Here is a 141,266-nt window from a genome sequence, read left to right on the forward strand (position 1 = left end):
GCTCCAAACCAAAACCCTATAGAGCAACTTCTGTTAATGTGGAGGTTGTCGCTACTTTGATAAGAATTGTCGATTTGTCGGTAAGCCGTGACCTGTTGGTTAGCTAGCCTAACTAACACTGTGGAGGTTACAGGTTCAAATCTCACTGACATCAGGAATGGAGTGGGCCAGTGGGGTGGAGAGTTACATTGTCGTCCAGAGTAAAAAATAATAATAATAATAATAAAAATTGTCGATTTGGTTCGGGTTTGAGGAGTTCTCGCTTATATATAACCTTTTTCCAACTTGGAATAGGAATCTGCAATCGTAAATTAGAAAAATGCAAAATCAATCTTTGCATGACAAGGAATCCTAATCTATCATGGAAACTATGTTAAGTAATTTTTTCTTTGTCATATCCCTAAATAATTTTAGTGGATGATATCGTATCATGGGAGACCAAGAAGCATTTATAGATTATTAAAAATAAATAATAAAAATTTATGATGTGGCTTATATGACAGGAATTCCATCTTCAAGTGAATGGAATCTTTTAATAACTCGATTAATGAATTGCATTAGAAGCTTCTTATGAGAATGAATTATTGATCCAACCGAGATACATGTTCTATGCAGGCTTTCAACTAAAAAAGACATGACAAACTTTCTATTCCACTACTATTTTTCTTGACACTTGACTTCTTGACTATGCTCATACAAATTACAAACTACAGAGTGTTGAGAAGTCTAACATTCAGTTAAAGTGTTAATGGCAAAATTGTCCATTTAATGTTTAAAATCATTTAGTCAATAGTTATTGACACATGAGGGTGAAGTTATTATAATACAATTTCTATAAGGTCTCGTTTGGTTCGCGAAAAAGAAAATAATTCATTTGTCTTTCCCATGTGAAAGGAAATGAAATTTCTAAAGAACTTTCTATTCCGATGTTTGATAACATAAGAAAAATTATTCGGAAAATAGTTAAAAAGTTTGTAATCAATGTATTAAAATAATGTCTTATGAGTAATAAATGCAAATAAATAATAGGGGAAAGTGATTCATTTTCAGGAACCATTTTCCCTCATATTTTCCTTTGCTTCATGAAAGTATTTCATTTCCTTCTGCATTCCAAACGCAAGAAACGAACAACTTTCTTTTCCTAATACTTACTTTCTGCGAATTAAACGAGGTCTCTAAGTACAAAATCGTGAGTTTTGAATTCATGCCACACCTTTTTAAAAAAAAAAAACTAAACAAAGTCATTGTTGGATCAATCCACGCTCAATATACAGATTGATGTAACGGACGTAGTCACAAGCTATTAGATGGGACTTGGTGCACTTCTCAAAGTCTACGGTTTAATTTCTAGTTCGAGTTTAACTACTAGCGAATACAAGAAGTTGTTTGTAATATGGCTTTGTCCTAAGTAATTGAATAATGAAATTATACCGTTGCTTTGATCTAATTGGGCCAGGTCTCCATTACTCTTCCGTTATTTCACCGGGTAACTTGATGAGCACTAGAAAAAAAGTATAATGGGTTCTATAAAAAATTAGAATGCGACTGTGTTGAGTTTAGAAACACTTGAAGATTGCATCTTCAAGCAATTCGAATATTTTCATAATTTGAATTTCCAAGATATATGTTCTACGGAGGCTTTCAACAATTCAACTAAAAAAGACAAGAAAAAACTTTTTATTCCACTACCATTTTTCTTGACACGATCTATCTTAGAGGCTTAATTAACAACGGATACATGGTTGAATATGCGATACAAGGTATTGAGAAATATAGCATTCGAGTCGGCGATAATCAAAAGGCATTTTGAACTAGTTAAAACATAGAAGTTATCGACACATGAGGGTGAAGTTGTTATAGTATGATTTCAATGAGTTCATGGTCGTGAATTTCAAACACATGCACACCTCTACTCAAATCTAACCAAAGTCATAGTTTGATCAATTTTCACGCTTGACATACACATTGATGTAGTAACGAGCTGGCTAACCAAAGTCCAGGCCCGATAAGACAGTTGTTCCGTATAAAAGCCAAAGAAAACTGAAATCCCCCATCATAGATCTCTCAGAAGCCAGAAACAGAACGGAGAGAGAGAGAGGAGATGTCTCAGCTTTTCTGAAGAACACAGCAAAACGCAGTGGGGGAACCAGGATTTAAAACTTGGGGGGGTCCAGACTTGAATATAAATTTTTGACATGACAATTTTAACTTTTTATTTTGGATAAGATAGTATTATTATTTAGAAAATAGAGAAAATATATATCAAAAACAATATCTCCATGCACAAATCCTTAATTTTTTTTTACTAACCTAGCTTACAAAAAGAAAGAGATCAAATATATGTAACCAAAGAAAGGAAAAAATCAATTTATATCACTCACAAGATAGTAATGAACTCCTTGACTTCATTATTTCTCAAAAAAAAAACAAAACTGTTTGCTGTTCTATTATGTTATTTATTTACTATAGCCAGGTTAAAGTTGTTTAATATGATTGGGTTGAGAATTGGGAGGGGGTCCAACAATTGAATTCAACACTTTCATATGTTAATTATACACTCTTTAGCTGCAAAACATGACATCTACAGCAATCAAAACGGAGGGAGGGGGGGGGGGGACCCAGGATGGAAAGAACGTTGAACCCAAGATGGCAAAACGTCGCCGTTCTACTTACGCAACCACCCGCCAAATCTCGCCTCCCTCCAAATCCACCACTGCGGGCCCCACCCAGGCTGCCGAAGTCGAACTAAACAGAAAATCAGTTTATGCATTGTGGTGTTGTGCGATGTAGGTCTCCGGAATTGTACCCGGATGAGGATCCGGGTCCGGTCCACTAAGGACCATATATAAGAGCAGTGGTAGAGCACTGTTATTGAGAAGCATCATTTTCCATTTTCCATAAAAAACAGACTAAAGCGCCGAAGGAGTAGAGAAACAGAGAAAAGGGCGCGAAGGGCTAGGGTTTCATATAGAGCGTCGTCTTCTACCACCGAGCTCGAGTTTCCACCGTACTGTTTCTCTCATTTCTCGCTCGGTTTCTCTTCTCCGACGGAGCTCAATTGTTCACTGTTAATGAGTCGGTTGGTTTTTGCTTTGGTTGCGAACCGAACCGCCATTTTACATTTTCTCAATCAAACTTTGATGTTCATGTTCTTTACGCCCCTTTCTTGGTAATTTGGGAGTTTTTATTATCAAAAACCTAAAAGGCCTTTGTCATTTTCAGGTGAAAATGCAGAACAATTAATGTGTTTGAACTCATTGACACGGAAGTGAAAAAGCTCCTTAGGACACTGGATGGACATCCCCGGAGAATTCACACGTACGAGAGACCTATATATATTAAACTACTAGAGTATCATTTCCTATTTCATGTGTTTACTTGATAAGTTTAAACCTACACACCTAACCTGAAATCTGGCTTCAAAAGTAGATTATGTGTTCATGACACAATTCGTCAAAACATTCTTTTCAAAATGATGAGTGGAGCAAACAATAATGCAAGTTGCTGTATAATATCTTTCACCGCAGCTAAAACTTTCACCGCAGCATGATTCGCAACAGCGAACGGACTCAACCTTTAGAAAATAGACTTAGTTATTCAGTAAACTGTTATTCGCAAACACTACTACTCAGCGAACTCGCTTCTTACTTTTTCCCGCAGTGATGTCATCTCACGAACGTACTTGTAGCGAACATTCACGACGAACTTACTTGGCGAACTTTTCTCCGCAGCGAGCTCATCTTGCAAACGCAGTTTAGCGAACATTCGCGGCGAGCTTACTTCATGAACTTTTTGCGGATGCAGCAAGAAAGCATTAATTCTAACATGAACGATGTGAGAAATTGTGAACTAGTATTTGAAAAGTGCATTGAAGTATTTCATAAATACATGAATTCAACGGTGAGAAATGAAATCTTTATTGTCATATTTCTTTATTGTATTGGTTATAATTTTTTTTTTAAATATAATTATTAGGTGTTGCCTTGTTTACTTGAGAAGCACGGTGAATGGTTGCTGTGGGAGCTAGTTCACCGTTGGGACAATCATAAAGTGATGGTGAGGTGGATGTCTGCTACATTCTATTGGCTGATTGAATACTACATTAAACGCATTGAATTCATGGATCCCCTGGAAGAAGTCGAACTCGAGTGTTTTAGGGAGATGGTTAGTTGTGATTTGTGACATACTTATAACCCCTTATTGAGGGAAATTGTTAATTATATGCTTATTTATTTTACTAATCTTGCAGGCTTTTCGGAAAATACAAGCTAATGTCACAAGTAGTGTCCTGCGTTTGGTACGTTTCATTTTTTTTTCAATACTTTGTTGTCTGTCACAATGGAAGTTGTATAGCAATTTTCTTTTTTGTCAGATTGGTGAAGAACTCGAAGGAGAGCTAATTGATAGCTCATTGCTTAAGCAAGTCATAAACATCTATGGCACAATTAGGATAGGGTTCAGAGATCGTTTGGAGAGTGATATAATTGAACATACCAGGGCATTCTATGCTAGTAAAGCATCAAAATTGATTTTTGAAAGTTCTTATTCATATTATATGGTGAAGGCGAGTTTCGTAATCTAAATATGGTTCTAGATGTGGCGTTGCTTTAAGGCTAATCTAACACTTTCTTCTAAATTATGCAGCCAGTAGAATGCTTGAGAAGGAGAGACACAGTTACTCAGTACCTGCGTTCGACCAATGAGCATTGTGTGGTTTAGGTTAGTTGATGTGTATGTATTGGTTATCTATTTATGTAGCAGAATTTAGGGGGTTAGTGTATATATATATATGGAGTTGATTCAACTACACCCTGTTAAAGATTAATATCACTGATTTTAAAGTGTGTCATAGGAATAGCTAATCCAAGTGTTAGAATTAATGCTTTCCTGCTCCATCCGCGAAAAGTTCGTGAAGTGAGCTCGCCCCGAATGTTTGCTAAATTGCTTTCGCGAGATGAGTGCGTTCTCGAGATGAGGTCGCTGCGGAGAAAAGTTCATGAGATGACATCACTGCGGGAAAAAGTAAGAAACGAGTTCGCTGAGTAGTAGTGTTCGCGAATAACAGTTTGCTGAATAACTAAGTCTATTCGCTGTCGCGAATCATGCTGCGGTGAAAGTCTTAGCTGTGGTGAAAGATATTCTACAGCAACTTGCATTATTGTTTGGTCCACTCAAAATTAAGCTAACTATTTGTATCTAAAGTACTTTTTAATCTAGTTTAATATGTTTTCATCTTAGAGATTTTGTAGGTTAATCTTGTACCCTTATAAGGGAAAAGATGGTTGATGTAAAACTTGTGAACAAGTTCAGAAACTCAAGTACACAAGTTTGCTGGGTTAAGCTGATCTGTTCATGCTTCATTTGCTACTGCAAATTAATCAAATTAACAAGTAGTGGTTTCGATTATATTTTGTTCAAATACAAAGTAGAAGAAAATCATAATTATATATAAACCAACACCAAGTGCATGCTGATTTATTTTATTTGTATAAAATAAATAGATGTCATCTTTTGAATATGTGAAGTATACATTTGGAAATGTTGTAATACATAAGATGTGGTGTGATCTGCCTACTTGCTTCTATGATTGTGGTGGAGAAAGGCAGCTTAAACTGTTTCGGTTGGAGAATGCCATAGTACATTTTCAATATAATATGATCTCTTGTGTAGATATACTCCTACTTTTTATAACTACATGCTTGACTTGTAGATGCACCAACACGAGTTGTCTCAGCTCCTTCAAAATGAGCATTTTGGATTCACTGCTTTGCTTAGAGATGGAAAGGTGTAGTTGCGCTGCTATTTATGAAGTTGTAATCTGGCCTGTCTGTAAAACGTTTATAATAGGGGAAAATTCTGTTTAGTCCGTATACTGTAACTCTGTCATCGTTTCAGTCCCTAACATTCTAATTTAATCTGAAAAGTCTCTGAACTCACAATTTCCGTCTAATAGGTCCTTGCCGTTAAGATTCCGTCAAATTGGACCATTAACTTGCTGGCGTGGCAATTTATTCTACGCCACCTCAGCACGATAGTGGTGAAATGTCCAATATACCTATGTTATTTTTCCTTTTTAATTACTTCTACTCCTTTTTTTTTCTTCCTACCTTCTTCTTCTTCACACCCAAACCACCATAACCACCACCACCAAGCTCGCTCGCTCGCTCGCTCTCTCTCTCTCTCTCTCTCTCTCTCTCTCTCTCTCTCTCTCTCTCTGTGTACTAAAAGGAAATCTGGAAATGGGTCTTATCATCACTATCAATAGACATGGGTCTTATCCCATCTTGATCGGACTCATCAGACCACCATCATCAAAATGGGTCTTACCCAGTGATTCACCAACATCAAGTTGCAAAGTTCAATTTCATAGCAATCTCAGTCAAAATCAATGTTAATTTAGAAACCCAATTTGTGAATAATATTCAATCACAAAAAGAACATTCATTTCACAATCCAATGTCATAAGCAACACAACACAAACCCCAATTCCAAATCAAATTTCTCTTCCTTTGGGAACTAAGAAGACCCCAAAATCGTCATTGAACAAAGCTGAAAATACCCAAAACTCATATCCTAGTTTCGATTCTTTACAAACCCAACTCGAATATACACAAGCAGACGAATCAAAGAAAGCTGAGAGCTTGCCTGATCAGAAAGATGACATCTTGTGGAACTACAAAAGAACCAGAGTTAAAGATGACATCTTTCCAAAACTTGAAGCTCGCCGGAGGAGGAGGAGGAAGCCAGGCTCTTCCCGACCCAACCTAATTCGTTTCTGGTTGAGTTTTCATTTTCTGGGGATGGTGGTGTGATTAAGGTGAGTTAAATTTTGTTGAACACACAATGACAGAGTTGCAATACTCCAATATTCTGAGAGAATGTCTTATTGAATTCAAAGCATACTGCCGGTTATATAGCCTTACAAGAAGATGGAATCAAAGCAATAACAAACCACGTCTTATACGGCCTAGGACGTGGTAACTAAATTGGAAGAAACAGTCTAAAACCCTATCTGTAAGTCCCTGATAAATAGGGCTTATTAACAAGAAATTAACTGCAAACTTAAACAACAAGAAACAATAAACCCTACCAGACTATTAAATCCTAACAGTCCAACATTCCCTCCCTTAAACTGTATGCAGAAAGCATTCAGTTTACCTTTGGAACTTCAATCATTCCCAGCAAGCTCCGAAGCTTCAAGAACAACTCTAACTTGAGGGGCTTCGTCAATATATCAACTACTTGCTCTTGACTATTGCAATGACTCAATTCCACAACTCCATCTCTTGCTAAATCACGGAGGAAGTGAAAACGAATATCAATATGCTTGCTTCGTCCGTGCAAAACAGGGTTCTTGGAGAGCTTTATAGTAGAGCTGTTATCACAGAACATCGTGGTACTCTTATCTTGTTCAAGTCCGAGCTTCTCTAGTATTCTCCTTAACTACACACACTGACAAGCACAAGAGGCAGCAACAATGTACTCAGCCTCAGTGGTAGACAAAGTCACCACTGGCTGTTTCTTGGATAACCATGAAACTGCTCCAGAACCAAGTAAAAAAGCATATCCTGAGGTTCTTTTCCGATCATCCATGTCTCCAGCAAAGTCACTATCAGTATAAGCAACAAGATCCTTGCAACCACCTCTCTTGTAAAAGATTCCCAAATTAGTTGTACCTTTTACATACCTTAGTATCCTCTTAGCTGCACCCCAATGAAGCTCAGTTGGACATGACATGAATCTGCTAATGGGACTCACCCCATACATTAAGTCCGGTCTGGTTGCAGTAAGATACATTAGGCTGCCAACCACCTGCTTAAACAAGGTTGCATCAACTTTAGTTCCTCTCACATCCTTCGACAGCTTTGTACCTGGAACTATTGGGTTCTTTACATAATTACTCTTGCTCATACCAAATCTCTCCAAGACATCATGAGCATATTTCCTCTGACAAACATAAATTCCATCTGGACTTTGTAACACTTCGACACCGAGAAAGTACCTCATCCTCCCCAAGTCAGACATATCAAATTCCAACATCATTGACTTCTTAAATTCATCACACATACTCCTATCATTACCATTATAAATTAAGTCGTCAACGTAAAAACTGACAATTAAAAGTTTACCTCCCTCCTTCGACTTTGTGAACAAGCTGTGTTCACAATAACACCTTTCGAAGCCTTCTCTAGCAAAATAAGCCTCAATCTTGCTATACCACGCTCGTGGAGCCTGTTTGAGCCCATATAATGCCTTTTTCAATTTGTACACTTTCTCCTCTTCACCCTTCTTCTCATATCCTCGAGGCTATTGCACGTAGACTTCTTCATTAAGCTCACCATGAAGGAAAGCGCTCTTTACATCCAACTGAAAAATATCCCATCTTTGTTGAGCTGCTAGGGCAAGTATCAATCGAATGGTGTCAAGCCTTGCAACCGGAGCAAAAACCTCGGTGTAATCAACCCCATACTGCTGTGCATGCCCCTTTGCCACAAGCCTCACTTTGCACTTGTCTATCTTTCCATTTTCGTTGAGTTTTGTTTTAAAAACCCACTTAACTCCAATAGCCTTCATCCCATCTGGAAGAATAGTAAACTCCCAAGTTTTATTCCTTTCAATTGAATCAAGTTCTGCATTCATTGCATCCCTCCATTTTTTGCTCTCAGTAGCTTCTTCGTATGTGATCGGATCAGCATCACCAGTGAGCATCATCATAGAATTCAATCCTTCTTCATCTGACAAACCTTCACCACTCTCATAGTCTGCCATCCAAAATGGATCTTTTCTTGCTCTCCCTTCAACTGGAGCTAATAGGTCATCCTCATGTGGTTCACTAGAAGATGAATCAGTCCCACTTGAATTGTTGACATTTGAACTACTTGAGTCAGCACCATTTCCTTCTTCGTTACCTTCAGCTTCCTCTTTGTTTTCACTTTCACCTTCATTCTCTCTATCTTCATTATCTCCCCACTCTAAAATATCCAGACTAATCTCTTCTTTGCTTCTGCCCCAATTTCAGCCCTCATTCTCCTCAAAAACCACATATTTGCTAACAATGATCTTCTTGGACACCGGATCATACAACCTGTAAGCCTTCGATTCATCGCTTACTCCCAACAGAACACACTTCTTGCTCTTATCATCCAACTTGCTTCTCTTCTGATCTGGAACATGAGCATGTGCTACACACCCAAAAACTCGAAGGTATTCGACTGTAGGTTTCACACCACTCCACACCTCCTCTGGAGTTCTATTTTGCACAGCTACAGTATGGCACCTATTGAGGATGTGCACGCTCCACTTTACAGCTTCTGGCCAAAACATCTTAGGAACTTGCTTCTCTGAAAGCATAGAGAGCACCATATTCATCACCGTCCTATTCTTCCTCTCAGCAACTCCGTTTTGCTAAGGGGTATAGGCTGCAGTTAGTTGTCTACTTATACCTTGAGTCTTACAAAACTCCCCAAACTCATTTGAGGTGAACTCACCACCCCTATCAGTCCTCAAACATGTAATATATGCACCAACTTCTTTCTCAACACAAGCTTTAAAATTTCTAAACATAGCAAAGGCCTCTGATTTTTCATACAAGAAGTAAATCCAAGTTTTACGGCTGAAATCATCGATAAAACTTAACAAGTACCTCTTGTTGCTGTTTGATGCAGGCTTGATTGGTCCGCATATGTCCGCATGCATAAGTTGTAGCTTGTGTGATGCTCTCCATAAGCTTTTCTTTGGCATGGAGTCTCTGTGTTGCTTGCCGGTTAAGCAATCTGTACAAAGCTTTGTTGGAGTCTTGAGAGAGGGCAGTCCATTGACCATCTTTTTATACTAAAGTGTCCTCAGTCCCTTGTAGTTCAAGTGACCAAAACGACGGTGCCAAAGGTGGGATTCATCCTTTGAAACAGTCTGAAAACATGTAGGAGCTTTCGGTGCTGTTACAGCTAATAGGATGAACATCCTATTTGCACTCATATCCGTCTGCATGATTAATCCCTTTCTAGGATGATAAACTCGACACTTTCCATGTTGAATTAAAATGGCTAAACCCTTCTCTAGAAGCTGCCCTACACTCAATAGATTATTCTTAAGTTCAGGAATGTAGTAGACTTCGGAAATCACCTAAGTGTAGCCATTTACTTGCAGACGTACATTGCCTCTTCCCACAACGGCCATTCTTGAATTATTTCTGATTTTCACGGTCTGCCTGAAACCTTCATCCAAATCCGAGAACCACTCCTTATTCCCACTCATATGATTGCTACAGCCTGAATCAAGAAACCACACCTCTTCCCTCTTAGCTTGATGCAGCTCCACATAGGACATCAACAATAACTCTTCTTTTTCCTCCAATTCAGCGTAGTTGGCCGCTTTCTCCCAATTAGGGCATTCATATTGATAGTGCCCTAACTTGTGACACTTGAAACACTCAATAATAGCTTTGTTGAAGGGCTGTCTTCCCCTTCCTCTGCCTCTAACCATTCCACGTCCCCTTCCTCTTCCTGCTCTCTCTTCACTTGTAACCTTTAGAGCTTGTTCTTCCTCTACATGACCATTCATCCTTTGCTCGTGAACAAGCAAGCTGCTCTGCAATTCATCTATGGTCAACGTATCCATGTCATTAGATTCTTCGATGGAACAAACCACATAATCAAATTTTGAAGTCATAGACCTCAAAATTTTCTCATTGATAACAGTCTGACTCATCCTCTCACCATGAGCCTTCATTTTGTTGGCTATAGTGAGAGTACGAGCAAAATAGCCACCAACACTTTCTCCTTCCTTCATATGGAGAGTTTCGAAGTCCCCTCGAAGGGCATGCAGCTGTGCACGCTTCACCTTGGTTGACCCTTGATATTTGAGCTTCATCGAATCCCAAATAGCCTTTGTAGTATCCCTATTAAGGATAGTCTCCATGATACTGCAATCAATTGCTTGAAAAAGGTAGTTTTTCACCTTTAAGTCTTTCAGTTTCTGCTCGTCGATCACTTTGCACTGTGCTTCTGTAAACTCTGCTCCATCTGCCACCACTGATATCCCATTCTCCACAAGACCCCAATATTCTTTATTCTTTAGATTGGAGGAAGTTCTCCATCAACATCGCCCAGTGGTCATAGTGACCATCAAATTTGGGGATAGCAGGCTGCACGAAACTGCTATCTGCCATTCTGATTGACTCCCTTACTTCGAAAGAAACTGCGGTTTCTTTCCACACACACACTCACTGTTTCTCTCACACACTCACAATCAGACCCCCTGTGATGAGGCTCTGATACAAATTGTTGAACACACAATGACAGAGTTGCAATACTCCAATATTATGAGAGAATGTCTTATTGAATTCAAAGCATGCTGCCGGCTATATAGCCTTACAAGAAGATGGAATCAAAGCAATAACAAACCACGTCTTATACGGCCTAGGACGTGGTAACTTAATTGGAAGAAACAGTCTAAAACCCTATCTGTAAGTCCCCAATAAATAGGGCTTATTAACAAGAAATTAACTGCAAACTTAAACAACAAGAAACAATAAACCCTACCAAACTATTAAATCCTAACAGTCCAACAAATTTTAGATTGTTTCGGGATGTGAAAGGTTGAATTTTTGATTTTGGGTTTGTGGGAACTGATGAATGATGACTGTTGTGAATTTTTTCTTGGATAGCTGCTGCTCGAATGGATGAAGAAGAATTTTTGCTTGGTCATCAGTTTCCCCAATTTGGGAGGCGATGAAGTAAGGAGAAATGGATGAAGAAAGTAAGCAAAGAGAAAAAAGAAAAAGAAAAAGAAGAATAAAAAAAATAATTGAAAAAAGAAGAAGAGAGTCATGGTTAGAATAGGTATTTACTCTTAAAATGGGTCCCATCAAGTTGAGTTGTCATCTACTCATCTGCCACGTCAGCTAGTTAACAGAGCTATTAGACGGAGTGGACCAATTAGACTAAAATTGTAAGTTTAAGAACTTTTCAGATTAAATTAGAATGTTATGGACTAAAATAATGACAGAGTTATAGTATAGGGACTAAACATAATTTTCCCCCTTAAAATTCTTTGTTATGGTTGGGAAACTTTTGACAGCTAGGGAGTTTAAGGTGCGAATGTTTTTGGGGATGTTTCGTTCTGCTTGGAAGGTGAATGGCACGTTGTAGGCGGAGGAGGCAGAGGGCCAACATGTGCTCTTTACCTTATTGGATCCAGGTTTGGAAAGGGGCGCCATGGGGTTTTAACAGAGCCCCTGTGGCATTGGCTGAATATGATTGAGTGGTTATGGTAAAAACGATGATGTTGGTGAAGGCATCGTACTGGATCACGCTGCAAAATATACCTTCTGCATTCCGGTGACTTCCAAGAGATTGATAAGCAAGGCAAGAAAATAGGGAAATATCGAATCCGGGTTGAGATCCCTTTTTCTCGACCTCTGCCATTTCAGAGATGGTTTTGGGTGGAGGACACGGTGGAGTTCCTTTGCAAATTCTGCTACGATAAACTGCTTGGTTGCTGTGGGGTTTGTGGTTTTATCACTCATGTAGGGCTGCCTTGTTCTGGGCCAGCTTTGGATGAAGATGAAGCCACGGCGGCGCGTACGGTGCTGGCTAAATCGACGGCGATGCAGGTGGGGTCTGGATTGCAGCCAGCATAGGCAGCGATGCTATTGGGCTCGGGTTCTGCTAACTGCAGCAGAGTCATCTCGGTTTTTCAACCTAGGGTTTCGGTCAATGGCCAAACCCTAGTTTTCAGAACAGGTTCCTAATTCTATACCGGAATCTTTGCTCCATAATCCGGCCTACCTAATGCAGAAACCACACTGAAGAGTCACCATCAGGGAGCTTGAAGGTACGGAGGTCATGGCTGCAAGTGTAGTTGGGAAGCGCAAGGATAGGGTAGAAGTTGAGGTTACGGTTTCTCCAAAGAAACTGAAGTTGAGTTTAGCGGTAGGGAAAAGGAACTTGGATCTAATTGACATGGGTCTGGTTCCAATGAACCAAGAGAATGATGGGACTACAAAGAAGAAGAGAGGAAGACCTGCGGGAAGCAAGAACAAGCTCCCATACGATACTGCTGACAAGAAGAAGGCTGCAAAGCCAACAAATGCTGTGGAAAACAAAAAGAAAGCCAAGCAGAATCTGTTGGATAAATTGAACAGTGCAGGTGAAGGAACAAGCTCGAATCCGAAAGGAAAGGAGCTTGTGATTGATTAAAAGCATGTGTCCCAGGGGTGCAAGCCTGTGTGAGGGTGGAAAGCTTCTATGAGTTTTCTAAGACGTTTCTAGTTATTTGCTTGTATCACAATTGCGTGATTGGCAGGTAAAGGCTAGTTGAATGATTTCATTTCCTTAGAAGACGAGGTGATCCATTCTTGTGTAGGCTTGCATAATGCGAGCGCTTTTTAAAACTTAATTGTTTACAATTTCTTAGATAGGTTATACCAGTGTTTATTATCCGGGTTTCTTATTTGAGAGTTTGTAGACTTTGGCCTTTTGATGGTTATTGATTCTAATGATGTCAATTTCTATTAAAAAATAGAGATATGTAAAGAATAAAAAAAAAATTATTATGAACAGAAAAAAAAGGAAAAGAAAAAACAAACTTGAAAAACCGAGAAGAAAGAAAATTACATCCCTCCCTTTACTGGAAAGCAACAGGCTTGATCCATGAACCAAACCAAAACATAATTGGGCATTATTAGAATAACTTTCAGTGCAACCAAAACAAACCCCTTTACAAATCGAACTAACAAAAACCCTTTCCCGTCGACCTGAAAGTCGTTACGGCAATTTCCGGTTACCACAAAAAAAAAGCTCTGTAAAATTTGAACCCTGAAAATCCCAAAACAAAAGCCCCCACCTTTTTTTCAGTTACCTCAAAAATCCAATTTCATGTCTTCTACGCTCTGCCTTCTTCTTCTTCTTCTGATTCTGAGCCTGCTCACTGTTACAATCTCGTCGCCGGGATCGCGGTCGATCCTCCGAGCCGTCAACTCCGGCACCGCCGCCGATCTCCGCGACTACGCCGTCGATTTGAACGTCACCAATTTCGATGCGGTGCTCCGTGACACTCCCGCCACCTACGCAGTAGTCGAATTCTTCGCTCACTGGTCAGCTATTCCCAATTCTCACCCCTCATTTTCGTTTTCGTCTCTTCAAGATTGATTCTTTTTCAGTTTTTAGCTTAGGTATATAGATCTGTATGTGAAGATTTCCGAGAGCTAATTTGGACTCTGGCTCAGTAGACAAAGTATTATGTTAGTTGGATCTTAAATTTTGAGTCTTTCTACTTGATTTGAGTAGTTCTGCCCAAACATGTTACCTTTTCTTCTTTTTTTTTTTTTTTTTTTTTTAATATATATATCGTTTTCGTATAGCAATTGTTGTAAGGCATTTAAATAGTGTAGTTGTATGCTACGAGAAGTTTGATTTTTATGTCAATGTTGACCTTGCAGGTGTCCGGCTTGCCGAAATTATAAGGTAATGTAGGATTGCATCAGAGTTTTGTGTTTAACAATTTATAGTGATTGTTGTCTTATTGTTTAGAGTTAAATTTGCAGCCGCATTATGAAAAGGTTGCGAGGCTGTTCAATGGGCCTGAAGCTGTGTATCCGGGGATGATATTGATGACAAGGGTTGACTGTGCGTCAAAGGTATGAATCTGTTGTGTGTGTGTCTGTTTCGTTTCCTGGTGAAGGTTTCCTTGCTGTGAGGATAACCTTTTGTCTGAGTTTTTCGTCTCGTTGAAAAAGCCTCTGTTTTTTGCTACAATGTCATGCGTATAATTTTAGATCTTGAGATGTTTACATGTTGTACACCCTGGCAAGGATCTGAAGTGTCTGTTAGCTTGTTATCTTTATTAATCTTAACGTACCACTCATCAAGTCATCGGTCCTGCATAGATCCTAGCCAACACATTTTTCCTTACAAGCGAGCTTGATCAACTATTGACTCACTGAAAGAATGTTATCGTTTACCCTGTCTCCAGAAGTGTTTCATTTTGTTACTTCACATTGGTAAACTGTTAAACTAGGATTTTATTAAGGGGTCATTATCTCTTGGTATGTCTTGAGCTGTCCATAAGTTGTTTTTAATACTAAGTTTTCTACCTATTTATGATCACTTGTGAAGGCTGGGGTTCCCTTTTTGTAGGATGGGTTGTGGCAGATATTATTGATACTGTTCTGTTTGTAACAGCTGTTAGAATTCCAGGTTAAGAGAAAAATAAATAGATTCTAGTGGAGCATGTAGTAATATGAATAGTGAATTCATTAAATGAGATGGTTGATGTTAAACCTGAATCTTCATTCTTAAGCTTTATCCTGTTAATTTTCTAGTCTATTATCTTGTCATCGTGCTGAGTTTGACAGCAGTCAGTAGTGTCTTCCGAATTAGCATATTCACATGCTGCTTCCTTTATGTTTGATTAAGTTTTTATCAAAAAACATGGCTTGATTATTAGACCCCTTAAACTTGTTTGGCAGCACAGATAAATACCAAACTCTGTGATAACTTCTCTGTAAGCCATTATCCTATGCTCTTTTGGGGCCCTCCATCTAAATTTGTATCTGCTGGTTCGGAGCCTAAACAAGAGAAGAGTGATATACAAGTCATTGATAATGGGCGTACAGCTGACCGGCTGCTTAGTTGGATCAACAAGAAAATGGGCAGGTATGATGTATTTATATCTATTGTTTTATTTAAATGAATTTTAAATTTATGCAAGGAAAGTGTATTGATCTGATAGACATTACAAATACTGGGGATGATTTCTCATTCTGGATGGGTAATTGATGCATGCATTATTGTTGATATAAGTAAAAAGTTTCTGTAATGAATTAACAATAGGGTGTTGCTATTTTATGGTAAATTTGAGCTGTGTAGAAATATAGACCATCATCTATGCCTTATAATTTCTATAGTCTGTTTCAAACTCTCTGTCAATACAAATTTTTAGACCTTAACCACTCTTTGACTCTCCAAATCGGTGGTTGATCCTGTACATTAAACGGAGTGAGGAATGATTGCGTATTAAGGTGTTTCCGAGGATTTGAACTGGCATTATGCATTTTATTAATTAGTTGTACTTCAAGTTTCAGCTGCATGAAATATTGCTAACTCTCCCTAATGGTCTATAATGTCTCAGCTCATTTGGATTGGATGATCAGAAATTTGAAAATGACCATCTTCCATCAAATGCGTCAGACCCTGGACAGGTCCATTAGAGAGCACAGCTTTGAAATTACTGCCTCCATTAGAAATTTAGTAGATTGTTCAAGAAAATAACATTTGCAATGCTTGACTCTTGACAGATTGCTCGGGCTGTCTATGATGTCGAGGAGGCAACATCCACAGCTTTTGAAATTATCCTAGAACATAAGGTATAGTTTCTTCTTTATTCTTCCCACCCAACGTGTGAGGCCTTCTTTTGGTCATTTGTGCACATTATTTACAGATTTTGATCTTCATCTGTACTCATGTTTTTACCAGATGATCAAATCAGAAACACGGGCCTCACTAGTTAAATTTCTTCAACTTATGGTAGCTCACCATCCTTCAAGGAGGTAAAAAAAACCCAACCATTTTGTCATCCCTATTTACCCTACCGAATATGCAAAATCATTATATTACTCTAGATACCTATTTTAGGTGCCGGAAGGGAAGTGCAGAGGTACTTGTGAATTTTGATGACGTGTACCCACTAGATGCATGGTCAGATAACAGACATGAAGACCAAGATGGAAAAGGTGCCCTGGGAAATATTCAGATTTGTGGTAGAGATGTTCCTCGTGGGTATTGGGTAGGTATTGAAAAGGCTGTTATTTGATGGGATAGCATTGGCTGCTATTATCTTCGTGGAATGGATTACTAATTGTCTGTGATTCTTTGGCTATTTTTCACAGATGTTCTGTCGTGGTAGCAAGAATGATACCAGGGGATTTAGGTAATTGTTTGTTAATAACATGTCCAATCAGCCTTACATTTTCTCTAGAAGCCTTTTGGTATGCCAAGTATATAAAAATTTTCTAATGTTGATTATGGTTTCTTTTCTCAGCTGCGGATTATGGGTTCTTCTTCATTCACTCTCGGTGCGAATTGAGGATGGAGAGAGCTCGTTTGCGTTCTCCACCATTTGTGATTTTGTACACAATTTCTTTATCTGTGAGGAGTGTCGCCAACATTTTTATGACATGTGTTCAAGGTACAGTCAACTCAAATAAATGAACTTTCTAAAATTTGTGAAGCTCTTCTAATCTAAATCATTTTATTATACTTTCAGGGTTTCTAGTCCTTTCAACAAATCCCGTGACTTTGCCCTTTGGCTGTGGAGTGCGCACAATAAAGTCAATGAGAGACTTATTAAAGAGGAAGCCTCTTTAGGAACTGGTGATCCCAAATTCCCAAAGATGATTTGGCCTCCAAGGCAACTTTGTTCTTCTTGTTACCGCTCCCAGAAGAACAACGATATTGATTGGGACGAGGATGCTGTGTTCAACTTTTTGACCAATTATTATGGGAAGACGCTTGTTTCTCTAAACAAAGATAAGGGTCTTAATGGGAATGATGGGACCAATGCAGCGCTTGAAGATTTAGTTCCTTCAACAAATGCGATTGTGGTGCCTCTGGGAGCTGCATTAGCCATTGCTGTTGCTAGTTGTGCATTTGGGGCACTCGCTTGCTACTGGCGTTCACAACAGAAGAGTCGGAAGTATTTCCACCAACTACACTCTTTAAAGAACATTTGATAATTAGGAGGCTGTCCAACTCTTTCAAAAACTGGATTAAAGATCCAGAACTCAGTGGGACAGAGTGAAAAAACAAAAGAAAACAAAAAATTAGAAAGGGAGAGAAATTGCAAGGACATTCTTTAATTTCTTATTTGTTTTTCTTGCACCAAATTTCAGGCCAAGGAGAACCTGGAGCTAATTTGTTGCAAGGACAAAACCCTGGCACAGCCTATAAGGTGCGCAGCAGGGAAATCAGGGTCCGTAGGAAACCAGATACGGCCTTATACAAGATGGCCTGCTTGAGGTCCTCTTCTGTACCCTACTTAAACTTTTGATTTTATCACATAATGAGGATTGTACAGCTTTATGTTCTAATTTTGGAAGAGATAGTTCAAGATCAATGCGGCTTTATTTCAATCCATATGTTGCATGGATCTATAGTCAAAGATTGGAAAAACCATTGTTTTTGGAGACCATATTGATGTTCACTTCCATTATTTTCAATACAGAAGAATTTCTTGATGTTCAGACCATGTTATCAACTCATGATTAGAATTCTAGATCTCCGGACCAATGTATATTTTAGCTATTCAACTCTGTGCAGCAAGCTTGTAACATTGTACTTGACGAGAATGAACCCTGCTTTACATATGAACCACACATCTTGGGTTCAGAAACGCAGATTGATTGTGAAGTAAAATGGTGCCCAAATAATACGTTCTTCCTCAGTTCTCTCCTCCACTCTTTCCATCCTTGCCCCTCTTTGGTTTGAATCTGACTGATCTAAAAAGTACAGTTTCTTTGGAAAGGTCGACAAATCTTTTGATCTAGAAATCTGTTACTGGATGCACGAGAAAAGAAAAATGGACTCCTTTTATCACTAAACAATTACTAGTTTTCATGATTTCTGGGTTCCCTCAATGGCAAGCAGAAGAAGATGCTCTTCTTACTGCCTGATCTTGTATATTGCTCAGGAAAGGTAAACTCAGACTTGAGAACAAACTTAGAAACGCGTGCAGACCAAAAACCGTTTGGGAAGTCCTTATTCTTTATGTTCAGTAACTTGAGAATCTCCCAGTTCCAAAATTTTACTTCCGAGTGCAATTTAACGTAACCTATGTATGCTGAATGCTTGGATGTGACAAAAACTGAATATGTGCATTTCGAGACACAGTTTCTCAGCTTTGTTGCTTCATTTGTAATCAGTATAATTTTCTGTATATTATATACAAGGTAGGTTTCTTTACAAAGTATAGAGATGATGGGGGTCACAATGGAGTCCACAGTTCTGACAGTAGCTCTACTTTTTCACTAGTGTTCTATCTTTCTATGATGATAAAGGAGATACTAATCACGATTCCACCATCTAACAGCAGCTAAGCATTGCTGGCCAACTTTCTTTTTTCTTCTTCTCCTCGTCGTAAAGCCAAGACCAGATTCTTGCTGAGTTGCTTTAATTTTCTGTTGCTATTCGAATGATATGAGGCTGCAGGACTGAAGAAGATTCTGTTTCTTCATCGTCGGAGGAAGTCATCGACGAACTGGAAAAATCCTGAACCAAGAGAGAAATGCACTAGCATTTGTTAGCACTAACAGGACATACTTATTCTCTTAATTGTGATTAATTAGTTAACGTACTGGTTGGCTTCGGCGTCGCTGAATAGCAGTCACTAGCCTCACCATTACATAAATTGGCACAACGATCCCAACAGTTCTTAAAACTAATAACTGCACACGGTGAGAAAAGGTCAGATATTCCTTATTATGGTGTCTTCCAAAAAACAATGGAAACTAAAAAAAATACGCTTTACCATAATAAGTGGGAAGGAGTAGTCTTTGTTTCCACTAATTATGAGAGGAAGAGTGTGCCTTAAAATCAGCAAAACCATGAACTGCACACAGAAATACAGAGCCATTGTTACAATGATCTTCATTCGATGATATGCACCATTTGTTCAACAATAGAATGAGAGATTACAATGAACGCGACTGATCGACACCATAATACACTTCTTGCAGTAGAAGCAGAATACTCATCATACTCATGATCAGGATTCAGGAACTCACGATCAGTTGAAACCATTATAATACGTGGACTGCCCCTTCTTGAAACTTCCCAGTTCCCCCTAACATAAATTGCCAAGAAAGCTTTGTTAAAATCCCAAAACAACTCCAAAAAGGTTATGCCGTACAATAAACCAGAGGTTACCTGAAGTTCATAGGAATACGCCCAATTTGAAACAGTGGAGGAGGAGCTGTATAACCAGGCTTGAATTGCTGACATAAACAAAGAATCCAGAAAAAAATAATCAATCTTCTATTGGAGACTTCATCTTAAAAATGAAATTAGAAATGTAACGATTAATGATGAACCTACTTGGTGGCATATCTCACACAGCGTGTCACCTTTCTCATTACACCATCTCTGTACACATCTGCGGTGAGCGTACTGCACTTTCAACAAGCCATTAATCCTAGAAAACCATAACGTTCAAGTTTATGATTTGCAAATGAACCTAATTACGAACCTTTAAGCTGCCACAACAAGAACAAGGCGTCTCCATGTTCGAATCTTCATCCTCATCCTGACATATTCTGCATTCTACTATTTTCCTTGGAGTTAATAAAATGTCCGCAAAATCTATCTTCTGGCAATTTGAGTAATCAAGTTTCGGATTTTCGACTGCTGAGGATGTGGCTAATTGCATCGACCTGTTTCTGCTCTCGATTGCCTCTAATGTGGATTCGGTGAGCAATCGATCCACCAACAATACAAAGTGTTCACCCATAATTCCTCACAATCTCCACAACAAGTGAGGATTAAATGATCAATTAAGCTATTCTCCTTCTGCGGACGTAAAAAGCATTATGACAAAATTGTTATAGGAACATGGATATATGAGAAAGTTTGAAAGAAATGGATCATTAGCTTAGATATTAGGAAAATAGAGGTGCCTTTATGAAAGAGCAAAAAAAAAAGGTTCTGGTGAAATAGCTAAAAGAAATCAGAATTCTCAAATCATCAGAGCCAAAGAAAGAAACCCAATTAAGGAAAATTAGAAAAAGCAAGAACAAGAAAGTACCCAGAAAAAGGAAAGAAATTAAGAGAGAGTTAATGATACGATCAAATGGAAAAAAAAATAGATACCTTTATCAAAGTATGGCCTTAAAAGACTTTGGAAAGCATATGCATCAAGAAAAGAAGGGGAATATTTCACAAAAGGGAAATGGAGGAAGAGATCACTTACACGAAGAGGTTAGTAGATTCTTGAAGCCAAGATAAAAGATCTCGTTTTCTCTCTTTATTGTACTCTCTGCAAGAAACGAAACTCTGTTTTGGATTGAAGCAAAGAGATTGAGTAGTAGTGTGTTCTTGTGGGAACTCAATCCACAAGCCACAACTTCATCAATCAACAATTAATATCAATTAAGCATGATAAGATGTTTTAATGGACGAACTTTTATTTAGGCACCAGTACTCTTGCTTAATTTCTGTGCAAGTTGTTCATGTGGTGTTTCTATTCTATTTATATATGTATGTGTATTGTATTGGAAGCTTAGGGAAGAGATTCTAACGGGAAGCCAAGCCAAGCCAGCGACCTCACCATTTCTTTTACTTTACCGTTATTGCCATCAACGATTTTATTTGACTAAAGTTGATCAACAAATAACCTCCAATTTGATTAATGTTTTGCGCCAACAAAATATTATTCAAACAATTATCTATAGAATGAAAGATTTTGATTATGAATTTACCTTATTAGATGAGCTGAAAATTGAAGAAAGTTGAAGGAAAAAGTTGGTTGAAAAAAGAAGCTAACATCCTTCCAGTCGATTTAAGTTTAGGTATACATAAAAAACGTGCCCCGATTGCGTCACCTACTACATGCAATTGAAGCTCACTAGAACTTTGGTGAGAAAGTGCAAGGATGAAGAAGGTTTGGAAGCATCACATTAACCCAAATTAACCAAATAGGCAGGTCTTAAACCATTCTCAATGTGGCATCAAACACATAACGAGCATGTGAAAACTTGACTTAACCTTCTTAATAACCATGTTCACAAGTTCACAAGATGAAAACCACTGGTCCTCTATTCTCAATTGTTATACAAGATTAAGTGGGAAAGAGGATAGACAAATTAAGAAAGTTATTATGATATCCAATTAGACATTTGACTTGTTGAAGGTACTCTTTGAGCAGCTCTATCTTCTCGCCACGTGTTTTGGTTGACCACTTTGGAAGGAGCTAGTTCTTTGTGATGACAATGATCAAATCAATATTCAAAATTTGTTAATTTGCTGGCAAACTTTCCCATATAGTCAATTAGTTTGTTAATTATCTCATTTTTTATTTTTCAACTATGAATTTCTTTTCCATGCATGGTGGAGAAACGTAAAATGCAAACTCAACGAGATTAGGTATGTTCATACGTACCATAATCAGATTCTTTATCCTACTTACTTGTTTTATATCGTTATCGGAGATTCGTTCACAAGTATGAAGAAAATCATTGACAATAATAGATTACCTAATATCATTTTCCCTTTTTGTGTGAACCTCATAATTAATCCAAACTTTAGACTAATCTTTATCTTTTCTTGGTATAGTTTCGTTAGTATGTAGTAAGATAAGGTGTGGTTGATGAACAAACATCTTAGGATTGGATGAAATCAGAGGAGCAGGAGCGTCAAATATGTTGCTTACTTGCATGATTATAGATTGATTTTGACTTGTATAGCGAAGTAGTACTTGTTTAAGTTTATAGAAAGGAACCTGCTGATTTAGCTAGTTCTTAATTTATCTGTAAAGAAACGATTCGTGCACGACTCTAAGACGATTATATATAATTATGTGCATGTTCTAGTTCTATAATGGAGTTGAGTAGGTGAGCTGATGATCTACTTTATCATCGATTATTCACCATGCATATACTTATTATTTAAATTTAGTTGTATTTTAAGTGAGTGTTTGAAGTCACTCATTTATTGAAAATTTTTCAAATGTATTATGCTCACATGATTTCAATCTCTTAATTATTGACATCACTTTAAAGTTCTAATTTTTTAATATATTAATTATGTTTTTTTTTTTTTTTGACAGAAAGAGGTCAGCCCATTATATTAATTTAACAAGCAGTACAAAAACGAAACACCCCTATATGGGATCGACAGAAATAATCGTTCCTTAGGGAACCCTAAAAACCTATTCTAAAACAAGAGTAAGACCCAGGAAACCCCTAGTACACCAATCTTTTAAGGAAAATTACGCACCATTATTCCAAACAAAGATCATTAACCTCCAAAGCAAAATAGTAAAATGAATCCTCAGAGGAATTGATCCTTGCGACCCAAACAAAATTTAAATAGTACTATGGGTCCTAGAGCCCCAATCTAGCCAGCCCCACACCAAAGAGGTAGACCAAAGCAGGAGCCCAAACGGGAGCCCCACAACCTAGCTTAAGGCCCAAAAGGCCCAACCATTCCAGTCTTTGGGATGAGCAAGGATTGCCCACCCTGGACCAACGGGCCTTGAGCCAGCCCAAAATGCCCGAAATCTAGCCCAACCCATAGATGGGAGTGCAGCATCTTCCTCCATCCAGCCGCCGCAACATGGCCAACCCCATCTTCTATCCCCAGGCCGGTGCCAGTAGATCGGCTCCTCCAACGAGCGAGACCCATCCACCATCACCAGTGCCATTGAAGGACTACAACCTGAGCAAAACGTAGGAGTCGGTTCCAACCAAAAAAACCAGTAGCTCCGGCCATTGCACCACCGTCGAGAGCCGCAGACCCAGTCACGCAAATCGCTACACACCGGTCATCCTTTGCCAGTGAACTTTCAATGAGATTAGGTAAAAAAACCCAATTCTCGCCACTGTCGCTCGGGTCGACAGCACCGCATACGTGGCCCTCCATCTCAACCCAATCAGCATCCGGTCGACCCACCAAGCAAAATCATAAAGTCCGACACCACCATCACCACTAAAACTCGAAACTACCATAGGAACATCGTCACTCAAAGCAATGAAGGAGAGAAGAATCAGCCAAAGAACGGCCATGACCTCCATTGGCAAGCAATAGAGGAAGTCGGAGAAGCCGCCGCCGTAAATGAGGGGTTTCTCAAACCCTAGCAAAGAAACGGTTAGGTCAAACAAATATTATTGTTTAACATATTAATTATGTTTTAATTAGTAATAACAATATATTACACAAAACTGTTTCTTTATTTTTGAGGTGAAAAAATAAAATTAAAAAGTTAAAAACTATAAACTCATTTATACTGCAATTATATGGAAACTACACCCTATAATATTCTTAAAAAAAAATAATAAATAAATAAATAAACCTTTCAAAGACCATGATTACTACTCAAAACGGTGGATTATAGCACAAGATTTTTGGCTAAAACTGTTTGTTCTTATTTTTCACAAGACTTTTTCCACCCTCAAATAATGATTTTTAAATAATTTTTGAATTGTCCAAATTTAAAATTATTAAATTAAAGTTGCAAATCTCTCTTATAATTCTTCAAATTTAGAAAACAATAAAATTCATAAAGAAAAATTCATTCAAAATTTCAGTGTTCTGTCAATTGAAATGAGTTTATGAAATTAGATAATTATAAGAAAATATAGTTTGAAGGAATTTGGGTCAGCTAAAGTTTACTAAAATGCGCCCAAACTCAATCGGAACAATTTTGGTCCACCCTAACGTGCTCTCGACCCAAAACCCGCATGGGCTAAGCGTGGATTGAGCTTTCTCGACCCGTCCAATCTTTCCGAGTTCGCTCCTGAAACAAGGAAAGGGGGGCATTTACGTCATTAACACCGCCTGATTCCTTAACTAACTAGGGATATTTACGTCATTCACTCAAAACGGCCAAGCCCTCGTAACTAACACCCAAACGTCAACAAACCACAACCCGCCAGGTGTCCACGATTTCCCGCCAAAAGTAAAACGGCCCCCTCTATATTCACCTTCCCCCGGCCACTCCCATTTTCACCCTCACACACTCTGCATTCTGCAACCGCCTAAATCTTTCTTGAAGCTCCGTCAATGGCGTCGCCGTCGATCACCGCCCTCTCTCTCCTCCTCCTCCTCCTCATCTCCCTCCTCTCTCTCTCCTCCGCTCTCCCCTCCCGCAGCATCCTCAACGCCGCCGAAGTACTCTCCGATTCCGGCTACCTCTCCATGGCTCTCACTCTCGAGGTCGTCTCTCAGTCCCTCGTCCCCAAGTCCCCGTCGCTTACCATCTTTGCGCCGCCGGACTCCGCCTTCAAGCGAGCCGGCCAGCCCTCACTCTCTCTCCTCCAATTCCACTTCGCCCCTCTCGCTCTCCCCCTCCAAACCCTAAAATCGCTCCCCGCCGGCACAAAGATCCCGACTCTCCTCTCCGGCAGCTCCCTCGTCGTCACCTCGCCGCCTTCAGGCACCGGACTTTCTCTCAACGGCGTCAGGGTCACAACCGCCGCCTCTCCGATCTACGACGACGGGTTCCTGATCATTCTCGGAGTCGAGGACTTCTTCGACCCGAACTTCCATGCTCCCGCCCCGACCCGAATCCCGGTTTCGGATCCGATGTGCGGGTCGCCTTCGTCGAACGGTACAAGCACGATCGGGTTTCCGGCGGCTTCTTGGTTTGAAGGAGCCAAAGGCGTGATGAGGTCCAATGGATACAGAGTGATGGCTTCGTTTCTTGATCTGCAGCTCATGGGGTTCAAGAACCCTCCGAGTTCGTTGACCGTCTTTGCTCCGGTTGACCAGGAGGTGGAGAATCCTCTACTGGACCCGTCGATCTTTCTACGACACGTCGTTCCTTGCAGGCTTGTTTGGTCCGATTTGGTGAATTTCAGTGAAGGGACGGTGCTTCCAACCTATATGGCCGGGTTCACCATCAGAATCTCAAGAAACGGCGACGTTTTGCTGCTCAACGAAGTTCCGGTGTACTATGCAAACATGTATTACAGCGACTCCGTTGTGGTTCATGGTCTCCAGGAGAGTCTTGTAATGCCGGCAGAGGCGCAAGAAGAAGCTGCAGAGGAGTCTTCACAGGAAGAAGCTGGGAGTGAAACCAGTGATGATTCACTTCTAATGGATGATGACAGTGAATTTTGAAGGCTGTAATTGACAATGTAGAGGTCAGATTTTACATACAAGTTCTTGTTTTCTGATGAATTAGATGGAAAGTTTTATGTTTTTCGGGTTTGATTGAGGTTTGGCTCTTCGATTTTCTGTGCATCTGATGTGAATGTGATTGAGAGGAGCCCTTTAGCAATGTAAAGGTTTAAGATGCAATGAAAAATTGAACCCTTTTAAGCATTCTCTCTTGGTGTTTATGATTGCCTGTTTTCTTCTGTGAATAAATTATATGTGGGCTGAGAATTGAGATATCACACTTTAAAGGGAAGACAGAAATGAAAGCAAAATTGAGATCATTGCAATAGGCAAATCTGTACATAAGAATCTAGATTACAATACCACACTTGACTAAACTCGGAATGGAACTTCGCTCCACTCGGTTTTCATTTTTCTTAATAATAACTCTAAATTTGTATAACTGGATTCTAATCTTCAAGCTTAGACTCCGTTTGATATGTTGGATGTTGTTACATCGCTGCTGCTATTATGACTATGATTGTTTGAACTGCTCTTCATACTCCTGTCTTTTACGGGTAAGGATTGTTTCACAAACGCTTCCTCCCTTTGGGGGCGGTTTGCATAGAGTACCCAGAGAAGAAGACAGAGCAAGACTCCAACTGATATTAGGGCCAATCCTGCATTCACAATTTTCAGGTAGTGGTCCAATGGGGGGCAATAACTCGAGGTGATTGTTCGAAATGTGTCTCGGACAAAATTACAATCTTGGAGGCTGAGTAAAGGAGGGGTATAGTGCTGTAGTGCATAGCTCTCATTAACTGCTGCAACTAGCTGAGTGTAGATCTCTGGCTTCACCCTTCCGGGAGTGATGCACATCCCAGATGCTGAGACTTCACATGTATAGTTCTGCCAAACCTGAAAGAATTCAAACAACCACATATAAGAGACATTTATCGAGTCTAAAATGGTCAAAACTAGGTGCCAAACTTCATAGCCCTTCTCTTTTTTTAAAGTTTTGTTTGTGAATAAACTTCATATCCCTCATTCTTTTCCAATGTTTCCCTTCTCTTTGAGAAGGTTATAGCTCCCGGCCCCTTGCTCCATTTTACATTACTTGGCGTGGTTCTAACTTTGATAAACAAATAGAAATTTTATCAATTAAGTGCTGGCCTACAATGCCTAGAGTGAGTTGTATCGTGAATTTCCTTTTTCAAGTGACATGGACGTCAGGCATGCAACTAAACTCTCTGAAGATATAAGTTCCACTTATTGGAATTAGTCTTTCAAGTACATGTGCTAGGTGTTAGAAATAAGAAGACGATTATGATATGGTGCCTCCATTTCATTTCCTGATAGATAAACTATACCCATTTACCATTTATATATACCCTTGCCTCTCCACTTTCACAGAAAACAGTATTTCATTTGGCACATTTTGGGTGTTGAGTTCATTCCATCAAATGCTAGTCTAATCCTTTTACTTCCATAAATCAAACAATTAGAACAATAATCATCCAAAGTAGTCTAAGTGGAAGATTCTTACCAAAGAAGCATTTGTAATAGACACCTGTTGATCCCCACACTGAGTATCTCTTAACTCAGAATCATAAGGGTAACAAAGAGCTGGCATCATAGGTCCAGACTGATTGTAATAATACGGATCAGAATGCGATGGATACGTATTGGCATAGGTGTAGATGAACGTGTTGACAACAGTGACCATGTCATTGATAATTCTTTTACTCTGGCTTAGTGTCTGGTTTGTGGTTTTCTGGTCAACACATGGAAGGACGTTGCTAAGTGCTGTTTCAGCGTGGGGATTTTCTACCCATTCTTCCATTGCCATACAGGTGTCAGAAACAGCACTGAAACACAAAGAATAAACAAAATAAATGTAAGGTAAGGGCATTAGCATGCTCTGTTTAATTAATTCCCATTTAGACCTATTACTGTAAGACATGAATAAATTAGTTTTGTAGGAGGACCATACACAATGGCTTAAGACATAATTAAAGTAAAAGCAGCTGCATATCGCAATGAATACGTAGTTTAACTTGAAAAGGAAAAAGGACTCGCAAAAGATGTACTGTATAGTGCCCATAGTAATTGGTTGGGTTTCTGATTCACTAGACAAGCAAATGAAATAACCTAACAGATGCATTTCTACATAATATAACATCATCTTACTTGTTGAGGATCACAAAGGCTCCACAAAGAATGAATGTAATTGCAACAAGTAGCCATCCACTAACAATGAATCTGCAACAATATAACAGCTTTGTCAGACAGAAGTATAAAAAGCCTCCAGAATGTGAACAGTGGTAACAACCACCAAGGTAGAACAAATCAACCAGACACAAAGGGCAACTTACATGTGAATTGCATGTTGGTGCCGAAGGACGGACAGAACTGCAACAAGATCATAGTTGAGTTACAAGACGGAAATGTTACAATAACAAGAACACAAAATAGATTTTACTGAGCTAGTTTTTTAAGGGCAACACTTACGAAGACCGATCACAGCTAGGAAAAGCATTACTGCTGCTACGGCAATTAAAACGGAACGCCTGCAACAGTAAACTCAATATTAGCCATTAAAAACTTGGTTTCAGTATAATATTTGACAGATAGATTGTATTAGCAAAGTTTAAGAACACATACACAATACTGAAGACTTTTTTGACTTTGTCAGAATTTTCACTTGTCTTCTCTGTTAATGTATCTGCTGCAGTGTTGAGATCCACATTCAACTTGTCAATACTATCCATGACATCAGTAGGTAGGAAAACCTGGGCCACATTAATATCCTTTGCAAGGGACAGATACTCTGTGACGTTTCTCAAGGTCTGTACAGTGTAGTCTGACTGGTTTACAACGAAATTTAGAGTATGCAGGACTTCTTCATGAAACTCAGCTTGCCCAACAGAAAGAAGAATGCATCCAACCCTGTGTCATTACAGAAGATATAGAGATCATGTTAAAATTGTTACACTCTGGAGAGAGAAGATAATGATTATGAAATGAAACAGCATATCGAGGACAACAGATGGCCAATTCTACAACATGCTGCCGTAAGTATGTCAAGATAACTTCCCTACACAATCACAGAAAAACACAATATATGCAATCTTTAGCCAAACTAATGAGTTTCTCAATTCTTTTGGACAAGTAAAAGTTATGCATCAAAGAACAAGGGTCAAAAACTATTGAAAAAAAATGAAAATTACAAAGAAAAGGTCATCAACGCTATTAGTTATCGGGGCACCGACACACACACATCATTATACATGTACTTATATACACACTTATATGTAGTTCAGAGAATTACGTGGCAGCACATGTGAAGACTATCAGAATAATCAGACACATCTTCTGTGAGCGGGGTGATCCTTCATCTTTAATGTTTATTCTCCATCCACAGCAATGATGAACCACAAGAACGATGCCAAAAGCAACAAACCATAGGACAGAAATAATGAAACCAGCGGCACCTGTGAATCCAACAGACTGCAGAAAAATAGAATAATTAGTAAAGAATAAACTTATATGAACTAGTAATTTATGATCATCAGAACCATTATAGTTGAATACCAACCTAACTAATATTTGCAAAGAGAAGCAAGCAAATGATCACCATAAAAAAGATGAATTTTGATGTTTCATCACATAAACAAAAAGCATATCATTTGGATTCCTCCCATTCAATTGCATCTCATATCATTGAACAGTAAGACAGCACAATCCCTTATTCTCAGTATCCCCAACAACTCTTCAAATCAAGTCAGCACAGGTAATTTCTAAAATACGACTCATAGAAAGGCCAAAAGTTTCCTGAATATCTCCAACAAATCAAACATCGCATCTTTAACCAACAGTGGATCTAAATTGACTGCAAATAACTTATAGCTCACACCACTTCTCAATCAAACACACCAAATGACCACCATAACAAAGCAACAAGAAATGAATCTCAAACTTACAGCCCAGTAATGGCGATTCGCTATGTCCCATCCTCCTCGATAACGCTTGAACCCATCAAGAATATCAGGCCTCTTGGTCCTTTTCGCCGCCAATACAAGCTCAGGACCTTCGCTCGAAGGCCCTGGGGCCTCTGCAGTCTCAGATAGCTCATTTTGCCAAGACCCCAGATTCTCATCTCCTGCAAATTCAACACAATCAAAATCACTGGGTCAGAAAGTTGCATAATTTCAGGTGCTGACTCATTTACACTTGGAATAAACGCCTCAGACGTAACAGCAATAAAAAGGAAGTAAAGCAATTAGGTTCAGCTACAGTTCAACTAAAACACAATTGTTTTTGGTCAGTGACAGTGAAAGCATTAGCCTTATTGGTTCCTCACTAAATGTGGAAAAGAAAAAAAGATTAGATTTTCATGAAAACCCGGCGACGATTGTGCCTTAAAGTATGAAACTTTATGATTTTTTCCAGATACCCAAATCAAAAAATCAATCCAAATAATCATTTTCCATTTCTACAATGAAGCTGAACATGAAATCTTCACACCCAACAAAACAACTTCCTTAAGAAGTAAGAATTCAGAAATTAGAAACGTACCTAGACTAAATTTGAGAGATCTTCTGTTGGCTACAACTCCATCATTCGCTAGAGCTGACACGCAGCTGATAGAACCCAAAACCAGAAACAAAATGAAGCAGCAAAACGAAGTGTCAATCTTCATTTGCAGCAGAGTCTTGGGTTCTCTGTTCACACCAATCTCAGATATGAACAAATCCCATTACCAAAATCTGGTTCTGGACGACACCCAAATCCTATAAAAGCGTATTTAATAAAGTGAACGACGTGTCAGTGTTGCAATCTGATTACATTTCTTGTTGGTAATGGGGTTTTATAAGAGGGAGAAGAAGAAGATGAAGATGAAGGCCTTAAAGTCACATATATGGGGAGGTGGGGCAAGTGAAAGTGGATTAATTGAGGAGGTAAGATGAAAAAAAGGCGGGTGTGAAATGAATAAAGAGACAGAAAGAGAGAGAGCCTCATCCTCGTCTTCCCCCACTGTTGAAATATGAGTGCATTAAGCAAACCAGAACAGTACCACATAACCTTGCTTGCTCCCCTCACTCTTAATAATTATTTATAACAGCTTTTCTTTTTTTGTCACTTTCTGCTTTAATCCTTTTTTCCTTTAGTTTATTCTGTTTACTTTTTTGGGGGGCTGCTGGGATTTTTCATGGTGAGACCTGTGGACATGGACATGAACCGCATGACTAAACCGACGTTACTAAATGGAAAACATGGGATTGAATAAGGAAAGAGACAGGAGGTATATAATAAGGAAAGAGATTGAATTGTATGAGATGTAATACGTGAATAATGCATTTAAAAATCATTAATAGAACTTATTTTCTCAATAATGATAATGATACAATTCTTTTCTTTTCTTTTTGTCAAGTATAATGATACAATTCTGATAATATCGATATATATATATCATAATTAAAGTAAACTATTTGATAATTAAAATTTTAACAGTGGCAAAAATTGATGTACGTTTCGAAATTAGCACATTCTTCCTTGTGAATAGGAACAAAAGAACAGTATTTTTGGAAGAATGAAACGGAACAGAGCTGGCCAACATGACGTTGTTTTGTAGACTAACCTTAAATGTCTGCTTTGACGAATTTTGTTGTTACGTTTTGACAGGAAAACGAATTTTATAATTAGGGGCGAATAAAACGAATTTTATAATCTGATAATATAGTGTGTTAGTGCACCATAACCATAACCATCATCTTTCTGCGTTTTTTATAATCTAGAATTGGATCAGATCGGTGGTCAAGGATTGCGACCGATCTGTAACTTTTGCAAGGTTTCCTTCCAATTCGTCAAGATTCATGGCATATAAACGCATCTCCTTGAACCCAATTAATTGTTTTCTAGATATGAGTAAAAGTAAAGCCCCAAAGAAAGGGATCGGAAGATCGTCTTTGTCAAAAGTTTGGCGCGTAATGCATGTATGAGATGACCCTTTAGTGAGGCTTTTGGTTAGAATGAAGGAAGCAACTTCCACCTGCTGCACTCGTATTTGACACGGCATTCAGGCCGGCAGGATTCACCAACACAACACCATCATCATCACGACTCAAATACTGACTTCTACAGTTCTACGTAATATACGTCTATTTCACATTAGTATCTAACTCATAACTGAATCAACTTGTTATACAGAAAACTGTCTCAATTATTATGTTATTAGTGGATTTCATTTGATTTGTCACATAACATATCCGCTCCACCAAAAAAAGCATAGGCCGGAAAGTCAAGCTCCTTTTTTTTTCTTTGATCTGAGAAAGTCAAGCTCCAAAATGGGCGCCGCTGTATTGATTGACACTCAAAAGCTAGTCTCATTCACCTGACAACCATCACATGTTGTGGGCATTCTTGCCGAACAAATTTCAGTTTCTTTTCTCGATTTGCGTACGTAATGCCAGATGTGGTATAGCATGAAAGAGCAGGTGAACAGTTGCAGTACTCGGTAAAATTCCATAAGAGATTATAGTATATCTGCACGCACATCATGTCATCATGTATGAAATGCATGAGAAGTAATTGCATGAATTTCCTTAATCCTTTGTTTTATTACCATGTGTTCAAAAGGAAACTACACAACGGTGGAAGTCCTTTGCCAAAGAAAGTATGAACCTCATAAACATAATCAAAGCATCTAAAATAGGCTTCATTACGAGAATATAATTACGCTTGTAACAATAGCGATCAAAAAAAAAAAAAAAAAAATTTAGCCTTGTAATTTCCATCAATAGTATTTCACTATTAATTGCTGTATTTCAATTATTCAACTACGTATGATTTCAGTCGTTGAATTACACCTTCAAAGTTGAAAATGAATTTTCTGCTTTGTCCTTCCAACTCCAACTCCAACTCCCAACCTCCGAAGTCCAAACCTTAAGTTACTGTTTGATTTTGGCTTTATATACGTCCATCATACGTTTGGCCTGAGTGCCTAACATTTTAAATGGAGTGGTTTGGTTAGATGAGGTCTACATCAAATATTCAAATTAAACATTAAGCCGCTGTTATATATAAATGCCCTGTCTCTAATTTCATTGTAGTAACTACATCAATCTCAATCTGTTCAATTCGTAAGGCAATCTGATTGTGACGACCTAAGCATGCACCAGACAAAGTCCCTAGTCAGTATTCATGAGCAAGCTTATATTTTGACCAGTATCGATCAACTATATATAAGAGGAAGAAGAAGATTCAATAGTCTAGTGCAGACGTGTCAACTGCCATTATTATTGAGAAAATTAGGTATAAGAAAACATAAACGATTCCTAACGCCAAAGTCAAGTTCTATCTTCAATCCTCTGAGTAAGTCCTCTTTGGAAATAATTTCATTTTCTAGAAAACAAAGTATTCAGGAGCAGTAGTCAAAATTAGGGGCTGCAACGTACTGCAGTTTGTATCCAAGAATAATCTCTTTCCACTAATAACTAATTAATTACTGGACATTAGTATCAGCTAGAAGACAACGTTTCCCGATTCGCCTTCGTTTGCTACGTAGCCGCCGGATCAGTCAAGTAAAAACTGAGTTGATGAATCTGCAGTCGTATTCAAGTACGAGAAGGATCTCTGTGTGTACTGTTAAACAGCGACAAGCGTGGCCCGTGGCCCGTGGCTCACCATTGTACCGATATTGTCCCAACTTAACCACCCGATAGGTGTTGGGTTTTAATCACAAAATGCCTCGGTACAATTGGGTGAGATCCACCCACTTATAAGTTATATTTTATTTGTCACTTTTCCAATGTGGGATCTTTGCTCTCCAACACGCCCCCTCACGTGCAACCTAGCTCTAGGTATGCACGTGGAATTAATTGACAAACCCGATTCCACATTGGAAATCGGGTCACAAGTCCCACATTAGAGACTTGACCAATCACATAACAATCCAAGGCCCACATCGGACACTTGGCAATAATCCAATCGGAAACTTCCGATGGCCAATTTAATGAACCCAAACTAGGTCCATGATTGGAGAGGAGATTGGTGAATCAATTAATGAATGAACCCATATCCAGGTCCATGATGACGAAGCAATTGGAGAGAGACCCGCTCTAATATCAACTTGAGAATAAGAATGTATTTGAGAGAATGATGAGATAATTTATTCTTCTCACACGGGTATAAATAGGGTTACATATACTAACTAGGTAAGTGCTAATTACAATTAAATGGATAATTACATTCCTAATTGCATACAATAAGTACATTCCTAATAGAATAAGAATATTCTAAATAGGATACATTGACTCACGCTAACATGTACTGCTTGTTCGAAACGAGTTAATACTTCTCTGTATCGGTTAATACGCGTTTATCGACTGCCAAATCCTCCTCCGTAGACTGCAAACAAGCAATATTAATTTGATCGATTTCCAAAGGTTTTACCAGTTAAAAAGTCGAAAACAGAGATACCAGAAAATAAAATAAAATAAAATAAATGCCTTGGATGCTAAGGTAGGTATTTGAATAGTAAGAATTATGCATTTCTTGAATGCTACTTAAAGGAAAATAAATGAAGAGAGACAGCCTTGAGTTTCATTGTTCGTACATAAGTTGTAACAAACACATGTGACAGTGGAGAAGGAAGAGGTAAGTGGTTCCTTATAACTAGCTAGATCTAATCTTACTCACATGGCTAACCAACATTAATTTCTTCTGCTACACTAAATTAACTGGACTGCTGGACACATGTATGAATGAACACTTTGTATTTGGATATCTATCTAGCTACTTCGAGGGACCATATATATATATAGGCATTGGACCATTATTAGGTTGCCACAGTAATAATATTCGGGCAAAAACAATTTGGTATCTTCATGCTTCATGCTTCATGCTTATACAGAGTATCGGACTAACATATATAATGAATATAGATACTCGATTTTGATGGGACGAAAAAGATCATCAACTTATCTTTCATTATTTTGTATTTTTGTTTTCTCTGCAACTAGAGGCTCTAGGAATTATGCTCTCCATTGAGGTTGTAGCAATTAGTCCACTCCTAATAATATGAAATATGATAATGATAGTCATCGATTAGTTAATGGATCCGGATGCTCTCCTTAATTATTAGTTAAGCATACTACTATTAACATCATTATGACAATCACTATCCTTTGATTAGTTAACTATACGCTAGGATTAATGACCAACAGCAATTACCACCGAATTTGCAACTAGAGAAAAGTTGGAAAAGGCAATTTCTCTCTTTTTATGTCGGCATTCTCTTTGAGGCTCTTCCTTTTTGACGTGAAGAAAATGCAGTGTAATTGGTGCCTAGTGGTGCCTACCCAAGTTGAAGAAAAGGATGCGAAAAAGGAGCAATTGCCTGCCTCTGTTGATTTTATATAATTCAACAAATCACATCAATCAATATTTGCTTTCGGTCTTGCTAATTGCAATATTTTTCCTTGGAGAGGGGTTAGGATTCGTTTGGCAATGCCTATGACGTGCTTTCTGGAAAAGCACCATCACTGGCTTCCTCAACAAGCACTTTCAGGAGAGGACGCGACGAAACCAAGAATTATGAACATGAACCCGATAACAAAAGAAGGATGCAATTCATTGATGGCTATTTGTCCAAGAGAGAACATTCAATTCATAAGGGCATCATACATTCAGCTACCAAAAAATCCACACTTCTGGCGTTTCTTGGTAGATTGATCAAGAGTCTAGGACGACACGAAAATTTTACGAGACCCTTCCAGACATGTAGTATAAATAAATTTCAGGAGAACAAAAACCTCCCTTGTTACAATAAAGACAAAACCAAATCTTCCACAATTTAATTGGAACCGAGAATATGTAACTTGCTCTTGCATGCAGTAAGTTAGATACTGAATTCGAACTACCCTCTTGATTCTCGATCACTTCCCTGCTACCTATTTTTCACAGTGACACCAAGCTTTCCTGCAACAATCACAGTGGTTGCCACGTCCAGAAACATTCCGTGCTAAAAAACTCCATCAAGCTGCAAATTTGTATCACTCGCAGTCGTCAAATGTCCCATATCTTTCTTGAAATACAAGTCCACAATGTAATTCCCATTGTTACATAAGGCTTGCCATTTTCACTGAAAGACCTATGCTTTGCTACACAATCCGCACCCACCCTCAAGCTCAACCAAGTTTTGGAGCTTTCCGACCATGAATTTCCAACAAAATGGCACAATCTAAACTGGCATAGCAAGCCCACCACCACCCAAATGCTTTTGCTTGGATTCATCAACAATCACTACAAATTTCCTGCAAAGCCCCTCAACCATCTTCTCTCTCAGGAACGCCCCACCTCAGCCTTTGAATAAAATGAGGTGGGGATCGACCTCATCAGCGCCATCTATTGCAAGATCAAGAACAGATATGAATCGAGGTCCGACAATGGATCACCGATATGGTGGTTATTCCTATAATGTTCTTAAGCTTTCCCTAGCGCGAAAGATCACCAATTCAGTCGACAGCATGCTGAGTTGTGGAGCCAGTTCCAAGCCTGAGGACCATGCCAGACTCAAAAAGCCTTGTACGCAGCAGCTTTCTTCAATTCATCATGAGTTAGAATCACAGCTAGCTGGAGAGGAGATAGAGGTGACGAGCATGTTGGAGAGGCGGTACTAAATATTATTTATATTTACCTGATTTGAATTTAGGAAATCATTCGGCAATGCATTCATCTTCTCATTATTCCTACTTCTCTTCTGCTTAACAAACCCATATATAGGGATTACATTAGCAAGAAATTAATGATAACACTCATATGAACAAGTAATTTATGATCCATCAGCCTTGTTAATATGTTCACCAAACAAAAAAGAACTATTACAATTCTTAATTATTAATCTAAAACAAAAGGTTGGGAGCATTCGTTCTCAAAGTAAAAAGAGCAAGAGAAGGATTCCATGCTTGATTTAATCACCACTTGAAAGTTTTTTGGGCTGATCCACTTCGAGTTAAAACCAGACCTGGTACAGTAAAATTTAGCTTTTATAAAAACATGAATTTGATGTTTCATCACATAGCGAGCGAAGTAGATTTAACAATAGGCAGCCTCCTATCAACTGCGTCGAACATTAACATAGCACAATCCCTTTTTCCTAGTATCCCCAGAAACTCTTTAATGCATGTGACAGATATCTTTAGAAATTCAGACATATATCTTTTTCAGCATTTCAAATCAAACTGAACAGAAACGCTACAAGCTTACTGAATTTCTCCAAGAAACAATTCATTTGATACCCAAACATATATTTATCAGCATTTCTCAACCAATAAGACCGTGCATCTTAAGCCAATACTGGATCTAGCTTGACTGCAAGTGTGCATACATTTCATGACCTTATGCAACCAACTTAAATCAATTGAATAAACCAAATAACCAGGTGGTCCCACATAATACTCAAGAAGGATTCTCAACTTTTTTTTTGAAATGCCACCCTAAGGCCAGCCAAGAAGGCATGATAAAACTAACAGGAAACCGATTCTGATGGACACAGCCATACAGAACAAAAATAACATAGGAAATTTAATTTCCAACTGAGCTACATAGAGCCAGTAAGCCGGAATTAAACCTAAAGATAACATCTATAAAAATAAAAAATAAAAATATAAAAAAAATCGCACGAAGCTGCCCAAAGCCGCCGAGTAACTCCGTAATCAAAAAACCCCAAAGAACAGATCTGAGACATGGGTTGGAAAGTCTGAAACCACATCTGGAAGCACCTTCCTCTTCTCCAACAGTGATGCACTATCTGTGAAAGAGCCGAGGCCACCGAAGTAGGACAAGATCGAAAAGCAAAGGACTGTAACAATGGAGAATGGTGGTTGTGAAACCCGTGCGTGAGCACCCATACTCACCTAGGTAAGTGATTTTCACTTTTGAGCAGTAGCCATGAAAACTTTCATGGAAGAACTCAGGTAAAGGAAGGAGTGATGATATGAGGTGTTGGCGGAAGAGTTCATGGAGGATAAAGTCAGATCTGGAAAAGTTTGGGATAGATTGATTAAGAAAATATGAGAAAACAAGCAGGGAGGAATAAGATCCTCCAGATCTGAACATAGTACAAAAACACCACAAAGGGTGTTTAAGGGGCTGATACTGATGGGTGACGGTGGAATGGTGAAGAGGGAGGAAGAAGATGGAGGCGGGTGGGGAGATCTGTGTTGACAGCGGACTCTCAATGTGAATGGGTGTGTTGAAAACTCTAGAGAGAAGAGGGAGCCTCTCTCTCTAGAATTCTCTCACTCTCTTAAGAGAATTGTTACTCTCTTACGAGAATTCTCTCTCTCTCTCTCTAGAATTCTCAACTTACAGGCAAGTAATGCGGATTAGCTATGCCCCAGCCTTGTTGATAAGGCTTTAATCCACTAAAAATATCTTGCATCTTCGTCCTTTTAGCTGCCAAAACAAGGACGCCCTGTGCCTTGAGGTGCAAGGCTCGCAGGCCCTGAGGATTGTATAGTCTCCCAGATTCCATTTCTCCACAGCCCCCAGAGTTTCATCCCCTGCAAATTCATCAAGAATCAAGATTACAACATTACAAACTACGGATATTTCAGCTGCCAAGCTATTTAGACTTCAAAACAGTCAAAGGTTACAGGAAAGTAACAGGATGTAAAGCATTTACGGATCAGCTACTGTCACGTGTTCATTTATTATGAGAAAAGACCAACTCCGATCAGTTTGTGACAGGAAAAGAATTTTCTTTATTTAGTAACTAACTTAATATGGAAAAAAGATCAAGTACTTCAGCAACAAGAATGAAGATGAATGAAAACCACTGAACTTTGTTCATACAATAATGAAGCTTGATTATGTTCGAAACCCAAATGCAAAATGACTCCAAACTATCACTTTCAATTTTCATCTCCTCATAAACCAAACAACACATGAAAGATCTAACCTTTACACAATCAAATTGAGAAGCATACCTTGGCTAAATTTGTCTGACTTGAGTTCGAGCTGAAATGGTGCTCACAGAACTCAGAACCAGGAAGAAGTAAAATGAAGCGACAACCAACAAGCACTTCATTTGCAGTCTTATCTTTGTATAAAAATCTAAGGGCAGAAGCCAGATATGAATCAAACCATTTTCAGAATTTGATAATGGCAGAAACCGAAATCTTGATGATGAAGTGTACTAAAAAAGAGAATGAGTGTGTGTCAATGTTGTAAGCTGATTACATTCTCTTGTTACTAAGGGTTTATATATTGAATGTGAACTTCTGATCTTGTCTTCTGTGCAACTAGAGGCTAGTGGACTGCTTATGAGGTCATTGTATATACCGGCTACCTCAAAAATATTAGACTCTCCAATATAATGGGTTGGCTAGTAATGAAATTAACGAAATATGATAATGATATTCATCAGCATTTGACAAATCACAATAGTTTTACATCAATTAGCACCCAATATTTACCTAGTCAAAAAGCATTTCTGTCTAACAGGCTGGGTATGGTCACCTGTCCAATAACTTCTAATAATAGAAGGCCAGTCTGAATTCCTATAATATGACTACAGTATTTGCACATCAACAGCCTGAACACAGTTGACAGTTGTGATCAATACACATCAAAAGCCATCCCACCCATCCCACAGACGTTTTACTAAAAGAATCAGGAAAACAGAAAGCAAAAAATAACAGAATCCACTCCCCTCCTTCCGCATTATAAACCGTAAGTCTGATGGGAATCTGTCTTACCATAAATATTGTTTCTCCTGCCATTCAAGGTTCACCACATAATCTTTGATTAAGATTTTCATAGCTCAATTTTGCTTCTGGCTATGCTTCAGCTAGCAGAGTATTAGGCAACTCTTTTCAATACCAATGAGCACATAAGCCAATTGAAATCCTGGAATGAAAAGAATAGCTCAATTGCTTAAGTTGTAACAAAGATATTTGAACAACAGGTCAAAACAATAATTACCTCAATGCCTACATTGTAACAAAAATATCTCCAGCCACCAAGACCATACACATCCTCCATAAGTCATCACTGATAATAACCAGGTTGCTCCTTCTAAAAGGATCCCTTGTCAAGTAGAGAAAGAAGATTTTCCTGCAGCTCCCCACTGAAAGAAACATCTCCCTCCCCAAGGGTTATCCACACTGACAAATGACACCTTTCTGATGACTCAATTACTTATATTTGGGGATGGTGGTGGTTCAGAATCATCTCCCACTCACATTTCAGAGGAAAATGTAATACTTGACAAACATATATTCCAGATGAGAACAAAAACATTTAGATGATGCTAACGTCAACCAAGAAACTGAACTATTCCATTCCAATTCATGGATGTCTATCTTTGCAATTGAGATTGTTCAATTCATAATGGGACGAACTTCATATGAAAAACAACATGGAAGGCCATCAAACTTAAAACTGTCAAACGTTCAGCTACCCACACAATCACCAACTTTCGAATAGATAATATTGAAATGTCAAGAGACCCTTTCAAAAAAAATAGTATAAATTAATACCAGGAGACAAAACCCTCCCTTTGTTACATTGAAGACCAGCCAAATGTGCCACAACTTGATTGCAAAGCAAAGAGCTATAAAAACTTGCTCCTACATTAATAAGTCAGATACTAAATTCAAACTACCTCAGGAAACATCAGTGCCGGCCCTACTACTTGTTCTTCACCGTTATGCCCATCTCTCCTGCAACAATCACAGTGGTGGCCATGTCCAGGAACATCCCATGCTCCACAACTCCAGCAAGCTGCAAAATCACATCACTCGCGGCCTTCAAATCCCCAATGTCCTCCTTGAAATACAGGTCCACAATGTAGTTCCCATTGTCTGTCACATAAGGCTCACCATTTGCCCCCGAAGAAGTCCTCAGCTTCGCAACACAACCCGAATCCTCAAACAGGTTCTGGAGCCTCCTGGCCGTGAATTTCCAGCAAAACGGCACAATCTCCACCGGCATAGCCAGCCCGCTACCACCCAAATGCTTCACAAGCTTGGACTCATCGACAATGACCACAAATTTGCGGCAGGCACCCTCCACCATCTTCTCTCTCAGCAGCGACCCACCTCGGCCCTTGACCAGGTTCAGGTGGGGGTCCACCTCGTCGGCGCCGTCGATGGCGAGATCGATGACGGGATGGGAGTCGAGGTCGGCGAGTGGGATTCCGACGGAGACAGCTTGCTCGTGGGTCTTTCTGGAGGTGGGTATTCCGACAATGTTGTGGAGCTTCCCCTGGCGGAGGAGATCGCCGATTCGGTCGACGGCGTGCTTGGCCGTGGAGCCGGTGCCGAGGCCGAGAACCATGCCGGACTCGACGTACTCGACGGCCTTGTAGGCCGCGATTTTCTTCAGCTCATCTTGGGTTAGAGTCACAGAGGGAAGAGAAGTTGAAGATAGAGGAGAGGACGGCGCAGGGACCAAGATTGCACCTTCCATGGTTAAATCGGCGAACCCAGAAAAATGGAGGCAAAAGAAATTGGGGGAAACCGGAGAAAGGAAGAGTCTTTGTTGGGTTTAATCAAGAATGGAACATGGGCATTCAGGAATTGAAGAAAGGAAGAACACCCAGAATCTGGAATCATAAAATGGCAATCAGAAACTGGGGGAAATTGGAGAAAGGAAAAGTCTTTTATTGAAGCATGGATATTAGGGTTTTGAAGAATTGGGATTTAGAGAGGGAAGAAAACCCCCAGAATAAATCTAGGAATGTGTGGCGGTCAGCATTTGCAGAGATAGGGTTTGTGAGGAGACGAGTTGGGGATGGAGATGGGGGTTTGTATTTATAGGGGAAGAGGGTTGAACGAAGGTGGTGGGAAATTGTGGAATTTGGAAAATTAGGGTTTGGATTGAATTGTAATTTACGTTTGTTTTTTTTTTTGGTCTGAGAATTGTAATTTATGTTGGAAAATGCATAATTCGCGTGGTGCGGAAAATATTGCCTTCTGTTTCTGTACTCTATGGCATAGAGCACTGACAAATAGGGGCTTGGCCTATGAAATGGTCCAATATGTTTTTGATTAGAACTATGTTTTTGATTGGAACTACCGGCTAATAATGGTTCAATTCTGTCATCATCTCACCATGACTGGTCCACAGAAATTAAAAAATAAAATAAAAGATTAAGAAAATATTTTTTAATTTATGTGGACTAATCATGTTGAGGGGACTTTTATTCTATTTTTTATTCTCTGTGGACCAATCATGTTAAGGGGACAGAATTAGAATAGAATAATGGGGATGGCTGATTTTTGTTCTATGTTTTAATCTCTGTGGACTAATTATATTAAAGGGACAGAATTTGGATAGAATAATGGGGACAGCTGATTTCATCCTCAAGTTTTACTCCCTGGCTTTTAATAATATGTTCTGGTTTAAGGAGCAATAATATCAACGACAACTACTCACTAGTTTTTGCTATTTATGTGTCAAGTTTACGGTTATTTTTATTGGTGTTTGTTTTGCCTAATTAAGCTACTATGCGACACAATACGTGAGATAATAGCTCATAAACAATTAATTTATTTGAGATTGTGCGGTTATCTCTAACCTCTTATTATTTTAAATAAACTTATAATTTTTGTCGTTTTAAATCTTTTCTTTCTTTTTAAAAAGAAAATCAAATGATTTCACTCTTACTCCCATGATGACTTGAACTCATGACTTGAATTCTAGGTAGTGAGCGCTCTAACCACTAAGCTAACACCACAAATGTCTTCCTTCTTGTATTTATTTTCTCATAGATTCTCAAGACATATAATTCATTGGTTTGTTTTTTTTCCAATATTTCAAGTTGAGAAAAAAAAAAAAAAAGGATTATAAAAAGGAAAAATGTAACGGTTAATGTGATCCACCCAGTATGCTCTTTTTCTAGGACTGGGACGTCCATGCATTTGAGTACGACTAATTGAGTATTGAGCATGGCTGAAATTGAATGGACCATATCTTATCACAATCATAGCATATGAATGGAATCAGATTTCCTCTTTGTTTGTGATTATAAAAAGAATAATACTAATTTAAAAAGTTCCAAGGTGGTGGTGGAAACAACGCATGAAACTTGCCTTCATTACAATTCTCCGCATATTACCATGCGTCCACGCCCAGCTCCACCACTGCGATTCCCATTCCTTTCCTTTCTTATGAGTTATGACCACCGGATTTCCTTTCCCAGTATTCATGTATTATATTGCTAAGCTTCCTTACAATTTTCTAAGAAATCTTGTTTATGTTTTGTGTGTTAGGATCTTCGACTTTGTTAGTATTTTGTTTTTATAAAAAAAAAAAAAAAATTTAATTAAATTAAATGGAAAAGCCTCCAAAACAGCCGCTATTCAAATCACCAAATAAAATTACATTAGATACTAAATGAGGCAAATTTCGTGTCCCTAATCCTAAACCCGTGAGCTGTCGACTCTAAGTTTTATTTATAGAATTGTTTCTGAATTTCTGGGGCATTCCAGTAAGGCGCCTTGTTTCATGCAGTTCTTCCATGAAAACGAGAAGCTAGGATTTGGGGAAGGGCATCTTCTTGGGAAAGTGAAATTGATGTTTCAGTAGTCTACAGTTTTCCACAGTCCCGTACTGAGCAGCCTCCCTTGGCTTTTTGTTATTTTGTTATTTTATGGATACCAGAAACCAAAGAAAAAAACGCAGTATTAAACGACCGTGAGGAAACCTTCCGCGGCCACCGTCAGAGTTAATAACTGACTTTGGCCCTCCTTCAACCGCCACTGGACGGTGGAGCCGCCACTTCATTTGTTTTGTGTCAAAGGCTTGACTTGATTTCAGTAAGCGAAGGCTCATAACCAGCCCCAAAGCTTTGTGTTTTAAAACATTCGCGGAATTAGTGATGCTTCCGAGTGAGTGTAACATACCCTAAATTTACTTCGATTGAATGTGGTGAAAAAACAAGGATAATACCATCAGTTTTGGTGATACTTTTAACCGCGTAACGCATCGGTAAAAAAATGAGACCCTTACAAATGGACTAATCGAATTGTGATTTACGGGTTGGTGTAAGTCTAGTGCTTAGGGTAGAATTAAAGAACATTGTCATATCATTTAGCGAAAACAGTAGCTGATATACTGGTGAAATATTTCTTTCAAATATCCACAGAATAACTTGTGAGAATGCCAATAACATTGTCGTAGGAAAATGTCTTCCTTCTTTGGCCAGTTAGGAAAAGATTCCACATATTCCACTATATAAACGAAAATCCCCTACCTGGCAATATGAAGGTCATGGACAAAGAAGTTGAAACTTGGAAGTAACTAAGCCTGTAACAAGTTTCAATTGACCACGCCTAACATGTTCTTCATATGCAATGGCTGGTCCAGATTCATACCAGGACTTCAAGTAAAGGAAGGCTTTTCAATTTTCCATCCTGGGAGAGAAAGAAGGTTGGTCAAATCAACTTTCATCAGGATATTACATATAGAGAAATGTATTGTCGGTTTGAAATTGTCTTCATAAAACAAATAAGCCACCTAAATTGCAAGAAGTCCCACCAATATGGTCAACCTTGTGAAGATGCCGTGAAGATGTACCTAAAACAAGATCCAACGCATTGCATAGACTTACATGTACAATTCGCCTACATTTCCAGGACCTTTACAATACCATGGAACAGAGTGCTGCAAACTTCTGGTGTCAATATTAGTTCTGAGTTTTGACAGCTCTGATTTTTAAACAAACAAGTTCCTCTCATGTAATCTAACATTGTAAAAGACTTTAGTTGCCATGTAAATGGCACATATTAAGCACGATAACTAAGCATAGAATGAGGCAATAAGGACTGTATCATTCAAACCAGATCACAGAAAAATAACACAAATCCATCTTATGCAATTCTCAGATGTGTGGTATTAGTTTGAAGTAGATGACAATATACAAGGAAAGGGAGAAGAGAGCAAACACATGCTGCCAGAAGATGAGTGCTGATGCCTCACTAACTGCATATCCTCTCAAACTGGCAATTGCTCCCAATAAAATTGCGCTTGGGGTCGTGTACTGCAGCAGAAGTACAAACCTATACATTGTATCGTCATCAACCAGAAAATCAAGCTTATCGGCCAACGCTACAATACAGATCCCCACCAGAGGAAGCACTAAGAGCCTTGCCACTGATATACCGATGGTAGTTCGAAGGCCAAGTTTAGAATCATTTGGTCCCTCTGCAAGCATACCCCCAAGAATAAGCATCACAGAAGGCACCGTAGCACCAGCTAAAATCTCTAAACTATCTGTGAGGAAGGATAGTGGAGCATCATATCCGAAGACAAAAGCTTTCAACTGAGGCACTGTCCCAATAATGATAGCAAACAGTGAAGCAATCGTTGGGGGTTGAAGTATGTGACGTATTGGAGTTTGTTCGGCAACAATTCTGATCCTCCTAACCACCCTTGGTTCAGCCAAACACCTAATGGACCTGGGACTGTTTCCACCGCTTTCCACAGAGAGATCACCATCTGGAATACCAGTCTGCGAAACACTTGAGATGCTGTTGAAAACCCTAGCAATAAAGGGTGTCTTGGAATGCTCAGTTTCCTTTTCTTCCATACCAGGCCATTCAGCTTCCACAAGTAAAGGCCTACTGAGATCGTTACCTATGTTATCTTTCAACTCCTCAATCTCAGTCCCCTCAGTCCCTTCCTCAACAACCTCATAATACTCCAATGGTGGCTCCATCATATGATAGACAAAGGTATAAACAAGAATTACAGCAACCCATTGAGCAAAAGAGACATAAGCCACCCCTCTCGAGTGACAATGAGGTCCAAATGGATTTTTCTCAGTATGACAAACAGATCCAACAAGAGCAAGCGGGAGATTTCCTGTATTCCCAAATGCAGTCATGATAATAGTAAATCTGTTCAACTCTGGGGGCGGATGACATATAATCACCACCAAGTACCCAAGGAAACAACCAACAAGTGTACTCACCAACACATTAACTGGAATAAACCACCACTGAACAAAGTTTTCAAGCGTAATGGATTCACCTAGTTCGGTAAAGATTAGACAGGGCAAGAACAAGGCAAAAACAAGCTTGCTGAGGAGCTTAAAGGTAGCTCTCGGTATGATTTGAGTTTTTGGGTAAGCGAGAACCAGTCCTATAATTGTGAGGGACAAGAGTTTCATCAAAGGCATTATCGCACTCATCACGTCCCCAGTGGATTCCAAATGATCTCGAACCAATTCAACAAGATACCGAGACATCTTTCCTCTAATTACTCGAAGATGAAGAGCAATATGTCCTTCTGCAATAAATCAAATAAGAGCTACTTCAAATGAATACATCAACAACTAGTACCTGACTAAATTTGAAGTTCCACAGCATCGATTCAGCATAGTACTCAGATATGGAACAAAATCAAAGAGCATGCATCATGGGTTTTGTCATAAACCCAACAAATTAAGATACGTGAAGAATCACCATCACAAATCGAATAAAGAATCAGTCTTTGTTCCAAAAACTCCCTCAATTGCCTCACACATCAAACCAAACCAAAATTTCATGAAAACCAAACACGGGTTTTAACGATTTCCACAAAACTTAACGAACCCAACAAAAAAAAAAATTTGATTCAATGGAACAGGAAGAAGAAAAAAAAGGACAAGAATTTAACATCCATGGAACACAAAACTGCACAACTGAGAAAGAGACTTACATAAATGGAGCTGGAGAAATCTGGAGAGGATTGAATTAATGGTTCAAGTTCCAGAATGGGGTTTAAGAAGAAAGATTCGCCAGGGAGGCCTCAGACACTTGAAGCCAAAATGTCAAAACGATGGTGTTTTGTGTCTTGTATAAAATGATTAGCCTGAAAAATAATTAGCCACACCAACCATAACCAAAGCTGTCGTCACCTGCTGGAAGAGGGACACAAATACTTTGTGTAAATATTAATCCATGTAATAGAATTCACATGGAGCTTGAAAATGTAATGAAAATAAGGTCATGGATCGCAGTCAAGAAAAGTTGAGGAAGAAACAAAAGGCATACATACAAATATCAGATAAGGTCTGGTTTGTGGCGCTGGACGCATGCGCTTGCGCTTGATCCAAATGCGACAAGTCTAAGATGCTGAATACTAAATCGGATCGGGTCGGGTCGGGTCGAACTCAAACTTCAGCTCGAGGGATGTCTAAAGTTACGTATATCTTCAGGACTCCTATTGCAGAACTTTGGGCTCTCTCAAATGTAGAGGAAGAAATATAGGAGATCCACAGGTTTTGGAGTTATTGTTGGGCTTCAATGCCTAAGAATTTCTTGTTTTGGGCTGAGGCCTATTATGTAACCATAGAAATTGAAAAGTTCATTGAACCAAATATAAAATTATAAATTGCTCACGAGGGGCATCCAATAAGGAGCATACAAAGGATGGGGACAGTGGTATGTTGGTGGTCATCAAGCCCTATGACCCATTGGGTGAGTGGAGGGGGGTGGTGGCCTGGAGATGAGAAGATCAGTTGGGCAATTTTTGGTTTTCTGATGATTGCTCTTGGGCTGGTGTTGGAGTTTTGGGGAAAGGAGGGAGAGGGTTGTAGCTAGTTCTTATTCTTGATTAGGGTTTTAGGTTTTGTTAGGGTTTTTTGGTTAGGGTTAATAAGTCTCCACTCTCTTGAGTTGGGGTTGGTTTATTTTGTGGTGCCATGGTTATGGTGTCATACCTGGAGACGATTAGGCTTATGGTCGGTTTACTCTTGGTGTCAATATGCTGACATGCGATCCTTGCACGTGGTCTTGGCTTTTTTGAGACACTGTGTCAAAGAGGACGTAGTCTCTTATGTTGTTGATTACAAGAGTTTGTTGAGAAACTCGGGTAAATTTGGTCTAAATAGCCTGAAAAATTAGCGTATTGCGGTTATAGTTGAGCCCCTAGGGCTATCGGCTCATAGTACCTGTAACTGTCTTCTCTTGGGGTTTTGGTCTATGTCCCCCTCAAATGTATGGTTTTGGTGATTGAATGAATGTTCTTTTTCTCTCAAAATAAAAATAAAAATAATAAGGAGCATACAAAGGCCAACAAAAGCTTGACCCTAGAGCTAAGATAGGACAAACCATAATGTGTAGTGTGTACTACATCAGCAAATTGTCTATGTACAATTCAATACTGGTTTGAAGTGCTTACAGAAAAACTAGCAAAAACTGAAGGTAAATCTTCAATCTCCTCAAGATAATGACCAACAATGAAACCACTGTCACGACTTTGATATTTGTAAACCAAACCATCTGGATCTACAATCCGATTATGCAAGAAATCGCCAAACCAATCAGATCTAGACTTATCACAGCTTAAAGCACTCTGCTTACCAAGGAATGCAATTATAGTACTCACAGCGTGATTATATTGTCTATAATAGAAAGTAACAATCTATAATAGATTGTCCTTTACAGTCTCTCAAAATTGTTTCGTAGGTGAGCAGCTCTGATGATTTTAATAGGCTTATTTGTTATGGTACTTTCGATAAATGAAAATATAAATATATAATCAAAATCTTTGGATAAGCAGTCAGCCTTGAATAATCACGTTCTTTTTTTTTTCAATAAAAAAATAAAATCTTACACATAAAATTTGTAAGTAGTATATACATAACACATAAAAAGAGAAAGAAGTGACATGATTGTTTATATTTTATTATAGAGAAAGAAATCACCTCAATAAAAGCAGTAATAGAAGAGAATACAGTTGGCAAGACGCAATTAACAATTCGGTACAACATAACAATGTGTAGATATGCGTTTTCATAACAGGGGACACAATAGTAAGGTGTTCTCAAACCCGGGATAAGATTCTTATGCAAGGAATAATATAGTTTATCTTAGGGCTGCCTAATGAAAGGAGTACTCATGTGACACTATAGACCTCTTGGATCAACACCTTAAAGTTATTCGAATTGTCGTACTTTATGAGGTCAGGGTTGTTTGGGCATTCTGAATTCCAGTGAGAAGCTGGTTCCTCACAAATACTACAAGACTTCATAATAACACGTCATACTTAACCCTTATCAGAATGACCACCCAACGCATGACATCCCCTACAAACTATTGCATAGCCACTACCAACAATTGCTGTCTTTAGGTTGGGATGTGATCCAGGTACTGGCAATCAAATAGGGGTCATCATTTGACCCTTCGGCCCTAAACCCGCCCCACCCTTAAGGCCGAAGCCCTACCCGGTCCTTGCATTAGGGCAGGCCGACCCGACCCTTTCTCAAATAGGGTAGGGTATGGGCCATGTCAATTAAGCCCTAATAATTTCCTATTTTTCCTATTTTTTAAAATATGTTTTTTTTCTTTCTTTTTTTTCTATAATATACAACTTATATCTTCATTGTAATTGATGTCCTAAGCTTTATTTTTTTAAATTTTTGTTTCCATTGTTAAATAACAATTAATTTTAGGAGATTTAGACACATAGTTAATTGAATATAACCACCTTAACTAATATTTATAATGTTATAAGTTAATTTCAATATATATGTATGTGTGTGTATTAAATATGATCAACAAAAATAATGAGTCTTGTATTACCTATATAATTATTAAGCCACATTTTAAGATAAAAAAAATTAATGTATTTCTTTTTGTTAAACAAAATAAGACCCTTTTTGGCCCATTTCGGTCATATTTGGCCCTATTCAGAGGGCCGGGCCGGTCTTTTCAACCCTAACGGAAAAGAAATATAGGAAAAGTTCAACATGCACACATTAAATCTATTATACATTTATACAAGACCTTAGCTTGCTCGATTTCCCAATTCTCAATATCTCTTTCCATATGCCAGTTTAAAAATTTACAATTATAGTGTAAAGAATATAAAGTTTGTAAAAAAAAAAATATTTAAATTAAAAAATATGAAGAAAATGAAAAGAAAGATGATGACGTTTATTAAAATTAAAAAATATTAACAAATAACAAATAGTGTGGTTTTGCTGGCTATGGGGTTCGAACCCATGCGCACTTATGTGCAGTAGATCTTAAGTCTACCCCCTTAACCTCTCGGGCAAACCAGCTGTTGGTATGTACTCTTCCCCATCGTTATTATCTACATTACCAACTGTCACCGTCTCACAGCATAGTAGAGCTAGATTTTCCCACAATTCATTAACCGGGTTTTAGTAAATATACAAAATTCAATTCTCAATATTAATAACTTTTTAAATTAAGTTAAAAGTCTTCAATAAAATGTCTTAGAGTTGTTAAACCTTCTACTCATCTTCATTGGTGGATTGCAGTACTTGTGTATTTGTACATGATCTAAAGAAGTATCATTGTTGCTGAAATTATTAATTTCATGAGCCATTCGATTCATTTTTAATATGGTATATACATATGTCGTTTTATTTTTATATTTGTGTTTTTTGTACTTAATGTATGTCTTGGTGTAGATTGTTATATATCATTGACTGTACATTAATCTCAATACTTTTATAATGAGAAACAACAATAGCTTCAACCTTTTAACATAAAATGTTGATAAAGAAATTCTTCAAATGTAAAATCACTAAAATGTGAATGAGACTTTACAGTAACAGGGGCGAAAAGATTTAGAGATATCTCCGTCTCGTACACGCGGGTTGTACAATTGTACCACACTACCACTCATTGCTAAATGCCTAAATTCATGTTCAGTAAACTTCTTGATTTTTTTTGTTTGTTTTTCAGCTTTTCAAACTCATCATAATACTTGTGGCTGAAATATGGACAAACACTGAAAGTAAAGAAAAATTACAAAGGGAAATAAGTGTAAAAAGAAGAAAACGTGTGTAGAAAAGTGTGAAGAAATGGATAGAAATGACCAGACGTAGTACATTGGTTTTGAATTGAGATTCCCTGATTCTTAGTTGTATCATATCAACATCATATCATATGAACAGTAAATCCATGAGAACTGGCAGGTGGGGGTCAGTGGGACTGTAACTGTACTGACAGACACCACAAGTCATCAGAAAAATCATTTACTCAAAAGAAGAAAGGTTCTCTGATCAGCCAAAAGTACTACACTCAATTTTGGAGAACTGCATCTTACGCAACGAGCCAACGATTCCAATTTCTAAATATATTGTCTTTTCGTAATTTGCGTTCAGCTATTGAGAGCTGTTCATTTTAGTTTCCTCGAAAGAATCAAATGGTTGGGAGCCAACTAGATCGGTTGGTTTTCAGATTTTAGAACCAACTAACCTTAACTTTTTCTCTCTTTTTGTTTTTGGTAACTGTTCTAGCTCGACTTCAAACCTAGCGCTGTTCAGGAGGTTCATTCTTTCAGAACCTTACTGGGGATCGATCGAGGAAAGGAATCAGGGATATTACACACATATTTTATACCTAGCTAGGTACACTTTCGGAGGCTCAGATGGCCATATGTACGTTCAATCATACATGGAGTGTTTCATCCAGCGGCGAACGCAGGAATATATATCACTGGGGGCAGGTTTCTAAGTAACTCATTTATTAACAAATTTGTACCAAATGGGAAGCATAGTTTACTCATTCAAAGAAACATAGTTTAATAGAAAATTTCAAGTGACTCATTCATTAACAGATTTGCACCAAAGAGGAAGTAAAGGAATGCAATTAAAGAAACAGGATTTACTAGCAAATGTCATGTGACTCATTCATTACAAACTATCATGCTCAGCTCTTCAACTTGGAAAACCAATGTCCAATAGCAGAAAAAGTTTAACAAAACAGAGAGCTTGCAAGAAACAAAAAAGAGCACATACCTAGAAAAGCAGAGTGTACGTCTATAATTGTCCTCTACGAGGTGCCATGTTTTGAAAACCCTGAATAATAGACTCATTGTTAATGGAATTTAATATGTCCTTCTCAAGATATACAATTAAGCAGTCATTCATCCATTGATCTCCCATTCGATTGCGAATTCGATTCTTTATAATATTCATGGCAGAGAAAGCTCTTTCAACAGAGGTTGTTGCAACAGGAAGTACTAGAGCCAAAGTGATCAGCAAATAAACATAAGGATATGTCTTATGCTTTCTTGTCTCAACTAATTTCTTTGCAAGATCAGCAATCCCTTGCAATTTTTGGAACTTGTTGTTAGATCGCATATCATCAATATAAGTCTCTCACTGACATTCTAGCAACAACAACTCTGATGCAGAAAAATCATGAGGATAAAGCTCAGCAAGACGCATCAAACTTTGCTTATTATAAGTTGCAAATGAATAATTAGGACTTAGAGATGCCAAACAAAGGAGAAGTTCAGTAGAAGCCTCACTGAAACGGTTATCTAGCTCCTGAAGTTGGAAATCAATTACTGCACAAAAGAAGTCAAAGCGATAGTAATGCATATTTGTCATTTCAGGAGCTCTACACCTTGATTTTCCTGGACATACATATTGATCATCCATGTTTGGAACACTAATATTCTCTTTTCCACAAAATAGAACAACCTGCTCAAATAAAGAAAGCCATCCACTCTCCCTAAAAGTCTGGAATTTTCTCTTGCATACTTTCACTAAATCCATAGCATTCACTATGTCCTGATCATCTTTTTGTAGTGCTTGTGATAACTCATGAGTGATTCCAAATATAATTCTCATCAAATGCAAACTGAATATGAAATCAAATGATTGCAGCAACTTCAAAGAAATAAAAGCTTCATGCTTCTGATCAGAACTCACTTTATCAAATGCTATTTCATCCAACACATCAATTATGGAAGAAAACATGACAGTAAAGTTTAGAAGAGTACCATAATGTGAGCTCCAACGCGTATCACATGAACGCTTAATTTCAGTTTCTTGATTGAGTCCGTGTCCACTTGTAAGTTCTCCAACTTTAAGTGCCTCAATGACTTTAAGAGCTTGCTTTTCTCACAGAATGTCTCGACGTTTAGAAGATGCCCCAACAATGTTTACAACACTACCAATTGATGCAAAGAAAGCACCTACAATTTCATGTTTCTTGGCTACACCGACCAAAGCTAATTGAAGCTGATGTGCGAAACAATGAACATAAAAAGCACTCGAGTTCTCCTTCAAAATAAGGGTCTTCAGACCATTAAGTTCTCCACTCATATTACTGGCGCCATCGTAACCTTGACCACGTAGCCTAGAGAAGCTTAATCCATGTTTAGAGAATAGTGCATCTATAGCTTTCTTAAGTGAGATTGCAGTAGTACTCGCTACATGTTCAATGCCTATGAAGGATTCAATCACACACCCAATTTTATCCACATAACGAAAGGTAACAGCCATTTTCTCCTTCACAGATACATCCCTAGATTCATCAACTAGGATAGAAAAAAAGGCATCACTCATGTTTCTCATAATAACATTTGTAGTTTCAACAGCAGCAGCATTAACAATGTCCTTTTGAATCCAAGGTGATGTCAATCTAAGATTTGCAGGAGCATTCTTCAATGCAACAGCTCTCACTTCATCATTGTGATCAATGAGAAATTGCAAAAGCTGAAGAAAGTTACCTTGATTGCTTGAGTTCTCAGACTCGTCATGACCACGAAAGGCAAGGCCTTGTCTTAGAAGAAACCGAATGCAATCAACTGAAGCTTCTAGTCGAACTCGATAACCTATTCGGGATTGATGCACATTCTGATCAATAATGTTTCGAATATGCTGCTTTTCATTCATCAAAGCTTCACATTTTTGCAGTGCTTGATTATGGACACTATTCTGCTTCCCTACATGATCATGCAATCTTTCTTTTTTCTTCCAATTTTGAAAACCAATACCAGTAAAACAATCAAAACCAATACCAGTAAAACAATCACCTCCTCCTTGCTCACCAACATTTGATTTGAACAGATAGCAGCACAAACAAAATGCAGCATCTTTGGCTACACTATATTCTAACCAATTAGGGAAGTCATTAAACCAATCAGAGACAAACCTTCGTTTCCCTTCTCTGCACTGTGTTTGGACAAACTGATGATTTCTAGGCTGACAAGGACCTCTTAGCATATACTCTCTTCTAATTTGATCCCTAATATCGTGATGATAATCTGAAATTTTAGTTCTTTCTCCATGATCAGAAGGAAGATTAGCCAAATCAATTTCTACCCGACTCTGTTTTGATCTTTCACTCTCTATGAGGGGTGATGATAACTCATTTGATGTTCGTTTAAAGAATCTCTCCATCTTTAATCTTTCACAACTGCAATTTTCATAAAAAAGAGTAACTTAATCTAATCAACAAAGTCATATATTTGGGAAGTAAACTAGAAGATAAAGAAGTAACATTTAAGATACATCAATGATCAATCCAAGGCTGAGTTGCAGAAGAGCAGATATGGAAAACTAAAGGAGTCGATGATGTCGGACTCGAATCAAAGACTGGAAGTATTGAGTTTGGTTGTTTGGGGATTCTCAGTAGAACAAACAGAAGAAGAAAAGGTCTGGGGTCGTCTGGGACTCTGGGAAAAGGGATCAGCCTTTGCATATATAAAATTATATATGAATGATAGAGATTTGGTGAGATGCAACCGTACTTATGTCAATAGATATATATATATATATATATATATATATATATATATTAGAAAGGAAAGTGTCAACGTATAACATGGCCCATATAAAAAAAAAAGGTCAGTTGCCAAATGTCAAAAGCTCAGTGGGGGCAGCTGCCCCCACTCGTCCCACTGTGCGTCCGCCACTGGTTTCATCATCAGCTTTTGAGTTTTCTGCATCATGCATGAGAAAGATCGAAGATGGGAGGCATGAATGTGACTTTGTCCATGTTAAGTTAATAGTCTGCAGGGAGTGTGTTTATTGGATGAAGGGCATTAGGGGTGGGCGCAGTGCGGTTCAGTTCGGTTTGAGGCTCAAATCGTAACCAAATCGTTTTTTTCGGTTGACCTATATATCAAACCGCAATTGCATTACAAAAGGGCTGAACCGATTATTTCGGTTACACTATTTTTCTGTGAGGTGCGGGTCGGTTTCGGTTTGGAGCGATTTGTTAATTTCAACTAGAAAAAAAGGGCCAAAATCAGGCTTATTTTTACCTAACAATTTCAATAAGGCATAAATAAATTTTGAATGCATTTAGAGTCTACACAAATCGGCAAATGTCACCTAAATATCAAGCAACTTACAGAAAGACCATAGCAACTTATTACACACACACACACACACACACACATATATATACATATATCAATGATCAAGCAAACATAACAACTTATTACAAATTGAAAACCTAATTAAAAATGGATTTCTTATATATTGAAAACCAATATTTCTATCAATAGAGAAATAATAAATAAATTAAATGTAATTAAAATAAATTCGGTGTGGGTCAGTTTAAATCGGGCGATTTATGACCTAAAACAGCAACCGAACCGCTTTTATACGGTTCGGTGCTGTGTGATCATAAAAACGACATAGTTTTAGTTCGGTGCGGTTACCGAACCGTTTTTTTGGTGCGGTTCAAGTTGGTAACCGCATTTTTGGTACAAAATGTCAACCCCTAAAGGGCATGTTAGATATATAGTTCTCTAGAGTTTTAAGGGAAATTCTAGTGTACTTGTGGGTATCTCATACCCACATTTACAAAAGTGACAACAAATTTGTTGTGAGAGTGGTAATGTTGAGTCCTATTTTGTGTAATTTTAGTTCTAATAATATTAATTACACCTCTTACGACATTGTTACAAGCTTTTGAACAAATTCGTTGTCAATGTTGTAATTTTTGTTTAACTATTTGTAAATAGTGTACATAAATATGGTAACTTTTATTCTCAATGTTGTAATTTTCGTTTAACTATATGTAAATAGTGTAAATGAATATGGTATCTTTTGTTCTCAATGTTGTAATTTTAGTTCAAATAATTGTAATTTTTTATTTAAATAGTTTTAAATGAGTGTATGAGATACCCACAAATACCATAACTTGTCTCGAGCTTTAATACTTCTTCACTCATGATCTAACCAATCAGATAGTCGTACTTTTATCATGCTGCACATTTTGATGGTTTAAAATTGAGAAGCACGGATGTTCCAGTGTACTACAGAATTTTTCATAGAGAAAGTTACAGAGCAGTTTTTCTTTGCTTATTACATCGTTCAGCAAATATCGTATATATATATGTTTGGCTATTGCGACAGAAAAACCTTTTATATTATTTTCAGAATTCGACCATATACTCGGATTATGTACAAAACTACGAATTATATAACAATACTTATACTGGCATTACTGTTTAACATATTCCAATGGAATTCATACGTGATTTAAAAATGTAGTGATTGTAAAAAGTATTGTGCAGGTGTTTTAAATTTTTTGTTACAGATCGATTAGTGATAATTGATGAGTGATATAAAAACTGCAATTGGTGATGGTTGTGTTGTGTACATAACAGAGGTGAACACGTGATATATAAACGATGTCGGCCTCAGAGCTCTATGTAGCCATCAGATCACACAAATTACATATATCCATCCAGCTGTGTGATATGATGAGAGAGAGAGAGATTCTAGTAGCTCTGCTTGGTAGCGGTACGAAATTAGGAGTAGACGAGTACTGGCTAGCTAGCTGTAGACTAGTCTGATTGAGTTGAAAGGGCGTGAAAAACTTTCAACGAAGACATGATGAAAGAGGAGAGGCCTCTCCTGCCCTAAATCCCTGCTTCTGGATCTGCATGTCGGTGTTTAACCTAGAAGTAACTTTCAAAGGCCTATATATTCATAACCTTCTTCTAGCTCTTCTCCTACCTCGTACGCCTCTACCTTTTACTTCCCTATAGTCCCTTATCTCATTTGGCAACTCCTCGAGCTGGTCTTCACTTTTGATCTATCATACTCGGTGTTATTTCATGGAGAGTTCTGCCTTGTGTCAATAACAAAGGTTAGCTAGGGTTAATGGTTGAAGGCATTAAAGGAGCATTCCTCAGTCCAGCCGAGGCAGTTCGAGGGCTCAAACCCAGCTGCTGACTCGTTGGTTCATGAACTCATCAACATTTAGGGCGAAAACATTGGTGTGTTTCTGATCCAACGATGCAGGAGCCGAGGTTTGCTTTTGCTGTCACGACTTGGACTGAAGGGTGCTCCTCTAATTAACTTGAACAATTAAGTCCCTATTTTCTTTTTAATTACCTCTTCTGGGTTTAGATATAACAGCTATGTGAGGTATAACAGCTATATGAAGTTTGGATAACGTAAATGCATGTAGGCCAAGGTAGAACATGTTTAATATGTAATTATTAATATTGAAGTCAACTACTGCATGTATACTTGTTCATGCAGCATGCAGGTAAAGTAAATTCCGCCACATACTGTATTTTATTTTTCTTTTGGTGAGTGAGACTGATTATAATCTCCAATAGCTATTCTTGCAGAAATTGAGGTCCTGTCTATTTGTGGACGTACAGTGAGACCGTGACTATGACTCCCATAAGTGACTCTGAAGTAAGAATATTCTGGGGCTGGAATTTGTCAAATTAGATATGCACAAGATCGTGGTCGACTTCATAAGACTAGCGAGTACTGTTCGTAATCGACTTCCGGCCATTTTCTTTTTAGGTTCAGTCTCTGGAGAAATTGTTGCCTAATCAATTACAGCTCATATATAGCAACATTAACCTCTTGTATATGAATATCGATTAAAATGTTTACTTGGGACCTTTTTGGTGTAACCAGTAACTCTTCTATACAGAACTAAATTTGCAAGTTGTTTCATATATGCCAATATCTGTTTAATTTTTATTTGAACACGGTTGTTTATGAAGAGTAGTTGAGTTTATACCAAATATTTCCATATGTCGGTATGTGTTTATAATCAATGAAGGATATGTAGTTGCGTTTAGGAAGGGTACTATATTTGTTTGGGGGCAAAGTTTATATAATTTATTTGGGCATTCAGGTTGGATTTATGAGATATATGGATGCACAAGCCTCACTGTTCTATTTTCTATTGCTGGGAAGTATAGCAGCCGGCTCATCAAATACTTGGAAGGTGCTTGAAGCCTTTTTTGAGTAGTTTTTTAATTTTTTACTAGCCTTTCTTTGAGTAAAAACAAATATATAATTTTCTAGTTCATTTTGACTTCGTTCCTATTTTTATTATTATTATTTCTTTTTCATGTAATAAAATTTTGAGTTGGGAAAACAAATCTTTTGTTTTTTATTTTTTAAATAAGGGTTACTTAAACTTTGATTATTAATGAAACTATAAAAGATATGGAGGCGTTGAGCCTAAATCTCAAAATATAATTTATATAATTATGCGCTTCTATCTCTATTGATGTTTTAAATAAAATTTTCAATACTTGTAACGGATTTATTTAGGTTGGCTTTTTTGAGATTTATAAAAAATTATTTTTAATTTAGTTCTCAGATTTACATGAGACACATGAATTTTGATTTAGCTCACAAAATTTATGTATAACCCAAAATTTTAAGAATGAATAATGACATGACAAAAAATATGTGAAGTTATAACTATTGTCACGTAATTCTGATAAAGTGCTGCCTCCCAAAATATGTGAACAAAAGAGAGCTAGTACTTTTTCACCCGAGCTACCTAAGCTTTGAAGGAGATGAAGACAAGTATCCATTATTAGATCTAATGATTTATAATTCTTTTTTTTTACTTCCCTCTCTTTTCCTTCACAGCCACCTTCTTTTTATCATTTGTCCCTTGTGTTATCATCTCTCTCTCTCTCTCTCTCGTTCTTTTCTTTAACTGGTATCAAACTAATCCTAGTTTTTTTTTTTTTTTGGCAACTTTCAAACTAATCCTAGTTGAAGAACCAATTTTTGATTACAGATCTTCCTTTGAAATAATTAAATTAGAGCAGACCCAGAACACTATTCTCTCCAAACGGTCAAAAACAAAGTAGTGTCACTAGTGTGATTATCACACCTCCATAACTCACAACCAAATCGCAAAAAAGGAAAAACCTTTACTCGGTAACAAGATCAAGAACAAAAGCCCAGCTAGGAATTTCGGCAGGGAAAGCTCGAGGGCTCCAATGCAAAGCCCTAAATGCTCTGAGGTTTTTGCAGCAATTGGGGGACGAACAACATGCACCTCAAATGAATCCTATGAATTAATTCAATTTGGGCCTTAATCTAATTATATGAACGATTGCCATTTGCCAGTGAGGGAAAAGAATAACTTGTTGGGCGATCAACCCACTACCCAAGTCATGAAGACTCTTCAATGCAACTTTGGGTTGTTAACTGTGATAGGGAAAAATATTTTGAGCTTTGTATCAGAGAAGGAAAAGAACAGAAGAAAGGGAAAAATAAACGAGAGATCGGCAGACAATGAGAACGGAAGGAAGAAAGAAAAGATTAAGGAGAAGGGGGTAGGGAATTTTGAGGAAAAGACGAAACCTAAAAGAGAGAGAAACATTTCAGCTGTATTGTAGACCATTAGATCTGATATTGTCATGTGTCTTAATCTCCTTTAAAACTTAAGTAGCTCAGGTGAAAAAGTAGCTTAGGAGAGGACCCCTCTCTCTGAACAAAAATGTTATATACAATTGAGCAAGCGAAATTTAGTCAAGTCCAATCTCTGTGTGATAATATTCACCAATCATTTGCGAACTGACGGTAGGTTTATCATTTGAAAAGAGTAGTGGGACTAATGAGTCAAAACTCAAAACTCAAAAGTGTTATTGAATCAACATAAAAAAAAATATAACTTCTAGTGGGCTGCGTATAAGTATTCTCAATAATTGTAACTGCTAATTGCAGCTGGCCATAGTCCTACAGTCCAAGATAGCTGAACTGTTTGGGGCAGATATCTGGTATAAAGGTCGGTCCAAAACTTAACGCGTGAAAATGTGTTAAAAGGTAGAAACCTACGTTAAGTTAGGTCCAAAACTTACGTTTTTAGATTAAAAGGTAGAAACCTACGTTTTTTAGATTAAAAGGTAGAAACCTACGTTTTTACCATGGCTTACTATGGCCAAATAACGTATCTGGTTTAATTCATAATTCTATGGAGATTACCATACATCCGTATATACTGTCTCTTTACTAGTGGAGATTCCAGCAAACAGTATTTGATTCATGAATTCTTACTTATTAAAGGCAACGTTCCAATGCTTTTCCAATCATCAACAGAAGCATTATGCTTCAAGTATTCAGTGCATGATGATTAGTAATCTAATACTACTTTTCCAAATTCTGGAAAGGGTCAGCGCACACTAATATCATAAAAAACAAATATTGGTGCATTTTCAATAACTAGGCATATATTAATTCTACATCATATCAAAGAATTACATATAGATATATGCATATTCTGTAAACTTTTCATTTTGCGGTATATGCATGTCCGTATTCTTTCCATTGTACGGATAGGAACATACTGCTATCTCTTAGATAGAAATCAACCTATTCAATCACCAGTTGCGCATGTAAATACATGTACCGGTTCCCAACAGTTATGGCTATGTCAATTAAGCCATATATGTACCATCTGCAATTATATGTATAATTGAGTGCTCATATTCAACTGCCGTAACAAGCATATCATATAGAACTAGAATCAAATAATTGTATCTTCAAGATATATCACATATAAGCCTACCAAGTCACTCAGCCCAATGCATGCATATCCGAATATGAGAATAGGTTTTGATATATATACAGAATAAGAAATAAACTAACCCAGAGCATAGAATCTCGTTTGAAAGGCATCTAATACAAAACTTAAACAATAGCAATGCATGAATTTGCAAACAAAACCGTTCGCAAGCAAATATTACCTTACAAACCGTTTGAGGGGTTGCGACCCTTGTGACCAAAATTGAACACCATTCTGACTTTTAACTATTTCAAATCATATTATTCTCAAAATCACAAGACACACAGTAAGCAGTAATAACATGCAATATATGCTATAGCGTTAATCATCAAATGCATCAGACTTACATGATTACCTGCAGTACTAAATAAATATTTTATCCCACTATTTGTAGAAACAACTTGGATACGATCATGTAGTAAGACTTATTGAAAGATTCCCGTTGTAGGAACTCATCACAGACACATAGCAATTAAGATAAACCGATTTCATCTTAAGATTGTTGGTAAATATGTTGGTCTAATTGCTATATTTATAAGAAAATCAAGAAACATTTATGCAGATAAATCTAACCAAAATAAAACCGATAAAAGTTAGAAAAACCTTAAAATAATATGGTCGAGTCTAGAACTTGGTTCTATGTCCTTAAGACGAAATTGCCTCCTCATCGGTGCTTAAAGGATTTTAATGGCAAACGTCTCCCAGGATACAACGACATTCTTCTTGTGGTAGTAGCACTCCAAACCTTAAGAACAGCGAACTAAGATTGTGTATGAACTCTCTCTAGAAAAGACTCAATTGGTTTTCAAGACACTAGGAAAACTCATATGTAAAAGAAGAGGAGGAAAGATGAATTCAAGAAGTCCATTTTCAGAATATGGTGTGTCAAGTGTTTTATAGATGTAAGGTGACTTTTGGAGGAGAGATGACTTTTCACCAAAAGTTATCTTTTGTGATTAGCCATGATTTCTCATAACATAGTCATTTACAAATATTCAACTTCACACATTTTCACTAATTATTCATCCACAAATTATGGAAAATAAAATACTTAATATTAAATTTTCCAACACTTGGTTCAACCACCGCATCTAAATTCTTATAATCAAGAGTGCGCTTTTATTTCTTACTGCCACATTTAACTTGTGGATAAATTGTGTTGTCTATACTTGTGTTAAGAGTATATTCATGATATTATATCATACATTGAGTACAAAGAAATAAATATACCATTAACGAGTGAAGTAGTGCTTGAAATAACAAAGTTACGTTATAATCATATTTATATGGTATGTGCAACATTTTTGGGATTCATTATATTTGGCATTTGAATCATTTTTTATGACGAACCTCCTAGTTAACAATAATTTCGGGGAAAAATTTGGTAAGTGGTCCTGAACTATGGACCCCTACGAATTTCAGTACATCAATTTCCAAAACATAAACTTTGGTACATGAGGTTTCAAAACTGACCAGTAAGCATACACGACGTCATTGACGCCGTTAGTTTGGTGCCAACTGGTCGTATTTTAAGGGGTAAAACGGTCTCTTCAAATTTTCTACTATGAGCACTCAGCCCTCTCTCTTCTCCTACTCTGGGCACCCAGCTCTCCATCTCTCTTACTCTGGGCAACTAGCTCTCCATCTCTCTTTCTCTGGGCACAATCTCTCTCGCTCACTTGCTTGCACAGTGCAGCGTGCAAGCAACACCACCACCCTTTCAACACAGCGTCCTACCATCACAGCTGATGACAACCGCTGGTCCTCCCAAAACTAATCTAAAAGAGTGGGCTCTTACGCTATTCTTCACGCATAGTAAATCGAATCCAAATACCTCCACAGCTCACCAAGAGGTGTAGACCAGAAATACCTATTCGAAGGAAGTCAAAACTAAAGAATTAGACCCGAAGGATGTGATGTTGTCGCGGGAAAGCTATGAAAATACTCGATGACAGAGAAGTTTTAGGCTGGGTAAATGAGGATGTGAGAAGCGGCCACCATTGCCACTATCGAATTTCTCGACGCCAAGCTTGGCGGTGTTTGGATGTTAGGGCGATTGCCAATTTGGTCTCGAAGAAGACGAACACCCCCAGATTTTATCCTTCTTGCGCTGACATAGCAACTCAAAGAACGCCGCCGAGTCCGACATGTTGCGAGAGTCCGAGTCGAACTCGGACCTCCGATTGTAGTTGGTGATGCCAATGGTGCAAAGCAAGCAGAGAGAAGAAAAGAGATGGCAGACCTGAGAGAAAGAAGATAGAAGGAAGAGATTGAAACTTGAAAGCTTAGAGATAATACAAAGAAAGTCAACATGAGATCGAGGAGCGAGAAACATGTGGTAGAGGAACAACGCGAACAGGCCAGGCCTTGGGGCTCTTGTAGCAGCGGTGGTGGACACGAAGGAGAGGTCGTCGGAGGCTATTGGTGAGCTGTGGAGGTATTTGGATTCAGTGAGCGAGGTTGGGAGAGAGGGAGAGTCAGAGAGACAGAGAGTGTGAGAGAGAGGAAACCCATTGACAAATGAAAAATCAATTCTGCCCTTCATTATGTGAGTAATGGCATGCGGACTGACGGAGTTACTGACGCTGTGTACGTATATGAAATACATTTCATATTTGATGTACCAAAATTTATGTTTTGGAACTTGCTGTACTGAAATTCGTAGTGACCCTTACTTCGGGTACTATTCATGAATTTTTCCCATAATTTCGAGCATCATCTTACTAGCTCTTTAAACTTTGATAACTGAAAGACTTCATGTGTTTGAAGATGAAGCCTCGTATAGATTAATGGAGTTGCAAAATCTTTATAGTTCTTCATCTTCATTTTTAGTGATATATTTAATTTTTCAACTAAAAAGATTTTCGTACCGAGTTTGATCCGATCAAAATTTTAAAATTCCCCACTTTAGCGCCTGAACTAGTTCCCACTCTTCATGAAAGTTCAATGGCATCCATCTTTATTAAACCTCCTAATTAAGTAACATCAATCATAATTGTAGGTTAATTACGGTAATTATCTATTACACTCTGTTTCTTTAATGACACGTTTACTTATTTGGAATAAAAAATAATAATGAATAAGAGACAACTGAAATGAGAGAAGAAAAGAATCGGTATTAATTGATTATGGAGAAATTGATTCCTAAACCCATCTCTCCCATTCGTAATCAAATTCCTGAGTATTCAGGAATTCATTCTTTATAAGGAGGTGAGACCTACATATATTCCGATTTTTTCATGTGTTAGTAAATGCATGAATACTTTTATCCATAATCATTCATGTGTTTTTTTTTTTTTTTTATCAAGAAGAACTTCATTAATAATGAACAGCTTGCAACGAATTTTAGACAACATCTCTTACACAGAAATAACCACTAAACTTCACACTGGAACTCTATAAATACTGACTCAAAACTTGCACTACAACTATATGGCAATGACAACAAGCGCATGAGCAGTGAATCCTTGACATCTCACCTCTCGTCCCGCCAATAAGAACCCTGAAACTAGACAACTCACTTATGTCAACACTAACTCGCCACCTAGAGTCCACCTGACCAACTTTTGATCGACCAAGCCAACACTCATTGTGACCTAAACCCAACCAAAAGGATTGTCGGACATTCAGACCTGAGACTATAGTGAACCAAACACTGTCACCACCCTATTGTCAACACCGTTAATTCACCATTGCTTCAAATAGCCATCGCCGCCAACCCAAAATCAGACAGGAAAGACCCACTAGAAAGCCAAAAATGCTCGTTTATGGCACAGCCAGACTTTTTCGCTGACCCAAAACAAAAAAGGAATGTCCCATTAGAAGGCCGAAGAGAAGATTGTCATTGCCACAACCTGTAGTGCCTTATTATCAATAAAACAAAAACAATAAAATAAAACCAAGTCCTAAAACCCTAGTAACAGCGGACCACCAACAAGGGCCCAACAACACAACCTCGTCCCAACAAGCAGCAGAACGACACGCAATCCATAGCCCAAATGTTTGGTGCTTCATTGACATCGATAGCCTCTGGCCAGTATCACCCCATCGCTGCGCCTCACTTGCGTTCACCCAGTATCACCGATCGAGATCGATTTGCCCACCCCGAAATCCAACAACCACCATCATCATGCCATCCTCTTGTCCGAACCATGGAACTATGCTAGCCCAGCCTAACAAACCCATTCCCAGATCAGTTCGAAGAGACCCAATCCAGATCGAATTGATCTAGACAGAACAGATCCGCTCCGCTATAACCACGATCCCCCAGCATCATCCATCCATCCTTGCCTTGCCATGGAAACGTACGATCTCCAAGCCACGCCACCACGAACCTAGCACGTTCCAACATACTCCGACCACGCTCCACCGATCTGGATGCCGACAAATCACTCTAGAAAAACTAAGAAAACAAAGAGCCCTTCTCGGACGGAGACGCAGCGGCAGGTTCGCCGGCTACAGTCGGTCGGGAGAGCCAAACCACGAGATCTGACTTTCTTTTTCCTTGGCGCGTGAGGCGCGTTCTTTATCTATCCTCTAGGTTTTGTAAAACTCTATTAGACCTTTAGAATCATTCATGTGTTAGTAACTTAATAAACGTAAGAATAGTTTTACTCCATAATCATTCACGCTCATTTTAAGCAAGTAAAACGTGCCTTGAATGGTAACATCTTCCTGAATCTGATAAATGCGAACTTCCCCAAACTTTCTAATTAGCTACTGCGAACTTCTCCAAACTTTCTAATTAGCAACTGGAAATAGATAAACTATTTACAAACAAATCTAGTAGTACTTGAATATTTCCTCATACACCAAAACCACTGGTCAATGCTCCTTTTGTGATCTCCAGCAAATGGGAGAACACCATGAACGTCGAGGCTGGGACGCTCAAAACGATCAAAGCCATGAATGCGAGAGCCAAGCTCGGCCTGGTGTTCATCAACTGCGACTGCAACAAACCCATGACTTGGCATATGAACGAGTCGTAGCTGGTGTAGTACCTCTTCTCCCAGTCCATCCACTCCGCCGGAGGCTCGTAGTTCCTCTCCACCATCTTCATCTCGTGGATTTTCTTCCTCAAAACGATCATGTTCTCATCCACAAGCCTGCTGCTGTAGTTCTGGTGGTGATCATGCGCTTCTTTTCTACTCGATGCAACAATTCTAGACCTCCGTTGTTGTCGAATTACGCTTCCCGCTTTCGGTGAAGAAGTCGAAAACGGGTTGAAAATGGAGGAGGAAGAAGAAGAAGAGAGGAGCAGTGAAGAAGTTGATGCCATTTTTGCTTTCAAATGGAGGTTGAGGATGAATAATGATTGGGAATTGTTTTAGATGTGGTATTTGGTACTGGTACGCACTTATATTTATAGGTCAGGTGATGGGAATAATTAATTTGAAGGATAAAATAAGATGTACGTTGGACGAAAGGAGGGTGGGGGCATGTGGGTTGGGAAATAGGTCGAGACGTTGCTCTCAATAGTTAATAGTTTAATACTTAGCTAGGAAGGGTTGCGGGTAAACCGTGTTTTATTTAATAATTTAAAGGAAGGCACTTGCACTCTTAACGCGTAGAAGTTTAATCATGCAGGAGATTCGGAGAAGCTATGCTAGCGTCACATCAGATGGAGCCATGTTGTCTTGTGTATAACGTCTAGATTAATTGGATGCTATTATGAGTTGTAACAAATGGAAACATTTCCCGAATACATACAAGGTTTAGTGAATATAAAAGTGCTTTTTGAAAGTTCAATCGGAAGTAGCGGCGGCAATTTCAGTCCGACTAATCAATAATCCGATTGAATTTTAGATCAACTGAGTGGTCGGTTTTGGCTACGAAGATCGGTGGTTGACACCGGTTACAACAATTATCGTTTGATTTTTGATTTTCTAACTTTCTTCTCATGTGGATATTTCAATCAGATTCTCAAATTTATTTTGTCAACCTAAATTGAGACCAGGCAACGGTATGGATCTCCTTGAAGAAGCAACAGCTCCGGCTAGGGCCACGCACAATACCAATTTCATAATTCATAAAACTGCATTTGATTCAGGTGTTGTTCAACTAAAAAATTCAAATTTTGGAATTAAGTCCGATCTAAATCGGAATTATTTCGATGTCAAGCAAGCACTTATTGTGCTTATTGACTTTTTTTTTTTGCCATGTAACATGTGGGGCATATGTCAATTTTGTGCAGCCAAATTTGATCGTGCATTTATGCTCTTGGTTCAATCACAACGACCAAGTATATGATATTTGTAAAAGTTATCATCTTTTCTGCAATAATTTCAAAGATTATTCAAATCTAAATGTGATGAACTACAGTTTGAGTTTAGTTCATCATATCTAAAACAAACGTCATTTCAATTGAAGAGTTTTGGGCGAATCAAGGTCCACATACACTATGAGTTAATTCTCTGTACTGTTCATATTATCGTCTTTTCTGCAATAATTTCAAAGATTATTCGAATCTAAATGTGATGAACTACAGTTTGAGTCTAGTTCATCGTATTTAAAGTAAACGACATTTCAATTGAAGAGTCTTGGGTGTATCAAGGTTCATATCCACCATGAGTTAATTGCCGGTAATGTTCATAAGCAGTACTGAAAATTAACTCACAGTGCATATATATGGACCTCCATACTATATAAGCAACTTGTCCAAGAACTAGTCGTTACCCGTTAGGTGCCTCTATTATGTGGCAGAGAATCATTCCTCGAGATGAAACCTGAATTATTGTGCAGGTATTCTTTTTGTTTTTGTAGACTATTGGGGTTCTGAATCGGGTTGACTTGGTCGGCGATTCATATATTAAACTAATCATTTGGAATTCACAACAAATTCGTTTTTTTTTAGGGAATCAAGACATGGGCGGGTGAGACGGAATCAAGCAAGACTTGAGTTTGAAGTTTACTCAGAAAAATGGATAAAGCTAGTTTAGGAAACAGCAACTCATCAGCAAGAAAATAAAAATTTTGTTTGAAGATTACTAGTTTAATTAATTTGGCCTTCAAACTAAGTACTTTAGAATTTGATGCATTTGTATCAAGGAGCGTCAGTTGCTCATATTCGCAATAATGTATTCATTCATCTCTTAATAAATTAACTAAGTCATAGTTATTTATGCTGGTTTTAAAATTAACAATATGCAGGTCTTGCAGTTGACATGCATGGAACTAATCTATATATATATATATATATATATATATATATATATATATATGGCTCTCTATGATGTATGGAGTCCTCTCCATCCTTCGTTGATTAAACCAAAGAAGAAAGTCAATGTTATAGCTCCGACAATGATTAACAAACCTGTTACGTACACATACATTGGTTTAATATACATTGCTGAACTATTTTCTAGCAACTCAAAGTTTGAATGTACCGCAATATTATCACTATAACTTATCAATGAAACATTTCGGTAGCTACAGAAGTACTCATTAACTAAAGCTGAATCCCGTTAGCTAATATTCCTTTAATAATGTCCAACAAAGGGGACATCAAAGCAGCAGTAGAGACCGGCACGCTAAGTGTAATAAGAGCAAGCATTCCCAAAGCCAAGGAAGGCCTAGTGTTCATCAATTGTGACTGCAACAACCCGACGGCTTCATAGACATCCGAATTGTAATTTGCATGGTATCGCTTCTCCCATTCCATCCAATTCGACGGGGGTCGATTCGGATCACGTGTTTCCGTCATCTCAATGTCACGAATCCGCATCCTAAGAACAATCATGTCCTCGTCGACAAGTCTACCGTCATGATTGTCACGATCACACGATGCAAAAACCTTCAGAGGGCTTCGTCTCCTCTGCAGACGAACAAGCCCCGTCTTCGAGCACGTCTGATTGCCGGAATTGAACCACGGTCTCGGTGAGACAGCCAAGCAAAGAGAAGAGGTTGTCATCGCTTTAGACATTACAAGTTCTACAAATCTCTCAGTTGTGATGATACCAAACTAGTGACGTATTTTGTTTTAACAAAGGTAACGTGCATGGAACACATATATAGGCATTGGCAACACAACATCAGGGTTGGTACGTGCAACAAGGTAGACCGCGTAGGAATGACACGTGGCATTTGGCGCGTATGTTTTTGCCCTTTTAGTTTGGTTCCCAGAAGGTTTATAAAGCACATTTGAATTAAGCAGGAAAGAGGGAGTGACGTGTTGGAAACCCAACTTCATGAAGAAGTTTCGGTTTGAGCAAGTCCAGATAGGGACGGTGAGATAAATCATATTATAAGCAGAGCTTGTTTTCCGGTGAAAGGAAAGAAACAAACCGTTGTCCGTGTACGTGTACGGCCTACCCATCAAACACTATTTTATCATAGACAGCAAGCTCAGATTTTGATTGCTAATGCATATATGCATAAATTGCGTGTAAGCAATCATTTGATTATTCACCGGTTTAAAGCTGTGATCCAGTTGGTATCTCTATGGTGTTCAACAAATAGAGTTTTTGAATCTCCATGATCGATATCGATATGATCATTTCAGCCTCGTTGTGTATTAGAGATTATGTAGCTTCTTGATCATTTCAAACTTGGGAGTTAGATTTAAGCCGTTGATCCACTGTTATGTTATAAATAACCCCGTTAGTGACTCCTATTTGTATTGTTCATACACTCGTAACATTTTTTGTCCTGATTAAATGAATTCACTTCATTAGATATAAAAAGAGAAAAAGAAAAAGAAGAAAAGATTCTTTGCTTACTCAGGAAGCTGAAGCCCAGTTCACATTACGTCACAGCCCTCTCTTTCTTCGGTGGCGAATCCATTGTCAAGCAACTACAAGCATACATGAACATTCATTGAACCGTAGAAGCTACAGAATCCGATCTAATTATTTAAAATACCAATACAACTTCATCTTCATCCATGGCAAAGGGTCGAGAGGCTCATTCGGGTAGCATAAGCTCCGTAAAATTACGTTCTATGTGAAAATTTTGAGTTGATATGGATCTAGAATGATCGTTTCATGTAGCATACAAATGGCTCATTAGAGGCCCTGCTTTATTGCAAAGATTATCTCCTTTACTTAGCACCTGTATGAAATAAACCAATAAATAGTGGCACTTCTGATAAGAACTACACTAATGCCCAAGTAATTACAAACCTTCTAGGATAAACGGTGGGTCTTGGTCAATCGGAGGTGATTCAAGTGGCTGGTCTAGTTCAACTTGTTTGGGTGTTACAGGTTCATCTGACTGGTCTTGTTCTTCAACTTGTTCGGTATTTATTGGCCCAAGCTGCAGTGCTGCTGGTTGGGTTTGTTCAAGAGGTGCAGCCTCCAGCTGCTGGTATTTCGGTTTGTTTTTCTCCATCAGTAGGTAAGTGGTGCAATACCAAAACAACAGTATTCTACTTTGAGCTACCACGGTTTCCCTAATATGACTTCCTCCAAAGGAGATGCGTTCAAGTGCCTGCAAAATAAGCAAGAGATGAATGTAACAGACATAGAAACTCAGGACTCACAAGACACAGCTATCCATACGCGACTGGATAATGGGCCAGTCACAAAGATTATGCCCATGTTTCATGAGATTGTAATATATCTTTTTAATCAAGAGATTTGAACATGTAAGCATGAGTTCTCCCCGTACCTGTTCTCCATCTTGAATATCAAAAGAATGTTGATGCTCAAACTGAAGACCGCGAAACTCGTTGGTGCAGAGCCCTTGAAAAGCCCTGAAAGTATGAAAGGCAATATACAATCATGATATGGAAAAGAAAACATGTAACGTTTACTTCTTGATTGGAATGAACTTTTACTTCTTGATTGGCAAGTAACCTCTGAACTTACCATCTGATTAGAGATGCATGAGGAATCCAACGAAAGATAATTGGTGTATTCTTTGCATTCACATAATAACCTCCAAATACAAGAAAAACTGTCATAAGTGATGGTCCCACTGCCATAGCTGCTTCAGTGGTTGGAACCATAGCACCAACTGTGAGACCCATAGCAGATGCCGCAAAAGATTCTAGGGTCACAATACCACAAAACTTCCCAAATCTTAAAAGGCAAAAAATATTGCAAAGTCAGTTCCTCTATCCTTGAAATCTCAAACAGCCCAAAGTAAATTTCAAAATGAGAACATTTCCAAAGAGAAATAACCAAGCAGCTATGCAACAGTAAATAACATATACATATTAGACATTATGCTCTTCCTGCTTCCAACATACAGTTCCTCACCAAGAGGAAAAACTAGTTTTTTTTTTTTTTTTTTTTACTCTCTGATCTGTTTCCATGGATTTTACAAACAAAAGCCACTCAGCTTACTGACAATGCCTAAGATATGATAAGTAGATTGTACAAATAACAGTTTTCATGTGACTATTCAGGGAATGTATCTCTTTCAGTGGGATTGTTGCAGCTCTATTATTCAGGATCATGCCACATACTATCATTTAATACACACATATGTACATTTTGTGTTTTAAGTATAACTCTGCATGAAGATTACCTGATTTATAAATACATTTCATACCGCCATAGAGTAATGTATATTCACCCGATTCAGATATATTCCAATCACACTAATCCAATTCTCATTTAAACAGTTGTAACAATGACTTCACAAACCTGGATAAAGTAGGATGAAGACGAGCCATGGGGTACAAAACAGAACCAAACATTAATGGAAATGCTGCTCCAATGGGAATCTCAGCCAACAACTTAGAAAGGAGATAGGGTCCTAATGTATAAGACCCTTTTGCATGCTCTCTATTTACTATTGCACGCTCCTTTGGAAACACACCGACAGTCTTTGTCAGAGCCGCCATTGCTGTGTTTATTGCAGCAACCTGACAGAGAATATCCATAAATACAACTGAGAGATTTGAAACTATATAAGAGACACTGATATTCAATGACTTTTTTTCAGGTTGAATCAGACCTAAGTACTCCAAAGTCATGGAATAATTCAATTCAATAGGTTTATAGATTTTCACACCTGAAGCAATCCCATTCTGTCTTGTATTGATGTCTGCGACCTACCCATTCTCCAAAAAACTGACCCAAATATAAGAGCTGATGCAACTGACATTCTTGCCCGAACTTTATTTGTGGGTCCATCACGAGAAGCCTAGTCAGTTGTTCAAAGGCCATTAGATAAAATGAGGAACTTGTATTATATTTATGAAACTACAACCTAATTCATTATGAAAAGCTACCATACCAAAATTCATATCCACTTCACCTTTGAGTGATAAATCGTTACTTAAAAGTGTGGATGCTACTGTTCATAATGAGTTATACTGCTCTTAACCTTTGTCAGAAATGGTGAAATAAAGTGGCTGAAAATAATCAAAGAATGAAAGTGAACTAATACAAAGTCATTGTTGAATGTCATGTGACTCATGTCTTGCACAATTGTTTGAGATTACCAAATCTGTCTTTCTCACATATGTACATCAGCATAAGATATTAGTAATGTTGAATTCTATTTCGATGAAAGTAACTATGAAGCATGATAGTAAAAATTACCTGCATCCACGCACGCCTTAGGAGCAACCAGAATTGCCTCCACCAACCTCCCTTCTTCTGAACTCTACTCTTCCTGCTCAACCTGGTGCTGTTCTTGGAGATTTCCCTTAATGTAATCGGAGTTGCATACAGAACTGGTGATGATTGTTGTGAAAATGATTCAACAAGAGCATCTATTCTTTTCTGAGAAGAGTAGACACTTTCAGCAGAGCTGTAGTCAACAGATATAAGATCAGCTAGAAACTCAGCGGGGTTCTCATGATCTGGGCAATGGTACCTGTTGAAAAATCAATGATTAGTCAATACTTTCATAACTTTACAGCCCCAGGTTGAATCATGCTTGGTGGGCAACAGATAGTGCTGGGCATAAGATAAAACCACCAACCCGAATTTAGAAAAGTATGTCAGTGGTTCATCATGTGCAGGACCAGCATACACAAGTGCACCTTCAGTTAGCAACACGATGTCATCAAATTTAGCATAAACAGAACCCCTAGGCTGATGTATGGAGCAAATAACGGTATGTCCATCTTGTACAAGCTGTCGAAGGGTTTCCATAACTTTCTCTGCCTGAAAGGCATCAAGTCCTACAAACACCACAAGCATATTGTAACAAAAGGTCATTTTTCTGCTCCTGTAAGAAAGAGACAGGCTACCTCTAGTGTTGAGAACAAATAAGATATGACATACAAACCACAGCATTATCATATCATATACCATATGCTTATTGAAAACATGGAACTAAATAAACGCATGCATTGTAAGATGAGAAGTAAAAGATGATATGTACATTCTGACAATTGCAAACAGAAGACTGAGTTTGTTTAAGGCAAGAATGCAAGATTACCAGTAGTCGGTTCATCAGCAAATATAACAGAGGGGCTTGCAATCAGCTCACAAGCCACAGACAAACGTTTCTTTTCACCCCCACTAATTCCTCGGACTTTTGCATCCCCAACATTGGTATCAGCACAGCTAACCTTTTGCAATAAAGAAAGCAAACCAACCATTCCAAAATCAAAATCTGAACTAACTAACCTCACTGTCACTAACAAAACTATCAATCACCAAAACCACTCACTACATCTATCGAAAAAATGAACTTCACTAATGTTTGTTAGTCAATCTTACCAATCCCATTTTGAACAACAGACTGTTCACATAATCCAATCTTGCTTCCGGGGAAGATAACTCCGGAAGTTGCAGCTCGGCGGCAAGAGACAACGTCTCTCGCACCGTCAGCTGCGAGAAAAACAGATCCTCCTGTCTCACATAAGCAATCCTTAACCCCACGAAAAAAAGAAAAATGAGCACCACCACAGAATAATCACAGTTACCAAATGCCTCGAAAACTTAACCTCTTAAACATAAACCAAAAGCTTACTTATAGGCTTTGTTTGGGCCAGGATTTCCATTGAACTCTAATAGTCCCGATAAGCTCAACTTTTGAGAAGCACTTAGCTGACCGGCGAGTACATTTAGCAGCGTCGTCTTTCCCGACCCGGACGGCCCCATTATCGCCAATAGCCTACCCGGTTTCGCTTCTCCGCTGACGTCATTCAGCAGAAACCTGACCTGAGCATTCGAAATTTCATGGAATTTACATTTAGTTCTTCATTTTGAAATTTTTGAAATTTCAAAACTACTTACTGATATGGAAGATTTGTCGGAGAGAGAGCAGGTGATGTTGCGCCACCGGATTGTAACCGGAACGACTTTTCCGGCGACCGGAGTTTCGCCTTTTTCGTTGATCACGTCGTCGTCGTCGTCTTCCTCGGCGAATTCTGAGTCCGGCAAGAGGGCTGGGCCAGGGCCGGAGAAGAGGCGGAGCAGGAGAGCGGCGGCGACTGCGGCCAGAGCCTGGCCCAAGGGGTTGCCTCCAAAGCCCAAAACCATCTGGCCCACTTTTTTCCCGCCAAATTGAGCCATATTTAGAGAATCAGTTGGCTTCTTTGTTTTGCCAGAGCAAGAGCTGGAGCTCGAGGGAGGAGCTTTGCTGCTTAATAGAGTAAAAGATGATATTCCGAGTGTTGAAAACGATGCCGTATCAAGGAAATCGTAATTTCCTTTCGCATGAACGACGCGTGTCCCTTTGAGGATAAGAGTGGTTACTGCAGTACTTGGTCGCTCGGCCCGAACCATCAGAGTCGGACCAAAACTAAAACAAGCCCTTACATAAAAGCCCACTGACATAATAAGAAGTGGCAATTTTAGGCCTGCTAATTTGATAGGGGTTTGGTTTTACCATAAACGAGCGAAACTTCTTGTATACACAACCGTGAAAGTTCGCATACAACAAATATGCAATCTCAGTCTTTTATATACAGGTTCAGTTATTTATCAGAATCTGCTTACACACCGTGGCACCCAAGACCTTTTGATAAACGAGTTGTTCTAATGGTATTATCGCCATCTATTGACATAACTGACCGATATTATGGTGATATTTAAGTTCAAATATCTTCTCATCGAAAATAAAGCAAAACAAATATGGTTTTAATTTTAATTAACTAAGTATGACATACTGATCGTGACTTATAAATTTGTGATACATACATCTAATGTGATATTTAAGTTTATCATTACGTATTAATGTATTAAATCTTATTAATGTTTAGTAACAATCGATTTGACATGGTTCAACTTCTTCAAAAGTTACCTTACTGAGCAGTAAAAGTAGTTGTTAAAAGAATGATGATGATAGTTAAATTTCACAATAACTCATAAAAATGGATAAAAAGTAATTTCTACAAAGTAAAAAAGTTACAGCCAATTGTTGTCTAAGCATGTGTAAAGTGTAATCCACACTTGGATTGAATACTGAATAGTGCATATAGGAATCTCTATGCGTGAAACTACGGTGAAAGAACAGGCGAAAGCGCCTGGAATTATTCTCGTTTAGGTTAAGTAGGGGACCAATTACCCAAAACGAGTAAAACGATTTGGAATAGTAACTTACTCAAAAAAAAAAAAAAACACCATTCCGACCCGGCCCAAGTGAACCGGGTCGGCCCGAACGTATATATATGTGCACTGAGTAAGCTGGCCATGGTTTGTCTGTCTTTTGAGACCATATGTGTCCTCTCCCGTCTCCTCCTTCTCCAAAATCCATCCTCACCGGCGCTCACTCCGGTCGTGCCATGTCAGCTAGCCGCGGTGGACCCCACTTCCTCACTCCTTCTCTTCTCCTCACGCGCCTCACCTGAACACCACTCTCCTTCTTCTCCGACAAACCGAACCATGGCCAGCAACGCCAAGGAAGAGCCCAAAACCGCTCCTCATCCCGATCGCTGGTACAACCTAACCCTAGGCCCCTCCTTCAAAGACGACTCCTCCAGCAAGTTCTGCACCCTACGATGTAAGCCCCTTTCGATCACAACCGTCGATTCTCGCCGCCGCCGTCTCTGGCTAATCTGATCGGATTTTTTTTTTTTGCAGATGAATTTAAGCCGGCGTCGATTGACAAGACGAAGCCGGGGTCGCTGAAGAAGACGAAGGACAATAGGGTTACGGTGGAGTTTCAGAACAACCAATTGGGGAAGCCTAATGTGTTGTTTAAAGGGAATAGTGAGGATTATAAAGACAACGACGCCGTTTTGTTTTTCGACGGCCAGACGTTTCGGCTTGAGAGGCTTCACAGGGCGGTGAAGCAGCTCCGGCATGACCGCCAGCCTGGGGAATCCGCCGGGATTCCTCTGGAGCCGCAGCTGTCTCCGCCGCCCGGCAAGGTGGCCAAGACGATGCATCCTTCTAGAAATTCATTCCCTGCCGTGCCGGTGAGTTTGAGTTTTGATTTTATCTGCTAAGTTTTTTTTATCTGATTCGACTATTGAAAATTATTGAACAACAATAGCAAAGGTTAGGAAGATATAAACTTTGATGAACAGTCTAGTCTGCTATAGGCTCAGGCTAAGAAATTTAAGAAAGTAACTGATCGGTATTACAAATTCATATTTGGAAGAAGAAAAAGAAATTGATGCAGTATGCCAGAACTGTTTAGGCTAAGATTTCAATTACCTCTGAATTCTTAATGTTTTTGTTGAAATGTGTGAATTGGAAAAGGTCGCAGTGTTATGCAAAGATTCGTGACGCGTTAATGGTCATTATTTGTTGATACATTAGTTGGTAGATGGTTCTTTACGGTAGTAATAAACTGAAATAACGAATCTTTGATTCTTTCTCCCTTTTCATGTGATTTCTAAGCTTATATTTGTCACGGGGTTAATGCAGGTTGAGGTGGAACGAATTGATATTGGTGTGCCAGAGAATTCAGGTTTGTTATGTTCTTTTTTCTTTTTCCTTATTGAGAATGAAGTTACAAGATAATATGCCAGTGTATTCTTGCTGCATAAATTAGCAGAACTGTCGTCTTCTTTTCTAAGAGGATCAGGGTCAAACTTTATAGTTCATGAGTCTATTAAGTTTTGGCTGCAGGGTGGAGTTGTAGACTTTGTTCGTTTTTCAGTTGCATTTCATGAACTCATCATACAATTCTGTCAAAAGTTTCTTCACACAAGATGTGTTTGTATCTCTTAGTCTGACATGTTTTTATGGAAAGTTTCTTGTTACCATATCCATTGTATGTGCACATTCTTGTCAGAATTTCAGCGATACCTTTCTTGCCAAATGCTTTATCCATAAATGATCTGTTGTTTCCATCCCATACGCGGTGTTTTATAGGTCCTGTTTAAATATCCCATTTGCAACGGATTCTTGGTGTACAGTATTTAGCTACATGCTTGACATAACCAAACTAAAATCATTCCAATTTTGCCAATGCTTGTATTTTGTATGTACAGTGCGGGAATTACCAATTTCCGTTGCAACTCCCATCCCAATTATTCAGAACATGCTAGGGTTGTTAATGAGAAGGATATCTAATAAAAGCAAGCAATGCAGTGGCTCGGTTGCTCATCTCTTGAATTTCTTTATTCTTTGCCATGCGTTTACATTGGCTATCTTGACCTTCTTCTATCAATTTTGAAGCCGGTGAAAACTGTTAAGGAGAATATTTTCTTATTACAGATTGTCCTTTTTATACCTCTCCACTATACAGGGTCTCGTCCAACTTTGAATGAGGCATTTGCTATTATTTATCCGTTTTGCTTTCCATATCGGCGCCATATTCTAATTCTATGTCTATAATGTAACAGGTGCGAAATCTGTGAGTAAAGGTGTGGCTGATTACTCATTTGATCAACCAAATGTCTCTGCTGCTTCGCCAGACCATAAGGATGATGAAGTTGAGGAACATCAAGATATAGATATTGATGACCTTTTTGGTAGTGGATCACCTGAAGATGGGAATGCCGCTGCTGAAAATAAATCTAATGCTGAATTCGATATCAATATGCCTCATCAGAACGAGATTGATGATGAGATTGCTGATGTAGATGTTAGTGGTGATGAAGTTGATAAGGGCCCAAATGCTGCAGAAGCCCTTCGAGCCCAGGTGAATGCGGAGGAGAGTCATGAGCAGACTTCTTCTTCTAGTAGTAGCAGTGGAAGTGGGAGTAGCAGTGGAAGTGGTAGCACCAGCAGCAGCAGTGACAGTGAAGCCAGCGATGATGATTCTGCAGTCAACTCAATCTGATACACTGGCGCAGCCGCAGCTGTACTCTGTCACAAGGCTGTCCAAGAGTCCCAAATAGCACAGGGGAGTTGCCCCTAAACCCTAAAAAGCAAAAGAAAACATATACGTCCTGTTATTTGTGAGATGGTGATATGTGCCGGTATATGTTGTAACTCTTAATTTATAAAGCTTCCATGTATGAATTGAAACATTATTTGAGAAAATTTTCCATAAATGAATAATAACTTTTTTGATGCATCAAAAGATATGAGCGTGATGCAGATCATGATGTCGGCAACGAAAACTTCAGATTTGTTTGCCAAAGAAAACTTCAGACTCGATCTTTCTTCTTCAAGATTGAAAACTTGAATATCATATGTTATGGTCAATGACTCGTGACATTCACAATTCGCTGTAAACTCTGTTGCGTATAATTTCCATGTTCCTGAACTATAAATTTATTACTAAAAATAGACTTTTCTTGCCATGTTGAGGATTTTTCTAAACAGCCATCTTTATTTTTCTATCTGGTTCGGAAATTTTGAAACACCACATGATCTGAATTCTGAAGTAGGATAGAATTTCCGTAAGAAACAGTTTTCATCGATTTGGTCGAAACACCTACCAGTCTTTTTCTGGCATCTTTTGTAGCTAGATAAACTCACCTGTCCTTAGCTACCAACAGAAAAAACACCATGGGATCACATCACCACCCCATGTCACTGTTAATACATTTCCTCTACTGATGGCTTCATATATCTTTATTAAAACTTTGGAGGTTGTCTATGATACTAGAGTACAATCTAATGGTTTTTAGCTTTGATGTTTTAAATATTTGTAGAGTATAAAATTTCCGTGAAACTTACTGATTTGAATTTTCCGATACTTCAAAGTATTGAAACTTCTACGATAGTCTAGAGTGGAGACTCAACAATATGGTTGAATAATTAGACCCAAAAAACAAAAATACGGAGGAATAATGCGTTTCACTAACATAGGCGCCGCCGCGCGTAATCCAATTGCCCCGGAACGCGCCAAATTCCCAGGAAGAAACGAGGGTATAGTATCGTGTAATCACGCGCACCTCACGAGCGTGGAGGTTGTCTGTGAAACTTTAAAACGGCACACGAAAATTGAAAAAACCGAGCTTAATTTACACTTTTTGTCATTATGATAGAGATCAAATTCCAGAACTCCATCTTCTTCTTCTTCTTCTTCTTCCTCTCATCAAATCCAACTTCCAAAACCCTAACCCTAGCATTGTTCCTGCACTGTCAGCACCATTAAAAACTCATTTGATTTCTTAATAGAAACCACAAAAATCTTACAATTCAATCAAAGACGGTTACTTTACACACACCCATATCTTCTCAGTATTCGTCTCTGTTGATCAAGGACCAAGATCCTCACTGACCCATCACCAATAAACCCTAGCCCTACCAAACCCGCATCCGCAATTCCATTGATTTGACCCAATACCCATATATGCCCCAATTCCAAGAACCAAAAGAAGAAGCAACTCAATTATGGGAGCAGAGAAGAAATGGCTTCTCACACTCTTCTCCGCCACATTGCTCTCTCTCCTCCTCCTCCTCTTCTCCTCCATCTCCGCCTTCACCTCCCCCAAACCGTTCCCCTCCATCGTCCAGCACGGCGCCCACTGCCCGCCGGCCTTCGCCTACTACATCTACGGCGGCCGCGGCGATCGGGCCCGGATCTTCCGGCTTCTGCTCGCCGTCTACCACCCGAGGAACCGGTACCTGCTGCATCTGACGGCGGAGGAGTCGGAGGACGAGCGGCGGCGGCTGGCGTCGGCGGTGAAGGCGGTGCCGGCGGTCAGGGCGTTTGGGAATGTGGATGTGGTGGGGAAGCCTGATCGGATCACGTACATGGGTTCGTCGAATTTGGCGACGACGTTGAGGGCGGCGGCGATTTTGTTGAAGGTGGATAGTGGGTGGGACTGGTTCATCACTTTGAGTGCTGTGGACTACCCACTTGTGACTCAGGACGGTACGCCGCTTCTGCTGCTTCTTTAATCTCTATATATATATATATATATATATATATATATATATATATTTGATTGTTTCCGAAAATGTATAGTATGAAAGAGATTGCATTTGGATTTGTTTGAGCTTGTGAAAAGTGTTTATCTAGGGAAGCATATATGTGTGGGTTTGGTTATTGTTTATAGTAAGATAGTAAATAATGTATTTTGGTTAGTGCCATTCATATAAAGAGGAGCGGTGCTATGGCATAGGAGAGTTGTGTACTGTAAAGAGGAGGTCCTGGCTCAAATCTACCTCCCCCAGATACTATGTTTTTGTGTACAATGGTAACATGGTGTGTCTGATACGAGGTTTGTATGGGAAGTTAGATTGGCCTAGGGTGCTGTTGCTTCGACTTGGTGACTCCAATTCTAGTGAAGTAATGGTGTCGTGTCAATTCCTTATACTGAGGTTCTCTGCTTGTTGTTGAGGAAGTGAAAATTGGATAGAATTGCTTCCTTGAAATATGATTATGATTTCGAGTTGGCTTTTGAATCGCGTTGATTTTAGATTTGGGTGGTTTTGTGTTGAATCTTCCCTTGTTGCAAGGGGCACACCGGGATCCATTTGATGACACACAACTCCCTTTGGTCAATTGGATTATGAGAGGCATGGAGCTTTGATATAAACTTCTGACTTTATTGGCCTGGAATTCCCAGTTTTGTCCATATAAAGGAACAAAAGAATGTAAGAAATTTCCATATTAGGACCGAAAGTTTGATGATTGGTTTCTGATTAATTCAGTGGCTAGTCCAAGTTTTTAGCACTTCAGTGTCTGATGTTTGTTGGTTTTTTTTTTTTTTTTTTCAATTTATTTGACTTCTCTTGTTATATTGTTTTGGTGTCTTTGTATGTGTATCTACTGTCATAAGTACACACATAAAAGCACATATAGATGGAGGGAGGGAGTTTACTTTGTAATGTTCTTCTCTGTCATATATTCAAAAGCAGCTTTTCTATACTATCTGACTTTCAACTAGTCTTTTTTTCCCAGAAAATGCTAAATACAATTCTTTTAGTAGTAACCAGGTTTTCGTTTGTGAGTTTCCTCTGAATGAGTAAAAACTGCACATCAATTCTGTGTTCATAAAGATATATTCTTCATGGTACTTGGTGCTTTACTAAGAAAGGTCAGACTTGAAGTCTTCTATTACATGTCACTCCCAATTTAGGAGAAAAGAAGATTCAGAAAGTGCACATAATCTAGACATAGCATGGTAGGGGTAGGAAAAGAGGAGGGGACATACAAAGTAGCTGTCTATGAAATAGATGAAAAAGAACTGGAATGGTCTGAGGTGTTTTCTTGAGTTATATACCATGTGCAAGTAGTAGTTGTCAGGAAGACTAGGTGGCTAAATCTTTCTTATTAGGAGTTGTTACATTTCTGAAATTTGACTACCAGTATATAAGAATGTACGGTAGCGTTTGCATGATCCTAAGCAATTGTGACCGCTCTGGCAATTCTTTGAAGCCTATATGTCACTTCCGCATATGATGAACTCTTGTTAGGAATAACTTCTACCTCAAGGCTTATGTGAGGATCTGAATCCCCAATTTATAGTTTATGTAGTCGAGGACTTTGATAACCAGCATTTCTCTATTGCTGTTACCGCTGTCACATTGTTCATATCCTTCAAGGTTGGGTGAAATACTCTAGAATGCCTCATTTTTATCAATACTCGTTTCTTTGTGTAAGTTTTGATATGTACTATAATTGCTTTGTAATGCTTGTCTTGATAAATTATTGCAACCTATTGTTTTCCTTAATAAGTTCTGCCAACTTATTTGCTTCTGCTTCTGTTTTGTTCTTTCAGACCTGTCTCATGTCTTCTCTTCTGTACGACGGGATCTCAATTTCATTGACCACACCAGTGAACTTGGATGGAAAGAGTAGGCAAACCTTTTCACTAATTTTAGCTTTATTTTCTGGCACATATTTCTATTTGAACCTGAAGCTGTATATATTATTCTTGTGTAGGTTGCATAGGATCCAGCCAATTATAGTTGATCCAAGTATCTACCTAGCCAGGAGGAGCCAAATTTTTCATGCTACAGAGAAGCGGAAAACACCTGATGCTTTTAAAATATTCACAGGCATAGTCCAACACACTTTATATGCAAGATTTCACATGAATATTTCTTTCCACATTAATGCTAATTAGAAGCTTTTCTGTCTTGATTTGCAGGTTCCCCATGGTTTGTCCTGAGCAGATCTTTTCTGGAATTTTGCATTCTTGGTTGGGATAATCTTCCCCGGACGTTGCTCATGTACTTTACGAATGTGATTCTATCGGAGGAAGGATATTTCCACTCTGTTATATGCAATTCACCAGAGTTTAAGAACACTACCGTGAACAGTGATTTAAGATACATGATTTGGGACACTCCCCCGAAAATGGAACCCCACTTCCTCAATACATCAGTTTATGATCAAATGGTTCAAAGTGGAGCTGCTTTTGGCCGACAATTCCAGAAGGACGACCCTGTGCTGGACATGGTTGATGTAAAGATCCTCAAGCGCGGGCGAAATCTAGCTGCCCCAGGTGCATGGTGCTCCGGCTGGAAGAGCTGGTGGATGGATCCTTGCTCTCAATGGGGGGATGCCAATATCTTGAAGCCTGGACCCCAAGCAAAGAAATTTGAAGAATCCATTACTAACCTTCTTGATGACTGGAGCTCACAATCAAATCAGTGTAAATGAAGAATCTTGAACCGAAAAGTAGATCTTCACAGACTTTTCGTGCGGTTTCCTTTGATTCTAAACTTGATGGTTAACTTGGAAGACTGCCAACAGCTGAGATGCATTCATTCTTTTGGCCACTGAGCTCACTTTCTTCTTCTTCTTTTTTTGAGGTCCCTCCAGTCACAGCTTGACTATTGTTTATAACAGGGGCATAGTAGCATAGTGAATTCAGTTGGGGTGTTGGGATATACTTGCTATTATATCATTGCCGCTATTATTGATGGTAGAGCACTAGAGCCACTCACAGCCTTTCCATGTAATAAGAGGGTTCTCTCCCCTCTTTTGTAGTGCCTCTCTACTTCGGATTCTATTAGGAACTGTTTGAATATTGGAGCAGAAAATTTCATTCTTTCAATTCTATTGTGTTTCATCTCTTTTGTTAGTGCCAGGATACTTTTTTTTGTTATCCGCCTAGTTTAGTTGGTCAAGCGGCTTAGCATGAAACTCCATATCTAGCATGCAAGTCTTAATTTCCACTAGTTTGTGGCCATCATGTTTGCGGTTCGTGTGCCTGTGGCGAGGAATTAGTCTGGTTTTACTGGTATATTTTTGTGGATCTTGGTTTGAATACTGACAGAATAAGTGTGTTACTAACTTGCTAAAGTAATTTAAATAACTGACTATCTCACTCCTGAGTCCTGATAAAAAATAAAAAAATCTTTGTTTTTGTGACTTTTTCCTTAAACCTTTAAAAACCTATAAATGACCGGAAAGTCAATATCCCGCCAAACAGAGACCTGGGCCTCTAAAGGTTCAAACTTCAACAAAATCTCGTCGCCTCTCAGATGGGTCTCTCTAGATTTTTCAAGCTTTTACCAAAACCATCCAAAAATCCCTTCTTTCTTTTCCCAAATCCTCAAACTGGTTCTCCCAGATCAGTGAGATCACTCACAAACCTTACTAGTAATCCAAACCCCTATGTTGAACACCCATCTGGGCTCTTACGCAATCCCAATCCTGGTATTTACAGAGCAATCCATGGCACTCTATACAAAACCCAAGTGCTTGATGAGGCCAATACCCACGATATCACCCAAGAGGCTGAGAAAATCAGCAAAATTCTATCCACGGCCAACTCCAATCCTCGCATTGAGAGCTTGCTCGACGGCGCTTCAGTCAAGGTGTCACCAACGCTTGTCGTTGAGGTCTTGAAGAAGCTCAACAACGCCGGCGCTCTGGCGCTCTCGTTTTTCCGGTGGGCCGAAAAGCAAAAGGGGTTTAAGCATTGCACAGAGAGCTACAATGCTCTGATTGAAGCTCTGGGTAAGATCAAACAGTTCAAGATAATATGGGAATTGGTAAATGACATGAACAACAAAGGCCTGCTCAGCAAAGAGACTTTCGCTTTGATTTCGAGGCGGTATGCGAGGGCGAGGAAGGTTTCAGAGGGCATTAAAGCTTTTGAGAAGATGGAGAAGTTTGGGATCAAGTTAGAAGGGTCGGATTTCAATAGACTGATTGATACTCTGAGCAAGTCGAGGCAGGTTGAGAAAGCACAGGAGGTGTTCGATGAAATGAAGCACAGAAGGTTCAAACCTGATATTAAGTCGTACACTATTTTGCTGGAAGGATGGGGTCAGCAACAGAATTTTTTGAGGTTGGATGAGGTTTATCGAGAAATGAAGGCTGAAGGGTTCGATCCAGATGTTGTGACTTATGGTATTTTGATCAATGCACATTGTAAGGGCAAGAAGTATAACGAAGCGATTGGATTGTTTCGAGAGATGGAAGCGAAGAATGTGAGGCCTTCTCCTCATATCTTCTGTATGCTGATTAATGGATTAGGCTCAGAAAAGAGATTGGCTGAAGCTCTTGAGTTTTTTGAAGGGTCCAAAGCCAGTGGTTTAGAACCGGAGGCGCCTACTTATAATGCTGTTGTTGGAGCTTACTGCTGGTCAATGCGGATCCCTGACGCGTTCGGGGTGGTGGATGAGATGAGAAAATGTGGGATTGGTCCTAATTCTCGAACCTACGATATAATCTTGCATCACTTGGTTAAGCATCGAAGAACTGAACAAGCTTACTCGGTATTCCAGAAAATCAGTAGCGAACCAACAGTAACTGTAAGTACATACGAAATCCTAGTGAGGATGTTTTGCAATGAGAAGCGAGTGGATATGGCATTACGGGTTTGGGATGAGATGAAGACTAAAGGCGTCCTGCCAGGAATGCACATGTTCTCCACATTGATCAACAGCTTGTGCCATGAGAACAAGTTAGATGATGCATGCAGGTACTTTCAGGAGATGCTAGACATGGGTATTAGGCCTCCGACACAGTTGTTTAGTAACCTAAAGCAAGCGCTTCTTGATGATGGGAGAAAGGATGCTGTCGTAAGTTTCGGTTTGAAGATTGAAAAACTGAGAAAAACCCCATTAGTTGGGTTGCGCTAAAGAGCGATCTCAGAACAACTAATCTACAATGATGGCTCCTAAGTGCTAAGATTGAGGGGTCTGGCTAGAACTATCATCCTTCTACTTCATGTAATGCTCAACTTCTAATATAGAAATGTGGAATTGGTTTTATGGTATTTACAAACAATGAAGAATCCTGAACATTACCCATTAGTCTATCTCAGAGGCATCAAAGTGTGCATATAACCACTATGAATTCGAAAACAGTATCAAGCTATTCTACTAGTTCCAAACACATCATCAACTATGAACAAACTTTACAAAATTCTCATACATGAACTGGAATCAAGTTTACAAGGCAGTTTAATGCACCATATTTTTAATCCAGGCCTAAATCATACTGCAATGATAAGGAGCTAGCATTTGTTCTTCATGGAGCCTAAAAACACAAAAAGAAAAGGTACCAAGATTATGAAGGCCTGTAAACAAAGAAGCGCCTGTGTGAAATGGCTCCTTCATCCTCGGAAGACATGTTAGCAAATAGCTCAGAATCGCCGGTATCTAATTCCTCCGAATCGCTGCTATCGAATTCCGGTGAAGAAGGCACCTCTATTACTGGCTCCGAAGGCTCTGTTCCGGCACTCTCATCCTCACTGGAGCTGTGACCATCTGCCTCAGAGACAGGTGAAGGAGCCACCACATCCACCACTTGCTCCGGTGGGCTCTCTGGGAACTCAAGAACCTCACTGATTCCGTGAACCACAAGCCAGCCGTTGTGATACATCTCCGGCATTATCACCGGGACCCCATTGAGCACCAAAACGCCGTCGTATCGAGTGATGTTGATCATAAACCCTTGCAGATTAGTCCTCAACACAGTGCCGTCGTCGAGACTCACCAAATCGTTCCAAGAAAGCTTGCAGGGGACCACGTGGCGGCGGAAGATCGACGAGTACCCGCTCAGATCTCCGATTCGGGGCACCATGGCTTGGTCAACGGGAGCGAAGACGGTCAACATGGTCTGGTACTTGAGAAACCCATGGAATTGCATTTCAAGAAACGAAGCCATAACAGAGCAGCCTTTCAATTTCAGCACCTTGCTTGCTTCACTGAACGGGTAATGCGCCGCCGTTTCCACCGCCATAGCTTCGTTAGGGTTTCGCGGCGTCAAGCAGCAGAGATTCTTGGGGCTGTAGCTCCGAATCGGACCCGAGATCCGGAAATACGGGTCGAAGAATTTGTTGGTTCCGAAGATGATCAACGACCCGTCGTCGAAAATTGGGGACGCCGTGACGGTGACGTTGTTGAGCGAGACGAGGCGGTCGGACGGCAGAGTGGTGACGGTGAGAGAGTGGCCGTCGAGCAGAGTGGCGATCTTGGCGCCGAACGGGAGGGACTTGAGTGATCGGAGAGGGAAAGCGATGGGGAGGAGGTGGTAGCGGAGGAGATTGAGAGTGGGGTGGCCGGAGTTGGAGAAGGCGGCGTCGGCCGGAGCGAAGACGGTGAGCGACGGTGACTGGGAGGTGATGGAGTGAAAGGCGAGGTCGAGGGCGAGGGACATGGATTTGTAGCCGGAATCGGAGAGGATCTCGGCGGCGTTGGTGATGGTTTGGGCGGAGGAGAAGGAGAGGAGAGAGGTGAGGAGGAGAGAGAAGAAGAAGAAGAGTGAGGTTGAAGAAGAAGAAGCCATTTTTCTTTGATTTCTTGGAGAGAGTCTGAGATTTTGAGTCTTAGCAAGGCTTGGAAGATTGCAGAGAATTTCTAAAGGGAGGGTTTTCAGTTATTTTGGCGGGAAACCTGCCACGTGGATGTCTGGGAATTTCATAGTCGGTTACGAACTTTTTTTTGGTTGTTTAGCTGGTTAGTTATACTCTTTTAATTCTTAAACATGCGATTTGGGTGAGTCGTGGGTCATTATTTTGGGCCGAGTTTGTTAGCCTGCCATTAGTGAATTAAGCTGGGCTCATAACCCAGCCCAAACTTACGGATCACACCACAAATTTCATTTTCGATTTCTTTCACTAGCAAATACATAGGCAAAGCTGAAACCCCCATTTCTGATTTTCGATTTCTTTCTCATAGCGCATAAGATCCTGAGATGGCTGCTAGTGTTGTTTACATTTGTCATTGACTCATTGGTTATATAGAATTGTATACCTTTCAAAATCGACAAGGGTAATGAAAAAAAGTGGTCAAAATTGACCTTTGGTTGCAATGATTGACGATATATGCATATGGGAAAAAACCTTAGCTGCCTAACGCCTTGGTCTTCATTTTGACCTTATCAACGTGGTCAACCGAACATACGTTTATACCCTCATATTTATTAATTAGATTTGTCAAATGAGAACTAATTAAGACTAGATGCTGTGTTGAAAATTTTTACATGGGTAAATGAAGCTCGGCCATACCAAGTTATGACGGAGCTGTTATCTATGGTTTAGTGAAAATGATATTTTTGTAATTGGTTTAAATAACAGTTGTCCGCCTTGACTAAGGTTTAAAAAATGATGAATGAGGTCAATTTTATCACACTTTGCATATTACTACGTGGTAAAATCCTCCATTATTCACTTTTGGTTTCTCATATTGCAAAAAATTTCAAGGTGCATTCTAGTGTTGTTTAACTTGTTCAATTGTAGAAATGTTTGCAAGAAGAATTACATGATTTCGTCATCATTTTAGTCTTGATTCACGTTGTTTATCATAGTGACCTAAATACCAATCAAATTAAAACGGTCATAACTCATAACCACTCCGTCACAACTCCATTCGGAGAGCCATTCACGTTCACACTCTTGATGTCGAGCTTGGTCAACCCATGTAAGAAAATGGGGTTGGGGCAGAATACCACATAATGATTTGGCCGCCTTGACAAGTGCCAAAATGACAATGAAGGGAGCTAACTTCATCATACGTGCATATTACCACACATGGTAAATATATGGGTAATGTCGAATCTATCGTTTTTCATTTTCTATGTTTCATATTGTAGGAATTCCGTATATGTGATTATTAGTGTGGTCTAACTAGTTCATTGGGTAACTGCCAAGGTGGAAGAAAAGTAAATTGAACACTCCAACTGTTGGACGAGATGACTGCGAGGCATTACGCATATGCAGCACCCAAATTGGAATGTGCAGGGTATGAAGACGATTAATCCAGGTGGGATTGATCCAAAACCATGCCAGCTCTTAACGTGGTAACATCAATTTGGGTGGGCAGGTCAAGAGGGTGAATAACCATGACCTGTGTGCCATGATGAATGTGGCCGACTTTCCTGGCAATGGCACCGTAAATGCTGCTACTACTTACTTTTGCTACTGGTTGAGGTGGCAATTCAAATGCTAGTCTAGCAGCATTGCAACAGGCACTTCAATCTCAGCAAGCTCAAGCAGCAGGCAACAATATCGATCAGGCTCAAGAAACTCAATAAGGTCGGCGCTTGAGAAAAAGTTAGATAACGCTTGCAGGTACTTTTCAAGCGATGCTAGACGTGGGTAACCTAAAGCAAGTCCTTCTTGATGTTGGGAGAAAGGATGCTGTCATAAGTTTCGATTTGTAGATTGCCAAACTGAGAAAATACCCCATTAGTTTGGCGCAATAAATAGAGCTAATTACTGTTTAACGATGACTGCTAAGTGCTAAGATTGCAGGAGGCTTTGAGCAGTCTGGCGATGGTGATCATCTTTTTACTTTGTTCCTGTAATGCTCAACTTCTGATAAAGAAATGTGGCTTTAGTACCCTAGATGGTTTTATACGGTGCATGTTACTTGTTTTATGACATCTACAGAGTATGAAGAACCCTCAACAATACCCATTAGCACTTCAGAAGAAATTCGCATGGAGTCTACCTCCGAGGCAACGAAGTTTGCATATAAACCACTATGAATTTGAAAACAGTATCAACCTATTCTACTGATTGTGCACAAATACGGCTTCATTTCTTGAGACGAAAACGAAAACGAAAACACAAAGTGCAAGATCAACATTCCAAACACCTTATCAACAATATATGAACAAAAGTTTACAAAATCCTCATACATGAACTGGAATCAAGCTTACAAGGGCACCATATTTTTACACCAATTAAGCCTAAAACATTCACAATGTTATGGCGCTAGCACTTGTTTTTCACAGTTAAAGATGGCTACAATTCACATCTTCACAAAAAAAATCAGGGCCTAAAAACATAGAAAAACAGAAAAGGTACCAAGATTGTGAAGGCCTGCAAACAAAGAACCTCACCGGAACTGCGATGAAGTGTCGGAGAGGGAGGTGAAGAAGCCACCGGATCGACCGTATCCACCACTGGCTCCGTTTGACTCTGAATTGGGCTCTGAGTTAGGCTCACTGGAAGTTCAAGAACCTCACTGATTCCGTGAACCACAAGCCAGCCGTTGTGATACAGCTCCGGCATAATCACCGGGACCCCATTGAGCACAAAAACGGTGTCGTATCGACTCACGTTGATCATAAACCCTTGCAAATTAGTCCTCAACAGAGTCCCATCCTCAAGACTCTTCAAATCGCTCCAAGAAAGCCGGCAGGGGACCACGTGGCGGCGCAAGATCGACGAGTACTCGCTCAGATTTCCGATCCGCTTCACCATGACTTGGTCAACAGGAGCCAAGACGGTCAACATGGTCTGGTACTTGAGAAACCCATGGAATTGCATTTCAAGAAACGAAGCCATGACAGAGCAGCCTTTCGATCTCAGCACCTTGCTTGCTTCACTGAACGCGTAATACGCCTCAGTTTCCACCGCCATCGCTCTGTTAGGGTTTCGCGGCGCCAAGCAGCCGAGATTCTTGGGGCTGTAGCTCCCAATCGGACCCGAGATCCGGAAATACCGGTTGAAGAATCCGCTGGTTCCGAAAACGATCAACGACCCGTCGTCGAAAATTGGGGCCGCCGTGACGGTGACGTTGTTGAGCGAGACGAGGCGGTCTGCCGGAAGAGTGGTGACGGTGAGAGAGTGGCCGTCGAGCAGAGTGCCGATCTTGGCGCCGAACGGGAGGGACTTGAGTGATCGGAGAGGGAAAGCGATGGGGAGGAGGTGGTAGCGGAGGAGGTTGAGAGTGGGGTGGCCGGAGTTGGCGAAGGCGGCGTCGGCCGGAGCGAAGACGGTGAGCGACGGCGACTGGGAGGTGATGGAGTGAGAGGCGAGGTCGAGGGCGAGGGACATGGATTTGTAGCCGGAATTGGAGAGAATCTCGGCGGCGTTGGTGATGGTTTGGGCGGAGGAGAAGGAGAGGAGAGAGAGGATGAGGAGGAGAGAGAAGAAGAGGAAGGGTGAAGTTGAAGAAGAAGAAGAAGCCATTTTTCTTTGATTTCTTGGGAGAGAGTCTGAGATTCTGAGGCTTAGTAAGGCTTGGAAAATAGCAGAGTGAATTTCTGAGGGGAGGGTTTTCGGTTATTTTGGCGGGAAGAATTGACACGTGGATGTCTTGGCATTGGTGAACGTAGAGTCGGTTATGGACTTCTGTTTGTTTGGTAAACATGTGGTTTGGGTGAGTCATGGGTGTTTATTTTGGGCCGAGTTTGAAGTTAGACGGCCATTCTTGAATTAAGCTGGGCTCATAACTCACAAGTCTTAGCAGCCCAACTTGTGCTTAGAAGCCCACTGGATCGGGGGACAGATTTCTTTCCCTCTGGTGGTGGCTTTTGGTCATAGCGAAAATAATCAAAATATGTTCAAAGCCTTCATAGCCCAAGAGGGGGTTGTAAACCACTTAACCTCTATTACCAACTGTTGTCCCCTTTTCAAAGGTAAGTTCTTCAGTTTTACTCACATCTTCAGTTCTTCACTACTGGAAACGCCACTTACTGTTTTACTATGAGTGTTGTAGAGAAGAAAATTAGACGTCTTTTGGTATTGTTATGGGTCCGTGATTTACATGAAACCTATTACTTACAGAGTTTTGGCTCTTCGTCTTCTGATGTATGAATAGAGTTTACTTCTCTAACGTCCAACGTGACTACTAAGATTAAGCCCTCGAGAATTTGTTATATTAAAATAGTAAAATGAGAGATTCTCATTTCACCAACTAATGAAGCTAGCTAGGGATCTACAATCATCCTATGTACAATAATTGAAGGAGAAAACTTTGTCTTCATCAATTAATAAATTACTGGAATCGACTTCTTCGGAGTATGTAGCAAATCACATTTTCAAGGGAGATGCATAATTGAATATAGTGATGTATTTGATTCTGTATACCCGGCTGCTGCGCGCCAAGCAATTACGTTATTGCTGGCCACAATCAATTACGTTATTGCTGGCCAGGAATCGTGCTTTATTTACATTTTCTGATCAGTATCAAAGACCATTAGATGTTTTGATTGTCGCACAAGCAACAAATCCAGTACATACTATTTGATGTTACTTTCATTTTTAATCGACTATGAAACTTGAAGTGTGCGTTAATATTGTCGTGTAGCAATGGTATATTACATATAGTAATGCATGCACATATGGACTTAATTACGATGCATGGAATCTCCTGGTTTAATTAGATTAAATTAGGTTACTTACACAGTACTCTAGCTTAATGAGCTAGAAGAGTAGGTGGTTTGGTATATATATAATTATCCAACTCAAAGCGAATTGTGATGATCCAATCGTATCAGATGAAAACGAGAGCTTGCTCAAGGTAAGTTGCTTGTGTTGATTAAAAACTATTATCCAGGACCAAGTTTTAAACACATTGCTTACTCACAACAATGACATTTAACAAAATAGTCAACTAATTTACTGGCTTTAGCCATTAGCTATCTAGCTGGCCTCATTGCTTCAATCATCTCTTCCAATTTGCATTTCACATTGTTTTCGTGGAAAAATTCCAAGATCTGGGATTACTTCACTAGTTTGACACACTTTGCATTTGAACAAGTTAATTTAAAGGTGTCACATATCTTCTTCGTCATTTTCAAAACTTAATAAAACTCACGTATCGATCTCATGGTTAATATACATACGCCTAATTATATGCATAAAGCATCCAAATTAAGCATACCACCAATTTCAATTACGTGGTCATTGAAGAATCCAAGAATTAATTAATATTTGGATGATTAATATCAGAACTTAAATTGTATGTATAATGTTGATTTTTAAGACCTGGATTGTTCAGAGGAGTTGTATATCTAGCCAGCTCATTAGTTATCGTTTTTGTCATCATGATGATGAAGATAAGATGGATTAATTGTTAGAGAGGATAATCAATTTTCTTAAGTATGTTCAAACGCGTAAACAATCTGTAAAGTTCGCAAGAGCAGCTAAGTTATGGTGGCTTCTCGCTATAGTTTATACTTCCTTTCTTCATGTGGTAAAAATCACGATTGCATGCATGTGAAGAAACCAGCAATCCCTCTCGGTCCCAGCTAGCTTCTACATCTATTTATTTATTTATTTTATTTTTTTTCTGAAGAGAAGCTTCTACATCTATTGATGTATAGTAGTTATACTACTTTCGTTTGAGTAACTCAACGATATGAAAATGATCAAGTTTCCATTTGAAAATATAATTCAGGATCAAAATAGTATTCATATGTTCTCAATTAAATAATTGTATGCTAAATTCCTCATGTTCATATATTCTATATATATGTGTATAGATGTGTGTATGTATCATGATTTACGTATAATAAAATTATGGTAAGGGACAATTTGAATAAAAGTGGTTTTAAAATAGTTTGATATGTAGGTAAAGCATGATTTTAGGACATATTCCAAGTGAGGCACTACAAAATATCAAAAAAATTTATATTTTTTTAATGATTTTCTCTATTTTCCAATTTTAAAAAATCATAAAACAACAGTGGGTCTAGATTTTTGAGTTCCTTCAATTTTATAATTGCTAAAGAAGATTTTAATGAGAAAAAAGGAACATGTGATTTTGAATAAAAAATAGAGAAATTTAAATCAAGGTCCAATTTCGTAGTTTAATAGTGGATGTAGTCCGGTCACTTTTTTTTTTGTTATTTGCGGTCCATTGACTATTTATTCTGTCCAATTTGCCCCTTCAAGTCAAGAAAAAAAAAACAAATTTAAATTACCTGATTTTGTGAAACTTTCATTATTATTATATTTAATTTTTCAAATATTGAAATTTAAATTATTAATTATACATAATCATTCCAAAAATTATGAATAAATATAAAATGAACATAACTAAAAATATAAAACTTAAAACATCAAGTCAACCTAACCACGAGGTATAATTAAAGAACTTAAAATCAATTTAACCAAAAAGTATGCAAGCATGAGTGTTTTACCTAATAAATCTCGCAAAAAGAAATATGGTATTCTAGTATAAACCTAACCAAAAGGTATTCTAATACACAGTTTTTGGTAAAAAAGATAGTCTTGGACAATTTTTTTTATAAAAAAATGTGGACAATATATACTCTATGTATTGAAATAAAAAAAAAAGCTGAAAAGCTGAAACTAGCTAGGTGGAGTAGGTTCATTATGAAAGCATATTGACGCACTATGAATTATTAGAAAATGACATACATGAATTTGTACATATATATAGAGCGAGGCGGTAGTAGCAGAGCTAGCTCTCACGTACACCATGAAAATATGATCTAGTCCCTCCGAGAGATGGACTTGATATCGTTCAATCAGTTTGGCATAGCATACAGGCATATATCTTCCGGTAGAGTACTTGCAGTCTAGGGTTGTAGCGATGTTTCACCTAAACTCTTCAATAATTGGACCCATGACATAAGTTCTATCGTTTTCCCATCCATCTCAGTAACCATACAAACCTTAGATTTTTGCATGACATAAATTAATTAGATCAACCTCCAATGCTCCGTCTCAATCAGATTGACTTAAATTTGGTGTTCGGTGTGTTCCCTTTTCAAATTTATAGCTATTCACATTGCAATTCATCCGTCATTAAAGCTCTACACACATTATTTGATGTAATTCAATGATATTTATACCAAAAAATGATTATTGACCTCAAATCAGATCTAAAATTTGAGACCTTAGTCTCCCCCCGTCATTATGTACTTTGCCACATCAAATTATTGAAGAAAATTAATAATTTGCAATTTGAAGTACTGGATTGAAGTTCGACATCATTATAGGTACACATAAGCTTAACCCTCAAACAAAAACAAAATGAGAAGAGAACCAAGATTAAGAAGACATAGTTCTTACTCCGCCAAATGGACTTTAGAAAGTGTCGAATAGATTTGTGTTTTCAGTTGATGGGGGAAATGAAATTGTACCTTTTATTTTCGGTAATTAGGAAATATCGAAATCATAATATTTGTAAATTAAGTGATTAATGGAACATTATGGATTGGAAAAGAAAAGTGGCCGAGAATGAGGAGCACCAACTACATTCTATCATATTCAAGCTAGCAAATGATGAAAGACAGGTATAAGATGGACTCCAGATCATTCAATTTTTTATGCACTCCATCGAAAACTCTATATATTAGTTAGTCAGAACCATCTCCATCCCCACAGCTCATGATCATCAGGAAAGAAAAAGAAAAATCACTGCAGGAAAGTGTGTGTGTGTGTGTGAAGTAAAAATGATGCTACAAAATTATAAAGTACTAACAATTTGCATGATATTAATTAGTACTATACGCAGAATTTGAAAATGAGTATTGCTACAGTTAAGTAAAACTTTGGCCAGATATGCGCATTTTTGTTGTGTTTAGGTGACAAAAACTGTAGAGTAGGGCATGGAAGATAACGGTTCCCTTTCTTTGGGCCAAAGAAAGCAGCAAAACGACAGATAGCTTACTATTAAACGCTGCCAAATAAACAAAAGCTAGCAATAGCACCGAAAACTTCCCCAGAAAATACTCCCTTTAAAGATTTTCTTAAGGTCAATAATAAAATCATAATTAGTTTAGTTTCTGTGCCATGATTAAGCAGAACGGAAGCACAGTGATTGGGCATGATATTTTGTAGAAAAGCACTGTATTTGGGGATGGAGGGACTCTACACGTCATTATCTGTGCGGTATATAGATTTATAGTACGTAATTATAATAAGGCACCCAGAGTTTCTCTTCTCCTATAAATATAAGCGTGGAGCTGGACCAAAGTCACACACAACATATCTGTATATCTTTGCTCTCTCTCCACCCCAAGTTTTTCTGTCTCAAATTGAGAATCGAGAAGCTGATCGTAATGGGTGTGCTAGACTATTTATCAGACTATTTCACAATAAGCTCCAAACCGAAAAAGAAACGCAAGGCAATGCAGGTATTATCCAAACCTCTTAAATAAACCTGATATACTTGTTCTCTCTTCAGCACTATCGTACAGGTAATCGTTGATTTCTCTCCCTGATATCTTTCTCGCTTAATTTGCAGACAGTTGAAATCAAGGTGAAAATGGATTGTGATGGGTGTGAAAGGAGAGTTAAAAGTGCTGTTTCTAACATGAAAGGTACCACTTAATTACTACTGCAAACCCTGGTTTATTAAGCTTCAATTAACAGCCTAGAGTAGCTAGCCTAACACGAAGCAGCTTATCTAGCGTAAATATTATTTATGCATGTTGTATATGTACAAGGGCCCGTGAACAGTTCATTAATAAGTTATACCCAGACCGAAGGTGGTCTTTATCCAGACAGAATTTCCAAGCCTCTGTGCTTCAAGAAGAACTGCAAGTAATTATTTGATAGAAGAAAGGCAGGACACAAAAATTTCAAAATTATTTCATAGTACTACTACTCGTACAGAAATCTGACACTAATTTATCTTGCATATACTTGTATATTTCCACTTGCCAAAAGGGTGGCATGCATAATTTTCAGCTTTACATCGATATCTATTCAATAAATGTTTGGGGACCCTTTGTTAGTTTGTTTTATGATAGTCTTGTAGGTTCTTATTACCAATCAACTTGGTTAATTATACGTTAGTATTAATTATATTTTCAGGTGCTAAACAAGTGGAGGTGAACAGAAAGCAAAGCCGGGTGACGGTGACAGGTTATGTGGAACCAAACAAGGTGTTGAAGAAGGTGAAGAGCACCGGAAAGAAAGCCGAGATTTGGCCCTACGTTCCATATAACCTCGTTGCATACCCTTATGTTGCCGGAGCTTATGACAAGAAGGCACCGTCCGGCTACGTCAGAAACGTCCCTCAGGCAGTTGCTTTCGCACCGGACGACCAGTACACCTCTCTATTTAGCGATGACAACCCTCATGCTTGTGCCATCATGTAATCAAAGATTCAAAACTAAGGACTCAGTTATGTAATATTGTACGCGGACTAGTACTACAAGCCACTTTGTACATTGAGTCTGTAATTAAGATGATCGATCTCCACTAATTTTTCTTATCTTTCTTTTTTCCCTAATTAAAGGACTATATATTAAAACTGCCATTAATTAAGTGATATCAAATAACTAGTTCGGCGCCAAATCTAATCACTCGAGCACTTTGAGGCTAAAGAGGAATAAACAATCGAGTCGTGCATTGTCTATACATATTAGATATGGTTAGGAATTGGGAGAATAATTGTTGATAGGACTTGAGGAGTACAAATCAAGATCTTAGGGGAGAAGTTCTTCCAAAAGCATGTACAAAAAGGCTTCTCTTTTCCTTGTGGCTGGAAGGCATTTGATTTAACGTTTCACTATGATTTATTTGATATATTTTTGTACCCCACAAAAGCACAACATCAACAATCCATTTTATAGTTTAATCATGCACTTCAATATCTGAATTATACATGAATGTATTGTTGGAAATTTGAATCGATCATAACAGTCTATGACTTGGCAGTGCATGTTCAACAATTAAAGTCTAGTTAGTTTCGATCAATTTGGTTCCACCAAATGTATGCATTATGTGCTATAACTATTCCTAGACTCTTGGACTTGGTAAATGCCACGCGTAAGAAGCCCAAGGTATATAGTGTGCATTATCCATTTATCCCAACAATAAACACAATTGTGAAGTGAGGTCTGTAAAATAGCTGCTTAGCTTGATCATCTTCTTCCTCAAATCTTTGATATATACTTGTATACTGTTAACGTTTGCTTTAACCCCGTGAGACACATATTTGGCATTATATACTAGCTCTCAAATATCAATGATAAGAGCGATCAACTTAATTAGTCCTAAGACGAAAAAAGTAGCCATCTGCTAGTGCTTGTAGCTAAGGCTTATAGGATGTTTCACCTAAACTGTTGAATAACTGGACTACTGCATGTATATTTTGTTTTCCCATGAATCTAGCTAAAAAACCATATACACAAAACCTTGGATTTTTCCATGACATGATTGAACCAAATGTGGTCGATTCACTTGAAACGTGTTTGATACATTCTGTTTTCAAATTTACAGCTATTAACCATAAACAGATCACTTGGTAGTTGGTACACAGTGATGAGAAATAAACCATGATACTTTGGTTTTCAAAAGATATGTAACAAATACAAATTAGTAAACCGTCAATAAAGCCGGGTATGATTGGAATCGAAAAAGGTGGACAAAAATGCGAGTAGCACCGGCCTTCAACTCATCTGTTCTGCTATCTAGCTAGCTAAGGCCAGCAAATGATGAAAGCCAGATAGGCAGGCTACCAGGCCTTAGAGATAATTGAAACTTTAGTTTGGTCATTCATGCTTTCCATACAACCGTTTCCATCCGCACAGCTCTAGACCATTATCGGTAAGAAAAAGATGATCAACTACGAAAAAGTATATGTTTATCATGTGAAGTTGTGAACTAACAAATGCAGACAAATTATACCAGACTGAGAAGGCAAGAACGTATCTACGAAATGATTAATTTTCATATATAATGTTGGATGATAATGGTTGCTTGAGTTTATTAGACTATGGCTACATATGCCTATTGAACATAACAATTCCTTTTAGACAATTCCTCAACTAGCTTATTCTTGAATACAGTCTTAAGTATCGGTAATAATAGCTATACCAGTAATCTATATTTATAAAATATCAAGTATCACTTTTAATATTGGTAAATATGAATACTTAAAAGTCAATTTTCAAGATATTTAAAGTATCACTCAAATATCAATGTATGTAATTACATAAATTTTAATATTATCTTTAAACGGTGTCAAATAACAAAATTATTAACACAGAAGCTCCAAAGAAATGGAAATTATTCTATGCACCGACGGTGCAAGTAACTCAATCCTTATAAAATAATCTCAACTTTTGATATTTATTATCAACTTTATTTTTAATAAATAAAAAATATATTTAATACAATCTAACCATTTATTTATATTTGTGCAAGTGTACGGTGATGCTCTTAATCCTCCCCCTTTCTCATCCTTGAATTCGTAAACGTTTATAATTGTTGATCTAATTAATTTCTGTCTGGTCCATGAGCAGAACGGAAATCTCAGTAGTTGGGGATGATATTTTTGAAAAAAATATATGGCGTGAAATGAGGGACAGAGGGTACACGTCATTATGTGGTGCAGTACAATCATATTAAATTGTTGAGAACAACTTGCACCCATTGTTTCTCTCGTCTTATAAATATAGGCATAGAGGAAGACCAAGTCTCACAAAGAAACAGACTGTCCTCAGCAACAAACTCTTTCTCCATCTCCACAGTACTCAAAAGAGGATCAATGGGTGCTCTAGACAGTCTATCAGACTATTTCACAATGAGCTCCAAACCCAGAAAGAAACGAAAGCCAGTGCAGGTATAACCTCATGCATGGTCATTGATTAGTTAATCACTCTGTTTAGTAAGTATTCATTTTTCTCTTTGATCTCTGATCTCTGATCTCTGATCTCTCTCTCTCTCTTCTTTTCTGATTTGCAGACAGTTGAAATCAAGGTGAAAATGGACTGTGATGGCTGTGAAAGGAGAGTTAAGAGTGCAGTCTCTAACATGAAAGGTATTACTAGCTAGCTTGCTATTTGAAATCAGGCCTATCAACCTCTCTCTTTCTCTAATGGTGTAAACATAACTGGCTTATAGTCTAATCGATCCCTCGACATCTCTACGATACTTCGGAGTGAGCCAGAAGGTAAGTTGTTTCGTTAATAAGTTCAAACGAAAGAGAGAGTTATGAAGACAGATTTTCTACCTACTTCTTTGAGATTTCCTCGTAAAGATCGAGAACTGCAACAGACGTAAATTTTACTTTGACCATCTTCCTCTTTTCTTCACGTACTACTACTACTCCCACAGTCCCACAAAGCTGACACATATTGTAGCTTTTCTTTTTTCTTTGGTCAATTTTGTAGCTTTTGTTTGAAATCACTGAAACTCCAGACAGTGTTAATGATTTCCATTATTACTCTGCAAGTTCAACAACGAAGCTAGAATCTTGAGAAAATTAGAAAAAAATCTAAAAAGATAAGCTTTTATTAGGAAAAACTAATTCTTATATATTTTTTTAATCTACACCCATTCACATAATTAAACATTCATTATAGATTTCAAGTCTGTAAATATGATTTTTCACGTTTTTCTAGTTTGACTATTTTACCATTCTGATTGAATAGGTAAGATATTCCTCAAATATAGCTGTTGACTTTTTAGTAAGATATTCATTTCACCTCATTTACCGGAAATGAAATAGAATAATCAAACACTTTTGTCATTAACTTTCACTTGCTAATTTTGGTATTTTATGAACTATAGGTATAATTGTATAATTTTTCCTATCGTACATGTGTTAAATATCATGTGAGTTTTAACATAAACAATTGATTTAGATACCTATAATTTAAGAGTTCACAATTTGTATCTATCAATCATGGAATAACTTAGGTAGAATGAACCATAGGTAAAATTGCATAATTTTGTCTATCATTCAAGTGTTAAACATCGTGTGGGTTTTAATATAAGCAAATGATTTAGGTATCGATCATTCAGGGAGTTCACAATTTGTACCTAAATCATTCAGAGAATGACTTAGGCACCAATAATTCCAGCTTTTGAATGTGGAGATTACATAACCTCCAACCTAGGTATTGATTTCAATTGCTGGAATCAAGAGTTGATTAATTTTTGGCAATGTCTTTGCAAAACCGTTGCAAGACTTGCATCTGCAAAAAGTTTGGGAATGGTGGCAACTTTAGTAATTCTTAACAACAATGAGTTATTTTAATATTTATCCTATTGAATAGGTTTTTATTTTTTTAGATAAACCTAATTAATCGGTTTGGGTGTACGTATATTAAAACAATCTTATAGATGAATTTAATCTAAAAGGTGTGTATGAATTTGGGTGTAGAATCAAATTTCCCCAAGATCTTCTTAAACATATGATTTTGGATTCAGGAATGTACCCTACATCCTTCTTATCATGGTAACGGTCTTGTTAATCTAGTAATATTTAATTAATTGATTAATTGACGTAAATAATTATATATTGATTAGGTGCAAAGCAAGTCGAAGTGAACAGAAAGCAAAGCCGGGTGACGGTGACAGGTTATGTGGAGCCAAACAAGGTGTTAAAGAAGGTGAAGAGCACCGGAAAGAAAGCAGAGATTTGGCCCTACGTTCCATACAACCTCGTTGCTTATCCTTACGTTGCCGGAGCTTATGACAAGAAGGCACCGTCCGGTTACGTCAGAAACGTAGCTCAGGCGGTTTCTAGTCCGCCGGACGAAAAGTACACCTCCATGTTCAGCGATGAAAATCCTCATGCTTGCGCCATCATGTAAATCAGAATTCTAGCTAATTATTAAGGAGTGATCGATGACTAGGACTTGTGTGATATTGTATGCGGCCTAATTTAGCTAGCTAGTTCTTGATGCTACTACTACATGCTACTTGTGCTTTGAGTTTGTATTGGCTACTGAGTAAGATGATCAATCTCGTTTTTGTGTTTTGGTTATTCATCTTGTGTTACCTTATCTACCTTTCTTCCTCTATTTAAGGGTGTATTATTATAAATCTATAATGGCTATAGTGCTAGTGGATCAAATAAGTTCGGCGCCAAAATCCAATCAATCTAAGCAATAAGAACCATTTAAATAAATAAACAATCAATTCGTGCATTGTCTATACCTGTAAGATATGGTTGGCTTTGATCTTTGTGCCATAGAGAGTGGGAGAATGATTGTTGATCGGAGTAAAAGAATCCCACGGTGGGGGGAGAAGTTCCTTCCAAAAGCACCAACTTTAAACTTAAAAGTTTTGTTAATTATGATTTATATAATCAATAATGTACGCATAGATTAATGTTGTGCCCTACAAAGCAAGCACCAACCATTGCCTCTTATATTTTAAACATTGCATATATCGGACTTTGTCTTGTTCCATTATGCTTCAATTCGTCTAATCCAAACTCATAGGATTCAATCCAACATATACAAGACAAATGAACTTGTCTTTAATTTTGGCTATATATTTGTTAAGTACCCAAAGTTGGATAAAAGTTTTGTTCATTTTAGTCATCTGTGACCTCCATGTATGTAATGTTAGTTCGTAGCCTCTTGGACTTGGTCGATGCTACGTCTAATACTTCCAGAGAAGGAGAGGCAATTATTGAAGGACCCTGCGCGGTACATAAAAATATCCCACAAATGCAATTAATGAAGTGATAGAAGTCTCTGGCCAAAGACTACTTGCCTCATCGGTCTCTTTCCTCGAATTTTTGGTCGAAGACTTGCCACTTGCTTATATCATATATATAACACTCATAAATGGCATGGAGAAGATAAGCGCCATGTAACTTTCATCCCAGTTAAGAGAAAGAGACAGGCTAGGCTCCATATATAACATAGAGAGGTAACTTTCACCCCTTACCTGCTATGATTTTTCCTATATATTACTATATCAAAAATAGCATTGGAGAAGAGATAGGGTTCATGTTACTTTCACGGTTTCACCCTAGCTATCTTAAGAGTTTTTTTTATCTGGATCAAGATGTAAATATATTGATCAAGAATAGCAGCGGAAGCTTATGCGCTGTGAGATCATCATCATCATTATCTATATATGTATATATATTCTGACCTTCATGCATGTTTATCTGGTTAGGTTTGATTTGTGTGATCTCTCTTGCCCTGAGGCCTTGAGCTAATTCTGATTTTCTGTGCATGTTAAATATTTTGCTTTGTGTTAGAATTTTAGTGCTTCTACTTTGTATTTGAACAAAATATAATCGAAACCACAACTTTGGAAAATTTTATTAATTTGCAATAGCAAATGAAGCATGAACATATGAACTAAACTCAGCAAACTTTGTACTTGAATTTCAAAACTTGTTCACCCTTTTACATCAATTATCTTATCCCTTATATGTGGTACAACATTAATCTACAAAATATCTAGAATGTGTTCAAGAAAGAAAGAATTCAAGAGAGATTGATGAGAGAATTGTATTTTATTATTGAGAATAGGAGCCCTATATATAGGGATTACAAAGTACATGTTCTAATGTTACAAGGAAATCTAATCCGAATAGAACTAGGAATTCTAGAATATTCTCTCCTATTACTACTCCTAGTCGATTTTCCTTCAACACTCCCCCTTGTGCCGCTCAAACTTGGTGGTGACGCTTCATCCGTTGCCTCGTTAAAAACCTTACTCGAGTGAAAAACCCTGTGGGACAAAAACTACTTCGAGGAGGGGAAAAAAAGTACAACACGTCCTTCACTTTTCGAGATCGAACATATAGACATCATAACTCCCTCTGATGTCGATATCTCCCCCTGATTGCTACAATCATGGGAGTTCGGACAACTTTCTCAATCCGATGCTCTTCACATGTTTCTCGAAAGTGGATTTAGGTAACGACTTAGTGAATAAGTCCGCTACATTATCCTCTGATCGGATTTGATTCACTTCAATATTTAGAAGTGATTGTTGTTGCTGATTATAAAAGAACTTAGGCGATATATGCTTGGTGTTGTCGCCTTTGATGAAACCTAGCTTCATTTGCTCAATACAAGCTGCATTATCCTCATAAATGCATGCAGGTTCATCCGTGGTAGACTTCAAACCACAACTTCCTTGAATATGTCTAATTACAGACCTTAGCCATATGCATTCACGCACAGCTTCATGTAGAGCAATAATCTCTGCATGATTTGAGGAAGTAGCAACAAGAGTCTACTTTGTAGACCTCCAAGATATCGCAGTGCTTCCCATGGTAAAGACATAACCCATTTGGGAGCAACCTTTGTGAGGATCAGAGAGGTACCCTGCATCAGCAAAACCCATCAAAACATCATTGTCATTTTGATGGAGGGGAATAGGGTGAGGTCGGCCACCATGGGCGGCGGCGGCGCTGGCGGTGGCAACATGGCCAGCGATCATGTTATGGACGGTGGCAATTTGCCTCTTGGGGTCCGGTCCCAAATTTCCGTCATTTATTTTCTCTCTGTAGGGATAAAATAGGCCCATATCAATCGTACCTCTTAAGTATTGAAAGATTGTCTTTACACCAATCCAATGGCTTCGTGTTGGCGCAAAACTATGTCGAGCTAACAAGTTCACTGCAAATGAGATATCTGGTCTTGTGCATTGAGCTAAGTATAATAATGCGCCTATTGCACTCAAATAGGGCACTTTGGCCTCATCCTTTGGACGAAACAGATTTCTTCCAGGCTCAAGACTACGGCCGATCATGGGAGTACTCACAGGCTTTGCTTTATCTTCATTAAAGCGCCTTAGAATTTTCTGAGTATAGGCAGACGGATGGATCAAAATCCCATCATTACGGTGCTCGAGTTCTAAACCAAGACAAAACCGTGTTTTCCCAAGATCTTTCATCTCAAATTCGGATTTCAAGTATTTAACAGTTTCTTTCAACTCATCTAGAGTTCCAATTAGGTTCATGTTATCGACATAAACTGCTACGATTGCAAATCTGGAACTTGTTCTTTTAATGAACACGCATGGGCATATTTCATTATTAATATATCAATTCCCAATCAAGTAGTCACTTAGACAGTTATACCACATCCGTCATATAGTGAGCATTTTAATCTTATTGAAAATGCACTCTGTGGTTTAGAGCCACTTGATTTGGGTAATTGAAGTCCATCTGGAACCTTCATAAATATCTCTGAATCTAGATCCCCATAGAGATATGTTGTAACCACATCCATAAGCTGCATGTCAAGTTTTTCGGAAACTACCAAACTGACAAGTTAGCGGAACATTATAACGTCCATTACGGGAGAATATGTCTCCTCATAGTTGATTCCAGGGCTTTGTGAGAAACCTTGCTCCACGAGGCGGGCTTTATATCTGACCACCTCATTTTTCTCATTAGGCTTTCTAACAAAGACCCGTTTATGGCCAACAGGTTTTACATCTAGGGGTGTCTGCGTTATAGGCCCAAATACCTGTCTCTTTGCTAGTGAATCCAATTCAACCTGGATCACATCTTTCCATTTAGGCCAATCCGCTCTTCATTGACATTCTTCGACAGAGTGAGGTTCGATATCATCATATTCTATAATTCCTTTTGCAACATGATATGCAAATACATCATCAATAGCCATAGAATTTCTATCCATCATCTCATGTACGCTAGTGTAATTCATGGAGATCTCTCTATTCTCTGGAATTGGTTCTGCCATTGGAGAGTCCCCCAATGATGTCTCTTGGACATAACCATAATCCGGAATATTCTCATGAGATGGATTATTTACATCGATGATTAATGGATTATTCTGTGCCAAACTCGCTTTCTTTCTTGGGCGAGAATCCATCTAACCTATGGGCCTCCTGCGGTTCCTGGCAGGAGCCGTGGGCCTAGCCACAACGTCACCATCACTATGAGAGGGGACATTGGCGCCATGCTCAGTTGCCCTTGAGATGGTGTCATTTCCTCTAATTTTAGGGACATCAATCCTTGCAGGCACGTTTGCAGCAGGTATATGTGATCTCGTCACTTTAGTGATATCAGAAAAAGCATCAGGCATTGATTCTGCTACTTTTTGAAGATTGAGAATTCTCCGCACTTCAATTTCGGACTGTGCGGTTCGAGGATCAAGATGAGACATAGTGGGGAGACAGACCACGACAAATTCATGTCATTCCTGTTGAACATTTATGTTCTTATCTGTGATGCCCCAGAAATTCGTATTTATTTTTCGAGGATTTTCCAGAATTTAAATTATGGTTATTGGATGGTTTCGTGGCTCGTGGATGGAGCGGAAGTGTTTCGGGTGAATAATTAATTGAAGAATATGGTTTTAAGGGGGTTGCCTAAGGTTGACTTTTTATACGTTGGGATTCTCCAAAAACTTCCTTCACGAAAGTTGTAGAGCGCGTCGATACGAGTTCGTGGACATGTGGAACGCGAGAATCGGAGTTCGTATGAAGAAGTTATGGCCATTGGAAGAAGTTTCCATTTTGGTATAAATAGGGAATTTCCGAAAATAATTTCATAATTTTCATATTTCCTTTTTCGGAAACCCTTTTCTCTCCGTTCTCTCTCCTCAGCCTCCGTGCGACCCGACCCAAACCCGGTGACCCGACCCGACTTTTCCGGCCGTTCCCGACGTCCGCCGGCGACGAAACCAACGCAGACGTGATCGCCACCATCTCGCTGTCCTCCCTCTGGTGCTTGACGGCGACGGAGACCATCGGAAAGTGGAGATCGGAGGAGCTACAGTAGACGTAGTCGGATCCTGTCAGATTTTCTCAGTTCCCGGCGACTCCTCGGCCGATCGTTCTCAGTTTCGGAATCTCCTCCTCCTTCTGATCATCCTCATAACCACCTTGTAGGACGATTTTGCGTGTGGAGTGGAAGATCTAGGTTTGAAAATCTACGGTGCACAACGAATCTGGGGTTTGATCAGACGGCTGCGATTGGCCGATCTTGCAAACTTGATCTAGGACGATCTAGGCTGAACCAAGCTTAGCTCCAGGTATGAAAGTTGCTCTACTCATCATGATGAACATTTCTGGTTGGATTGATTGTTGTGGTGTTGAGTTTTGGCCGGTGGTAGTTGTGGTGGTTGCACCGCCGACTGTGGCGGCGTTATGGTGGCCTTCCGGCCATGTAATGGTTAGTTTCTGGTATTGTATATCATCCACTCGTCGATACGAGCGTTTTGATATATAATACGCAATTTTTGGAGATCGTATGAATATATTGTGATTTTTACGGTTTTGGACCATTTGATGCTTCGATCCGTGAGGATCCGAGCGTCCGATCGACTTGTGGTTTGGACATATCGATCGTAGAAGTGTTCCGGAGACATTGGGTGGTCTCGGATGTAGTTTCGCCTCGATTGACGTTACTTTGGGGATTTAGTTCAAAATAGGGGTTTCGAACTTAAATCGTTTGTGAATCGTTACTGATTTGAGGTCATTGGTGATTAGGTGCTTCTGAAGGTGAATTGGACGAGTTGTTGGTGATAGTTTTGGTTCGGTTCTGTATAGAAGACGCAGCGGGAGTTTCAAGGTGAGTAATCTCACGAAGTTCATTTCACGAACGGGAATACCCTTATTGTTTTGAGAGTTATTTAGTTAACTGCAAACTATAGATGGTATTAGTGGCACTTCTGAGTAGATGATTACGTGTGTATATGTATATATTATGGGGTGTATATATATACATACGTATTCATGTATTAGTAGGCATTTTTGCGCAGATGACTACATATAGATATATGTTTACGTGAAATATATATGTTTTGGTGGTTTGTGGATTTATGAAAATAATATGCATGAAATGATGCTTTTTATTGTTTTGGGGTGTGGCTTTTGGAAAACAAATGAATTGTGGAAATGATTGATTTCGATTTGTTTTGAAAAGCATTGAGATTTGAGAAAAGCGTTGAGATTTGGGTATGAAAACAATAGGCATGAATTGATGCTTTTTATTGTTTTGTGTTATGGCTTTTAGGAAAACAATAATTATGGAAATGTTGATTTCGATTGTTTTCAAAAGCGTTGCAATTTGTGTAACATTTTGGGTCCTGTGCGACTCCTTTAATGTTTTGCTCCAAGGGACAGTGCGGTCCGAGGATCGAAGGTCTAAGACCTTGGGCAGAATCTCAGGTGACCACGTCTTTGGCCGGATGAGTGGTTACGTTTTCAGTTAGAGCTCTAATCTGTCTGCCATATAGGTAATTCATGGGGTAACGGGAATTGGTTATTTACAACTCATGACATTATGTATTTTTAGGGAACAAGGTGTGAGTTGCTTCCTTATTAATGGTTCTTAAGGGGACAAGGTGTGAGTTGTTTTCCTTATTAACGTTTTGATAGAAATCAAGGTGTGAGTTGCTTTCTATAGTACGATTATGGTACATTTGATAGGAAACAAGGTGTGAGTTGTTTTCTATGTTTTACTGATAGAAATCAAGGTGTGAGTTGCTTTCTATGGTACGATTATGGTACATTTGATAGGAAACAAGGTGTGAGTTGTTTTCTATGTTTTACTGATAGAAATCAAGGTGTGAGTTGCTTTCTATGGTACGCTTATGGTACAACTGATAGAATTCAAGGTGTGAGTTGTTTTCTATGTTTTATTGATAGAATTCAAGTGTGGGTTGTTTTCTATGTTTCGTTTTAAAAGGAAACAAGGTGTGAGTTGCTTTCTTTTATTTCGATTTTGAAAGGAAATTAAAGTGTGAGTTGTTCTCCTTATTTCATGTTTTAAGGAATCAAAGCGTGAGTTGTTTTCCTTGTTTGGCGTCAGTTGTGCATGTGTGTTTTGAGTTACTCATACGGGCTTGCAAAAGCTTACCGGGTTTGTTGTGTGACAACCCGGTACACTATTCAAACGGTGTAGGGGTTAATTCTGCAGGTTAGGATAATCAAGGTTGAGGCAGCGAGCTAGCAGCTTTACGGTAGGAAACCATCTTTGTGACTTTACCGTTATTTGGACTTCCGTTGTAGTGAGCTCTGAGGAGCATTTACGTTTTATCTTGTTGTTGACAATTTAATTCGTAAGCTTGTGTAATATATAACTCTATGGAGCGAGTGTATATTAACTTTGAGGGTTCAGGGCATCAATATCTGTCTAAGTTAAAGGGAAAAAGATTCTAGGTATTTTGTATTGATGACTGGACGTTCACGCATATATAATTATGGGGTTATATATATCGATTTTCATATGTGTAAAATCAGGGGCGTGACATTATCTCCCCCTAACGACGGGAAGACTGTCTCATCAAAGTGACAATCCGCAAATCTATCGGTAAAAAGATCGCCTGTCAAGGGTTCTAAGTAGCGGACAATCGTTGGAGAATCATATCCAACATAAATGCCTAATCGTTTTTGATGACCCATTTTGGTGCGCTGTGGCGGCACAATTGACACATAAACTGCACACCCAAATATGCGTAAGTGTGAGACATCAGGCTCATACCCAGTCACCATCTGGGACGTAGAACAAGGTTGAGTGGCAGTAGGCCTCAAACGAATAAGCACAAGTGCATGCAATATTGCATAGCCCCAAGCAGAAATAGGGAGATTGGTGCGCATTACCAATGCTCTAGCGACCATTTGTAGTCGTTTAATGACTGTTTCTGCGAGACCATTTTGGGTGTGAACATGAGGAACATGATGTTCAACTTCAAACCCAATGGACATGCAATAACCATCAAAAGTTTTTGATGTAAAGTCCTCAGCATTGTCTAATCTTATAGACTTAATAGGATGATCAGGGTGGTGAGCTATTAACTTAATAATTTGGGCTAGGAGTTTAGCAAATGCAGCGTTCCTTGTGGACAATAGCATGACATGTGACCAGCGTGTCGATGCATCAACCAACACCATAAAATATCTAAATGGTCCGCATGGTGGTTGAATAGGTCCACAAATATCACCTTGGATTCTCTGCAAGAATGGTATAATTTCTTTAGTGTCCTTTGCATAGGATGGTCTCGATCCTAATTTTGCTAAAGAGCAGATTTTGTAGAACGAATGATAGGCTTTATAAACCAATAAAGATTTTGGTTGAGCCACAAAGTCACAATCGACTTTAGAAGCAAAAGTTGGAGTAGAAAGAGCATTGGTGGTGTCAATGCCACCCTGAGGCCGTAGGGGGACGGCGGCGCCGACCGACCAAGGATGACCGGTTTTGGGGGTGAACTGCGCTGTGAGGCTCATGGGCTCTTTAGGTGTCCAAAAACTGATTTTGACTTCTTTTCATTCTGAAAAATGGATGTCCTTGTGCAGTCTTTAATATACGGATCATCATATCACGACCTGGGTGTCCCAAACGGTCATGCTAAAGCCTATATGTGTCAGAATCTCATAAATCATCTCTCATAATATGATTGGATTCAATTATTCGAATAGTGGTTCCATACAACCCACTAGAATGACATATAAGTTTCTCTAAGACTCTTTTATGTCCGTAGTCATTAGAGGTGATGCAAAGGAACTCTTGTCCATTCTCACAATGTGTTTCCACATGAAAACCATTGTCTCTTATATCTTTGAAGCTCAAAAGGGTTCTTTCAGCCCTAGGAGCGTAGAGAGCTTCAGTGACATTAATGATTGTGCCATGTGGCAACAAGAATTGAGCTGGTCCTCGCCCATGAATCAATTTAGATGACCTTGCCATTGTAGTCACTGAAGATCGAGTAGGCGTCATCTCAAGAAATAACTGCCTATTTCGAAGTATGGTGTGCGTAGTAGCACTATCCACGAGGCATTCTAGCTCTCAGGGAAACATATTTGAATGAATAAAGTTCGAATCGAAATCGACACTTTATTTCAATGAAAGCCAATGATTACGTCAAAGTTTCTAAATTTAATCCAAAAAGGATAATCAAGCTTAGACAAGTAGTAGTTACTCAATCCGTTTGGCAATTCCAATTTGGTTGTGACAAGGTAAGGTAAGGCGAGATTTTGGTGGAGCGTTGCTCACTTTTAAAACCGTTCTCTCAGTTCAAACCTTTCCTAGACATCACAATTACTCTTGAATACGCCTAGTGAGAAAGAGTTATAACCACTGTCTTCGATGATAGTTTCCAAATTTTTGGATTTGGATTGAAACCAATGACGTTTATATGGTCAAATTTTTATGCTTACAAACGCTCTTAGTTCGTAAAAATCGATGCTCACGGATGCTCTTAGTCCGAAGATTACAAACGCTCTTAGTTCGTATGTAGCGTGAATCCCCATGATTTCGTTTTTAGCAAATCGAACCCACGTTACAGAAAGGTGGGATGTAGAAGAAGGGATTTTGTAAGTCCCTGAAGAAAAGTAAATTTAAAAACGGGAACAACTTACTTGTGAAAACTTACTCATGAATTTCAGAACTTGAAATTCTCAATACACGAGCGTGTTGATACAAGCGTGTAGGATTGCAGGCGTGCTATTGATCCTGGATCGGGGATTGCAAACTATCTTTCAATCCCTGCTGTGTGACCGATACAGGTTTGGCCGAGGTAAGCCAAGGAGCTGGCCGACGGATGCATGCGCAGGGGCGTGTAGGCTCTGTAGGGGCAGGCACGCAGATGAGGCTAACGTGGGCTAGGAGCTGGTGCAGTGATGCTTGAAGGTGGCTGTAGGGGTTTTCAAGGATTTTTTTTTTTGTTGAAATTCGGAGCAGATTTTCCTCTGAACAGCTTTCACTTTGATTGGTGTATAGGTCTCAAAACAACTCCGATATAATTCGGAGGTCAGATAGAAGAGACAGAGACGAACAACTTGGTTGGAGGAAGAATTTTGATCTGAGGTCCCTATCAAGACATTTTGCGGCTTGCAAGCAGGCTAATTTGCACAGGAACGAGTGTCCTGCTGTGCTGCAGGGGCAGTAGGCGGCACACGGGTGCGTAAGGACTACATGGGCAGTGTGCAGCGCAGGGGCGCGCAGGTGGGCAGCAGCGGCTAGTCTAGCACGGGCTAGGTGCAACGGTGAAAAGGTGATGTTGATGAATTTTCTGGTTTTGGATTTTTGATCTCAAGGTTAGGGCTCGTGCTGATAACGTGTTTAAGGTATTCAAGAGAGATTGATGAGAGAATTGTATTTCATTATTGAGAATAGGAGCCCTATATATAGGGATTACAAAGTACATGTTCTAATGTTACAAGGAAATCTAATCCGAATAGAACTAGGAATTCTAGAACATTCTCTCATAATACTACTCCTAGTTTGATAAGACACACTAAGTCGATTTTCTTTAATTTGAGTGGAGCAAACAGTAACGCAAGTGGCTACAAACTATCAGGAGCAGCAAACTCTTCAGTAACGAAGATCTTCATGAACAAACTATTGCTCAGTTGAATGATTCTTCAGCGAACTGACCTAAGCGAACTCTGCTGGAGTTGTCCTAGTTGGACCAGAAAAGTATTAATTCCAACACGATTTTTTTATTGGCAATTACTACATTGATATCAGAGGGGCGATTTCTAGGTTTAATGATATGCCCCAAACGTACTCGGTAATTGCATGTGCAACGAAACTTGGACTAAAAGTTGAAGTTGCTGAATAGTCAGTTTTATTTATTTTTTCCTTTCTTAGAAACCATGGGGATAGTAGTTCACATTTTTAAGAGTTCTCTTCGAAGAGATGTTTCACTCATCACGCAGAAAGGAAACAGTTTAGTACTGAATCGATTACCAGGGACAGTGAATTTCCATCGCAGAATACACAATCGACACTCATCATTTATCCATTGTATAAAACATCCAAATAAAATTTGCAACTATCCTCAAGAACTCTTGTAAGAAGCCAGAGAAGGGTAAATATTAAATGCTTATTTCTATGGCTGGGCCGCTGGGCCTGTCTATCTACTCTGGAAGTTGAGAAATTTGATGGAGAAGGCAAAGATACTGAACAAAAGGACGTTGAAGCCCAGAAGCACAGCTACTGAAACTCCAATCATCCCAGGGCCATAGCCAAGGCTGACTTCCAAGTATTCTTTCAAGGTGCCCTTAAACGCAGGTCCGACAAGAATGGTCTCCACATCACCAAGTTGGGAAGTGATAATACCTCTGAGTGTCCATGCAACTGGGGAGATGTAGTAAAACCAAAGCCACCATACCGGGATGTTCTGAAATGATATTTACACAAGAAGCAAGAGTTAGTTGGTCAATGAACAAAGGTTTTAAGTGTTGGACAAACTGAATCCCAAATTCTTAAGCTGTGATAAAACGTTCTAAGATCTATGTATTAAGAATTTAAGATAGTATAGCAGGAAATATCATTTTATGGAAGAAGGAAATGTTACTAACTGGTTTGGGGACGAGGAAACCAGAGAATAGATTCCACAATGAGTAAAATGCAGCAGAGATGGCAGCTGCCAGGGGTTGAGAAGCTGTGACAGAAACAGCCGCCATGCCGAAAAGAGTGAAATATACGAAAGTGAGGAACATGATCAGAATATAGAGCAAGAATTTTGCTGCAACAAAGAAAGAAATAGTGAGGATGATACCAAGGTTAACAAAGAGATCAATTCCAATGGAAAAATTAGAAAACTTACTGATTGTCCTTTCAAAATTTATCATGAAGTATGTGATCACCCCGTATACTATTGTCTGCACAGCAATGTATGGGATCTCTTTAAGGCCCTGCATGGCAATCGAAGGCAAAGAAGATACATAATATTAGGTGGGGTTCAAAAACTGGGGTTTTACTTGCTTTCCAGAAATACAATTTGCTAATTAATCTTAATTCTCAGTGGTGTAAAGGGACTTACCTGGGCCGCTGCATAAGCCAAAGAAGAATACATTCCAGCTGCTTTCTCTCGATAAAATACCGTCCTCTCAATCGAAACAATCGGCTGAACTGAAGAAGCGTTATTGACCCCAAGAAACAAACAAGCAGAATAAAGAGCTCCCATAACCATCATCAATGATTGAAGCGAGTCCCTTTTTGTACCGACATCCCAAAATGCCGAGCCCAGTATCAATGCAGCAAGGATAGTAAAGATTAACCTCATCGCATTATATTGTGGACTTCTCCAATACACGAGATTCTGTTTCCATAAGCAGTTCCTAAGTTGAGCCAATGTGTTCTGTGAATATGTGGAAGCAAACTTTAATGGTTTTGAGTCGGTTGGAGGAGTACTCAACTGCTTGATGGACTCTTCCACCTCCCTGAAGCAAGAATGTGAAGATGGTTATACAAGAAATAGCATAAGGTGATACTTGTAAGAACCAATTGCAGCTAGTAAGAATAGAGAACGAAGTAGACAGAAGCAGCAGAGGTGTTGCTCACTGTAGATTATACCACAACATCAAACTAAGGTACCTGTACTGCTCTGAATTCCTGTATATGGTAGCGAAGTCTTCTCCGATTCTCTGTTTACAAGACGGTGTGGTTACCTCCAGCATCCAGGTTGCTGGATTGTACCCGCTTGGAATCGGAGTGATTCCATTAATCTCCTGCAGAACAAAACGGTAATGAGGACAAACTCTCAAAGAAACACTATATATTATTCCAATTTGATATAGCAGTGAATCCATTAGATTGTGTACCAAGTAACAAATGAAAATTTTACCTGAAAGTAGTTTATCATTGTCTGGGAGTGCTGGCCTAGCTTTCCTCCATATATAACTTGCCCCCCTCGTTTCATAAGAAGAAGCTGTGTATGAAACCAATCAGAAATTCAGATGAACATCATATTTGAAAGTGGACAGAACATCATATTTAAAACTGTAAGATAATAATCTATCGTACCTCGTCAAATGACTCAAAAATGTCGATACTTGGTTGGTGTATAGTGCAGACCACCGTTCTTCCTGTATCAACAGTATTACGAACAGTCCTCATCACAATGGCTGCTGCCCTTGCGTCCAGTCCAGATGTGGGTTCATCCATAAAGATAATTGAAGGGTTCGCAACAAGCTCAACAGCGATTGTTAAGCGTTTTCTTTGCTCTGTTGATAAGCCTGAACTGCCTGGCACACCAACCAAAACATGCCTTAGAGTATCAAGCTCTACTAGTTCCATTACTTCTTCGACAAACACCTGCAATGTTAACATAGTAAGGTTATGTGAAAAATAAATTGCAACAATGAGGGGAAGCAAAACGAATATCAATATCATAAGTTGTATGCAGCAACTCACGAGTCTTGTCTCTGTGCTGACTTCCTTTGGAAGGCGAAGAGCAGAAGAAAACCATAGACTCTCCTCAACTGTAACTTGAGGAGAATGTATGTCATTTTGCTCAACATATCCTGCTACTCTAGCAAAAGTACGTTGCTCTCTCGGGTAATCAGATATCTTAATATCTCCTTCTATGTATCCACCAGTTTTCCTACCAGCAAGGACGTCCATCAAAGTGGTCTTTCCAGCTCCACTAGACCCAACTAAAGCTGTAAGAATACCTGGTGAGAATACTCCGCTCACCTTCGACAAGAGTTGCAACTTCGATTCTGGTATACCTTGTGACTTCATCTCCTAAAAACATTAAAGATGCCAGTTTGCATTATCTGTAATGTATAGGACATAAACTTGAAGGGCTACAAACTAGGTCTCATCAGCTAAAAGAAAATAAAGCTGAAAGGATACGCACCTTTGGATTGTGAACAGAGTAGGTAACATTGTGGAAAGTCATTGTTAATGGCTGAAATGGTAAGATCATTCCCTTTACTGGGCTGTTACCTCCAGCTGATTTTGGGCTAGACACGGTCTTATTTTTACCCCCTGCATAATCAGAGTATTGTAGTTATTACAAGTCAACTGAATCTCCTAAATATCTAAATATATTAATACATGAGGTAGATGGTGGAGTTGCGACTGACCATCTGCAGCAGGACTCCCTTCTGTGTCATCAAGTGGAAGCACTGTCTGGTACTTCCTTAGTGCTGTGAAGAACATGTGATGAACAACATTCTTAGAGATGATATACAAATAAAACATGAACAGAAAACAATATATTTTTTTGATTTATAAACTGAATGCATTAACTGGACTACTGGAGATACAAACATACAAATTTCTTTCAAACTTACGATTTAGGTACGTCAAGGCCAGAGTCACTGTGCAATTGAAAAGCAATGCATAAGCTAACAGACTACCAACTCCAATCCAATACCAATAATCACCATTTGGTAAGTTGTGTTCTTGGAGGACATTTTGCCCAATTGTTCTGTTTGTTAAAGGAGCTATCTGCAAAGGTCCCAAAGCATTAAATAATGGATTCATATCTCATGAATATCATTTTGATAATTTGATTCCAAATTGACATAAGCATACCTTGATCCACCTTACAGCAGTAAATTCATTGACAGAAAGAGCGCGTTGTCCATATGATAGTGGTGATAGCCAAAAGGCCCATTGCCACCATGGCTTAATGCTATCTGAAAAAGAAAAGGCAGGCTGGTCAGTTACTAAAACATATAACAAGGCAAATTACTAATAATAACCAATCTCCTAACCATGCAAAATATTTTTGTACCTTTGGGAATAACGAATCCACCCAACAAAAATATAACAAGTAATGCAGCTGATCCAAATGCATTGGCAATGACCATATCTCTTGCAAGAGATGCCAATGTCCGGAAGAGACCCAAAGCCATTTGGTGCACAGAAAATAGCAAAAACATGAAACGGAAAAATTTCCCAGCACCAGGGGCAAAACCAACTGTGTAGTATACGACACAAGACCATACGACAGCTTCAATAATAGAGTAAGGTATGCGCAGAAGTAAATTAACACCAGACCATGCCCACGCAGGATGAAAGTAATTATCCCTTTGCTTGTAAAAGACTGGGAGCTGAGATATCATAAGAGGTAGCTCGGAATGCCCATTGAACATCATGTGCACTAACCCAAAGAACAAGCAAGAAAGAGAAAGGCTGCCATTATTTCATCTGTGGGGTGTAATTTCCATCTAGGAAATGTTGTGCATGTCACAAATCCAACAAATGCAACCTGCAACAAGTATGGCATACAGATTAAAATATGAAAAAGAATTATACTATTAAAAATGAAAATAAAATTTGAGTGACAGATTAAATTAAGCATATACCTGGCAGGTCCTAAATGTGTAAAGAAACCTATGCCTGCTGATCAACAGCAGTTCTCGTGAAAAGCATGCTTTACAAAGCTCCCATTTTGAGGTTGCATATTTAGTTTTTGGCAAAGCCGAAGGAAGACAGCTAGATTTATGATATGGAGCAGAGAGAGTGTCATCCACAGACCTTCCAAACCTGGACTCCTTAAAGGCTTCTGCAATTTCTGAAACAGAAAGGTATGTGTATGGTTTCGAACAATCAGCCCAGTACTGAGCTTGATCCTTTTTAGACGTTACCTGGCAATAAATGAAAAACAGGTTAGCTAACTGTACCTTGAGGGAAACATATTTAAACAAAGTTATTTATATAGATCAATAAGGCTAGGCTTACTAGTTTTGTTCCTCCAATATGTTCACTATTAGTATTTTAATAGTAACAAATAAATGAGGTTTGATGTACCTCTTGAAGAAAATCCGCAATACCCTTTCGTGGGGGTAGTTTGAATCCTAATGACTCGAAGAACTCCAACACTTCTGCTCAAGGGCCTTGATAAACCACGTGACCTTCGGATAGGAGCACTAGATCATCAAACAATTCAAATGTCTCAGGTGCAGGTTGAAGCAGAGCCATTAGTACTGTAGCTTCCATCTGATGAACAAAATTCCCAATACATTTTACAATTTGGTATGTAGTAGAACTATCCAGTCCAGTAGATATTTCATCCATAAACAGGGCTTTTCTTGGTCCAACTGTCATTTCACCTGTAGTAACCCTTTTCCTCTGTCCCCCAGAAACCCCTCTTATCATGTTGTTTCCGACGATTGTACCTGAACAGAACATAATCTGTTGAAATTTTACCAACAGATGATGCCTTCATAAAGGCAGCAATATGTGGATCCGGCCTTATTTGTCTTTCCTGCTCCAGTCTGACCAGCTGTTTCAAGCACGCTGCAAAACCTTCGCTTGTACCTTGAACTCTAGCTGCAAAGTCCAAGGTTTCTCTTACGGTGAGTTCTGCAATGTGATTATCTGTTTGGCTTATGTAAGCAGATGTTCTTTGAACGCAGAACTCATCAAGCTTATGGCCATTATATGTGATGGTACCACTATTCTGAAGACAAAAATACCAAAATGTAAATAAAATATCATTGTTAATTGGACCCAGTGGTAACTGGTAAGTATAAAATATATTTGTGAACTCAAAGTCAACTAGACTAAGCCTCCTTTAACTTCAAAGTCAATTTATGTGATGTGAAAAGAGAGAGATTTATTGAAAGTAGTCCATCACAATTTTTGTTACTTTCATCTGCAAATTCTTAAGAAGCTTTATGAGGAGTGCCCTATCTTGTCGATCATAATACCAACTGATAATTAATAAGGATTTGCATCACTATATATAGTCTACCCTGCGACAATAAGAATTTACATTGTTATTCTTATTCTAGCTTGTCGTATTGTGATTGATTTTTACTAACCTAAAGAAACATGCATTCAGTCCTGAAATCATTGATGACAAATTGAGAAAGGGTGCCTAGCTAGTGGACCGGAAAAAGACTCAATAGCTGTGAATTGGGAACACACACACGCTCAAAAATGATATCTATGCTTGTGAACGATATTCATCAGCTACTAACCCTTAAGTTGCAGTCTAGTTTTCCTGCAAGAGTCATGAGCAAAGTGGATTTGCCAGAACTTGGGGGTCCTAAAAGCAAAGTCATCCTACGACAGGAAAAGAGAATAAACATTAAAATCAAAGGGACCACTATGCTGATATTATGGTGAATTTCTTTAACGTAGCAGTGACAGCACCAACTCATTAGATGGTTGCTATCAGTAAGTTATGCAGTTGAAGAGTAAAAGTAACAGGGTTAATTACTGTTGCACCAAATACTATCCATATTTGCTAATTAACTATATCTATCAATGCATGATCTCAATAAATAAAATGGGCCTCTGCTTTTTTAATTTCCAATGACTCCATTTCCTTTCATATATGCAGGTCAAGTAACTATTACGGAAGACCACATTTCAATAATGGAAGCACTTCCACTGAGCTGAAATAAAATGAACACCTAATGATATCATTACCTTCCGGGTTTGATAAGGCCGCTGATGTTGTTCAAAATCGTTAAAGACCGTCGCTTGGGTTTAACAATCCTGAAACTAGTTAAAATACCCTGCGTCACATATATCATATAATCAGGCATTTTTTAGATAAAACTAATAAACCTTTTAAGTAGCTGGTTAAGATTGATTCAGGAAACTACCTCTATACCATCACGAATATAGTTGATGAGAGTAGGCAAAGCTCTTGATCCTGTTTGAACGTCTGCCATAGAAGGAAATTAAAAAAAATACACAGAATAAGTAAAGCATAGAAAGAACCAAAGAAGAACAATAAAAGATTGATCAAAATGCATCATTGTATAATAAAAACACTGATAATAATGTCAAATTATGATCCTGCATTACACTAGTCACTGAACTTACTTAATTAGTAAATTTGATAATATTTCGTGAAAAATTAATCAGGACTTCGTTTTATTGGACACCCAGAAACTGAAGGATCCTAATTTACTCTATGGCATTTCCGTGAAAAAAGATGGATCAGACTTCACTTATTGTAATCCAAAAATGCTATATATTAATTTCAATTTATGATAAGCAATTATTGCTCAATCACAACTAGTTAACACTACTCACTGAATCTGGTTTCTGAGTTATTATTCCCGAGAAAAATATGCGTGATACGAAAATTTTTTCGAAAAAATAAAATAAAATTCTGTAGGTGATTCTAGACCGTCGATTCCATAGTAGACATACGAAGAGGTTTCCAATCTGTACGGCCCATGCGTGCAGCTTCATTTTTACCAAATTCAAAGAACGTTCCGTAAATAAATCAAGGAACAAAATACGTACATAAAATAAAAAAAGAAACAAAATGCTGTTTATTGCTAGGGATATGTAAGAACTCGGAAGATTCGAGGTACTGTAGTTAAACCATTGCTGGCAAAATCAAAACGAAAATCAAGCTCGTCATCAAAAACCGAGAGAGAGAGAGAGGGGTGGGGGGAGTCGGTAACGTAGGCGTACCTGTCGAGGCGTTCTTTTATTCCGGCGAGGAGGTGCTGGTTGTCCTGATCGTCAGTGGCGAGGGCTTTCTTGAGGACGAGCTCGCGGTTGAGGTTCCGGACGTCGATGGTCTGCGACGCCGCCATTGATACAGAACGAACTCGCTCCCCTCTCTCTGTGATTTTGAGTGTGTGTGTGTGTACTAGCATATGGAGTACGAGAGAATCGCAGTATGGGAGAACCGTGAGGCAAAATATCTCATATTTATAGAATAAGTAGACCGGATGACGTGGTGGATGACGTCCTAAACGGACAGGATTTTGCTTTGGTTCTGATCCGTGGTTATTTTACATATTTGGATTGAAAATTTGATCTAGTAATGGTCCGAATCCTTTAAGCTATCTATTTAACGGATCAAACATGAATTTAGGTTGATCTGATCTATTAATGATTCAGTCCGTTTTTAAGCATTGGTGATCCGTTGATGATCCGATCAAATTTTTAACAAAAACAGGTTTTTATTTATTTATTCTAGTTGATAATTTTTATTTTATTTTGAGATAAACCTAGCTAATAAGTTTTGGCGTATTTTAAAAGAATCTTATGTGCCGAATTAAATATGTGATTAGGAAATTGGGTGTATAATAAAATTTCCCTAATTATAAACATATAAGAAATGTTCCATGATGTGAATTGGGTGTGAATTAGGATATATATATATATATATATATATATATATATATATAGACACACACACTTGGGTTAAAATCTTCTCTTGATTTTAATGTGCGTCATGACTTTCCTATGACTATAGGGAATCAATTTGTCTAAAATTTGACCTTTTTGAGCCTTATGCTCCGAACATTCAATTCATTATTCTTAAAATCATCAAAAATGTGAAAAAAATGGTATTGTTTAATAACACTTCTGAAGAAGTCACAGAATCAGAGATTTTTTCTTTGGCTTTAATGGTTACACTAGTCATGTCGCATTTCCTTTTACATAGTCACAACTCACAAGGCTTCTCTGGAGATCTCCAAGATCTCAATCCCGACCAAAAAACGTAGTTACGAGATTTACGTGACAAATGAAAATTTTAATTTGGAAATAGTGAAATTGACAACTTAAGTATAAATATATACACAATATATATATATATATATATATATATATGAAGGAGAAAATAAGATATAATCGCCAATAATGCACATTGTGTTCAAGGAAAACCTAATTTGTGTTTAGCCCAAACTCTAGGTTACTTGACCTAGTGGTAATAGGATTTAATTAGAAGGATCTAGAATCCTAATCAATGTAGAATTACTTTCCTTGTATGATTGAGATTCTATGCATTGTAATCCTCTATATAAAGAGGCCCCTATTATCAATGAGAACACACAGCAAATTCCTCTCAAATTCAGTTTCTCTAAAACACATTGATAGTTGTAATGATATGTATGTGGACATAAATCAAATTTGCGTCTATAAACTCATTTACCGTTCTAATTTCAAACTATATTGATTGAAAGTACACTCATCAAACATTTTAATATTCTTATATGTAATTAATATACATATTCTATATGTCTATGTTCCATAGATATCATGCTACGAAAGAAATGAAACTCACAACACATTACAAGTATGTAATATGGAAAAAAAAAAGCTACATAGGTATATCATCACCATTCACCAATGATGCACATCAGCACATGGAAGGTGAGTGGTTGGTTAATGATCATCAATAATGCACGATGTTCATTCTTAATATGGTAAAATGTCTGTTGAAAAATGTTATATGTGTAAAAGTAAAATGACAATTGAAATGGTCCTACTCATTTCATTTCATAGTCCCTTTATATAGGGATAAAATTACAACGGAAATATCGATTACATTAATGATACTAAATGCTGATTGATTAGTAATTGCGCTGATTGACGGTAATCACTGATTCCTTAATTCCCTCTCCGTTAGTTGCTTTGACGAAAGCACACAATATGTTTTTCCTTTAACACTCCCCTTGTGCCAAGTCAAAGACGAAATGGTGCATAAGTTGTTGCCTCACTAAAAACCTTGCCAAGTAACAATAAAAACCCTGTGGGACAAAAAATATACCTTGGTCGAAGGAAAAGAGCACAACCCACCTTTTACATTTGAGGATGACATGTGTGTGTTAGACTCCCCCTAACGTCTACACCTCCCCCTGATCTTTACATTAATCAAGGGAGCTTGGAAAGTCTTCGTATTCCTATGCTTTTCACATGTTTCTCAAATGTGGCCTTAGGCAGTGATTTGGTGAACAAATCTGCCATATTCTCCTCAGACCTTACTTGATTCACTTGAATCTTGAGGAGAGCATGTAGTTGCTGATTGTAGGAAAACTTTGGCGATATTAGGAAAACTTTGGCGATATGTGTTTTGTATTATCACCTTTGATATATCCTAGCTTCATCTGTTCGATGCAAGCTGCATTATCTTCATAAATGCAAGTAGACTTTTCAGTGGTAGAATTCAAACCACTAGTCCCTCGAATATGTGTGATGAGAGCTCTTAACCATACACACTCACAAACCGCCTCATGTAGAGCAATGATCTCTGAGTGGTTCGAGGAGGTAGGCACAAGGGTTTGCTTGGTTGATCTCCAAGATATCGCCATGTTCCCAAAGGTACATAACCAATTTAGGAATGACCTTTATGTGGGTCAGAGAGGTACCCAGCATCAGCAAAACCAACCAAAAGGTCATTTGGCGTTTCGGTGTAGTGAGTGACACTTTCGCCATCAACATTTCCATTAGGGATTGCAGTTCCATCTGCGGTCCCTCTTGTCTCTCTGTAGGGAAAGAATAGTCACAAGTCAAAGGTTCCTTTTAGGTATCGAAAATGTTCTTGATACCATTCCAGTGACGCTGTGTTGTCGCTGAGCTAAATCTAGCTAACAAGTTCAGTAAGAATGCAATGTCTGGTCGAGTACATTGGGCTAAGTACAATAATGCGCCTATTGCACTTAGTTAGGGAATTTCAGTTCCCAACACCTCTTCGTCATCTTTCTTTGGACGAAATGGATATTTCTTCGCATCCAACCTTCGACCGATCATGGGAGTGCTAGCAGGATGTGCTTTGTCCATGTTAAATTGCCTGACTTTTGGACATACGTAGACTGGTGGATTAGTATTCCACAAACTCGGTGTTCTAGTTCAAGGCCTAGATAGAATCGAGTTTTCCCAAGATCCTTCATCTCAAATTCGGATTTCAAGTAGCTCGTGATTTCTCTTATTTCATCAAGAGTACCTATTATGTTTATATCATTGACATATACTGCTACAATTGCAAATTCGGAACTTATTTTCTTTATGAATATGCAGGGGCATAATTTATCGTTCTTATATCCCTTCCTAATCAAGTAGTCACTTAGACGAGTATACCACATCCGCCCGGATTGTTTTAATCCTTAAAGTGAGCGTTTCAACTTAATTGCAAACGCACTCCGTGGTTTAGAGTCACTTGATTTGGGTAATGTAAAGCGATCAGGCACTTTCATATATATATATATATATATCTGTGAATCTAGATCCCCATAGAGATATGCAGTAACCACATCCATGAGCTGCATTTCCAGTCCTTCAGAAATTACTAAGCTAACTAAGTAGCAGAACGTTATAACGTCCATTACAAGAGAGTATGTCTCCTCATAGTCAATTCCAGGGCGTTGTAAGAAACCTTGCGCCATAAGGCGAGCCTTGTATCTCAGGACTTCATTATTCTCATTACGCTTTCTGACAAAGACCCATTTATGTCCTACAGGCTTTACAATTGGTGGGGTTAACACTACTGGACCAAATACCTGTCTCTTTGTCAGAGAATCTAATTTTGCCATTGATTCTTTCCATTTAGGCCAATCTGCTCTTTGTTGACATTTTGCAACAGAGCGTGGTTCGATATCATCGTGCTCTATGATTCCTTGAGCAACAGTATATGCAAATATATCATCAATGTGTATGGAAGATCTTTCTATCAACTCATAGGCACTTTCATAATCCTTTGAGATTTCTTTGTTCTCTGGAATCATTTTAAACATCGGAGCATTCTCCAGTATTGATTCATGGACATAACTATAATCAGAGACAATCTCATGAGAGAGATTCTGTACATTGATAATTGGTTTGTGCCTTACTCACCCTCTTCTTCCTTGGGTGAGTGTCAATCGAACCAAGTGGCCTCCCCCTCTTCCTTGGGGAGCAACAACCTTAACCACACCTCTATTAAGTGCGGTTGCAGTGCCTCTATCTGCGGCACCGTGCCCCTTGTTGGGGACTTCTATCCTTGCAGGCACATTTGCAGCTTGGATGTGTGATCTCATCACTTTTGCGATATCAGTAAACGTATTAGGCATCGAATCTGCTACGTTCTGAAGATCGATTATTCTTTTCACTTCCATTTCACTTTGTGAAGTGCGGGGATCAAAATGAGACAGAGTCGGGACAAACCACGAGAATTCCTGTTGTTCCCTTGGAAAATCATTTTTCCTATCTCCCCCTAACGACGGGAAGACTGTCTCATCAAAGTGACAATCCGCAAATCTAGCGGTAAAGAGATCGCCTGTCAAGGGTTTCCAAATAGCGGATAATTTTCGGGGATTTGTATCCAACATAAATACCTAATCGTCTCTGAGTACCCATTTTGGTGCGCTGTGGGGGCGCAATAGACACATATACTGCGTAACCAAATATGCGTAAGTATGAAATGTCAGACTCATATCCAGTTACCAATTGGTACGTAGAAAATGGTTGGCTAGCAGTGGATCTGAAACGTGTAAGTAAAGTTGCATGCAATATTGCATAACCCCAGGCAGATATAGGCAGGTTGGTGTGCATAACCAATGCTCTAGCCACCAACTGTAGCCTTTTGATAGTGGCTTCTGCGAGACCGTTTTGTGTATGCACATGGGGTACAAGATGCTCTACATCTATCCCAATAAGCATGCAATATTCATCAAATGTTTTTGATGTAAACTCTCCAGTATTATCAAGCCTTATAGACTTGATAGGGTGATCAGGGTGGTGAGCCCTTAAATTTATAATCTGTGCTAGGAGTTTTACAGCATTTCTTGTGGACAATAAAGCGACATGTGACCAGTGTGTCGACGCATCCACCAGAACCATAAAGTACTTGAATGGTCCGCATTCTGGATGGATAGGTCCACAGATATGTCCTTGTATCCTTTGTAAGAATGGAATGTTTTATGTTATATCTTTAGCATATGGAGGTCTCGATCCTATTTTTTCTAAAGAGAAGGCTTTGCAAAACGAGTGATGTGCCTTTGAGATAGTCAACGAGGCATAATGGGAGGGTGGTAGTGCTTCTGGTACTTCAGAAGGCAATGACTGCATTTGAGCAATACTAGAACCGAGACCTTGCAGTGTGATGGATTTTTGTCCCATTTTATGTTTCACTCGAAAGAAGGGATGTCCATATGAGTTTTTTAAAATACGGATCATCATGGCACGACTGGGGTGCCTTAGGTGGTCATGCCAAAGCATGTATGAGCCAGTGTCCCACATTTCATTATGGATGACAATCTAGGATTCAATGATCCGAATCGTAGTGAGGTACAGTCCACTAGATTGACTCATAAGTTTCTCTAAAATGCGTTTCCTTCCACATTCATTAGAGGTAATATAAAAGTATTCAGTTCCATTCTCTAAAATGTTTTCACAGTGTGTTTTTACTGAAATATCGATTACATTTATAATACTAAATGTTGATTGATCCGTAATTGCGTTGATTGATGGTAATCACTGATTCCTTGATTCCCTCTCCGTCAGTTGCTTTGACGAAGACACACAATATATTTTTCCTTTAACAATATACGTTAAATTGAGGTACGTTCTGTTGGAGAGAAAAGATCCCACATTGGAAAAGTGACAAATAAAATATAACTTATAAGTGGGTGGATCTCACCCAATTGTACCGAGGCCTTTTGTGATTAAAACCCAACATCTATCGGGTGGTTAAGTTGGGACAATATCGGTACAATGGTGGGTCATGGGCCACGCTTGTCGCTGTTTAACATGGTATCAGAGCGGGTCTCTCTCCAATTGCCTCTCCAATTGTCATGAGCCCGAATTTGGGTTCCTTATATTGCCATCGGAAAATTCCGATTGGATTATTGCCGAGTGTCCGTTATGGGCCTTGGATTGTTATATGATTGGTCAAGTCTCTAATGTGGGACTTGTGACCCGATTTCCAATGTGAAATTGGGTTTGTCAATTAATTCCACGTGCATACCTAGAGCTAGGTTGCACGTGAGGGGGCGTGTTGGAGAGGAAAGATCCCACATTGGAAAAGTGACAAATAAAATATAACTTATAAGTGGGTGGATCTCACCCAATTGTACCGAGGCATTTTGTGATTAAAACCCAACCCCTATTGGGTGGTTAAGTTGGGATAATATCGGTACAATGATGGGTCACGGGCCACGCTTGTCGCTGTTTAACACGTTCTTGAGCATATCAATACATGAATCTTTTTTTAACAAACTCTATTTCAACATCTATATGCATGGTTCCTGATGTAGGAAAAAATAAAAAAGCTGGTATTAGTTCTCAATTTAGCTAGCTTCTCCAATATAGCTAGCTAGTTGTTAAACATCGTTTTCTCATTTCATTGAGTCTGGTTTTAAAGTGGGACTCGGTCATTATGTATGGGTCAAACTAAATGTACCCAACAAATTTCTAAGTGAACCCAGCAGTTTATTAATTAAAAATATTTGTCTAAATATTCCCACTCTTCACTATAGACAGTCACTGATGGCAACTCACCCTTCGTTCTCGAACTACGATTTTGCTGATTTGTGTTTGTCCCCTGCTTTGTGATATCGTCTTGCATCTATGGATTTAATTGTTGGCTTTCGGAATATTAAATTTTATTAATCAATACTAGAATGTAAAAACATTTCACAAGACATCAAGCCTAATATTCAGTTTGGAGACGACGATATAGAGCATCTCCTTTTAGCAATTATTTGCAAGTATATAACCACAATCCTCTATATAATATACCTAGAAATTATCATATGAAAATCATTCGTTACTCAATCTCTCATGTTGTCTCACTTAATTGAAGGCTGAAAAGAAATTAGTACTTGAATATTCAATCTGGGTAGTATTCAGAGAAAGAAGGTAGCAGCTGCTGGTGATGGTCACCAGCGAGTTGTGGCCATGAGGAAAGAGTTTACGTCGATATAAATATATTTTAATATATTAAGTTAGGGTAAAATTGGAAAGTATCATATAAAAAGTCTAGGGCTGGGTATTCTTAGAAATTTGCTGGGTTCAAATAGAAACACCCTTATGTATTGGTTCAACACTTTGACTTTGTTGAAAGCTCGATTGATCTTCTATATATATGCAGTCCATAATTTGGCCTTTTATATGTGAGGATGTTATTTTGAATAATCTCAACATTCACATAACAGCTGGGAAAATACAGTGGTCAAAATATTTCACAGTTCATCAATGATCGATTTTATATGAGACCATTACCAAAAGGTGAATCATAAGTTAATAACAGTATGTACGTACATTATTATTAGGTTATATATTGTCACAAATTTTGACTCGTCACTTTTCCTCCATCTTTTTCATGCATATATATATATATATATATATATATATATATATTTTTTTTTGCAATGGAAGGATTTTTATTCAACAAGAAACAACATTACATGCGAAGGACCCAAACCGGGCCCAAAGTAAAAGAATAAACAAACGAAAACAAACAGGCCCAAACAGCCCAGCAAGTTTCAACCACAATGCAGATCGACTAGGAGAGAGAGGATGCAGTGACGTCGCCGCCACCAGCCAAACCCAAGGGTGACACAGAAACGTCACCAGATCGGCTGGTGAAAACTTGGAGACCAATTGAAACAATCCCATACAAGAAAAGCAGCACAGAATCCATCGAAATATCTCCATAACCCAAATCTCTAAACCATACAAAACAGCCTCCGAAACAACAAAGGAACCAACAAAGAAAAAAAAAATAAACGATCCGCAGAGGGATCAAAGGGACAAACGACCAAAGACCATGCAGAACCTTGTTGCACTACCGTATTCATCGGATTTACGCGCGATAACGGGACAACCCCGTTTAAAGAGACGATCCAAACAACACTGACGTCGGAGCTCCGGAGGACCAACGAGCTATCAGTGAAGTGGAGTCTGAAAGGTGAAGAGGATGTGCATCTTGTCTATGAAGAATAAGAGATTTGAGAAATTGAGGAAAAGGAAGGAAAAAGAGAAGAGGGAATTGATGGAAAGGACATGAGAAGGAAGAGGGATGGTAGGGATGGGAGGATGAAGAAAAAAGAAGAACAGAGGGTTTATAGGGATGGGTAATCTAGAATTGAAAAATTAGGAAAGGTTGGGAAAAGGGATTTGGGGATGAAAGGAAAACAAAGGCAGAAGGAAAATCATACCGGCCACCGCCGTGGCAGAGAGCTACCACAAGAAGGGTAGGGAAAAAGCCTCACGAAGAGGGAAGGTATCTCCCCTGACTTTCAAGCCAAAGATCCAGATCTGGCAAGAAAGGGAGGAGGAGGGGGAAAGCTGTGTCGGCTGGGTTTTTTTAGAGAGAAGGTAGAGTTTATTTTTCCCTTTTTCATGCATATATTGTACCCCCTAGGAACCAATCCCGTCAACCTGCAAAAAAAAAAAAAAAAAAAAAAAAAAAACTAAACAACTAGTCAGCGAGGAAGGAGATTTTCTCTCACCCTGGTTTCCTCCCTCAAAACTCTAGCACGCCAACTTTGCCGCTCTCCCCTACCAGACCAGATCGATCACTTTTCTTCCTCATTCATGGCTTCCATTGACACTGTCACTGCTAGCTTCGCTACCTCCTTGGCTCTTGCTGAGAGTGGTAAAGCCCCGGACCTTGGAAAGATGGGTGGAGGCCCTGTGCGCAAATCCTCCCAATCTTTTCTCCTTGGAAACCCTCTTACTCGCAAACCTGTGGACACTGCTGCTGTTGAGTCACAAATTACTGATGCAATTGTGCCCCATAATTATGAAAATTGATTTGTCTTCCATGTTATTCTACCCTTTTTAATCCATTTCCTTTTATTTGTAGGAAACGCATTGAGAATAAAATGACTATTTGAGGCTTGAAATGTGGAGATTTGAAGCTAGGGGAAAAAGACATGGAGATTGGAAGAAAATTGCAAATCGACTTTTCCGGCACTAAAACCACCATCTCCACCTCTAAAACCTCCATTTTCCTCCACTACAACCTCTATTTCCTCCATTACTCAACACCACAACTCATCTTAGAGATCCCAAATTTCACTATTCTTACCAATATCAAGAGCTTGGAGCAAGGAGAAGGAGGTGACTACCACCACATCATGTCCTTGGAGACCCATCTCTACCACCTCTTCCGGCATCATCAATAGTCCCCCTTTACTCTCTATCTCTTTATGTATTTGATGTTTAATAGAATGTTGAAGCTTGTGTATCTAACTATGTGTGAGTAGTGAACTAGTTGGGGCTAGGATTGAAAGCCCTAGCCAAAGTTGCTTGTATTGATGCTTTTGTTTATAAATTGATGCAAATTCATGTTGTCATTCTCACATGCTAAGTCAATAGTTGAATGCATTACTTAGACCTAATCAATTTGAGTTATGTGTTTGCCATGACATGAAGTTTTTCCTAGAGATTGATTACCTTTAGGCAAGAAGGGAGCATGAAAGCACACCATGTGTGCATGTGAGGGTAGTGAGCTAAAATCACCTAGAGATAGGATTGGTTTGCTTGCTTAGTTACCTAAACTCTAAGCTTTATGCATTTAGGGGCAAAGGATTGAGACCTATCCGGTAATTGAATTTGTCTCTAGATAGTTAGCTCTAGACTTATCCGGTTAAAGTTAATAAAATGAAAGGGGTTTAAGCCTTAGTAGTCCTATCCGGATGCTAAGAGGGTAGTTGGACAATTAGCTTTGCATCATTCATATTCAATTGCTTTAATGCTTGCAAGGGAGGCAAAAGGTGAAACCCGATGCCCTAACTCCCATCCATTTGATAACAACTTGTTTTGTTTAGCTTAGTCTATATTACTTGCTTTCATCGTTTCAATTTGAATAGAAACCAATCTCAAAATCAAAATCAAATCTCTGCACACCATCTTGCATATACTCACCATGAACTTTGGTTCACATGTGAGCCTTTGTTTGTGATTGTACATTTGCATATTCTTCTAGTTTTTCCTTAGGTTTTCCCTAGCTAGGAAAGGATTTACCAATCCTCATGGGTTCGACATCTTTACTTAATCCCCTATTCTATAACTTGTACCTCTTGCACTTGAGGGTGGCTTTAATGCTAACAGCTGCCTTCAAATCTCACTTCCTCCGAACATGGATGGTGAAAAGGGACTTTAGGGTACAAGAAAGGGAGGATAATCTTTTCTTGTTCTCTTTTGAATCAATCTGAGACCAGAATAAGGTTCTTAGAGGAGGAGTTTGGTGTTTTGATAGTGCTCCGGTCTGTCTGAAGGAGTACGATGGAGTCCTACCTATTGCTGAGGTTTCGATGAAACATGTTCGTATCTGGGTTAGGGTTTTGGGCATCCTACCGCTGTATGGGGAACCTGATAATTTTACTCTCATTGGGAACCTTTTGGGAGGTTTTCTGGATTATGACAAGAAAGAATTCCAGAAAGGAGTTATTCGCATCTTTTTCTTGCATGATATCTCCAAACCCATTCTATTTGAATGTAGAATTTTCTTGGTGGAAGGAATTTAGCCTATTTTGAAATTTCAGTTTGAACACCTCAAGGGTAGATGCTCTCAATGTGGCCTGATTACTCATTCTAGGGCCAAGTGTGAGGACCCTAATGTGACAATCTCTACTCCTAGGATTTTGCACTTCGGCTGCCCCTCTTGCTGGTGGTTCTTTCTCTTTCTAGACTAAAGCTAGTAGTGATTTACCTTTATCTTCTCCTGCTTTAACAAAGAAAAAGAAGCCTGTCATTCAAAGAAGGGAGGGATCAGTTTCAAGGTTGGATTCTTCTGCTGGTACCATGCAAAGTATGGCTGATGAGGAGACACTACAGCCAAAGACGAATATGGATGAGGTGGTAGTCTCGGGATCGGCCTCCATGAAGGGTGTTCCGAAATCCATTCCTCCTACTGAAGCTGTGCAGATGGAATCTAAGCTTTACAAGAAGAGAAGCAGGAATGGAGGTCGTACCCCCTCCCCAAAGAAGTTTAAAACTATCCTTGGGGGTAAGCTTCTTAATCTTCAAGTAGATGCTTTCGGTTTGATGGAAACTGACAATGAGAGTGAGCAAGGCATCCTGAAGAAGAAAGTTGGCAGGCCTCTGGGGAGTAAGAATAAGAATCCTCGTCCTCAGAAGATGGTGAGTAGGACTCCTTTGTGTCTTACTTACCCTACTATTGAAACTGTTCAGGAGATTATCCCTATAGAGAAAGGCAAAGGTAAGCTCTAGGCTTCCTTTCTTCGGTACCTAGCAGTTGAAGCTTCAAGTCTATTGCTATTTAAGTTTAGTTGCTCTAATTGTACATCAATTGAGGTCTTTAGTCGATTAGGGTTACTCTAGCAAGGATTTAGGTAGTGTTGGATTTGCCTTCATTGGCTAGGTAAAAAATTGTGCTTATTTTGTTCAAAAGTGAGGGTTACCTTTCATGTGTTTGGTAGCTTAGACCATCTAGGTTTATTTGGTATAAGACAGCAGATGATGTGCGTGCTTTTTGTCAATTGATAAATTAATGAAATTATCTCTTTCTCTAAAAAAAAAGGGGTTTTATCCATTTACCCCATTTCTAGGGATTTTTTTCCCACTTACCCCATTAAATTTTTTTAATTCTCTCTTACCCAATACACTCTAAGGGAGTCTTCCCTAATACCTCATGAAGATTTTTTTTTTTTTTAAAAAATTTTTTTTAATACCATTTTACCCCTCACCCCTTTGTTACTTAGAGAGAGATAGAGAAAATGGAAGAGAGAGAAACCATAGGAGACTTCGCCGGAGCCCGTCACCGGCCGCCGGAATCCGGTCACCGGTCGCCGAAATCCGGGCAACTTTTGCTGGAATCTGATCACCGGTCGCCGAATTCCGGTCACCGGCTGCCGCCCATCGGAATTTGCTGAAAATCTTACCGGAAAGTTTTTTTTGCCCCCAATAGACATCTATTGCCCCCCAATAGACGTCTATTGCCCCAATAGTCTATTGCCTCCTAATAGACGTCTATTACCCCCCAATAGACGACTATCAGCCATGTATTGCCCCCCAATAGACGACTATCAGCCATGTATTGCCCCCCAGTAGACGTTTATTGCCCCCCAATAGACGTTTAGATTACCGAAATGATAATTAATCTTCCTAAAACTGCACAAATAAAACTTTGATTAAAGAAAAAAACGAGGAGATTACATCAATTCAAAATGTCTATTGGCCCCCAATAGACGTCTATTGCCCTCCAATAAACCTTTAACAGACCTCTATTGCCCCCCAATAGCCCTTTTATACCATACATGTTCCATATTATTCAATTGCCAAAAGAAAGAAGAGAAGCCAAATTGGAGTATTTATGTATTTTGCCAAAAAAATTCCCTAGATATGAAAAAACTATACCCAAAACTGGACATGCAATAAACAAAAACTTATCACAAAAAAGAAATTATCTAATTTTCTTGCTAATGAAGAAAGACAAAAGAAGAATGAATAAAAAAATATTTTAAAAAAAAAAACAGACAAAAGAAGAATAAATAATAGCACCCGTGTCCCATACCTAACATTTAATCACCATTCTCCCACAGGTAGTGGCTACGTCCTACCTCTCTTTTCATTATCCATTCCTTCTCTCTTTAAGCTTTTTTCCTCTTTCTTCTGCTCCATTCTTCCATTACACTATCTTTATATTCCCTAGCCCTGCTGCAAACCTCTAAGACAAACTCAATTATGCAAAAATGGTGAATGAGACATGGATCGTTCCCTTTTTCGGTCAAGGCCATCTATTTTTTGTAATGGAGATCTGCAAGCACTACTCTTCCAAACTCTCCTCCTCCATACCCTCATGTCTCCGCCAATACCCACTCCTCGAAATCGCTGAAATTTCTGAAGCACCACCGTCGGATTCGTCGTCTCTTCCATTGGAGCCATGTTCTGCATTCCCGGCGCCGACAGCCCAGACCAAATCGGCGACTTATCGCCGACAGCACTGACCACCAGTGCTCTTCGACCTAAAATTTCCAATCCTATTGGTAATCGGTGACCGGAACGGTAAGGGCGACTTGCTCGACGGCGAAATGTTTCTCGCCGGAATTGAAAGAGATCAAAGAGGGGAGGGTGGGAGGGAGGGAGAGAGAGAGAGTCTGGTTTTATGAACAATTGGTAATTTTATAATTCTTTAAAGGTTAAAAGTGACATTTCGCAACTAAATGGGTTAGTGGGAATGAAAATTTGTTGCTGGGGTGAGTGGGCTAATATTATGTTATTTTTGTGCTTTGGGTCAAGACCCCTAAAAAAAAATCCCGTCAACCTGAAAAGAGCGAGTAGAGCATGAAATGACAAAGAACATAAATGCTTAACCTAACCTAAATCCTAGTGTTTAGGTTAATGATCGTGTTAAGGAAAGGAGATCCTGCATGGAACTGTTTGGAATATCGTTTTCTTACTGGGAGGCGGAGTTCATGTTGGAAATCGTTTTCCCAGAATCTTACTGGAAAATGTTGGTGCAGTGCACATAGGTGTTGGTGCAGTGCACATATGTTTTGTTGCCGTTTGGAGATCTCTGTATACTTTTGGGTGATGTGTAGTGGTTCAGAATTTGTCAATGATGTTTGTCTCTGCTTGCTGAAACAAGAAAGATGCATTAATACATACTCAATTCCTTACTTAGAAACCAACGAGGTAACATTTTCTGGTTTTCTGTAAGACATGATTAAAGTGAGATTTATTATATACACAAGCTCTTTCCTATCTTTGTTTGCCAGAAGAGGAAACTTGAGTGGTCCAAATATATACAGATGGTTAACCTAACCTAAATCCACCATAGGTATAGCCATAAATAAATTGATATGCCAGCAGCATTGTTTATACCACTATTTGCTCCTTTGCCGAATTGCTGGCTATCTATTTTGCCTCAAGGTGTCCATGAGAAGTTGAAGCTCTATTTTTTATATTCTTTTTGTCCTCTTTTGATCTAAGAACGTTGATCTACATTCAATTAGCAAAGATTTTACAACTCTTATGTTGTACGTGTTGCAATCCTTACTCATAACTTTCTTTGTTCTTCAAAAAATAACTAAAGATTAATCCTGCACGACGTGGTGGGTATGTTATATGTTTAAATCTACCCTTGAGGTGTTCAAACTGAGGTGTTATCGGATCAGGTTGGGTTGAATTTTGTTGTTAGTAAGCGGATTCGGGTTTATGTCGTTCCGCTCTAAATCTGATTTATTTAAATATCTAGTGAGGTAGTTGTTGTAAATTGAAACAGCGATATGTAATCTAAGCAGTCGATATGCAGGACCTACAGCGGGTAATTTCTTGACTGTCCATTGATGCTAACCTTCCTGTTAACAGTCAATGTCGACCATGAAAGGAGATTCTAATGGTAAAATTGATTGGATGAGTAAATATCATCCTGGATTTATTTATCTAATGGTATCTTGATGAAACTTTGGGCTGCTTGTTGTCCATAGTGCCGCAATAAATGAGGGAGATTGTTTGTTATTGACTTACTCTAATAGAGTGACATGGACATAAATTTCGAGAGGGTTGGTCGTGCGGACATGAGCGCATTGCTCGTCGGTGCGAAGATAATCGTTGATCTGACCCACAGTGCCGTCGATTATGATGAGATATTAACTTATTGAGGCTTTAGTATTGTCTTCAGTGAAGGAGATCGAACAAGAATGAGCATATGTCATTTACAAGATCGAAGGTGAGGTGTGGAAACTCTGCAGCTATAAGACGAGGTAACAAGTCACTTTAAAATAAAGCGTTTAAGAGTACAGGAAAAAACTTCTCTCTCAAACCCTAGGCGGCGCATCTGATCGTCCAGCAAGAGTGGCTGCCTGGTCCGACGGCTCGCCCTCGCGGCGGCGTCGTCGGACGGGCTAGAAAGGACCATGTGTCCGGTGGTGTTTGGCCCGGTCTGAGAGAAGGTTGCGGGAGAGCGATGCTGCTGTCCAGAGCGCTTGGAGGAATTAACGGGGATGGGCAGCGACGGGTTAATGGCTGGATGTTGGGGCCGGTGTCGTCTTGCCTTAGGGAGGAACGTGGAAGGCATGGTAGGTGTTTTGAGGAGGTGTTGCAGGATCGGAGATCGCCTGATGGTGGTGACCGGGCAGTGGCATCGCTGCAAATCACTGGGCTTAGATCGGATCGGTTAGACCCGATCCAATTTGGGTGGTTTGGGGCTCATCTGGGGACAGACGACGAGGCTAGCAGGCGGCAGGTTGGTGATGGTGTCGCCGCTGGTGGTGGTGAGACAGTTTGGGAAGCGCGAGTTGGATGGCGCCGTCGTGATCTCTGCACCCGGATTCTCAGAGTTGGGTCTGATGGGTTTTGGGTCTGGGCCTTGACCCTTATGTTGGTTTGGGCTTTGACTTTTGACCCAGTTTATTTTGCTGTTATGTTTTATTATTCTTTACTTTTAGTACGACGTGGCGTTATGCCGGTAATAAGTCCCTACCACTTTTGGGTAGGGCGACGTGGGCTCTGTCCCGGACTGCACACCTTGTCTGCTCTGGTTAGGAGGCGAGTTCCTTGCTTTGTCAAATGGTCGCAGCCTCCCAGTGGCAAGATGAAACTTAGTGTCACCGAAATTGTTTTTCGGTGGCAACATAGTGGGAAAGCTGATAGTAATAGTAAATTATGGCTCCGCGTGAGCAAAATCTTTCCGGTATGTCACCACCTTTGTAAAGCGAATAGAGTAGCCAATGATGCACTCTTCGCTAATTGGTGCTTGTTAGAATACATATTTTCTGTAGAGACTCTCGTTATTATCTCGGGCTGTTCTCTTTATGCTTATTGTGATTTGGGGTTTAGGTATCATGTCCCCCCCATGTATTCTGAGTTTTCATTAATGATCAAGGCTTGAGGGCAGCCGTACTGGCCCTATTTCAAAAAAAAAAAAAAAAAGACGAGGTAACAATCTCGATCTGTTAGGTCATATGCGCCATATTTGCTTTTACCATATTTCACCTTTTTTTTTTGGTCTTTCGCGTTTTTGTTGACCTATTATTGACTAACCCCTAATTTACTAATAGATCTCTTCATTCTTACCGTCACGTGCTGCTCTCGTGCTGTGTGGATGTTCGGTAATTTCATGGTGAACATCATTTTCTCAGAATCTTGCTCAAAATTGGAGCAGTGCACATGGGTCTTTTGCCGTTTGGGGGATCTGTGCTGTTCCAGAATTTGTCATTGATGTTTATCTCTGCTTGCTGAAACAAGAAAGATGCATTTATCCACACTCAATCCCTTATTCAGAAGCCATCGAGGTATCATTAACTGATTTTGGTGGGATTTGGTTCATCTAGCATCAATGTTATATATAATCTCTTTCCAATCTTTGAATTCAAATCATGTAATTCATATGATTTAGATGTTTAACCGCCTTCACCTTTATTATGTACTTCATTCGGTATGCTTTGTGATCATACTGTGGCCTATAAGGATGAAGCTGCTTGTGGTTGAATAAATTAGCTTCAAGTTGATTTAATGTGGATGAGTCATGACTAACCTATGACTATAGGGAATCAATTTGTTCAAAATTAGACAACTTTTGAACCTTATGCTCTAAACATTCAATTCATTATTTTTAAAATCATCTAAAATGTGAAAATGAAGATATTGTGTAATAACTTGTCAATTCATAAAGATAAATTGGCTTCACATAGGATAGACAAGCTCGCTTGATGTAGTAGTCGACTACTGCACCATGAGCCTTCCACTACACATAAATGATTTGGTGCATATAGATTGTGTTAGTCTACACATTATGTATCAACGTGTTAATACACGGAAGGAGATCCTAACCCTATAATGATATTAGCATTATGTTACCCTACAAGGACCTCGCTTCTGTTTGTGCCTGCTCATTAAGAAATTGATGAAAATTGGTAAACTCATTCAAAGGGTATGAGTTGAGCTCCATTACACTAATTCACATGGAGTCAAGGACACAAACACACAGGGTCTTTATCAGATGGAGACGTTTTCTTCACTATGAACCACTGACCAGTCATAATAAGCAAACATTTAAAAGTACTATTGATTCTAATTATGAATATTTCACTTGCACAACCGAGACCAATTCAACATTTCAGAGAACTACCTAAATCCATGATTGGTGCATAGATTACCGTTAATAGCAACATTATATGCGTCTTCTTTCTCCTCTGATCTTATATGCATTTTATTACAAGATAGTTTGTGGCAGTTTGATATATAGAAATGTGCCTAATAGCCACAGCCACCCAAAGCCACTTCACAATAATACATAATACAAAATGGAGTAATTCCATGAAATGCAGTGACTAGAGTCACAAGTATCCAACAAAGTGTGACTTTTTTTTTTTTTGAAAAGCAAAGTGTGACTATTAGTATTGAAGAAATACTATATATATATACAACTTTAACTTCTAGATGCCCAAATTTTCTTTTGAGGAGTATACTAAGGTTTTCGATGAAATGTGACAAATATTAGCTAGGATCACATATTGCGCTAGTTTTTAATTTTGTCAAATTTGTTTTCACGGTGTTTTGATTTCTCATATACTTTTATTTAATAGAGGCATTAATATATTAGGATTTGTGGATTATTTCAACTGGAAAATATGATAGTGAAAAACCAAAGAAAAAGAACAAAATGCAAAGAAAGGGAAAGGAGAAAATGGAGGGAAAGTCGCCAAGGGAGTATCCACTAGAGTGGAACTTAATGCTGGGAATGATAAGGACTTAAAAGTGTTCAGTTTGTCGGGCCGATACATGCGGCCCAAAATAGGTTTACTATTTCTATTGGGTTAAAACTTCGTCTAAGCCTATTTGTCAGACCGAGCACCATGAGCTCGCTGCTTCTATTCTGTCCAAGGTATTGACCTTCTTCAATCGTTCTGCTCAATTTTTGGAATTGGGTTCAAATTGGATTCCAGTTTCTATGGGTATATATGGTTGCCAATTTAATCACTTAGAGCAAATGCAGCGGTAGACCGGTTGACTGACCAATTGGAGAAAAGAGAGGTTTGGCTGATGCAGCGGTATATAATTGCCCGACTGATTGGAGGGGCCACCTGGGGACCACTCGCCCGGGCAATCGAATGACTGAAAATTAGCAAATGAATCGCCCGACCGTTGGTGGTGGGCTCCACTGCACATGCGCTGCTGCCAGCAGCCTTTTTTTTTTTTTTTTCTCTCACCAATCCTTCTGTGCAACGGTTATTTAATCTCAACCGTTGGATCAAAGATCCAACAGCTATAATTAATTCACAACGGTCAGTTACTTTTCAACAGTAACTTAAATTTTTTATCTTAAAAAAATAATCTCAAATGTAAAAAAAAATCATAAATTGATTTTTTTAAATTCCATAAATACCTACTCCCTTACCTTAATTTCTCACATCAAAATTTTCAATAATTTAACTCCATCTTCTTTCTCCATTAATATTCTCTTCATTTCTTTCAATTATCATCGAACAATGGGAGATTCGGGTACCAATTGGTCTACCGACGAGCAAGTTCAATTGTGCGATTCATGGGCGCGTAAGACCGTGTGCCCGATCACCGGCAAACAAATAACTTCCTCAAAGTTATGGGAAAAAGTTCATGCCGATTATGTGCAAAATTGACAGGTCTACCAACAAGCCGAACTCCTCAAGCTCTCCAATCTCAGTTTCGAACATTGAAAAGAATTCTCAAAGATTGGCACAATGCACAAATGACTTCTCGTAATCGTATAATGAGCGGAACCAATAAAATGGACGAGGAATTGATTTTTCTCCCGATCCTATTTTGTTATATTATTATTATTATTATTTATGTTTTTAAGTAAAATTTTCCCCATACAAATGTTATATTAATTTTTCGGTTGATTTTTATTGCTTCATTCTTCTTGTTTAGGAAAATCAAACTCACGATATCTTCATGAAAAGACATCCCAAGAAGTTTGATAAATTTGAATGTTGGGAGAAAGTTAAGTATCACCCGTATTTTGTGGATGCACCATCTAATTCTCAACCACCGGCATCATATTCGACAGCTAGTTTCTCCGAAAACGAGTCTCCAATTGACTTGGATGATGAAATAGTTTTGGAGACACCATCAAGCTCCATGCCGAGACCAATGGGACAAAAGAGAGCAAAGGAAGCAAAGAAAAAAGGAAAGAAGGCGCAAGATGCAGCAGAAAGTATGGCTCTTGCTATTCAAGCCATGGCAGAATCAACTCAAGCTTCTATTGAGCTAGTGAAGAAAAGAAACGAAGAAATGGCTGCTCACACAAAGAAGGTATTTGAATTTTAAGAGGCGAAAGAAGATGCAAGAATTATGGCCATGGATACTAATTCCATGACACCACAATCAAAGGCTTGGTGGAAAAAGAAAAAGGGTGATATCGTAGCAAAAACAATGTCCGATGGTGGTAGCAGCGGTTGCTACATACCTCAATTCGACTAATTTTATTATGTAAGAGATAATAAAAAGTTGTCTAGGAAATCAAGTTTTATTTTTTAATTTTTTTTATGTAATCTTAATTTCACTTATGTAATTTTAATTTTATGAAATAAAATTTTTATGCTTTGAATAAATTGATGAATGAACCTAACAATAATAAGAAGTATGTAACTCCAAATGACAATAGTTTTATTAATGTTAAACAAATTTTATTCTCAAACATAGATAAACATCGATTAAAAATACAAATAAAACCAAACATATCAGGAAAGCACACAAACATAGAAAACATTGATTAAAATTACAAACCACCATTTATTCAAATCTAAATCCCAAATTGTGGTGGTTCATACTCAGTTACCATCCATGTTCCAATTGTGCATCACCAAATCATCTTGCAGGCACTTGTGGAGGTAGGCTGACTCTACCTGAAATTCACGATCCATGAATGCAGGAAAATTTTGTCCATCTCTCCCTACTGGTTCGAAAGGAATAGGTGCTCCAGTATCGGGATGCACAGGCCGGTCATAGACGGTTGCCATTGTTGGATTCATTAGATCAGCTTCTTGAGACTCCACAAATTCTTCCTCAACAAACTCATCATCCACAATCATGTTATAAAGAATGATACAACTTATCATAATGGCTCGAAGATCCTCCAATTTAAACAATCTAGCACCGTGACACAGTATGACCCATCGAGATTGAAGGATACCAAAACACCTCTCCACATCTTTGCGATAAGCCTCTTGTTTTTTACAAAAGTGTTTCTCCTCTTATGTTCTAGGGTTTGATATTGTTTTGACAAAAGTGGACCACCTCAGATATATTCCATCAGCAAGATAGTAACTATTGGTGTACCTTTTGTTATTGACTTCAAACTCAACCAGAGGAGCAGTTCCACCTATGACACGCTCGAACACATTAGACGCACCCAGAACATTTAGGTCATTTTGGGCTCCAGGGGTTCCGAAGAAGGCGTGCCATATACGCGTGTCGTAAGACGCCACTGCTTCAAGAATAATAGTTGGTCTACCCTTTCGACCCGAGAAAGCTCCAGCCCAGCCGGTTGGGCAATTCTTCCACTCCCAATGCATGCAACCGATGCTCCCAATCATGCCTAGAAACCCATGGCGTTGTCTTCTGTTGAGAAGCCTATATAAATCAGCGAGATTTGGAGGACGAAGAAACCACCCACCATAAAGAAACTCGACTTGTCTACAAAATTTCTTGAGACATTCCAGCGCTGTAGAAGCCCCCATCCTAGTGATCTCATCACATTGATCTGCAGCTGCACCGTACGCAAGCATTCTCAGGGCACCTGTCATTTTTTGTTCGGGAAGCAGTCCCATTTTTCCAGTGGCATCTGCTTTTTGTCCCCAAAAACTATCGAAGTTGCATAGTTCTTCCATAATGCGTTGGAAGACATGTTTTTGCATTCTGTACTGCCTCCGAAAACCTGCTTCGTCGTACACTGGACGTTCGACAAAGTAATCCTCTAGGAGAAAATGACCTCGAACTTCTCTATGTCTTTCGACATTTGGGGCACGGCCAGGTCGTGAACCACACCCTCTAGGTGCATCCTATAATTGATATTGCGCCACCATCACAGCCGCTTGAGAGTTTGTTGCTTGAATCCGCTCGAGCTCTTCCATATTTTCACGTTCCCTGTCTAACAACCATTTGTTCAATTCTTCCATCGGAAAGAGGAGAAAAGAGATGTATGATAGATTTGGAAAGAGATGTAGGTGTAGAATGAGAGGAATGTGTGAGCAGAGAATGGACTCTGAAGCTTATTTATTACCAATATTGAAATATAAAAAGTTAGGATAAGTACACGTGTCACGTATGTATAGGTTGAAAATCTTATCACATATCCTGAATATATTTTCAGAAGATAACGATATCTGTAATTGACACGTGTCCAATGATGATTGGGCGATTATCTTATCAGAAATTATATATATTTCTTGTAAGATAAATGTATCTAAAGTCGACACATGGCAAATGGAGATTGGTCGGTAATCTTATCAATTGTCATAGATAATTTTTTTTTTTTTATGATAATGATATCTATGTTTTTTTTTTTTTTTTTTTCAATCCTTTTTTATCGGGAATAATGTTTATACTTGATATACAATTTTATTTGTTTTTAAAATTTATTCATTAATTTTTATTACATTAACATTGGATGATTAATTTAATTGTTAATTAATTAGTTAATTAAATTATTAGTTTAATGAATTATTCAAATTTGAAGTGTGAATAGTGGATTGGCAGGCAAATTGCCTTTCACTGGTGCATTGTATAAGCTGGAGGCAATTGCTAATTTGAGATGAATAGTGAATTGGTAGTATCAATTCGATTGGCAAATTAGCAATTGCCCTTGGTTCATGGGTGCATTTGCTCTTAGATATGTAAATTAGATGTGGGTTTAAATTGGTAGGTATTGTTCAAGTTGGTAGTTACGAAAACTCAATTCCAAGGTTGTTATGCTTCTATTTTTGAATTCAATATTGGTTGTTTCAATTAATTATGTTGTTCATTCACTACCAGACTACGCTAGCTTTGAAGATGCATTCACTTAGGTGTCAAAACCCCGAATTCAAGTAAATAACTAATTCGTGAACAATTCTGATTGAAGCAAAGGCAATTGGTATTTGGTGAAGCCGAGCCAGAGAGACACTTTTATTTGGTGAGCAATCCCTTCCTTCCCTTCTAATTTTTTGCTCCGGTTAAGGCTGCAAGTGCTTGGAAATTTTACTCAAATGTATTTGTAGCTGCTGCAAATAGGTCTTTGGAGATTTCACTAATTAGAGCGAATTTGTATTCTTTCTTTATGGGTTATTGAGTAAAAGTTATATCTGGCATGGGGGTTTTGTATTAGCATTTCAATATCCGTTTTTGTTATCATTTGAGTGATTATTTTGTGTGATATAGTTTAGTTGCTACCTATCTTATGTGTAAAAGAGAGTTGGTAATTTTAGGGATTTGATTTCAGAAGGTCCTCTACATATTGACTTAAGTAGAAGATAATGTAGTGAACACTGTTTTTGTCTACTTTATATGATGGTATATATCAG

General features: G+C 38.8%; 17 protein-coding genes, 1 non-coding gene and 2 pseudogenes across 23 annotated transcripts; 7 read left to right on the forward strand and 13 right to left on the reverse strand.

The window, feature by feature from the left end:
- Nucleotides 1–13,640: 13,640 nt before the first annotated feature.
- LOC112197458 (sulfhydryl oxidase 2) lies at nt 13,641–18,616 on the forward strand. Of its 3 annotated transcripts, XR_002935671.2 has the most exons (13): nt 13,642–14,095; nt 14,441–14,465; nt 14,546–14,638; nt 15,475–15,656; nt 16,132–16,201; nt 16,298–16,366; nt 16,476–16,549; nt 16,635–16,785; nt 16,889–16,929; nt 17,041–17,187; nt 17,266–17,694; nt 17,891–18,017; nt 18,318–18,616. XR_002935671.2 is itself a non-coding variant. In XM_024338138.2 (12 exons), the coding sequence occupies exons 1-12, from the start codon at nt 13,878–13,880 to the stop codon at nt 17,910–17,912; spliced, it is 1,521 nt and encodes a 506-aa protein (XP_024193906.1). In that variant the 5' UTR covers nt 13,642–13,877; the 3' UTR covers nt 17,913–18,241. The 3 variants fall into 3 exon arrangements, 2 of the variants coding, with proteins under 2 accessions (XP_024193905.1, XP_024193906.1); XM_024338138.2 differs by lacking the exon at nt 18,318–18,616 and having other exon boundaries at nt 17,891–18,241; XM_024338137.2 differs by lacking the exon at nt 18,318–18,616 and having other exon boundaries at nt 13,641–14,095; nt 17,266–18,241.
- Nucleotides 18,617–18,891: 275 nt separating this feature from the next.
- On the reverse strand, nt 18,892–21,220 carry LOC112197459. Of its 3 annotated transcripts, none has more exons than XM_024338140.2 (8): nt 20,962–21,220; nt 20,242–20,561; nt 20,091–20,162; nt 19,923–19,990; nt 19,692–19,839; nt 19,525–19,605; nt 19,352–19,441; nt 18,892–19,265 (listed from the first exon to the last, which is right to left on the reverse strand). In XM_024338140.2, exons 2-8 carry the CDS (start codon nt 20,500–20,502, stop codon nt 19,167–19,169), a joined length of 819 nt encoding a protein of 272 aa, XP_024193908.1. In that variant the 5' UTR covers nt 20,503–20,561; nt 20,962–21,220; the 3' UTR covers nt 18,892–19,166. The 3 variants fall into 3 exon arrangements, with proteins under 3 accessions (XP_024193908.1, XP_024193909.1, XP_024193910.1); XM_024338141.2 differs by having other exon boundaries at nt 20,862–21,220; XM_024338142.2 differs by lacking the exon at nt 20,962–21,220 and adding an exon at nt 20,797–20,854.
- A 3,523-nt stretch (nt 21,221–24,743) lies between these two features.
- On the forward strand, nt 24,744–25,922 carry LOC112197447 (putative fasciclin-like arabinogalactan protein 20). Its single transcript, XM_024338122.2, has one exon. It carries the CDS (start codon nt 24,771–24,773, stop codon nt 25,827–25,829), a length of 1,059 nt encoding a protein of 352 aa, XP_024193890.1. The 5' UTR covers nt 24,744–24,770; the 3' UTR covers nt 25,830–25,922.
- Nucleotides 25,923–26,125: 203 nt separating this feature from the next.
- Nucleotides 26,126–30,899, reverse strand: LOC112197446. Its single transcript, XM_024338121.2, has 9 exons — nt 30,387–30,899; nt 29,792–29,970; nt 29,140–29,318; nt 28,473–28,757; nt 28,320–28,378; nt 28,184–28,220; nt 27,999–28,070; nt 27,355–27,676; nt 26,126–26,726 (listed from the first exon to the last, which is right to left on the reverse strand). The coding sequence occupies exons 1-9, from the start codon at nt 30,508–30,510 to the stop codon at nt 26,292–26,294; spliced, it is 1,692 nt and encodes a 563-aa protein (XP_024193889.1). The 5' UTR covers nt 30,511–30,899; the 3' UTR covers nt 26,126–26,291.
- Nucleotides 30,900–35,283: 4,384 nt separating this feature from the next.
- Nucleotides 35,284–38,346, reverse strand: LOC112199734 (annotated as a pseudogene).
- Nucleotides 38,347–40,172: 1,826 nt separating this feature from the next.
- LOC112196872 (probable ribose-5-phosphate isomerase 2) lies at nt 40,173–41,606 on the reverse strand. The gene has a single exon (XM_024337333.2). It carries the CDS (start codon nt 41,283–41,285, stop codon nt 40,506–40,508), a length of 780 nt encoding a protein of 259 aa, XP_024193101.1. The 5' UTR covers nt 41,286–41,606; the 3' UTR covers nt 40,173–40,505.
- Nucleotides 41,607–44,627: 3,021 nt separating this feature from the next.
- LOC112197511 (protein PIN-LIKES 2) lies at nt 44,628–46,878 on the reverse strand. Its single transcript, XM_024338227.2, has 2 exons — nt 46,521–46,878; nt 44,628–46,109 (listed from the first exon to the last, which is right to left on the reverse strand). The coding sequence occupies exon 2, from the start codon at nt 46,066–46,068 to the stop codon at nt 44,701–44,703; it is 1,368 nt and encodes a 455-aa protein (XP_024193995.1). The 5' UTR covers nt 46,069–46,109; nt 46,521–46,878; the 3' UTR covers nt 44,628–44,700.
- A 2,908-nt stretch (nt 46,879–49,786) lies between these two features.
- TRNAL-UAA lies at nt 49,787–49,869 on the reverse strand. Its single transcript has one exon. It is a non-coding gene; the product is annotated as a tRNA-Leu (tRNA).
- A 2,073-nt stretch (nt 49,870–51,942) lies between these two features.
- Nucleotides 51,943–52,548, reverse strand: LOC112199735. Its single transcript, XM_024340711.1, has one exon. It carries the CDS (start codon nt 52,546–52,548, stop codon nt 51,943–51,945), a length of 606 nt encoding a protein of 201 aa, XP_024196479.1.
- A 144-nt stretch (nt 52,549–52,692) lies between these two features.
- On the reverse strand, nt 52,693–53,469 carry LOC112199736 (zinc finger MYM-type protein 1-like). The gene has a single exon (XM_024340712.1). It carries the CDS (start codon nt 53,467–53,469, stop codon nt 52,693–52,695), a length of 777 nt encoding a protein of 258 aa, XP_024196480.1.
- An 11,496-nt stretch (nt 53,470–64,965) lies between these two features.
- Nucleotides 64,966–65,720, reverse strand: LOC112198161. The gene has a single exon (XM_040519331.1). The coding sequence runs from the start codon at nt 65,652–65,654 to the stop codon at nt 65,181–65,183; it is 474 nt and encodes a 157-aa protein (XP_040375265.1). The 5' UTR covers nt 65,655–65,720; the 3' UTR covers nt 64,966–65,180.
- Nucleotides 65,721–69,065: 3,345 nt separating this feature from the next.
- LOC112197307 (ABC transporter G family member 7) lies at nt 69,066–73,872 on the reverse strand. Its single transcript, XM_024337926.2, has 12 exons — nt 73,519–73,872; nt 73,253–73,443; nt 73,000–73,150; nt 72,716–72,848; nt 72,254–72,455; nt 71,869–72,145; nt 71,336–71,467; nt 70,966–71,186; nt 70,183–70,395; nt 69,983–70,067; nt 69,496–69,802; nt 69,066–69,424 (listed from the first exon to the last, which is right to left on the reverse strand). The coding sequence occupies exons 1-12, from the start codon at nt 73,795–73,797 to the stop codon at nt 69,414–69,416; spliced, it is 2,202 nt and encodes a 733-aa protein (XP_024193694.1). The 5' UTR covers nt 73,798–73,872; the 3' UTR covers nt 69,066–69,413.
- A 1,037-nt stretch (nt 73,873–74,909) lies between these two features.
- On the forward strand, nt 74,910–77,704 carry LOC112198263 (ELL-associated factor 1). Its single transcript, XM_024339351.2, has 4 exons — nt 74,910–75,226; nt 75,307–75,644; nt 76,099–76,141; nt 77,022–77,704. The coding sequence occupies exons 1-4, from the start codon at nt 74,917–74,919 to the stop codon at nt 77,459–77,461; spliced, it is 1,131 nt and encodes a 376-aa protein (XP_024195119.1). The 5' UTR covers nt 74,910–74,916; the 3' UTR covers nt 77,462–77,704.
- Nucleotides 77,705–78,602: 898 nt separating this feature from the next.
- LOC112197742 (beta-glucuronosyltransferase GlcAT14A) lies at nt 78,603–82,605 on the forward strand. The gene is made up of 4 exons (XM_024338557.2): nt 78,603–79,450; nt 81,303–81,378; nt 81,467–81,582; nt 81,675–82,605. The coding sequence occupies exons 1-4, from the start codon at nt 78,967–78,969 to the stop codon at nt 82,187–82,189; spliced, it is 1,191 nt and encodes a 396-aa protein (XP_024194325.1). The 5' UTR covers nt 78,603–78,966; the 3' UTR covers nt 82,190–82,605.
- A 362-nt stretch (nt 82,606–82,967) lies between these two features.
- On the forward strand, nt 82,968–84,756 carry LOC112197741 (pentatricopeptide repeat-containing protein At1g71060, mitochondrial). 2 transcript variants are annotated; one of them, XM_040517780.1, is made up of 2 exons: nt 82,968–83,142; nt 83,179–84,756. In XM_040517780.1, the coding sequence occupies exons 1-2, from the start codon at nt 83,017–83,019 to the stop codon at nt 84,622–84,624; spliced, it is 1,572 nt and encodes a 523-aa protein (XP_040373714.1). In that variant the 5' UTR covers nt 82,968–83,016; the 3' UTR covers nt 84,625–84,756. The 2 variants fall into 2 exon arrangements, with proteins under 2 accessions (XP_040373714.1, XP_024194322.1); XM_024338554.2 differs by having other exon boundaries at nt 82,968–84,756.
- A 4,007-nt stretch (nt 84,757–88,763) lies between these two features.
- LOC112199737 (putative fasciclin-like arabinogalactan protein 20) lies at nt 88,764–89,774 on the reverse strand. Its single transcript, XM_024340713.1, has one exon. It carries the CDS (start codon nt 89,772–89,774, stop codon nt 88,764–88,766), a length of 1,011 nt encoding a protein of 336 aa, XP_024196481.1.
- A 4,896-nt stretch (nt 89,775–94,670) lies between these two features.
- On the forward strand, nt 94,671–95,916 carry LOC112200227 (heavy metal-associated isoprenylated plant protein 20). The gene is made up of 3 exons (XM_024341249.1): nt 94,671–94,831; nt 94,942–95,017; nt 95,514–95,916. Exons 1-3 carry the CDS (start codon nt 94,757–94,759, stop codon nt 95,798–95,800), a joined length of 438 nt encoding a protein of 145 aa, XP_024197017.1. The 5' UTR covers nt 94,671–94,756; the 3' UTR covers nt 95,801–95,916.
- A 2,195-nt stretch (nt 95,917–98,111) lies between these two features.
- On the forward strand, nt 98,112–100,441 carry LOC112198122 (heavy metal-associated isoprenylated plant protein 20). The gene is made up of 3 exons (XM_024339175.2): nt 98,112–98,271; nt 98,394–98,469; nt 99,963–100,441. The coding sequence occupies exons 1-3, from the start codon at nt 98,197–98,199 to the stop codon at nt 100,247–100,249; spliced, it is 438 nt and encodes a 145-aa protein (XP_024194943.1). The 5' UTR covers nt 98,112–98,196; the 3' UTR covers nt 100,250–100,441.
- Nucleotides 100,442–111,112: 10,671 nt separating this feature from the next.
- LOC112199738 lies at nt 111,113–118,640 on the reverse strand (annotated as a pseudogene).
- Nucleotides 118,641–138,536: 19,896 nt separating this feature from the next.
- Nucleotides 138,537–139,595, reverse strand: LOC112199739. Its single transcript, XM_024340714.1, has 2 exons — nt 139,045–139,595; nt 138,537–138,855 (listed from the first exon to the last, which is right to left on the reverse strand). Exons 1-2 carry the CDS (start codon nt 139,593–139,595, stop codon nt 138,537–138,539), a joined length of 870 nt encoding a protein of 289 aa, XP_024196482.1.
- Between the last annotated feature and the right edge of the window lie 1,671 nt (nt 139,596–141,266).

Source organism: Rosa chinensis, chromosome 4 (assembly GCF_002994745.2).
Source record: "Rosa chinensis cultivar Old Blush chromosome 4, RchiOBHm-V2, whole genome shotgun sequence".
NCBI classification, from domain to species: Eukaryota; Viridiplantae; Streptophyta; class Magnoliopsida; order Rosales; family Rosaceae; genus Rosa; species Rosa chinensis.

Coding starts and splice junctions, on each gene's coding strand:
- LOC112200227 (XM_024341249.1), top strand. CDS start 94,757: ATGGGTGTGCTAGACTATTTATCAGACTATTTCACAATAAGCTCCAAA. Junction 94,832..94,941: donor AGAAACGCAAGGCAATGCAG/GTATTATCCAAA, acceptor CTTAATTTGCAG/ACAGTTGAAATCAAGGTGAA. Junction 95,018..95,513: donor TGCTGTTTCTAACATGAAAG/GTACCACTTAAT, acceptor TTATATTTTCAG/GTGCTAAACAAGTGGAGGTG.
- LOC112197307 (XM_024337926.2), bottom strand. CDS start 73,797: ATGGCTCAATTTGGCGGGAAAAAAGTGGGCCAGATGGTTTTGGGCTTT. Junction 71,468..71,868: donor TAAGGCGTGCGTGGATGCAG/GTAATTTTTACT, acceptor ACAACTGACTAG/GCTTCTCGTGATGGACCCAC. Junction 70,396..70,965: donor CTTCATCCTACTTTATCCAG/GTTTGTGAAGTC, acceptor TTGCCTTTTAAG/ATTTGGGAAGTTTTGTGGTA.
- LOC112197742 (XM_024338557.2), top strand. CDS start 78,967: ATGGGAGCAGAGAAGAAATGGCTTCTCACACTCTTCTCCGCCACATTG. Junction 79,451..81,302: donor CCCACTTGTGACTCAGGACG/GTACGCCGCTTC, acceptor TTGTTCTTTCAG/ACCTGTCTCATGTCTTCTCT. Junction 81,583..81,674: donor TGCTTTTAAAATATTCACAG/GCATAGTCCAAC, acceptor CTTGATTTGCAG/GTTCCCCATGGTTTGTCCTG.
- LOC112197741 (XM_024338554.2), top strand. CDS start 83,017: ATGGGTCTCTCTAGATTTTTCAAGCTTTTACCAAAACCATCCAAAAAT.
- LOC112197511 (XM_024338227.2), bottom strand. CDS start 46,068: ATGTCTCGGTATCTTGTTGAATTGGTTCGAGATCATTTGGAATCCACT.
- LOC112199739 (XM_024340714.1), bottom strand. CDS start 139,595: ATGGAAGAACTATGCAACTTCGATAGTTTTTGGGGACAAAAAGCAGAT. Junction 138,856..139,044: donor TTTGAAGTCAATAACAAAAG/GTACACCAATAG, acceptor TCACGGTGCTAG/ATTGTTTAAATTGGAGGATC.
- LOC112198161 (XM_040519331.1), bottom strand. CDS start 65,654: ATGGCATCAACTTCTTCACTGCTCCTCTCTTCTTCTTCTTCCTCCTCC.
- LOC112199736 (XM_024340712.1), bottom strand. CDS start 53,469: ATGAATGAAAAGCAGCATATTCGAAACATTATTGATCAGAATGTGCAT.
- LOC112197446 (XM_024338121.2), bottom strand. CDS start 30,510: ATGAAGATTGACACTTCGTTTTGCTGCTTCATTTTGTTTCTGGTTTTG. Junction 29,319..29,791: donor CGAATCGCCATTACTGGGCT/GTAAGTTTGAGA, acceptor ATTTTTCTGCAG/TCTGTTGGATTCACAGGTGC. Junction 28,221..28,319: donor CCTAGCTGTGATCGGTCTTC/GTAAGTGTTGCC, acceptor ATCTTGTTGCAG/TTCTGTCCGTCCTTCGGCAC.
- LOC112196872 (XM_024337333.2), bottom strand. CDS start 41,285: ATGGAAGGTGCAATCTTGGTCCCTGCGCCGTCCTCTCCTCTATCTTCA.
- LOC112199737 (XM_024340713.1), bottom strand. CDS start 89,774: ATGTCCCTCGCCCTCGACCTCGCCTCTCACTCCATCACCTCCCAGTCG.
- LOC112198263 (XM_024339351.2), top strand. CDS start 74,917: ATGGTTTGTCTGTCTTTTGAGACCATATGTGTCCTCTCCCGTCTCCTC. Junction 75,645..76,098: donor ATTCATTCCCTGCCGTGCCG/GTGAGTTTGAGT, acceptor GGGTTAATGCAG/GTTGAGGTGGAACGAATTGA. Junction 76,142..77,021: donor TGGTGTGCCAGAGAATTCAG/GTTTGTTATGTT, acceptor ATAATGTAACAG/GTGCGAAATCTGTGAGTAAA.
- LOC112199735 (XM_024340711.1), bottom strand. CDS start 52,548: ATGTTTTCTTCCATAATTGATGTGTTGGATGAAATAGCATTTGATAAA.
- LOC112197447 (XM_024338122.2), top strand. CDS start 24,771: ATGGCGTCGCCGTCGATCACCGCCCTCTCTCTCCTCCTCCTCCTCCTC.
- LOC112197458 (XM_024338137.2), top strand. CDS start 13,878: ATGTCTTCTACGCTCTGCCTTCTTCTTCTTCTTCTGATTCTGAGCCTG. Junction 14,466..14,545: donor CGGCTTGCCGAAATTATAAG/GTAATGTAGGAT, acceptor TTAAATTTGCAG/CCGCATTATGAAAAGGTTGC. Junction 16,202..16,297: donor ATGCGTCAGACCCTGGACAG/GTCCATTAGAGA, acceptor GACTCTTGACAG/ATTGCTCGGGCTGTCTATGA.
- LOC112197459 (XM_024338140.2), bottom strand. CDS start 20,502: ATGGGTGAACACTTTGTATTGTTGGTGGATCGATTGCTCACCGAATCC. Junction 19,840..19,922: donor CGTATTCCTATGAACTTCAG/GTAACCTCTGGT, acceptor AATTTATGTTAG/GGGGAACTGGGAAGTTTCAA. Junction 19,266..19,351: donor AGCGACGCCGAAGCCAACCA/GTACGTTAACTA, acceptor CTCTTGGTTCAG/GATTTTTCCAGTTCGTCGAT.
- LOC112198122 (XM_024339175.2), top strand. CDS start 98,197: ATGGGTGCTCTAGACAGTCTATCAGACTATTTCACAATGAGCTCCAAA. Junction 98,272..98,393: donor AGAAACGAAAGCCAGTGCAG/GTATAACCTCAT, acceptor TCTGATTTGCAG/ACAGTTGAAATCAAGGTGAA. Junction 98,470..99,962: donor TGCAGTCTCTAACATGAAAG/GTATTACTAGCT, acceptor TATATTGATTAG/GTGCAAAGCAAGTCGAAGTG.